Below are 144179 nucleotides of genomic sequence, written 5' to 3'. Positions count from 1 at the left end.
CAACAGCCCAAACGACCTAACCCAGTCCAAAAACCGACCCAACTCTTCTCAAATCCCAGCCGTTGATCAAAAATGATCAATGGCTCACAACACTCCTCCCCACTCTCCTTATATCCCCTCACCCAAACCCTAATCCCCACTTTCTCTTCATCAACCACCCTCAAACACTCCTCCCTCCCACCGAAGCCCTAGCCGCCCTCTCAATCTTCTCCAAATCCGTCTAAATCATGGATTTCTTCTGTGATTTTCTTACGTCTTATGTGTTACCTCAGTATTACTTACAAGATTGTGGTATTACTTAGTATTTGCCCCATTTTCAGGCAAATATCAATATACGAATCAAGGGAGATCAGCTTCACCCTTCGGTATTTAGACGATATTCCATCTATATATATTCATGGCAAGGCGATATGAAGCCGATTCACCAAAACCTTTTGTCGATTCCTTGATTTCTGTTGAATTAGGGTTCGGAATTTTACACTTTTCTTTTTTACCCGTTCCATTAACTGATAGCATGTTGTACTTTCTTTCCATATTTATGTTTGATTGGTTATTTTCCTTGTTTGTTTGTTTGCTTGATTCCTACTACTATATAAACCCCTCCCTTTTCCCTTTTGAGACAGACATTAATCACCGGGATTCACTAAAAATCAAAGTGATTACTCTATTGTTCTCTTATTCTCTTGTTCTATACTATGATTCTTGGCCGGGGGAAAGCCAAGGGCACCGGGATTCGATTTTCAACTTTTCTTGGTGTGAGCACTGTCCGGGGTTCATTTGAAGCCCTTGGGAACTCTAACGCACAAAGAATTTGGGTTCTTGCTCTCTGTTGACATTCAGAACACTGTGGAATTTGTTCTTTCTTGTTGTTTGTTTATTCAACTGATAACTGGTAAGTCTCGTGGCTTTACAGTTTCATTCTTCTGTGTTCATGTCCTGCATATTCACGCCTCTGAATTCCATGACCTAAATGTGCTCTTAGACCATCTCTATGTGTGACTTTACTAGCATTGCACTCGTATTCTGATTTGAACCTCTTTAGCATTTGGCCTTTTACTTAAAATCTCCTGTTTAATTTTTTGAGATATGTTATTTGAATATGCTTCATCTGAATAATTTAGAATCTTTTAAGTTCATTTAGCCTAATATATTGGTACTTGAATGTCTACATTACTGTTTGACATGAATTTGCTTTCCTACTCTACTTTGAATTCCTGCAATGACTGCCTTACATCTGTAATGTGTTATAATCTGTGACTTGCTCACCTGCTATTGTGTCACTCAGTATGTCTTTGGCTTACTTAATTCCATACCCCTTTAGTGATTATTTGAGACTTTAGAGTGGCTATCTTAATATGTGTTTCCTTACAATATTTGAGAATATTTGTCTTAGTGATAAATTGGCATGTCTGCTTTCTGGTGTTGTGGAGGATATTCAGCATGATTTGGACCCTTAGGCTTTAACCCTTTAAGTTAGTGCCTTACCTAGACCCGTTTGGTATTATGCACCTTTGTATGTTAACCTTGTGATCTCGGGAAATTTGCTTCTCCTCTAAATCTCAATATACTTTCTACCAATGTGTTATCTCTTTCTAAGTGTTGAACCTATAATAGCCATCCGCCTCTAAGTCTTGTTGACCTTCTTAACTAGCATGTTCTGCGTTTTAGACAACTTTGTTATGTCTGCATTCTAAAATACCAGTACATCTCTTCAAATTCTGTTCCTTAACCATTGTTCTCTCACTCTCATATGTTGCCTACACTATTTTGAATATATCACCCTTGGCCGGCTGAAAGCTAAGGCCACTAAGACTTTCTCTATTGACCTCCCTAGTGTGAGCACTGCTCAGGGTCCATTTGAGACCCTTGTGAACTCTGACACACTAGGACTTGGGATTCTTTGGCCACCCTCTTTACTACTGAGACCTTAGTTGTCTCTGACACTCAATTCTTTCCTCATTCTATCAGCGGAATATATAAATTGGGTTGTTTAAGTGGTTTCTGTGTGATTCAATGTTTGGGTCATATGATCAATCTGTGGCTGTTTGGTTTTGTTTGAGTTCCCCTATTATTTCTGTTTGTGCTGATGAATATAGCCCCATGTTGGGATCTGGGCATGCTATTTGTGAAGAAAGGAAGGCCCAGGCAATACTGTGTATCTCCTTCTGGGCCTATTATAGGTCTACTACTATTGCTTCTTGTATAATAGTTTATAGTTAAATTCATCATTGGGTCTGTAATAATTTTGTAACAAACAATTGGGGCATTAGTGAAATTGGAAAAATGGGTATACTCTAATGTTGCATAAAAGGGTAGAAAACATGCCCATAGGGTTCGTATGATCTACTTGTTATCCAACCTGCTATATATGCCATTCAATTACCATGTTCACTGGTAGAAATCATGCCATTAGGAAAATCACACACTCACATAACTTGCCTACTGTCAAAGCATAAGTACTTTATTTATTCCTATGTTTACTGCGAGACAGCATGCCTATAGGAAATAAAATGTTAATGACCATTCTTTCAATTGGCATAACTGCACCATATTCATTAGATACCATGCATATAGGATTTTAATTGGTTAATTTCCTATTGTTATCATACTTCTCACCTAGTTAACATGCCTATAGTGGCTAAGTATAAAATTCAGTTTCAATTATTAATCGTTAGAAATCCTGCCTATAGGGTATTACCACTCGCTTTAAATTGTTAATACTGAACTTTCAAACACTGTTTCATTGATTAGCCATGCCACTATTAGAAAGCATGCACATAGGATCAAGCTGAGTAATTCTGAGTATTTCTAATGGTTATCACTGCCAACTACTGCGTAAATCACCTAGAGATCATGTCTATAGGTTTAATCTCTTATAACCTGTAATTTCAATAATCAGCATGCAATACCAAATACCCCTAAACTGTATAGTTGTTTGGAAATCATGTCTATAAGTTTAAAGTGGCACCTTACATCTGAAACTGCCTGCAAGTTTGAATCCAATGTCATATAGAAACCATTTCCATAGGGCTCAAATGGCTTTAATTCGCCTCAATTCTGAAATTGGCTAATGCCTAATGTTAGAATTTGTTTGCGTGCATTTGTTGTCTAAGTGTGGAGGCTAACTTGAGCTCTTAATTGCCTTTACATGAAGTCCAACTTGTTTTGTATGTCGCCTAGCTTTATCATTCTCAGCAACCTAAGAAAAGTCTAGAACCACCCTAAATAGAGGTCCAATGCTTCCTGACCATAGGTATGGGACGGACAGTGCACGCATAGGGTACGATCTAGAATTAAATTAGAACGCTTTTAGGTAAACAACTTTAACATAGTAATCGGGTAGCAGGAGATGATAGTTTGTTCCCGCTGAATAATATGAGTAATTCCCTACCTCAAGGGAGTTGCGAAGTATTATTTATGTTGCACGGGGTGATCCTTTAGGCTAAAAAACTTAGGACCTCCCCCCCCCCCTTTTTTTTATACATTTAGCCGTCTAACATAGACCGTCATAGTTATATCCTTGTAATCCTTATTTCTCATTGTGTTATAATAAAAATCTTTGAACCTTACTTCCTTTGTTTATCTTGCCTAATTATAATCAACATAGTCTTATGTTCGGCCGGGACCCACAGTTGTGGACCTCGAAGAGTGCCTAACGCCTTCTCTTTAAGGTAATTTGGGCCCTTACCCAATCTTTAATGGGTTTGACTAGTCAAACAGAGTTATCTGCATAATAGGTGCTCTAACGCACCTTAAACATCTTTAGGTGGCGACTCTTCTTCTTTTAACACTCTATATCCCATCCAAAAGAGTTGTCACAATGTTGAAACCCGCTCTAGCGAGAAAACGGGGAGCGACAGTAAGTATCAAGCCTAATCTCGTAGAAGTAGTGACGAGAGATCGATTTTGACACTCACTATGGGTCAATAAATTTTAAAAATAAAAACATTTAATTAAACATGATTTATATGAACAACAATAATTTCCTTAACAGACAGAATCAAATAAATTCTCAAATTTTAATAATTTTTAATTTATCAATTAGCTTCACAAGCTGTAATAAAACATCAAGGTATCATGTAATTATTATTATTATGCACGATTCCTGCCAAGGTCGTTCGCCCCGATCCAGAGTGTCGTGTACACTGCCGGGGAACGTGCGGCACAATCCATAGATACATCTATACTGCCGAGACATTTGGTCCGCTCCACAAGAAAGGAGGACATTTTCTTATGAACCTCCGGAATGAGAAGTCATTATTATATGGCTAACATATAAGGATGTACAATTGCTATTAACAGTCATATAAATTGTACAAAAATTCAAGTATATGAAACTTCAGTCTTTTACTATTTCTTCTAACAATTCACAATATAATTCCGGTAATTTAATTAAATAAAAGATGCAATTATCACAAGTAATTCATTATTTGAGTCCTAAACTACCCGGACATAGAATAATTAGTAGCTACGCACGGACGCTCGTCACCTCGTACGTACGTAGCCCCCATAATTTAACGACAATTATTAATTAAAATTACATATGGGGTAAATTTTCTCTTACAAGGTTAGACAAGATACTTACCTTGTCTCAAGGTCCACTTCCCGATCACAATGTTGCGTTAAAATCTCAATTCGATGCCGAAAAATCCGAAACTATCCAAAAGTTATATAAAATAATTAATACATGCTCAATAATTCGAAATTAGACTATTAATTAAATTACCCGACCCAAAATGGTAAAATTTCTAAAATTTATCCTGAGCCCACATGCCCGGATTCCGAAACTATTCGGAGGAAAATGTTACCCATAATCTCAAGAACTCAAATATACAATTTCTATCCAATTCCATAACCATTTTCGTGGATAAAATCTCATTTTTATAAAAATCTAGGTTTTTCATCTAAACCCTTGATTTCCTAAATTTACAAGTTATAATCTACCCATAATCTATGTATTTAACTCAAAGTGTGTAGAATTAACTTACCTTCAAGTTGCTGGTTGAAATCCCCTCTCAAAAAGCTCCAAAATCGCCCAAGAATGGAGTTAAATGGGTAAAAATGGTTGTTTTCCCGTTCTTTAAGAGTTCTACCAAACATCACTTTCGCATCTGCGGCTCGCAAGCCTCTTCTGTGAAAAAAGGCACTGCAGATGCGGCTTCCCCCTAAGTCGGCCCCGTCGTTTTTGCGGTCAGCGGCTCGCATCTGCGACTCCGCTTCTGCGACTTGTACCAGCGCATTTGCGCCCAGACCGCTTCTGCAGTGTCATCCATGCACATGCGGGCTCGCACCTGCGGCTGGCCAAGCGTAGGTGCGGTTGCAGCAGAAGCTGGAAGCTTCAGCTGTTGCTCCAAAGTCGAAAATTGATCCGAGCCTCATCCAGTTAACACCCGGGGGGCCCGGGGACCCGCCCGAACATACCAACAAATTTGAAACCATAAAACAGACTCGCTCGAACCCTCGGAACGTGTAAAATAACATCAAAACTAAGAATCACACCCCAAACCAAATTGATTCAAATTAGAAATTTCAAATTCTTCAAACTTACTCCGAACGCGCAGAAACATACATAAACTACTCGGAATGACAGCAAATTTTGCGTCCGAGTCTTAAATCAGAATATAGATCTATTCACAAGCTCGGAATTCCAAACGGACCTCAATTACTCCAAAACCTACTCCAAAACAAATTTAAAGAACCTTAAACCGTTAAATAGTGATTTTTTACTATTAAGCACCGAAACGCTCCCGAGTTGTCCAAAACCCGATTCAACCATACGCCCAAGTCCAATATCATCATACGAACCTATTGGAACCGTCAATTTCCAATTCTGGGGTCATTTTCTCAAAATATTGACCGAAGTCAAACTTGGCCTTTTGAAGCCAAATTAAAGAACTAAGTGTTTCGATTTCAACCCGAACACTTCCAAATCTTGAACCAATCATCCCCACAAGTCATAAATTAGTAAAATCACATATAGGGAGTTTTATTTAGGGGAACGGGGTTCTAAAAGTCAAAATGATCGGTTGGGTCATTACAGGTCTCCACTCCCTAGTCTCCTTTCCAACATAGGGTCTCAACTCCCTAGTTGATATTATTTTATACATAGGGTCTCCACTCCCTAGTCTCTTTTACAACATAGGGTCTTCACTCCCTAGTTGATGTTATTTTAGATATTAGGGTCTCCACTCCCTAGTCTCTTTTCCAACATAGAGTCTCCATTCCCTAGTTGATTTTATTTTAAGCATAGGGTCTCCACTCCTTAGTCTTTTTTCCAACATAGGGTCTTAACTCCCTAGTTAATGTTATTTTAGACATAGGGTCTCCACTCCCTAGTCTTTTTTCCAACATAAGGTCTCCACTCCATAGTTGATTTTATTTTAGACATAAGGTCTCCACTTCCTTGTCTCCTTTCCAGCATAAGGTCTCCACTACCTAGTTGATGTTATTTTAGACATAGGGTCTCCACTCCCTAGTCTTTTTTCCAACATACTGTCTCCACTCCCTAGTCTCTTGTCTAACATAAGGTCTCCACTCCCTAGTTGATTTTATTTTAGACATAGGGTCTCCACTCCCTAGTCTCCTTTCCAACATAGGGTCTCCACTCCCTAGTTGATTTTATTTTAGACATAGGGTCTCCACTCCCTAGTCTCATTTCCAACATAGGGTCTCCACTCTCTAGTTGATATTATTTTAGACATAGGGTCTCTACTCCCTAGTCTCTTTTCCAACACAGGGTCTCCACTCCCTAGTTGATGTTATTTTAGACATAGTGTCTCCAGTCCCTAGTTTCCTTTTCAACATAGGGTCTCCACTCCCTAGTTGATTTTATTTTAGACATAGGGTCTCCACTCCCTAGTTTTTCTTTTCCAACATAGGGCCCCCACTCCTTAGTTGATGTTATTTTAGATATAGGGTCTCCACTACCTAGTTTTCTTTTCCAACATAGGGCCTCCACTCTCTAGTTGATGTTATTTTTGACATAGGGTCTCCACTCACTAGTCTCTTTTCCAATATAGGGTCTCCACTCCCTAGTTGATGTGAATGTCGGGTACACCACTCCCTGATCTCCTTACCGGTATAGGGTATACCAATTCCTAGCTGTGTATTTCCAACATAGGGTACACCACTCCCTAGTTGATTTGATCTTAAACATAGGGTATACCACACCCTGATACCATTGTTAATATAGGATATACCATTCCCTGGCCATATTTTCCCAACATAAGGTACAGTAATCCTTAGTTGAGACTTTGTTTTTACAATAAAAGAATACAAAAAAATAAAAATCAGCATGATCTTTTCGGGGTGCACAATTCCCGACCTTTTATTGCTTTCAATAAAGAAGTAGTTTAGAATTTTGTTATAATAACTCACGAAATTTTCCTAGTGCAAACTTGGGCAGAAAACTTTCGTTTGTTTGTCTGTTTTGGTGTCTCAGTAAGTTGTACCTCGAGGCACAGGGTTCGAGATGACCAAAAGAAGAAGTCTCAATTTAGAATAAAAGAAAAAAACATAATTGAATCTAAAATGCAAAAGCAGTTGAAAAGATGTGGAATGCTCAAGACATGACTGAAGCCACATGCATTGGAGTCCCGTTTTGATTAGAAGAAGTTATAGAACAATGAACTAGCACCTACAGCTAGCAAGCATCAAGGTTTAGATCAAAGTCTGCATGAAGAACCAGTCAAGACTCAAGATCAAGTTTCAAAAGACTCATAGAAAAGAATTTTGTAACTCATAGCTGATAGGCTTGTTTAGTTTCTTTTTTATTTTGATATAATAGTAGGACCGCAGACCGGAGCCTCGACGGAAACTCATTTGACTCCTCAACTCATCATTCCACTATTCTTCTTGAACTACACGCGATCTAATTTCCCTATAACCTAGGATATGCAGGTTGACCAAAACCAGGACTCGGTTGCACCCTATCTTTTATTTCTTTTCCTTTTGAATACGGTTTGGTCAAAAATTAGTCACATGGCTCATCTAGTCTTTGCCTGAAAACTCTTCATGTTTCCAAGCAAAGAGGGGCAGCTGTGAGCACCTAATTTTTGACTATATTTGAATTTTTATTACCTTCTACTATGTAAATATTTTTAGAAATTTAATATATATTTTTTAGCTTTGTTACATTTGTTTTATATAGGGTAAAAATTAAAAATAATTTAAAAGGTCAATTATTACTATTAGTATTATTTGTATTTTTATTTTATCTTTATTTTAAAATAAATTAAAAAATCGAAAAAAATTATTGAGTGTTGTTATTATTAAGACCATTTGAACAGGTACTTCCAATTTTGTTGTGTTGTTAAGAACTTCAATTATTGAGTGTTCCTCTTGAATCTATTCATTTACAGTGGTTGTGTGTAATTACACCTGATTTCTATTATGTGAATCATTCGCGAAAAAGAAAGATAAAAGCTTTTAAAAAAATTATCCATCGGTGTTGTGATTAAAATAGAATAGTAATATAAGTATAAGAAATAAAAATAAAAGCTACGATTTTAGTACCCCATTAGCATGAGGGTGAACGTAAAGATTTTGCCCAGGGTTCATAAAATCTACAATAACATTAATAAAAAAGACACATATACAATAACTTTTGGTAATTCCAAACAATGCAACGTGTAACGCACGTTCATATATAACGACCTAGCCGGTCGTTTTGAGTATTGCAATTTATGCTTTACAATTGTTTTATGACTTACCGGGTTAATTGGTTCGGGTCCGGTGAGGTTTTGGAATGAATTGGAACACTCAGTTCCAAGGTTTAAAGCTTAAGTTAAAATAGTGACCGCATGTTGACTTATATGTAAACGATCCCGGAATGGAGTTTTGATGATTCCAATAGCTTTGTATGGTGATTTTGGACTTAGGAGCGTGTTGATACCCAATTTTGCCCTCATAGTTTCTCAAAACTATATATACTTTCTAAACATCATTTTTACATCATTATTTAGTTTGCAAATCTATACAATCATTTTTCTATAATTTTAGAGCTTTAAAATTAATTTTTCTGTATTTAAATTGCTTGAATATTTATTAATTACTCCTTCAAATTATTTTATGATGACTTAACTACTTAAAGTTATTATTTTTCACCTATAATACATGTTTCAAATATTTTACTTCATTTTATGTAATTACGTTAATATTTTTAAGTTATTTGCGTAATTTTGCAGTAATAGCCTATATCTATACAGAAATGCTCTTTATATATATTGTTTGTGTCAAAATAGCATTTTATATTTTTATAATACAAAGTTATTATTTTTAATAATTTCAGTATATAAATAATATTTTTACTTATTTGTCAAGTATTTTTATAAATTATTTTCGTGTATTTAAATAATAGCCTAGCTTTAAGCTAATATTTGAACGAAATTGGTCCAATATCCTTAGCCCAATAGACCCCAAGCCCAAACCAGGCGACCCTTGTATAATACCCCGGTCGGTACCCATATTTATGACCCGCCCCGTTCGTTTTTGAATCCCAGTCGTTGATCTCTCAAGATCAACGGCCTTCATTCACTCTCCTTCTTTAATTAACCAGACCCGCCCAAACCCTATCATTTTTACTTAACCCTCCGCCCCTAAATCCTCTCTACTCTCTCTTCTTTTTTGAGAAACCCTAGCCGATGTATCACTCAACTTCTCCAAATCCGGCTCTAAAATGGAATCAATCACTTATTCACTTACCTTATTGGTCTCCTCTCACTACTGATCGTCCGTTTATGGTGTTACCTAAGTGCTTGCCTAAACATGGCAAGAAATAATCTCCGAAATTCAACAAAAAGGGGTTCAAATCTTTGATTTTGGGCATTGTTTTGTCTATATACATTCAACACTGTATTATGTGGGTCCGATTTCGTTTGAATTTCTGTGATTTACACTTTTCCTAAAAAAAACTAGGGTTTACCGGATTTCTCTCCTAAATTGATTTCGAATTGATTTTGCATGCCTTTTTTCCTTATTCTATGATTGATTTATTTTGTTTTCTTGTTTGTTCGCTCAATCTTTACTGCTATATAAACCCTTCCCCATTCCCATTTTAGGACAAACTTGAATCGACATATTTTCACTAAAGAAATTGAGGCTTTGTTATGCTATTCTCTTGTTCTGTATTATGTTTGGCCGGCTGAAAGCCAAGGCCACTAAGACTCTATTATTCAACCTTCTCTTGGTGCAAGCATTGCCCGGAGTTCTTTCGAAGCTCATGGAAACTTTGACGCATTAGAATTCTGGGTTCTTCTGGAATTTTTGCTCTTTACTTTCATTTTTTTAACTGGTAAGTTACTGCACTTCTGCAATTTCATTCTTATGTGTCTGTGATTCGCATACGTTCTCACTTCTGAAATTCATAGCTTAATATGTTTCTGGACTACCCTTGTGTGCAATTCTGCTAGCTTTACCTCAGTTTTAGGTTTCTTTAGCATTTAATTTTACATAATGTGGCTACTCTAAAACATGCTTTTGCCTAATTTGAGCAATTTAGATTCTCTTAAATCCGTTTAGCCAATGTGTTCTGAACTACTGTTGTGTGTGACCATTGCACTTGTTAGCATCTCTTTAGTGTTTAACACTGCTTAAAATGTCAATTTGTTATTTGAATATGCTTCAACTTCATAATTTGTACTTTCTTTAGTTAATTAGTCTATTGTGTCCAAATCCTGGATGTTTACATTTACTATCTTACATGAGATTGTTTTACCATTCTGTTATGAATCTCTGTAATGGTAATCTTGCCTATGTAGTATGTTTTAAGTCTGTGTTAAGATCCTTCTCTACCAACCATGACTAGTTCCTTGTTAATTATCATAATCGGTGTTGCCCCATCATGTCAAATGCAGTTCTGCTGTCTGATGTGAAATTAACATGGCTATTTTATGACACTAGGATATATACTTAGCATAATAGGGACCTTTAGGTTTTCACTTGTTTGGTATTGGGCATCTGTGCATGATAATATTTGTCAATACTGCAAACTTGTTCTTTCCTTAACTCTTCCAATGTGTAACTGCTTATGTGCTAAGTGTTGAACCTGCTTCTAAATCTTTACTAAACTTGCTTTTAAATCCTGTGACCTGTTCGATTATCTGATCTATAAGTTCAACTTGGCCATGTTTGTTTTAAGTTATAATTGTATCCCTCAATTCCTGTCTCTCAACCTTGGTCCACTCTCCTTCACTTGTTACCTATGCTCTCTTAAATTTCTCACTCTTGGCCGACTGAAAGCCAAGGCTACCTAGGCTTTACAGCTGACCTCCTAGTGTGAGCACTTCTCGGGGTCCATTTGAGGCCCTTGTGAACTTTGACACACTAGGATTTGGGTCCTTAGTCATTCCCTGAAACTTAAACTACCAACATTCAACCCCTTTCTTCTTATTATCTGTTGTACATCTAAGTCAGTTGGTTTAAATGATGTAATTCTTGGCAATATAGTTATATGAATTGGCTTTGGGCTCCTCTATGGATTGTGGGGTTGTGTTGATGAATACGGCTCCTTGTTAGAAGTCTGGGTATGCTATGTGAGAATTGCTGAAGGCCAGACAGTACTGAGTATTTCATTTGAGCATGTTGTGGGCCTATTGTCATTATTTGTATAACATTTGTATCGTACTCATTAATGGGCCTGTAATAACTTTGTATAAACGATTGGGGTGTTAGTAAAGTGGGAATGGGTAGAATTCTAATATTTGCATACCAAATGGGTAGATAATATGCCTATAGGACTCAATAATTTACTTGTTATATATATGTTATTCCATCAGTATATGCACTATAGAAATCGTGACATTAGGGGAAACACACACACACACACGGTCTGCTAGCAAACATGAATTCAAAGTGCTGCAATTATGCTTATTGCTACGTGCTACTAGAAAACCTGCCTATAGGAATAAATGTCATTGATTTCAATTCGCATCAGCATTCACTAGAAATCATGCCTACAGTATTCTGACTATTCTGTTTGCCACTGTCACCTAGAAAATATGCCTATAGGATTAAGGTATGACGATAAAATCAGCTCTAAGTGTTGAACGTTAGAGAACCTGCCTATAGGATATAATTACTCGCCATAATTTGTTAATGTTAAATCGCTCAAACACTGTTTCACGTATGCTATTGTTAGAAAGCATGAATAATTCTGGGCATTCCTCCAATAGTTTTCATTGTCACTTAGTGATTCACACCTAGACACATCATTTATAGGTTAAATAGCTGGAAATCTGCAATCTCAAATCAGCATGCAACAATCGTATAATTATTTGGAGATAAGCAGCGCCTAGCCTTTGAACCGCTTGTATGTTTTAATGCGTAGTCACATAGAAATCATGTCTATAGGGCTTAAGGTTCTTAATTCTGAAACGGCCTAACATGAAAGCTTTTTTCGTGTGCATTTGTTGCTTAAGTGTGGAGGCTAACTTGAGCCCTTAACTGCTATATTTGAAGTCTAATATGTGTTTTGTATGTCGCCTAGTTTTGACATTTTTGAGCAGCCTATATAAGGTCTAGAACTACCTAAATAGATGTCCAAAACCTCCTGGACCATAGGTATGGGACGGGCAGCGCACGCATATGGCACGACTTAGAATTGAATTAGAGCGCTATTAGGTAAACAACTTTAACATAGTAATCGGGTAGCAGGAAATGATAGTTTGTGCCCGCTGGATAATATGAGTATCACCCTATCTCAAGGGAGTTATGAAATATTATTTATGTTTCATGGGGTGATACTTTAGGATAAAAACTTTAGGACCCCCCCCCCCCCTTTTCCTTTCTTTTCTATTAGAATGAAAAAATAGTTGTACCTCCCTATTCAAGATCTCTTTGTAATAAAATTCTTAGATTTTGTACTCTCTTTGCTTACTTGATCACATAGACTAATCCATATAATTTAAGTTCGGTCGGGACCCATAGTTGTGCACCTCGAGGAGTGCCTAACACCTTCTCTATGAGGTAACTTGATCCCTTACCTGATCTTTGGTGGCGTTGACTAGTTAAAACAGAGTTATTTGCAAATAGGTGCCCTAATGCACCTTAAAAATCGTTAGGTGGCGACTCTCCTCTTTTAATACCTCATTTAAATGAGTTGTCACATGTCGAAACCCTCTTTCGAGAGTAAAAGGGACGTGACAGAATGGCAACTCTGCTGGGGACTTACACTTAGGCTCTTACCATAGAGAATTTGGCTTATATGGATTAGTCTTCTTTGATATAAACACTCTTCCCTTTTTCGTTTTTATTTGCTACTACATGCACATCCCTCTCCCATTTTCCTTTTACTTGTTTAAATTCGTTGTAATATGCACATCCCTTCCCTGATCCACCTTCCTTTGCTTAAATTGGTTATAACATGCATATCTCTTTCCTATTCACCTTTATTTGCTCTAAACTGCTCTACATTTATTTAAAGATTGCTACATCATGTCTCTCCCGCCCCTACTCCCTTGCTTACTTTATTACATTCCATATATTCCATGAACTAACTTTTTTATTTGTCTTTCTTTTTACGTCTTTTATGTTTTACCTTAATACTGCATTTATTGCTTTTACATATTTATTATGCAAATACTTGGCAACGTGTTATTATCTTTGCATAAAATATGCTCCACATCATATTCCACTCGTGCTCGATTCATAAGATAGCGGCACTTGATGAGTGTCCGCGCTCTTCCAAAATTACCCTTTTAAATTGAAAAGGCTTACTTGTGGTAAACTAGTAGATCAGAGGTGTAGTCGACGGTCCCATGCCTTTCCCTCTCAAGTTGTCCACTTGAGAGTACCGGTCTAGACCCTTCTAGAAACCTCACTCCAATATCAACTGTGCATGCATCATGTCACACCTAGTATGGGTTAGAACGTTGTCTACGTAATAATCCACTAAGATAAGCCTTGTCCAAAGTCCGACGGTATTTTCATAATCCCAATGGACACCATCACGTTATGTGCATTACTTGGAGAAAACATGCCGGTATGTTAATCATTAATGTGTAAATAGTCAGATCCGGAGGGGGAAATGGCTAACTCTATTTGTTTGCATAAAATGAAGCATGAAGTCCCCAGGTTCGGTATGGTTCAAAACATCCCACCTTTGTTGCTTGATTGGTGGAAGAACCTCTCACCTAGTGACAAGAATCATGTGAAAAGAGTACTTGGTAATTTACCTTCCTTATTGGACATTCGGCCAAATAGGGCGTTGATTGAGTCCGCCACTATGTTTTGGGATGAGAAAAGAGTTGTCTTCCGATTTGGTGACATAGAAATGACTCCTCTCTTAGAGGAAGTAGGAGGCTTCGCTAAGCTGCCATGGGATAGTACGGGTTTATTAGTACCAGAAAATCGCACTCCCCGCGTTTTTTTGAAAATGTCGCGTTTCAAGAAAAATGATGAATTACTCTGTCTGAAGAAGTCATACATCCCATTTGAATTCCTTTACGAACGTTATGGGCATAACAAGTCATATCACCTTCATCATGATGAACTTTCCATCACTTTCTTGGGTTGGACGCATCGCCGAGATTTTGTGTTCATCGTCTATTTCTTGGGATTGCTGATATTTCCTATGAAAGGAGGAAGGATCCACACTCGTTTAGCCATGGTTGCTAGGACTCTAATGGAAGGAATTGAGGGACAAACTTACACAATCATCCCCATGATCTTGGCCGAAATGTATCGCGCTTTAGATCGATGCAAGCAGGGGTATGGACACTTCGAGGGCTGTAATCTGTTGCTGCAGGTTTGGTTATTAGAACATTTCCAGAGAGGTGAATATCACCAAGAGCTTCTGCGGCAACTATTGAATGACTACATAGCTTACCATCATCCAACGAGAATGACATTTATCCAAAATAGGTTTGCGCAACCTGGAAGTGCTATAAGTTGGGTGCGTTTCTTTAGCAATCTGATTGACGAAAAGGTACATTAGATGTTTGAATGGTTCCCTAGCAGTGAGTTCATCATCAGATCAAGAGAAACAACTCATTTAGTGTTGATGGGGTTAAGAGGGATCTATCTGTATGCTCCTATAAGGGTAATGAGGCAAGCAGAAAGAAAACAGGTTACACCTCGGGTTTCCAAAATGGTCCAATGCAAAGCAAATTTTAAAGGGAACATCATTATGTTCAAGTTCGAGGCACAGCATATGTGGAATCAAAAGGTCATTGTGGAGAAAGATACTATCAAGCCAGGCAGGTATCATGCAGGCCATGTGTACTTCTACCCATCATGGTTGGTAGACGATATAGTAGGAGACGTCAAGCCGGGAATTAAGCTGAAAAACAGGATCATAAATGACGTTGTTGAAGCACAAGTCAAGTATAGGAGGTTACGCAAAAGGGTCTTTGAGTCTGAAGCTAGGCATCTAGAACAACAGAAAGTGGATATGGAAACAATCAATGAATTGAGGGAAACCTCCACTAAATCAACAAAAATATTAGAATATTTGGAGCAAGGGTTGATGGAGCTTGGGGGAAAAATGAGAAAGAGGCTTTTAGATTGTCAGAACACGGATGGAAATGAAGGGGGGCATCTAGCAAAGGCTTACCAATTGTTGGATATGCGCGACCTGGAAAATCTGATTGATGGAGTCAAGAGAACCAAGCACGGGGAAGGTTCTTCTGGGACCAAGTAGATTAGGAAATGATGTTCTTTACTGCGTTTTAGCTTAGTTTTAGATTTCGAATGTAATAAGGCAAATGCCATTAGTAACTTTCTTATTATTGTCGTTTTAGTAAGGATTTGATTCATTTTTGCATTAATGAAATGACACAATTATTGGTATCAATTTTCTCCAAGTCTTTGTGTCGCTTAGGCCTACCTCGGGCACAATGAGGCCCCTCAAATTAGGATGCGAATTTATTAATTCTGCAACACATGTTCAATATCGCAAACATTCTTTTAATACTCCTTACTGACTTGGTTACCTTTTTATTTTTTTTCTTTTGTTTTGTTTATTCCTATTTCCCAAGGTTGGTTTGTGCATACTGGAATCGTCAGCATATCACACTAGATCCAAAGGTCCTCCACCTCCTCTTCCACCAAGTGATCCCAAGAACAAAGAAAAAGTGAAAATGGATGATATAAGTGGTATTAGAAAAGACAATGCTACCCACGCAGAGAACATTGAAACTTCAGACGGCCGGAGTACGCCAGCACAGAATGATTTGGCCCTACATCTGGAACAAAATATATTGGAGCTACAAGGGTAGCTTAAGCAGGTCCGGAACTTGGCAAACCTTTTCCTCACCCTAAACGTCCCTGATATCAACCAACAAAACACAAATGCCCAAAACCCGGTACCTCCCCAAAGCACATAAAACCAAAATCCGCAAAATCCTCCCGCGCCTCATCAATACGCCACACCTCCTCAAAATCATAATCCTCCACCAGTATCTACCCCTCCACAACACCATCACCATCTGACTCAATATCTACAAACCACCACTTATCACACTCCTCAGAATGCACCACATCCCACCCTTGATCCCCAAAACTCAACCAACGATCACCATTATGCCCAGATTCCCAGAGTCCATCAAAGCAATCCCATCTATGTGGAAACTTTACCCCATACCCCATAACAGACCCTATATATACCCAAGTACACCAAGAAAGACTTGATCATCAAGAACATGGCGGAAGAACTCAAGAAGCTTACAGGCAGAATTCAAAGTGTCGAAGGTGGCAAAGGCATTGAGGGTTTGAATTATGAGGATTTGTGTATTTAGCCAGATATAGAACTTCCAGAGGGTTACAAACCTCCTAAGATCGAAATTTTCGACGGAATTGGTGATCCAAATGTGCATTTGAGAACATAGTGTGACAAACTTGTAGGGGTTGGCAAGTTGAACGAATCAGTATGAAGCTATTCATGAGGAGCCTCACCGGAGACGCCTTGTCTTGGTACATCAGTCAGAACCCAAAGATGTGGGTTAATTGGGTGAGCATGGCATCGGATTTCATGGATCGGTTCAGGTTTAACACAGAAAACACACCAGACATTTTCTACATTCAGAATCTCAAGAATAAACCAACGGAAACTTTTAGCGAGTATTCTACTCGGTGGAGATCTGAAGCAGCAAAAGTAAGGCTGGCACTTGAAGAAGAACAGATGAATAAGTTCTTTGTCAAAGCTCAAGACCCGTAATACTATGAAAGTTTGATGGTTATTGAAAACCATAAGTTCTCTAACATCATCAAGTTGGGAAAGAGAATAGAAGAAGTAATCAAAAGTGGAATGGTGACGAATTCCGAAGCACTCCAGGCCACAAATAAAGCATTGCAGTCGGGAGGTATCTCTAAGAAGAAAGAAGTGGGTGCAGTAATGGTAGCCCAAGGTTTGAAGTCTCCTCTCACATACCAAATACCTCCACCCACATATCAGCCTTCACCTCCCAGATACCAACAACCTACTGCCACTTACCATACCTATAACACCCAACCAGCATAGTACAACTCACCACTAGTCCACTAAAATTACCAAACACCAAGACCAAATTTCGACTGCAGACCACCCAGACAATACACTCCAATTGCTAAACCCATAGACCAACTATACGAGAGGCTAAAGGTTGCCGGTTCTGTCACTCCCATTCCCGTTATTGCTATAGAAAACGCTTCCCAGTGGATTAACCCAAATAAGACATGTGCATATCACTTAGGCATGAAGGGTCATACTATTGATGAGTGTCGTACTTTGAAGGATAAGATTCATACAACAATTGACACCAAAGTCATACAAGCAAAGGAGGTTGCACCCAATGTATGTAACAATCCTCCCGTATCACAGGGGTGAAGGGGTAAACGTGATACAGACCGATGAAGAATGGGACTCAGAAGGGTCAATTGGACTCATTCGAGAAGGGGATAATCCTAAAACATCTCCAGTCACTCTCACACCTATCGTGGTACAAACTCAGGCACCAATTGAAGTTGAGGTAGCTACACCAACTCTATTAGAGGTTGAAGTAACAACACCCTTCACCGTGATGGTAGCACCTACTCTGTCTTATAAGCCTAATGGTATACCATGGGATTATTTTGCGGAAACAAAAAGGAAATGAAAAGCAAAAATGGAAGAAACAGGTGCAGCGCAAGGCATGACCAGAACCAGTAGGGTCTATACACCCGAGCATTTGGGAGGAACGAGCAAAAAAGCTGCATCTAAGCCGCTTGTCATTGAGACTGGCCTGGATGACCTTTGGAGAAAAGTGCAAGAAAGAGAATATTCGATGGTTGATCATTTGAACAAAACCCCTGCTCAAATATCCATTTTATCACTGCTGCAAAACTCTGAGGCACATAGGAATGCCCTGATGAAGGTATTGAATGAAGCCTATGTACCCAATAACATCACCAGTGTAGAAATGGCCAACATGGTAGGGCAAGTGTTGGAAAGCCACAAGATAACTTTCCATGAAGACGAGTTGCCACCGGAAGGACTAAGTCACAACAGGGCACTGCATACCACAGTGCAGTTTGAGAACAAATTCATTGCCAGAGTCCTGATAGATGGGGGTTCGAGTCTCAATATATGTCCACTAACTACTCTGAAAAGATTGGGTAAAGGCCTGAACGAGATACGAGCAGGAAGTATGAATATGAAAGCATTTGATGGATCTCAAAGGGCCACAATTGGGGAGACCAACCTCAGCCTACAAATGGGCCCAACCTGGTTTAATGTTGAGTTTCAAGTGTTGGACATATCTGCTACCTACAACCTATTGTTGGGACAACCTTGGATACATGTCGCTGGGGCCGTAGCTTCTAATCTATATTAGGCCGTGAAGTTTAAGTGGAACCATCAGGAAGTGATCATCCATGGAGACGGAAGTAATCCCATTTATACCAATCAGATTGTTCCGGTCGTCGAGAATAGACGGAAGTTGGGTAGAGAAACATACCATCGTATTGAGCGTGTCAACGCAATTGAGAAAGACAAATGGTGGAGCAGTAAGATATAAAGCATACTATCATGGACAAGATATAAACCCGGCAAGGGTCTCAGCAAGAATCTCCAGTGGATCACCAAATTGATACAGCTAAAGCGTCATGGCACAACGTTTGGGCTTGGGTATGAATACACCTGGAAAGAGTGTCAGAATTGGTCACCACCATTGCGTGGTCCTTTTTACCCTCTAGAACAACCAGTACCACATTTGCACTAGTCATTTCATCAAGTTGACATGATGTGGGGGTCCGAAGAAGATGAAGTTTTAGTTGGCGTAAGGAATTTGTTTCAAGATGATGAAGACATGGATTGCAGTGCGGTAGTTGAGGAGGAGGAGGAGGAAGGGCTTATTATTTAGACCGTGGAGAACGGAGATGTTTTCAAGAACTGGACTGTTACACCATCAAGAGCCCGTCGAGTTCCTGGGTAGCCTGGCAATTAGCATCATTTATTTTTTAAAGCAATTTTATGAGCATCTAAGACATTTTTAGTATTTTGTTTTAAGCATATTTTGTTTTGAAATAATTGCTCGAGTCATCGAGCCGTACTTGTTTCACGTTTTCAAGATTTATTTAATGCATTGTTATTTTTAGTATTTATTATTATTCTTTACATATTTCTCTACAGCATTATTATTACCTATCCCGATGAACCTACGACTGTGACATATAATGAGACAACGCAACATAAGGAGAGTGATTCAGAGGATCTGGAAGCGGATGTAATACCTGAGGAAATTATCAGAGAAGTGAAAAATTTTGAAAACAAGCCTGAGTCTAATTTGGACGAGACCAATACGGTTAACTTAGGGGATTCCGAAACAGTCAAGGAAACTCGTATAAGCATTCACCTATCACCGTCGGAGAAGGAAGAGTACATCCAGTTCCTGAAGGAGTATGAAGACATCTTTGCATGGTCTTATGATGATATGACTGGTCTGAGCACATCCATAGTGGCTCAAAAGTTACCCACCAATCCCATGTGTCCACCAGTGAAACAGAAGCTCAGAAAATTCAAGTCAGATATAAGTTTGAAGATAAAAGAGGAAGTCACCAAGCAAATCAAAGCCAAAGTTCTCAAAGTGGTGGTTGAATATCCGACTTGGTTAGACAACATTGTGCCGGATCCGATGAAGGATGGGAAGGTCAGAGTATATGTCGATTAACAGGATCTAAATAGAGCAAGTCTCAAAGATGATTTTTTGTTGCCCAATATACACATACTAATCGACAAATGTGTCAAGCATGAACTCCAGTCTTTTGTGGATTGCTTCGTGGGATATTATCAGATCTGGATGGATGAAGAGGATGCCGAAAAGACAACCTTTATTACACCATGGGGAGTATATTGTTACAAAATGATGATGTTTACCCTAAAGAATGTTGGAGCCACTTATATGATGGCCATGACAACCATTTACACGACATGTTACACGAGTAGATAGAGGTGTACGTGGACGATGTCATCATCTAATATAAAAAGGGTATAGATCACATAGCGGATTTGAGGAAATTTTTTAATCGGCTTCGAAGGTACAATCTGAAACTGAATCCTGCAAAGTGTACCTTCAGAGTCCCTGCCATAAAATTGCTAGGATTCATCGTCAGCAACCGAGGGATTAAATTGGACCCGTCAAAAGTCAAAGCTATCCAGGACTTGCCACCTCTAAAGAACAAGAAAGATGTGATGCGTTTCTTAGGGCATCTCAACTATATCAGTTGTTTCCTAGCACAATCAACTGTGATTTGTGAACCGATTTTCAAAATGTTGAAGAAAGACGCTGCAACGAGTTGGACTGAAGAGTTTCAGAAAACCTTTGACAAGATCAAGGAATATTTATCCAAACCACATGTTCTGGTCCCACCGGAACCTGGGAGACTTCTGCTAATCTATTTATCTATACTAGATAGGGCTTTCGGCTGTGTCTTGGGAAAATACGATGACACGGGAAGAAAGGAGTAGGCCATATACTAGCTGAGTAAGAAGTTCACACCCTATGAAGCACGGTACTCTTTACTGGAGTGCACCTGCTGCGCTTTGACATGGATAGCTCAAAAGTTGAGGCACTACTTTTGTGCTTATACCACATATCTCATATCAAGAATGGACCCATTGAAATACATCTTTCAGAAACCCATGCCTACCGGAAAGTTGGTGAAATGGCAAATATTGCTAACTGAGTTCGACATCATCTATGTAACTTAGAAGTCAGTCAAAGGGCAAGCATTGGCAGATCATTTAGCAGAAAATCTTGTAGACGGAGAATACGAACCATTGAAAATGTATTTTCCTGATGAGGAAGTATCATTTGTGGGAGAAGACATTATTGAAGCATACGATGGTTGGAGTATGTTCTTCGACGGAGTCGCGAACTTCAAAGGAGTAGGTATTGGAGCTATCTTAGTATCAGAAACTGACCAACACTATCAGGTATCCGCAAAACTCAGGTTTTCATGTACCAACAATATGGCAGAATATGAGGCTTGCATCTTGGGACTCAGGTTGGCCATTGACATGAACGTTCAGAAGTTGCTGGTGATTGGAGATTCCGATCTCTTTGTATATCAGGTTTCAAGAGAGTGGGCCATTTAGAAAACTAAGATATTACCATATTTGTAATGTGTACAAGAGTTGATGAAGAGATTCACAAAAATAGAGTTCAAACATGTTCCGAGAATCCAGAATGAGTTCGTAGATGCATTGGCCACTTTATCTTCCATGATACAACACCAAGACAAGAATTGCATCGATCCTATCCTAGTAAGGATTCATAATCAGCCAGCTTATTGTGCTCATGTTGAAGAGGAAATGGATGGAAATCCAAGGTTCCACGACATCAAAAAATATTTGGCAAAAAGAGAGTACCCGAACACGCAAATCATACTCAGAAACGCACACTCCAAAAATTATCCAACCACTCCTTCCAAAGCGGAGGAATTCTATACAGAAGGACTCTAGATCTGGGATTATTACTGTGTGTCAACGCCAAGGAAGCATCCAAATTGCTCGAAGAGATACATGCCAGAACTTGCAGACCGCACATGAATGGCTTTGTCTTAGCTAAAAAGATATTAAGAGCAGGATACTTTTGGATGACTATGGAAACAGACTGCATCAGGTATGTCCAAAAGTGTCATCAATGCCAAGTACATGCTTATATGATACAAGTGTCTCCCAATGAACTCAATGCAACAAGTGCACCTTGGCCTTTCTCCGCTTGGGGGATGGATGTCATCGATCCAATCGAACCCGCCGCTTCAAATGGGCACATGTTCATTCTAATGGCCATAGACTATTTCACAAAATGGGTTGAAGCCACATCTTACAAGGCTATAACTAAGAAGGTCGTCGCAGATTTCGTTAGGGATCTTATTGTTTGTCGGTTCGGGGTGCCAGAATCAATCATCACCGACAACGCCGCCAACCTTAACAGTGATTTGATGAGGTCCATATGTGAAACCTTCAGGATCAAGCATAAGAATTCCACAGCATACATGCCGCAAATGAATGGAGCTGTAGAAGCTGCCAACAGGAACATCAAGAAGATATTGAGGAATATGGTAGATAATTACAAACAGTGGCACGAGAAGCTACTGTTTGCTTTGCTCGGATATCTTACAGTGGTTCGCACATCAACTGGGATAACTCCTTATTTGTTGGTTTACGGTATTGAAGCGGTTATCCCTGCCAAAGTAGAAATCCCTTCTCTGAGAATCATACAAGAAGCCAAGCTCAGCAACACAGAATGGGTACATAGCCGATATGAGCAACTGCCCCTCATTGATGGAAAAAGAATGAGTGCAGTATGTCATGGTCAACTCTACTAAAACAGAATGTCCAGAGCTTTCAACAAAAGGGTTAGGCCTAGACAATTCACACCGGGGCAGTTGGTGCTAAAGCGGATCTTCCCACATCAAGATGAAGCCAAAGGGAAATTTTCACTCAATTGGCAAGGGCCCTACATGGTTCATCGAGTACTAACAGGAGGGGCACTTATACTTGCATAAATGGACGGAGAAATTTGGCCAAAACCTATCAACTCAGACATAGTCAAGAGATACTATGTTTAGACTATTTATATTTCTTCATCTTATGTAACTGAACTACGCTTGACCGGATTTTCGTTTAAGAGGGGATACGTAGGCAGCCCTGTGGGTTCGGTCACATCTTAATAAAATCTTCATTTTTCCATGATCAGAAAACTGGGGCAGAATTTTGAGGAGGACCCTCAAAATTCTAAAGAAAGTTCAACCGACATCGTCATACACGGAATAACCAAAGTATTACATTTAAACTGGGGCAGAATTTTGAGGGGAACCCTCAAAGTTCTAAATCAAGGAGGCCGCAATGTCTCTAAAATATGTCACAGTCACCGGTTCATCAAAATTATTTTAAATCGCATACTACTACATTTCAAATAACTATATTTATCAAATACATGCATATTTTTCGAAAACTTTATTTTTATGACAGCCAGATGCTACCCAGGGTAACTCAAACAGGACCTCAAGACATGCATTTGATAACTATATTTATCAAATGCATGCATATTTTTCGAAAACTTTATTTCTATGACAGCCAGATACTACCCAGGGTAACTCAAACAGGACCTCAAGACATGAGCAAAGGCAAAACATAAGATAAATGCGCAAACCAACCTTCCCCTACAAAACTCACGATTTTTCTTTGGATGCAGGCATGATAAGACAACAATACCCGTAGATACATCAAATCACTACCTTCATGATGATAAGTTACCAAATGCAAACACTTCCAGCTAAGAAATACTTTACTTTCTCACTGTCACCCATCATTTTTCTTGCATAAGGCTAAGCATTGCCTTTTCCGCATGAGACTAAGCATTGTATCCTATTTGCATGAGGCTAAGCATTACCTCCTTAACTGCATAAGGCTAAGCACTGCCTTTCTTTGCATGAGACTAAGCATTGTCTCCTATTTGCATAAGGCTAAGCATTGCCTCTGTAATTGTATAAGGATAAGCATTGCCTTTCCATGCATGATACTAAGCATTGTCTCCTCTTCTTGCATGAGGCTAAGCATTGCCTCCATAATTGCATAAGGCTAAGCACTATCTGCATGAGACTAAGCATTGTCTCCTCTTCTCGCATGAGGATAAGCATTGCCTCTATAATTGCATAAGGCTAAGCACTGGCTGCATGAGACTAAGCATTGTCTACTTTCCTTGCATGAAGCTAACCATTGCCTCTGAAATTACATAAGGCTAAGCACTGCCTCTCTTTGCATGAGACTAAGCATTGTCTCCATTCTTTGCATTAGACTAAGCATTGTCTCCTTTCCTTGCATGAGGCTAGGCGTTGCCTCCATAATTGTATAAGGCTAAGCACTGCCTTTCTTTGCATGAGGCTAAGCATTGTCTCTATTCCTGCATGAGGCTAAGCATTGTCTCTATTCCTGCATGAGGCAAAGCCTTGTCTCCCTTCCTTTGCATGAGACTAATCATTGTCTCCACTTCTTGCGTAAGGCTAAGCATTGCCTCTGTAATTGCATAAGGCTAAGCACTGTCTTTCACTGCATTAGACTAAGCATTGCCTCCCTTCTTCGCATCGGTCTAAACACTGCCCTCATCTCATACAAGACTAAGCCTTGTCTTGTCCCGTCCTCGCACATAACTATACATCACCTATTTTTTATCAAACGATCGATAGTGACATATCCTTGCATTTCATGGGCAGAAACATCGCCATCTTGTCCGAAGGCATCATAGTCCGAAGGCACCATCCTCATAGCCGGGAGATACCATTCCATGGCTTAAGGATCTCTCGATACTACACAACATTATTCAAAGGTGTCATAGTCTAGTGGCACCATCCTCATAGCCCGAGGATACCATTTCATGGCCTACGAATCCCTTATCATACGCTTCATGGCCCAGGACGTCATAGTCTAAGGACATCATCCTCACCGTCCAAAGACAACCTTCATGGTCCAAAGAAAATTTGCATCACATTTAAACTTTCACAATAACCTATATATATATTCGCACGCACCGTGTTTTAAGGTTTGCAGGTAATCCAGGAGGTGCTCGTTCTACAAACGGGAGCAATCTTCGCTCTGGTTTCCGTTCACAATGTTCACATCCTTCGATTTCTTCAAACATAACCGACTACCAGTAATTGCCTACCATTTACTCTATGACCGTTCAGATATCTACCTTGTGACACATCCGTAACATTTCAGATTCACATTCATGACTCCGCATAAATTCATCTGATACAATCCTACTCAAAAGAACCCTTTCCGAAACATACAACCATTCCTATAACAAACTCCATCGGTTTCGTTCACCGTTGGATCCAGAACTACACATGGCCTGATTCCTGTAACATCAGGGATATGTAGGCAACTCAGGAACCAAGGTTCGACCTCCATTTTTTTTAAATCACATCATTCCCTACTCAATTCGGCCAAAATTGGCCATCATTTTCTTTACCCTATAACTCTTTCATCATTCCGGGTTAAAGAGGGGCAATTGTTGATACATAATTTTGTCCTCATATTTTATCAAAAATATATATACTTTCAAAACATCATTTTTACATCATTATTTAGTTTACAAATCTATACAATTATTTTTCTATAATTTCCTATAAATTTTATAGCTTTAAAATTGATTTTTCAGTATTTAAATTGCTTGAATATTTATTAATTACTCCTTCAAATTATTTTATGATGACGTAACTACTTAAAGTTATTATATTTGCACCTATAATATATGTTTCAAATATTTTACTTCATTTTATGTAATTACATTAATATTTTTAAGCTATTTACGCAATTTTACAATAATAACCTATATATGTACATAAATGCTCTTTATTTATATTTTTTGTGTCAAAATAGTATTTTATATTTTTATAATACAAAGTTATTATTTTTAAGCATTTCAGTGTATAAATAATATTTTTACTTATTTGTCAAGCAGTTTTATAAATTATTTTTGTGTATTTAAATAATAGCCTAGCTTTAAGCTAATTTTTGAACCAAATTGGCCCAATATCCTTAGCCCAATAGACCCCAAGCCCAAACCAGGCGATCCTTGTATAATACCCGATCGGTACCCGTTTTATGACCCGCCTCGTTCGTTTTTGAATCCCAGTCGTTAATCTCTCAAGATCAACGTCCTTCGTTCACTCTCCTTCTTTTATTAACCAGACTCGCCCAAACCCTATCATTTTCTCTTAACCAGTCGTCCCTAAATCCTCTCTACTCTTTCTTCTTCTCTGAGAAACCCTAGCCGATGTATCACTCAACTTCTCCAAATTCGGCTCTAAAATGGAATCAATCATTGATTCACTTACCTTATTGGTCTCCTCTCACTATTGGTCGTCTGTTTGGGGTGTTACCTAAGTGCTTGCCTAAACATAGCAAGGACGCATCCAAATTGCTCAAAGAGATACATGCCAGAACTTGCGGACCGCACATGAATGGCTTTGTCTTAGCTAAGAAGATATTAAGAGCAGGATATTTTTGGATGACTATGGAAACAGATTGCATCAGGTATGTCCAAAAGTATTATCAATGCCAAGTACATGCTTATATGATACGAGTGCCGCCCAATGAACTCAATGCAACAAGTGCACCTTGGCCTTTCTCCGCTTGGGGGATGGATGTCATCGGTCCAATCGAATCAATAATCTCTGAAATCGAACAAAAAGGGGTTCGAATCTTTGATTTTGAGCATTGTTTTGTCTATATACATTCAACATTGTATTATGTGACTCCGATTTCGTTTGAATTTCTGTGATTTACACTTTCCCTAAAAAAAAACTAGGGTTTACCGGATTTCTCTCCTAAATTTATTTCGAACTGATTTTGCATGCCTTCTTTCCTTATTCTATGATTGATTTATTTTGTTTCCTTGTTTGTTCGTTCAATTTTTACTGCTGTATAAACCCCTCCCCATTCCCCTTTTAGGACAGACTTGAATCGACATATTTTCACTAAAGAAATTGAGGCTTTGTTAAGTTATTCTCTTGTTCTGTATTCTATTTTTGGCCGGCTGAAAGCCAAGGCCACTAAGACTCTGTTATTCAACCTTCTCTTGGTGCAAGCATTGCCCAGAGTTCTTTCGAAGCTCTTGGGAACTTTGACGCATTGAGATTCTGGGTTCTTGTGGATTGTTTGCTCTTTACTGTTATTCGTTTAACTGGTAAGTTACTGGACTACTATAATTTCATTCTTATGTGTCTGTGATTCGCATACGTTCTCACATCTGAAATTCATAGCTTAATATGTTTCTGGATTGCCCTTATGTGCAATTCTGCTAGATTTACCTCAGTTTTAGGTCTCTTTAGCATTTAATTTCACATAATGTGGCTAATCGGAAACATGCTTTTGCCTAATTAGAGCAATTTAGATTCTCTTAAATCTGTTTAGCCAATGTGTTCTGAACTACTGATGTGTGTGACCTTTGCACTTGTTAGCATCTCTTTAGTGTTTAGTTCTGCTTAAATGTCAATTCTGTTATTTGAATATGCTTCAACTTCATAATTTGTACTTTCTTTAGTTAATTAGTCTATTGTGTCCAAATCCTGAATGTTTACATTTACTATCTTACATGAGCTTGTTTTCCCATTCTGTTCTGAATCTTTGTAATGGTAATCTTGCCTATGTAGTATGTTTTAAGTCTGTGTTAAGATCCTTCTCTACCAACCATGACTAGTTCCTTGTTAATATGTCCCTTAGCATATTTTTGGCTCACTTGATCCACCAGTAATTATCATAATCTGTGTTGCCCCATCATGTCTAATGCAGTTGTGCCGTCTGATGTTAAATTAACATGGCTATTTTATGACACTAGGATATATACTTAGCATAATTGGGACCTTTAGGTTTTTCACTTGTTTGGTATTGGGCATTTATTCATGATAATCTTTGTCAATCCTGCAAACTTGTTCTTTCCTTAACTCTGCCAATATGTGACTGCCTATGTGCTAAGTGTTGAACCTGCTTCTAAATCTTTACTAAACTTGCTTTTAATTCTTGTGACATGTTCGATTATCTGCTCTATATGGTCAACTTGACCATGTCTGTTTTAAGTTATAATCGTATCCTTCAATTCATGTCTCTTAACCTTGGTCCACTCTCCTTCACTTGTTACCTATGCTCCCTTAAATTTTGCATTCTTAGCCGACTGAAAGCCAAGGCTACCTAGGCTTCACTGTTGACCTCCTACTCTGAGCACTACTCGGGGTCCATTTGAGGCCCTTGTGAACTCTGACACACTAGGATTTGGGTCCTTATTCATTCCCTGAAACTTAAACTACCCTCATTCAACCCCTTTCTTCCTATTATTTGTTATACATCTAAGTCGGTTGGTTTAAATAATGTAATGCTTGGCAATATGGTTATATGAATTAGCTTTGGGCTCCTCTATGGATTCTGGGGTTGTGTTGATGAATACGGCTCCTTGTTAGAAGTCTGGGTATGCTGTGTGAGAATTGCTGAAGGCCCAGACAGTGTTGGGTATTTCATTTGGGCTTGCTATGGGCCTATTATCATTATTTGTATAACTTTTGTATCTTACTCATTAATGGTCCTGTAATAACTTTGTATAAACGATTGGGTGTTAGTAAAGTGGGGAATGGGTAGATTTCTAATATTTGCATACCAAATGGGTAGATAATATGCCTATAGGACTTAATGATTTACTTGTTATATATATATATATATATATATATATATATATATATATATATATATATATATATTATTCCATCACTATGTGTACTATAGAAATCGTGCCATTAGGGGAAACACACACACATGGTCTGCTAGCAAACATGAATTCAAAGTGCTGCAATTATGCTTACTGCTACGTGCTACTAGAAAACCTGCCTATAGGAATAAATGTCATTGATTTCAATTCGCATCAGCATTCACTAGAAATCATGCCTACAATATTCTGACTATTCTGTTTGCCACTGTCACCTAGAAAATATGCCTATAGGATTAAGGTATGATGATAAAATTAGCTCTAAGTGCTAAACGTTAGAGATCCTGCCTATAGGATATAATTACTCGCCATAATTTGTTAATGTTAAATCGCTCAAACATTGTTTCACGTATGTTATTGTTAGAAAGCATGAATAATTCTGGGCTTTCCTCCAATAGATTTCATTGTCACTTAGTGATTCACACCTAGACACAGCATCTATAGGTTAAATAACTAGAAATCTGCAATCTCAAATCAGCATGCAACAATCGTATAATTATTTGGAGATAAGCAATGCCTAGCCTTTGAACCGCTTGTATGTTTTAATGCGTAGTCACATAGAAATCATGTCTATAGGGCTTAAGGTTCTTAATTATGAAATGGCCTAACATGAAAGCATGTTTCACGTGCATTTGTTGCTTAAGTGTAGAGGCTAACTTGATCCCTTAACTACCATATTTGAAGTCCAATATGTGTTTTATATGTCGCCTAGTTTTGACATTTTTGAGCAACCTATATAAGGTCTAGAACTACCTAAATAGAGGTCCAAAGCCTCATGGACCATAGGTATGGGATGGGCAGTGCACACATAGGGCACGACTTAGAATTGAATTAGAGCGCTCTTAGGTAAACAACTTTAACATAGTAATCGGGTGGCAGGAGATGATAGTCTGTGCCCGCTGGATAATATAAGTAACACTCTATCTCAAGGGAGTTACGAAATATTATTTATGTTGCACGAGGTGATCCTTTAGGCTAAAAAACTTAGGACCCCACCCCCCACCCCTCTTTTTCTTTCTTTTCTATTAGAATGAAAAAATAGTTGTACCTCCTTATTCAAGATCTCTTTGTAATAAAATTTTTAGACTTTGTACTCTCTTTGCTTACTTGATCACATAGACTAATCCATATAATTTAAGTTCGGCCGGGACCCACAGTTGTGGACCTCGAGGAGTGCATAACACCTTCTCTTTTGAGGTAACTTGAGCCTTTACCCTATCTTTGGTGGCGTTGACTAGTTAAAACAGAGTTATTTGCAAATAGGTGCCCTAACGCACCTTAAAAATCATTAGGTGGCGACTCTCTTCTTTTAATACCTCCTTTAAAAGAGTTGTCACATGTCGAAGACCTCTTTCGAGAGAAAAAAGGGTGCGACAGAGCGTGTCTGAAAAATTATTTGAAAGTCCGTAGTGGAATTTGGCTTGAAATGGCGAAAATTAAATTTTCGACAAGTTTGGCCGGGGAGTTGACTTTTTGTTATCGGGATCGGAATCCAGTTTTGAAAATTTTCATAGCTCTGTTATGTCATTATGACTTGTGTGCAAAATTTAAGGTCAATCGGACGTGATTTGATAGGTTCTGGCGTCGTTTGTAGAAATTGAAAGTTTCAAAGTTCATTAGGCTTAAATCTATGTGTGATTCGTATTTTTAGTGTTGTTGGATGTGATTTGAAGACTCGACAAAGTTCGTCTGATATTTTAAGACTTGTTGGTATATTTGGTTGAGGTCCCGGGGGCCTCGGGTGAGTTTCGGATGGTTAACAAATCAAATTCATACTTAAAACCACTACTGGAAATTTTGCTTCGGGTGTAACCGCACCTGCGAAGCTTTGACCGCAGGTGCAACAATGCAGGTGCGCAAGCACCATCACAGAAGTGGAAGGAGCAGTTTGGACTCGCCACAGAAGCATGTCCGCGGAAGTGAAAAGGGGCACAGAAGCGGTTGCACAGGAGCGGTTAAAATACCGCAGATGCGGAAACCCTAGGCAGTATACATTTCGAAAGGGTTCCGAGTTTTGCCATTTTTGGAACTTCAAGCACGGTTTTTGCAGCGATTTTCAGAGAGAATTCAAGAAAAACTTAAGGTAAGCCACTTGTGATCATTTCTACTCCATAATATTGAATTATTATGGAATAATCCGATCAGATTACGTATTTTTGAGGCGTAAATCGGGGATTTGAACCTAGGGATTTGAAAATAAGATTTGAGGGTTTGGAGCTCGAGTTGAGGTCAGATTTTGGTAAAACTAGTATGGTTAGACTCGTGGTTGAATGGGCTTTCAGATTTTATAACTTTTGTCGGGTTCCGAGACGTGGGCCCCATGGGTGATGTTTGAGCTAAATTTCAGATTTTGTTGAAAAATTAGTATTTTCTTATGGGATTAATTCCAATAAATTTTATTGACTGAATCAAATTAATTGTGGCTAGATTTGAGGTGTTTAGAGGCCAATTCACGAGGTAAAATCATAGCAGAGTAAAGAATTACACGGTTTGAGATAAGTAGCACTTCTAAACTTGGTTATGAGGGTATGAATCCCCGAAATTTGGTATGATATAAATTGTTTGGAGGTGATACACACGATAGGTGACGAGCATGTAAATGTGCACCACTGAAATTGTGTCTTGAATAAATCCTGTGCAGTTGTAAGATTAATGAATCATGTTATTATCTGAACATGTTCCACGTGTTAGAGAAATTAAGCTGAGGCTCTTATTAAATATCATGTTTGGGCTACGTGTCAATATTTGGGACCCATGGGGTCGTGTTGTTGTTGAATTAATTATTTAAAAAATATACACTTCACACTCAGTCATATTCGTCCATTATGAGGATACTTGTGGGATCGAGTTGCGCGCGCAGCAAGCCATATTGGCTTTATATATGTTATCACTAAATGGATCGGGGTTGCCCGCATACAGGAGGCCAGAATGGCTTTATACATTATTATTATATGGATCGTGGATGTCCGCCTGCAGCAGGCCTTATAGACTTTACTATTTTATGGATCGGGGGTTGCCCGTCTGCAGCAGGCCTTACAAGATTTATTATTATACGGATCGGGTCTGCCTGCTTGCAGTAGGTCATATAGGCGTTATATCACGCTTGGGCTGAAGGAGCCCCTCCGGAGTCTGTACACACCCCTAGTGAGCGTAGATGACTATATATATTCGGGATGGATTTCCTAGGGCATGGACTTGCCTTACTTATTTATATTGTAATGAATTTACCTGGACATGGATCTTGTCCGTATCATTTACATTTGGGGATAAATTACCCTAGGGCTGGATTGGCCTTGTACGGGACTGAGTGACTGACTGTCAGTCGATGTGTATTTATATAAGCAGTAGCGAGTGACCGATTAATTGATGACAAGTATTTACATGAGGTCTTTCTACTGAAATGTCATATTCCTCATATCACTCAGTATTGATCTATTTCACTTGTACTGAGTTTAAATGTTGAACTTGAAAATATGCCTACATTTTATACCATTATTTATACTGGACTATACCTACGGAGCTCGTCACTACTTTCAGCCCAGAGGTTAGTCTTGTTACTTATTGAGTTAGTTGTACTCATACTACACTCAGCATCTCGTGTGCAGATCCAGGTGCTCCCGGATACGGCGGCTGCTAGATTTCGAAGTTAATTTTGTTGGGGACTATCAAGGTAGTTGCTTGACATTCGCAGACTCGATTCCTGTCCTGTTTAATTATTGTACTTTTCTATATTTTCAGACAGTGAATTTTATCCGTCAGACTTTCTATTCATATTAGATGCTCATGTACTCAGTGACACTGGATTTTGGGAGTATTATATTTGAAATTATGAGTTTCTACCGCTGAATTTAATTATTTTGTTTTCAAACTTAAAAGATATGGTGATTTATTAAGATTGTTGGCTTACCTAGTATTGAGATAGGCGCCATCACGACAAGTGCGATTTTGGGTCGTGATAACATATGTCGGCACACTTCATTCGGGTGATGACTCTGTATTCTCCATATTTATTGTAAACCATAAAGTTTAGAAGTTAATTACCTTATATTTTTCATTTATTTTTTATGTTGAATAATGAGCTAATAAGAATTATTTATGTCATTTGTGATTTATTGATTAATTTTATTTTCGAAAATTAACTTCTTCTAACGTTCTATGCATGCATCACCATTTAAGAGCTAGCTTTTATAATTTCATAGCCGATTTATAAAAACAAAAAAAAATAGTAAAACTTAATTACATTAACCAATGTTCTCTTCATTTTTGTAAAATATTTGGAGAATTTGAGGAGTCGCTTTGAATATTTTGTTTGCCTAATTTCATCCAACAACTTATTCGGTTACTATTCTCTTTTTTCTCTTCCTCTTATTTTTATTTTTAAACTTTAAACACTCAAAATATATTTCTCCAATAAATTATAAAAGAATTGACTATTTGTGAGCAATCCATACTATTATGTGAAAACTAAAAATGAATTTCATGTTTTGAGATGCAAATCCAATTCCTACAGTGCGTTGTAAGTTATCTATTTACATTGACTAGTTCATTAAAATTTTTAAAATATAATACTAAAAGAATCTCAATGAATTGCTAGGATCATTTTGAAGTAAGATAAGTCGAAATGTCCTTATGAATGCTTATTTTACCAGTAAAATATTGCAAATTATTTATCTTTTCATTTTTAATTTATCAAAATTATTGCACACCTCCCTAAAATGAAGCTTTATGAATGTGAATTGGGCGTTTGAGAAAATGCAAAGGCATTTTGGTCCCTCTTCAATGTTCAAAACGACGGTGTGGATGTAACGACCCGACTTGTCGTTTTAAGAATTTACGCATCGTTCAGTGATTAAAGGTTTCAATCAGCTTCGTAATATATATTATTACTCGTGGGTGTGGTCGAGTTTGGTTTTTGAAAGATTCAGAATTAAATTAAAAGAACAATTCTCATTTTTGAAGCGTAAATGGAAAGAGTTGACCGGAGAGTTGACTTTTGAGCAAACGACCCCGGAATAGAATTTTGATGGTGTCAATAGCTTCATATGATGATTTCGGACTTAGGTGTATGTTCGAATTTGGATTTGGAAGTCTGTAGGACAATTCGACGCATTTGGGCGAAAGTTGAAAAAATAGAAGATTTTTGGAAAGTTCGACCGAAGGTTGAATTTTTGATAACGAGGTCAGATTTTGATTCCGAAAATTGGAATAGCTCCATTACGTCATTTAAGAGTCGCGTGCAAAATTTGATGTCATTCCGGATTGATTTAACATGTTTCGACGCAAATTATAGAATTTGAAAATTTCATAACCCATAATTCGATTCGAGGCACGATTCGTAGTTTCGGCATTGTTTGATGTGATTTGAGGCCTCAACTAAGTTCGTATCATGTTTTGAGACTTGTTGGTATGATTTGAAGGACTAGATTAATTAGTTGTACATTTATTTATTATTTGTTGAGTAATATTAATGGTGTTCATGTTGTCGTGCTGTGTATATCACTGGTTGATTAGTATTTTCATTATTGTTATTTGTTTTCGATTATTCTTGTATACTATATTGCACAGGTTATTAGACTAGTGAGTGTCTTGATTGTACCTCATCACTACTCCACTAAGGTTAGTCTTGATACTTACTGGGTACCGACTGTGGTGTACTCATACTACACTTCTGCACATTTTTGTGGAGAGCCACGTATTGGAGATATCGTACTCGGACAGAGTTAGAGTGTGATCACAAGGATTCAAGGTAGAGCTGCTTGGTCGCCGCAGTCCCTTTGAGTCTTTCCATTTTATTGTATTGTTAATTATTAATCAAACAGTATTGAGTATTCGATCCTTGAGATCACTTCATATATTCAGTTAGAGTTCGTGACTCAGTATTACCAGTCTTGGTAGGTTGTTTGTAATTATTTCCGTTGTTGGTTTTGACACTTGTATTATAATTATAATTATATGTTTAAAAAGAAAAAAAATTGGCTTAAATTGTAATTATAATCGGCTTACTTAGTCTTAGAGACTAAGTGCCATCACGACGCCTGTAGTGAAATTTTGGATCGGACAGTGGACTTGAGGAATCTAACACAATTCCTCACTCTCGATTTGAACTCGAATACAAAAAATACTTTCTGCCTCTTTAATTTTATAAGATCATATTTTAATTTATTAAGAATTTAATTACTTTTAATTTTATAACTCAAATACATTTTAGTAATATAACTTTTTTTAATTTTGTCATCCGTATGGTTACACGTGCATCGCACGTGTCAAAAAATTAGTATATATATATATATAAAAATCATATCTAATGTGTGAAGGGACTTCTGTATCTTTCTAGACGATACGCCATCCTTTAGTATATCGAAATCCCCTTTCGTTTAGTGGTGGGAAATCAAAGGTCTACTGATATATCATCGCTCAAAACCAGTAGATTCTTTAATCTACTGATCTCCCTTCCAAACTTGCGATCCTTCATGTCTATTGTGGCTAATAGTGGATGAAAAAGTTCTTGATCCTTAATTTGTTGATAATCAATCAGTTATACTCAGGATTTTATTTTCTTCCTATCGAGAAGATAACAAATTAGGGTTGTTTATTAAGAATATATGTAATGCATCATCCTTAATGCTCTTAGCGTCTTTGTATTCAAAAAGGGAAGAGACAACAAAATGTTAGAATTTCTCTTATCTTCGTGAAAAACAATAAGTAAACAAATTCTTATAAACAATCAGGAAAAAAGATATACATATGTCAGTTCACCAGACATGTAATTTGGACAAACATATTTATATAGTCCAATCTCAGTCCTTAATTATTTCTGACATTCAACTTAGAGATGCTAACCATGGATTATATTATGCTAAAAGTAATTATTAACATTGTATCAAGCAGTGGATAGGTTATTATAATGTTTAACTGTAAAGGTGTCATCAATTAATCCAAAAGGAATTTTTTGGTAACAGCTACATATATCATTAGAAAATGTGAATGACTATTTTGTATTAATTAAATCTAATTTTTTAAAATGACTTGCTAACTTATGATCTAATTTTGGAATGCTAATTGTAAGATGGTCGAGGATTACTTACTTATGGAACATCATACTACTAATTGATCCCACAAACTAATATCATCAAATAAACTGCATGCTCGTTTGAAGATTATTTCTTGAATTTCGAAGATTATTAAGCATTATTGGCTAAAAACTGTTGTTATTTCTTGATCTTTATCTACTTACCAAAGTGGAGTATCATATATCAGAAAGAGATAAATCAGATGATAATGTTACTCCAAAATAAACACATCAATCTTAGTTGACCTATCACCTTAATTTCGACCCGATCACTAATTAGAAAATTTTAATAACGAAAAATTGAAACTTGAAGGCTTTATAGTGTGCTTGAATTTTCTCACATAAAGATGAGAACAAAGTGAAAAACGAAAAGAAACAAAAAAAACCCGAAAGTTTATATTACTGTGAGGGCCACTCAATCCTAATAAATCCCTTAATTTTCCCGTGGGAGACCATACGTAAGCACTTACGCAAATATGATTATTCCAAATATAAACACAAATAAAGCTTGAAGATTAACCCTAACCAAACCACTTTTTATGCAATTAATTAAATTTAAGGTTTGGTGTTATTCCATGTTACTCAATATTCCATATTTAAATATGGCCCCAATTTCTCCCACTTAATAGGAATTTGTGTTGTTAAAAAGCTGATTGGGTGGCTGACATGTGCGTAGCTTTTTAATGTGGTTATTTTTAAACGCATTTCCGTTTTTTAGTTTTTAAGATCGGAATTAAGAAGGAAACTCCAAATGCACATTCACAGGTTTGTAGGTTAATTTGAAGCTCCTCTGCACAAATATTATGGTTAACTAGAGAGTAGAGGTGCACAAAGAAAATCGATAAACCGCATCAAACTGATAATTCGAGTCAAATCGGAAAAAAAACCCGATTATGGGCTGGTTTGAGTTGGTTTGGTATTGAAAAATAAAAATCCACCTTAATTGGTTTTGTTTGGTTTGAACTAAAAAAATCAAACTTAATGAAGCCAAACCAACCCGATAATATATTTATATAATTTTTAAAAATATTTTATACATATAAATATTTATTGTAATGTAATTTATAAATATGTCTTAAACTTTTCACATTTTTATCTTGTAACATATTATTTCAAGTTTGGACTTAACATTCTTGAATGGTAAATAAATTTTATAGCTCATAAATGTAGTAACTCAAACAGAGTTCAAATCAATATCAATGCTAATAAAAAAAATTCAATTCAAAACTATGAATGACAATAGTGTTGGATTTTTTAGTTTTACATTGGTTTATAATAAAAATACATAACTTATTTATCTTTTTCTTTAGTGCTTAGTTGTGTAATTAATAGTATTTATTAGCTATATTTATTTTAGAATGATCTACATAGTATTTTTAGATTATGTTAATTTTTATTATTGCTTATTAATTAGCAATATTTGCTTTATGTAATTTTATTATCTTTGTTATTGAATATTTTAGTATAATACAACTTATCTCATATTATTGTGTTATTTTCTTGGAAAACACATTATATACTTATATCTTACTAGAACTAAAGAAATATTTGGAGCACAAGTTACATAAATTTTGTGCTTTAAAGACTTTACCGGAGAAAAAACCTGAAAATCCGAAAAAATCGAAAAGACCGAGAATAAACGAGATTAAAAAAACTCGACTTTATTGGTTTGATTTGGTATATAATTTTAAAAAATCCAACACCATTAATTTGATTTGGTAATTGAAAAATCCGAGCTAACCTGACTTATGCACGCCCACTCTTATAATTAGGCGCTCACTAAATATCAACATCAATCTTTTTCGCTTCACCCTTCTCAAAGTCAATTACCTTCATGTGAGTTTCCTTCGTAATGATAAACAACTAGCTGTGACATTGCACTAGCTAGTTAATTTATTTTATTTGCAAATCCTAGCTAGGCATAAAGCTACCTTACACTAGTATAATTTTTTTAACTTTATCATTAATATGTATATGCTTAATTTCTTAGACAAAATTCTTTTTTGACACTCTAGACTTCCAACAAAAAAAAAAGAGCAAATAAAATTGTCTAGTAACCGTGATCGAGTGAGAAAAAGAGAACATCTTTTCTTTTTGAAACAGATTGAAGAATTTAAATAGTTAGGAAAAGAACAGACATTCGTTGCGTGAGTTTTGAGACTCAAATATTATATTGTGTCGGAATCGTATAGCTAACTTTTATATACTTTCTGCGCCAAACATAGTACCTTAATTAGTGCTAGTACATAGGAAGAGCATGATTAATTCCAATAGTTTCATATTGTAAAATGCACATGGTGCACAAACTACTATTGTCAACACTTTTTGGTGGGGGAATACTGATGCTTTTTGAACATATTGTTAATAGGAGTAGTTTCTTTTCATTTTCTTCCTTTGCTTTTCGTGCTACCAAATCAAAGTATAGTTTCCTTTACACAAAGAATGCTTAAGAAATTAATCCGGAGCGCATTTCCTAATTAAATGTATAGCAACAGAAAAAGATATGTTCTGGATTTTCAGAAGTAAACACATACTGATATACCCCCGCCTCCGGCAGCTTACTTTAAAAACTACTCCATACATAGATTCCATCAATTTATTTTCTCATTATATTCAAGAAGATCTCTAGGGTTTCCCACAATGGCAGCATGTTATAAACAACAAATTAAGCCGCGTTCAACCGGAACTAATTATTTTCGACACAGGTTACAAATATATCTATAAAAATCACTAAATTTCAATAAATATTACACTTTACAATCATCAATTTAAAATCTTGGATTCGCCAATAATAATTAAATAACAATGAGTTGAGAATACTAGTACTAGGATAAATCATATCTGTGATTCAATGAATTAACATGAAAAATTAAGTAGCTTCAATATTCTACTCCATTATCTGACGAATATTATTAACTCTAACGTGACGTTGAAACAATAACCTCCCAAACTCTAATTTCTCCATCCAAACTTCCACTTAAAACAGAAAGAACCCCATTATTATTTCCATTATTATTATCATCATCCCATTCCCAAGCTGCTGTAACTGACTTCACTGGCTTACAATGCCCTTCAAAAACTATCGAGCAAAAATATCCACATTCTGTATTATTACTACTCTTTTGCCAAATCCTCACATTTTTATCAGATGATCCACTAATTAAAACATCATCAATATAAATCAAGCACAAAATTGCACCCTTATGTCCTCTTAATGACCACGTAGCCAACATATAATCAGCACAATATTCCTCTCTTTCCCATACTAATATTTTTTCATCACATCCTCCTGAAAATAAAACCGACCCTTCCTTATTCAGAGCCAATGCATTCACTGTAGATTTGTGTTTCTTCAATGTAGCTACTAAAATATGCTTATTTTTTTCTCTTTGCCAAACTTTTATTTCCCCATCAGCCGAAGCTGTGTAAACGACGCCGTCATGAGAAACAACAATGGCGTTAATAGCATCAACATGACCTATAACGGATTCTAAACAAGAAAAATTCGACATATTCCAAATTTTGAAGCTTTTATCCCATGAAACTGAATACATTAACCCCTCATTATTAACAGCTAATCCTGAAACAGTATCTGCATGTTCTATCCAGAGTTTTTGCTTGTGACGTCTAATTTGGACGTAATTTTTAGGAGAAATGCCACGTCGGATCCGATCTTTTAAAGTTGGAAGAGTTGAGAGGAGTTGATGTTTTATGGAGGAGGGTGTGAGTTGCCAAACTCTAATTTTGCAATCTTGATGAGCTGTGAAGATTTTTGTATTGCTAAACGCAATTGATTTTACTATGCCAAAAGATGAAGTTGTTTGACGGCTGAATGTGTCGATTTTTTCATAGGTTTTTAAATCGAAGGCAGTGATTTCGTTGAGAGATGCAGCGTATAAAATGTCATTGTGAATAGCTAGATGGGAAATTTGTGGGGTTAAGGTTTTAAAAGTGGCTATGCAAGAATGAGATTTGAAAGATTTTGGGGAAGCAAAGGTGTCAATACTGCAAGAGCTGGTTTCTTCATATGTAGTTGTTGAAGTAGTGCTTTGTTTTTCAGAATTTGAATCTTGATCATAAGTTGATGAATATTGGCCATTATTGCAAAACCATATTGGGACTTCCATTAAATTTCTCATTAATTAGCTGCTGAGAAGTGATAACAGAGAAGCAACAAATTAATGAGAATAAGTGTTTGGAAGGGTTTGGTTTGAGGGGGTATTTGAAGGCTGTGACAAACTTTAGGGCAGAATAAAAAATGCAATGCAAAAGGGTACGGTTAGGGAATTAATTTGACGTCTGGCCCTTGATTTGGTACATAATAATCTTTTTTCAGACCTCTAATCGTGACTTTATGATGGAGCAAACTGTCATGTTAATGTTATTTGATTGGTCCAAATGTTGTCTAATGAGAATTTTCACATTTTTCTAATGAATGAAAAAGCAAACCTAGTATAGAGTAATATTATTTTTACTAGTTTTAGTTTACGTGTGTGTTGCACGTGTGCATCACGTTAAACAATATAATTGTATACAAAAAGAAGAAATTGTTGAAAATAACAATTGATAAATCAAATATTAATTTAAATCATAAAAATAATAATTATTAAATTGATACAATAACTGTGAATTTAATATCTTTTGAACATGCAAAGATGATGAATTTAATTGAATTAATTGTATAATATTTTGTGGTTAATAGATATTTTATTATTTAAAATACAAATATATTATGATATTGTATCTCATCTAACATCTCTTTAAAAACTTTATATTTATAATATTATTATACAAAAAGTACTAATTTTTTATTAAATAAAAGAGAGTGCACACTCTTTCCGTAGATATAAAATGGAATATAAAATTTTTATGCGAATTATTACCCGAATCAATCTGTTTTTTATTTTTCTGGAAAATAAAATGATAAAATCTAATTTTAATTTATCAAGATTTTAAAATAAATACTATATGTTAAAAAAATAAAGTTAAGCTACTTTTATAACAAAAGAGACTAAAAGTTTAAAAATGTGCTCTGAATTTTTCGTTGTTTCTTTCTTTTTTCTCGGGTTTGAGTCTAATATTAAAACCTTTATGTTTGATATTTATATGTCTTTATAAGCATGGTGATGGAATTTGTTCTTTGTAACCTAATTACATAAGGGTTTTTTTCAAAGTTCAATAAAATTATATGTAAGTTAAGTGGACCTCTTCTTGTAAAAAAACTAAAACTTTGTAGTTATTTTAAAGTTCCAAATATATTAGTTTATCAAAATATTAAAATAACAATTGTAGTTATAATTTTACATAGTATAGTTGTAGCTCGATTTATTTTTTAAATTAATATTACCATGTTAGTTTAAACTTCTAGAAATTTATACTTGAAATTAAAATTAACTCTTAAAAAGTCAAAACAAAAAAGAACATGCATTGCTGATTTCCAATGATTTTTAGGTATTCTATTATCGTTAATATTTGGGGAAAGAATCTAAGAATATGGAAAAATTTAAGTGCCACGTATTAAAATTCGAAAAAAATTTGAAGTTCATGCATAAGGATATAAAAGTTGGTCAAATAAGGAAAAATATTATATAAAATAAAAATTAAAATTAAATTTAAAGTCCTGAATATTAGCAATTTTTACATGATCCAACTAAGGAAAGATTTAATAAGAAGAATATTAGTTGATTTTGAAGTCCTAAATATTAGAAAAATAATCAAATGACTATTTTGTTTAGTATGAAATCTATTTTTAAAGGGTAAAAAAGGCGAACGACATTTCGCCAAGGGCCTTCGTATTTTTAATATAGTATAGATATTTGGTCGTCTAGGCTCAGTCTATCACATTTAATTATGTAATCTAGCTCTCAACCATCTATACGTTATTTAGTGCAGCTTTTGTATCTAAAAAACAAAAATTTAATGTATATATTACTTTAAGTTAAATTTCCTTGGCTTCTTCGTATATTTGCCTTTTTATATTTTGATTTTGCTTAGTAAAAGTTCTGTTCCACCACTAGGGAGGAGGTAAGAATAAATGTAATTACTGGTCATCTCTCTTCTGGAAGGGGAACTTTGGAACAATAATAAAGTTGTCTTTGCATAATCTATAGTCACAAATTCGAGTCGTAAAAATAGCATAATCTTTACATTATGGTAAACTGTCTACAGCACACCCCTAAAGGTGTAGTCATTTCAACTTTTATGTGTATGCGAGATACTTTATGCTTTGTACCGGCCATCTCTCTTCTCTTCAAACACGAGTACAACCGAGGAAACAAAAAGAAATGGCAGCAAAAATTAAAAAAGAGTGAAAGAGCTAGGAAGGGAGCCTTGAGTGAGAGTCAGGCTAGGGAAATTTCACGGGCACTTCAAAAATTAGGCATGAAATACCTTTTAAATAAACTATGGATGAAAAAAGAACAAAGATCAGACTCAACTGTGGCACAATTAGTTCAAATTCTTTGAATGCTATGAAATATTCTATTCTTATAGTCGCCATCGTAGAGATAAAATATAATATGTTTCTTTTCATTCCTTGTGAGCCACTTATTTCTCCGAAACAAGAGATTAAAGTTATCGTCTTAGAGAGAGGCATCCGTTGGTGATATGCGGAAATTGTGGAATTAGTCTGATAATGAAGCTCCATCAATATATTAGTAATTAATACCATTAACCGTTTTTCCGATTCTATGACAAAGTACTAAGAATTTGCTGAGATCTGTTCAAAAAGATGCACTCGTCGTTCGTCTTTAGTGTGCGAGTCGGCAGGTATATATGTTTCTGTTAACATATTATACTAAAACTAAAGGCAAAGCAAAGATGAAATTTATTATATAAGCCACTAAGTTTTTTAGCATGGCTTTGCAAATTAAAGTTGCTTTAGAACATTCTTGTTCGTAAGGTGACTCCACGTCAATTGTCAACCACTTTCAAGCTAATAGAGGAAAGGCATGACTCGTAATATCATTTGACCAACAAAAAAAAAGGACATGATCGTCTGTTAAGACTTTAGAGTGGAAACCAGTACTAATATTCCATATTTGACTTTAGCAATGAGTTTATTGAATATGCTGAAATAGAAAATTCTTATAATGTAAATTGTTTTTGGTGAAACTCTACTGTATATGCTGAAATATGATATGACACGTGGTCGTCTAAAGGGAGGACACGTGGAATCCAAGACGAGATGGTCGAAGACCGAACGCAGTCATTCCGCTTGTCACCGGAAAGGATAACGTTCATAAAGGTGAGTTAAATGCTCTGCGCCTGGTATCATTTAATAGGGAATATTCTGCAGCATTAAGAGCGACAGTCTGTTACAGAGAATTTGGCATTTATGCTCACCGTTACGTTTTCATCAATGACCCTCATAATTGACATTAAAAGAGAGCACGATCCTAGGACCTTCTTCCCTAGACATAACTATAAATAGTGAGCTCATTTATCATTGTAAAGGACACGATTTTTCTCGCTAAACATATACTACATTCTAACAAAGCTTAATACAATCTTACTTTCTTGCTTTTGATCTTATCATTGTTGTGCCCGGAAATCTTGTTCCCGGAACTGTCATCTCTGTTATTTCATCTACATTTCAAGGCTAACTATTGTATATTTCTTCAATTATTACATTATTTCAGGATCAAATTAGTTCACTTGTCTAGAAACCACGTATAAATTCAACTGTACCATTCTACGAGTAAATTATTTGGCACCCACCGTGGGACCTAGACAATCGTGCAATTAAATTGATCCTTGCCTTTTTTACTAACGCGATTTGATTATTTTGTCTTAGAAAAATTCATAAAAAATGGCAAATAACATCGTTAACAACACGCACAACTCTGAAATTCGAGGGGATCTGCCTTATTTCGAGGATTCAATCAGCGACACCCGCAATGAGAAAAATGACGTCACGCCGGTGCATGACAGACATAACCCTCGACAGGTTCGAGAGACAATTCCCGATGATGCTGATGAGGAGCATGTCATAGATGCGGTGAGGATCCCGCGAGAGCAACAGGCAATCATCCTAGGTCATCTCACACGGCATGATCCAGTTATGACAGAACTGAAGCAGGCACTATCGAGGGCTTCGATAATGCAAACAAATGAGATCCAATTCCTCCCAGTGTTCCCGCAAACCAAACGACGCAGAGAGTCGACAACAACACTCCCAGGGGCAAAGTTGGCTCTGACGGGGCTGGGGGAAGCAGATCCAGTCTCAACAACGAGAGTGACCCCTTCAAGAATGAACTTTTACGTTTTATGAGGGAAGTAAATGCCTGCATGGACCAAATCCCGGGCGCGCCACCAATATTGAAAGGCTCGGACTCGAAGAAGTATACTCAATTGACGTACAAGCCGAGCGCGACACCGGAACTAATCCTGAAGCAGTTCAGAATGCCTAAAATGCCAAAGCATGACGGGACTTCAGACCCACGGGAGCATATTACCACCTACACAATGGCAGTAAAAGGAAATGATTTAGCTCCTCATGAAATTGAATATGTGATGCTAAAGAAATTTGGAAAGACTCTCACGAGGGGAGCCCTAACGTGGTATTTATTATTACACGAGCATTCCATAAATTCCTTTGAGATGCTCGCGGATTCTTTCATCAAGGCTCATGTCGGTGCCAGAAAAGTACAATCCCGGAAGGCCGACATATTCAGGATCGTACAGGGAGAATCCGAATTACTACGAGAATTCGTTACCCAATTCCAGAAAGAAAGAATGTTGCTTCCAACTGTCCTGGATGAATGGGCAGCTGAAGCATTCACCAAAGGTTTGAATCCGAGAAGTTCAGACGCTTCCCGGAAGCTAAAGAAGAGCTTGCTTGAGTTTCAAGCAACAACTTGGGCAGATGACCACTACCGGTACGAGTCAAAAATAAGGATTGCAGATGACTAGTTCGGTACAACGTCATCGGCCAAAGGACGGTACAGGAGCATAGAAAAATCAAATGATTACTACGACGCGGACATACAGACTTTGAGGGGCCAATTTTTGCCCTACGAGCGGACCGAAGGTCATGGAAGAAACTTTCAGGCAGCAAACAAGTTCATCACTACCAGAGGGACCGATCATGGTCGAAATAATAGATTACTCTGGGATAAGAAGACGTCGGGGTCTCGGGATATTTCTTACCCTAAGTTATCGGAATATAACTTCAACGTCAGTATAGTGGAGTTGGTGTCATCCATGAGAAATATTAAATATGCACGATTCCCGAGGCCTATGAGATCCAATTCCAACCAGAGGGATCCCAACTTATAGTGTGAATACCATGGGACGAACGGCCACCGAACATGAGGTGGCAACACTATTGAAGAATGGTCACCTCAGAGAATTTTTGAGTGACCGAGCTAAGAACAACTATGGTCGTAACATAGACAATGCGGAACTTTCGAAAGTAGGAGAAGAACCCCCACGCCAAAAGATCAATATGATCTTTGGGGGGAATGAGATTAACGGGGTCACCTTTTCGGCAGCGAAGAAGATAAAAGTATCAATAACTCATAGTAAAAGGCTCCAAGAAGACGATATCACTTTCACGGGAGAGGACGCAGATAAATTGTTGTTACCATACAACGACGCGCTGGTAATTTCTTTACATGTGTTTAGATTTTAAGATTAAACGTGTTCTAGTGGATCTAGGAAGTTCGGCTAATATCATACAATGGAGAGTTTTGGAGCAAGCTAAACTCACTAGAAGCATTATTCCGGCAATAAAACTCCTCGCTGGATTCAACCTTGCGAGCGTGACGACCCGATGAGAGATTTTGCTGCTCACAAACGCTGAAGGAGTAATGATAACAACTCTCTTCGATGCAAAATATGGTGACATGGGATACAACATCATCCTAGGAAGACCATGGTTACACGAGATGAAAGTTGTACCCTCAATATATCACCAATTGCTGAAGTTTACAATGCCCGAAGGAATCAAGCAGATAAGAGGTAGCAAGGGAGATGAATGCAATCTCGGTTCTAGTAGCAAAGGGAAGGAACGCATGGTATAGAAATTACAGGAACCGGCACATGTTCCCGAACTAGAAGGAGTTAGCCCGGGAATAGAGTCATCAGAATAATATCAGGTGCCAAGATATTTCCAAGTTCCATAGGATACTGACCCAATGAAGTCCACAGCGGAGGAACTGGAGCAAGTTGCATTGTTCGAGGAATTCCTAGAAGGAAAATTCCATTTGGGGTCAGGACTGTACCCAGAGCTCAGGTCTGGTTTTATTGAATTCCTTAAATTTAATGTTGATTGTTTTGCATGGTCGCAGGAGGATATGACAGGTATCCCGATGGAAATAGCCGTGCACAAGCTGAGTTTGGATCCCAACGTACCTCCGGTAAGGCAGAAGAAATGCCCTATTGCTGAGGCCAGGAATAAATTCATCAAAGAAGAGGTAACCCGCTTGCTTAAAATCGGTCTGGTCCAAGAGGTAAGATATCCGGACTGTCTAGCCAATGTAGTAGTAGTTCCTAAGAAGAACAATAATTTCGCATGTGTGTAGACTATAAAGACCTTAATAAGGTATGCCCGAAAGACTCGTTCTCACTGCCAAATATCGATCAAATGATTGATGCCACAACCGGGCACGAGTTGTTGAGTTTTCTCGATGCTTATTCCGGGTACAACCAAATCAAGATGAACCCGGAAGATCAGGAAAAAACTTTGTTTATAACGAGTTTTGAATATATTGTTACAATGTAATGCCCTTCGAGTTGAAAAACGATGGAGCCACTTATCAATGGCTCGTAAATAAAATGTTCGAAAAGCAAATAGAAAAGACTATGGAAGTTTATATAGACGACATGCTCGTTAAATCTTTGAATATGGATGACCATCTTAAACATTTGCAAGAAACATTGGACATCCTGAGGAAGCATAACATGAAACTTAATCCTGAGAAGTGTGCGTTCGGGGTCAATTCTGGTAAGTTTCTGGGATTTCTGGTCTCACAAAGGGGAATTGAGGTAAACCCTGACAAAATCAAGGCCATAGAGGATATCCCGAATCAATTGTCGAATGTAAAGGAAGTCCAACGGCTTACATGAAGATTAGCAGCTTTGAGCAGGTTCATTTCCCGGTCATCGAAAAAATGTCACTGCTTCTTCACACTGCTCAAAAAGAAGAAGAATTTTGAATGGACACCGTAGTGCCAGCATGCTCTGAAGGATCTGAAAAAGTACTTATCGAGTCCTCCATTTCTCTCAAAACCAAAAGAAGGTGAAATATTGCTAGTCTACTTCGCGGTTTCAGAAGTTACGATAAGTGTAATTTTAGTCCGGGAGGATGAAGGTACGTAATTTTCCATTTATTACATTAGCAAAATTTTAACAGGAGCAGAAACTCGCTACCCACATTTGGAAAATTTGGACTTAGCTCTTGTAGTCGCCGCTCGGAAGTTGAGGCCCTACTTCCAATGTCACCCAATAGTTGTGGTGACTACTTTCCCTTTGCGGAACATCCTCCATAAACCCGAGCTCTCGGGAAGATTGTCCAAATGGGCTATCGAAATAAGTGAGTTCGACATAGAGTACAAACCAAGGAATGCAATTAAGTCACAAGTCTTGGCTAACTTTGTGGCCGATTTCAGTTCGGGACTGCTACCTCTAGCAACCAAGAAGGCAGTAATGATGTCGGAATCAACATCGGGGGTCTGGACCTTATTTACGGATGGAGCTTCTAATGTAAAGGGGCCTGGACTTGGAACAGTCCTAATCACGCCTTCGGGGGAAACCCTAAGGCAAGCCATCAGACCGATCCCTTTAACTAACAATGAAGCAGAGTATGAAGCTTTCATTGCAGGGCTCGAATTGGCTCGGGGACTTGATTCCAAGGTTATTGAAATTAAATGTGACTTGCAGCTAGTGGTAAATTAGGTCTACGGGATCTTTGATACCAAAGAAGAACGTATGCAACAATACGTAGTAATAGTCCAGGCTCTTTTGGCGCAATTTCGGGAGTGGTCAATTACTCACATCCCGAGGGAGGATAACGCAGAAGCAGATGCATTACCAAACTTAGGATCATGGATGTAAATAAAGGAATTAGAATCTGGGACGGTAGTACAACTGATGAGCTCAGTTTTGGATACGGATGGTTATTATGAGGTAAATTCAACTAGTGTGTTCTGGGACTGGAGAAATGAAATAATCAACTATCTCGAGCACGGAAAGTTGCTCGAAGACCCAAAAGCATCACGGGCGTTACGCGCCAAAGCTACACGTTATAGCTTCAAGAGAGGCCAATTATGTAGAAAATCCTTCCAAGGCCAGCTGGCCCGATGCTAAGGAGCGTCAGAAGCTAATTATGTTATGAGAGAAGTCCATGAAAGGATTTACGGCAATCACCCGAGTGCATATTCTTTGGTACTGAAGTTGGTACGGACAGGATATTACTGGCTTCGCATGGAACAAGACGCCAAAGACTTCATACGAAAATGTGATAAGTGCCAATGCTATGCACCATTAGTACACCAAACAGCATAACCCTTACATTCGATTCTGTTCCCATGGTCGTTCATGAAATGAGGGATGGACATCGTCAGACCGCTGCCACCGACTCCCGTAAAGGTAAAATTTCTTTTAATTTTGATTGAGTATTTTTCTAAATGAGTGGCGATAGGTCATTATCAGAAGATCGGAGAACGCGAAATGGTCGATTTCCTGTGGGAAAATATAATTTGCAGGTTTGGAATACCAAAAGAGATAAAATACGACAATGGGCCACAATTTATCAATGCAAAAGTTACAAAATTCCCCCAAGATTTGAAGATAAAGAGGATCACATCTTCTCCTTATCATCCGAGCGCAAACAGTCAGGCGGAGTCGACAAACAAAGTGATTTTCAAAACCTCAAGAAAAGGTTGGAAGCAGCAAAAGAAAAATGGCCCGAAGAATTTCTCGGAGTTCTATGGGCTTACCAAACAACGGCCAAATCGAGTACAAGAGAGACTCCTTTTTTCCCTTATGTACGATGCAAAAGCCCTTATCCCAGTGGAAGTAGGTAAACCCACTTTGAGATATTTTCGGGCAGATGAAGAATCAAACAATGAAGCGATGTTAATCGACTTGGAACCGCTCGAGGAACGCAGAGACTTGGCACATGTAAGAATGGTAGCTCAAAAGCAGAGAATGAAGAGATATTATAATCGAAGAGCCAACTTCCGTTATTTCAAAGTAGGAGACTTGTTTCTTAGGAAAGTAACCCAAAATACCCCAGAGCTTAACGCGAAAAAGCTAGGTCCAATATGGGAAGGTCCCTATCGGATTTCAGCTATCACTGGGAAAGGTTTATATGAGTTGGAGAACCAGAATGGAGACAAGTTGCTGAGCAACTGGAATGTGGCACACCTCAAAAGATATTATTGCTGATGAACATTATTCAAGGGGAAAGTATGTGTTGCACTCTTTTTTCCTTCATTTAGTTTTTGTCCCAATTGGTTTTTTCTGGCAAGTTTTTTAATGAGGCAGCAATATAAAGCATACTACGAAGACAACAACAATAAGACCTTTGATAGCAAGGCAAACAAGCAAACTTACACTCGGGGACGGTTAGATAATCTTTGGTTCGATAGCAAATTCCCACTGGGAAGTTAAGTTTGCTACCGAATAAAGGTTACCCAACCGTTCACGAGCACATACAACTAGAGGGTTGTTAGATATTTCTTCGCTCGATAGCATAAATTCCTGAGGAGAAGTAAAGTTGTGTTACCAAGTTGAGGATTATCTAGCAATTCATTAGTGGAATCTTCGAAGATACAGGACTTCCACTATTCCAATTCGCACTCTTCGCATTAGAACACTAGAGGGAATGGTATGAGGATACAGCAACAACGACTTCCACGTCAACCAGGGAATAAAAATCCGGAAACTAATTGCATCATCGGGACCAGGGACTGCACAGCCAGCCCCGTAGAAACAAGTTGTACAAGATAGCCATAAGTAATGTCAATTTCTTTTCAGCATAGCAAATGCTTATGTATCTTTTTGAAAATAGAAGGAATAAAATGAAATCCTATTGTTTTTATCTTGTTTCTTGTCTGAACGATAAAAAACTTTGTCATTTAAAAGTTAAACAAGTACTTCAAATGTTAGTGCCGTAATGAACAGGGAGACGTCCTCTTCAAGAGCACCGAAAACATAAGAGGGTCCTCTCTTATAAAAACTCTCACGTTAAAGGGTTGGTTCCGGAAGAATCTCTGCCCAGAATCAAAAATGCATTCGGGGAAAAATACACTCGAAGCCATATATGAAAAGGAATGAAAAAGTAAACTTGTGCAAATACTTATAAAAATCCTCACGTTAAAGGGTTGGTTCTGGAAGAATCTATACCCAGAATCAAAATTGCCTTCGGGGAAAAATACACCCGAAGCCACATATGAAAAGGACACAAAAAGTAAACTTGTGCAAATACTTATAGAAACCCTCATGAAAAAGGGATAATGCTCGGAACCAAAGTGCTTCGAGGAAACCACATTCGAGACTACATATAGTATAGCGCGGATAGGAAAACGTGCGTAGAACTCTCGAGCAAATGCAGAGACTAAAGACTTGCATGCATATTCAAACGAAAATAAGACTCAAATGATACTTGAGCAAAAATATGTCTTTATTTACAAGAACGTGCCAAAACGGTAAAAGTTCAAAATGGGAAAAGAAAAGAAAAGATAAACTGCAGCGCCTCCAGAACCAGGAGGAACAGAAGTGTCCGCATTCCTGGGAGAAGTAGGTGGGTCCACCGATGGCTCGACGTTTTCCCAGTTTGATCTTCACCATCATCACCTTCCGATCCCTCTTCAGTTTCCGAAAACTCTGAACCGGAACCAGAAGAACCAGGGGCATCAGACTATGCCGGGAGCCCATTTTTAGCATCTAACTCAAGCTCTCGGGCCTTAGCAATTTTGGCATCAAAGTCGATGATACCATCTTTGGCCTTCTCCAAGGGTTTTCTCCTCATGCTGTACATAGCATAAGTTTTTTCAACAACGAGGGAGGTCGCTCGACGCTTAAGTTCTTCTATGAATTGGGTAACCTCGACAGAAAGGCTTTCCCGAGCGAACCTAGAAGATTTGAGGCTGACATTAAGGCCGTGGACATTTGAACTAAAGAACCTACAATGCTAGATAGTTTTCTTATACTTCTCTTCTAGCTGGGCGCGTTTCTCCCTCACAGCAGTAAGCTCTTCAAGTTTGGAGTTCAAGGCTGCTTCTAAGTTAGTCATTATTTTGGCAGTAGCAGCCTCGCGCTCGGTTGCAGCAAGAACGGCGTCCTAGACTTCAACCCATTTGGACTTAGCTTCATCAAAACTAACCCTCATCGAGCCAATTTCTTGGCTAAAGGTTTCCACTTCTTGCTCGCTTTGCTGCAAGAGAGCTTTCAAACACAACAGTCTCAGTAGAGTTGCTTTCCAGTTCCGAGATGCGGAGAAAAATTTGGTCTCTTTCCCCCAAAAGCTGATTCCATTTGGAAGTAAGTTCTTCCTTTTCACGAATCAACCTTTGAAGGCCCTCAAAAGCAATAAAGTTGGCCTACAAAATAAGAAGTAAAATTTAGAATATATTCATACAAAAAGTAGAAGAAGTAATGAAGGAAGAAAAGAACGTACCGATGTGGCATTGTGCATGACATTGTTCAAAAAGCACTCTCCCGAGAGTGCCCAAATCTTTTTCTAGTCTTTTTCTGAAGCCAAAGGCTTCAGATAATTAGCAAGCTCCACCGACTGGGATAGAAAGTTACATCTGGTATAGACCGAAAGAGTAACGTTCCTCCTCCTTTGTGGATCTTCAGAAGGGGCAGCATAATTTTATCCCAAATTCTCATGAACTGGGGACTGCGAAAGAGGAACACCTTCTTCGTGGTCAGATACGGCTGATGGAGGTGATGTAGCAACTGTTGGTGGAAGAGTGGATGAAGATGGAAGTGATATAGCAGTAGCTGGTGTTGGTGAAGGTGGAGATGAAGTTGGTAGAGTTGAAGAGTGAGAAGCAGCTGCATCAAGTGCAGTGATGGCTATTGGATGCTCGCCAACCAAAAACGGCAAGAACTCGATACTCAGCCTCGCAGCACCGGTTACAACAATTGGGGACCGAAAATGGGAGTTGGCATTTTCTACCAAATCATATTCTCCCTCAAGTGCCGAGACATCGTCTTCAGTTGGTGTAACTATCTCAGCAGGTCGAGCATCGTGTTGATATGATGAGGATCGTCACCTTCTATGTAAAGAAGCTCCCTCATCAACAACTTCTTCACCATCATCAATCATCACGGTGTCTATGACCAGCCCGGAAGGAGGACTAATCGTCATCGCCACCGGAGATGACTCGGGGACATCAGTCTTTGCTCTCTTATTCTTTTCCCCGGCCGTGGAGGAACGTCTTTTCTTTGGTTGCTTATCCTCCGGCTGGGGACTCCGTAAAGAAGTGTTAGCGCCCGAAAAAGGCCCGTAGATACTCGTTCGAGTAAGATTTTCCTGAAGCAGCCTCACTGCATCAGTAGGATCAACCAAAACGTCCTCCTAGGGGACAACAGCAGAGCCTGCAGGTAGACCTAATTTCATGAACAAGTCAGAAGGGTTCAACCAAGGTCTCCATATACAAAAATAAATGAAAGCAAGGTAAATTAAAATTACCTTGATTTTCGGCCTTCCACCCATATTTAAGGACGAGTTCTTTCCACAAACGAGTTTTGGGCGTCGTGACGTCCAAGATATTTTGAACCCACCTGTCCAAACCTTCCACCACCGGTGAGATCCATCGAGTTGCTGAAACATGCGAAGGGTGAAGAGTTGATATGGCCATAAAGGAATATCTAGTAAAAAGAATACTAAACAAAGAGCTTACGAGTGCGGTTCTAAGTAGCTGGAAAGGATGAAGCCGTTGTCGGAATGATGTCATTGGTGGCGACTGCAACGAACTGTTTCATCCACCGATGGTTGTTGTCATCATCCATGCTAGATAGAAAATTATAGTGGCCACACTTGCAGAGGTTTATGGTCGAAGAACGAACGCAGTCATTCCGCTTGTCACCGGAAAGGATAACATTAGGTGTGTTAAATGATCTGCGCCCGGTAGCATTTAATAGGAAATATTCTGCAGCATTAAGAGCGAAGGTCCGTTACAGAGAATTTGACATTTATACTCACCATTACATTTTCATTAATGACCCTCATAATTAATATTAAAGAATGGCACGATCTTAGGACCTTCTTCCCTAGACATAACTATAAATAGTGAGCTCAATTATCATTGTAAATGACACGATTTTTCTGGCTAAACATATACTATATTTTATACAAATCTTAATACAATCTTACTTTCTTGCTTTTTGATCTCCTCATTGCTTTGTCCGGAAACCTTATTCCCGGAACTGTCATCTCTGATGCTTCATCTACATTTCAAGGCTAAGTATTGTATATTTCTTTAATTATTACATTATTTCAGGATCAAATTAGTTCACTTGTATAGAAACCACGTATAAATTCAACTGTATCATCTTATTGGTAAACATCTCGAGGTTGATCTTTAAGTCAAAATGGACAAAAGCATTAATAGAACGTAATATTATAAAGTGCATCTATATATTTTCTTTTCTCGCGAGACATGAAAATTTTGTTTAATCGCGTCTCGAGCTCAAATTACATCTCAAACATATGAAAAGAAATCGAATGACAAGAGAGAATAAAAAATACCGGATATGCATTATTTAAAGTAGATGTTTTACATGGATATTGATTTTAATTCCGCCATACTTTTGACTAGAGCCGTCAAAATGGGCTTGAACCATAAGGCCAGTTCAACCCAACCCGCTATTTAGGTTGGGTTGGGTTAGGATTTTTTGAACCCATTTAAAACTGAGGCTTATAAGCCCGGCCCAAGTCAGCATGTTGGCCCTTGAGACTTGACCGAGGCTGGGCCTGGGCCGGTCCGTGAACTAAAAATTAATTAACTATTAAATATTTAATATTTAAAAAAGTAAAAACTAAAAAAACTATTAATTATAGTCCCCATTCCCCAACCCTATATTGCTTATTTACCCTTTCATATCAACTAGAATTTAAATTTTTGACATGCATGTAATGACATAATTAATTTTTCTTTTGCCTAATTAATAACGAAGTCGAAAAGTTTTAGGTGGCCCATAATAATCTTTTTTCAAAAAAATATATTACTATAAGTGGCCAATGATCAGTTTGGATTACTTTAATATATTATTAATATTTAAATTGTTCCTCAATATAGAAAAAGATCAATTTTAAATACACAAAAAAAATAATTGACCACTAGCAAATTTCAAGAATTTTAAAAATTTTATGGATTATAATGATGAAATCAGCAAATAATGTTAATCCTAAATTAAAAAACCTCAGTATATAAATTTATTGAAGCAATCCCTAAATCTAAGGAAAATGAAAGAAAAGTATTAAAAAAATATTCATGTAACTTTAAAAAAGAAGAGCTAGAGAAATAGAGAATTTGCATTTCAATTACGAGATTCCTCGTCAAATATCAAGCATCTTGTATGCTCTAAGCAAACAGAAGTTGTTTACATGATTAATCGACTATATCACGAAAAAATATTTAAGGATTTAAAGAAATTCTTTTTTCTAAAAAAAAAATTGAAAGGCCGGCCCGCCCTAGCTGGCGGCCCTCTTAGGGCTGGATTTGGCTGACCATTTTAAGGCCAATTCATATGGTGGTCTGGCCCGTCCTAACCTACCAAATTTAAAAGCTCACGAGGGTTGGGCTGGGCTGAGCTGCCGTTTTGACAGCTCTACTTTTGACAAGGATCTTAGGACCCGTTTGGCCATACATTTTGCCAAAATAAACTTGGGTTTTATTTGGCAAACACATGTTTGGCCATAGATTTTACCTACATTTTGGCCAAATCCCAAGTCCCAAAACCAGCTCAATAACTGGTTTTGGGCCAAAATATCACTATTATATTTTTTAAAAATTACCCAAACTTTTATATTTTATAAAAGAACCCACCATTTATTATTTTGTAACGATGTTACTTCGTATTCTCGGTCATCTGATAGTGTATCATGTAGTTCATTATAAACATGATAATTTTGTATCAAATTTATTATATTCAGGACTATGATTTGCGATAATATAATGAATACTATTGATAATGGTATTGTTGGGTATTTGTAATAGTTTTTAGAACTTGTGTGTATAAGTCATGTTTCATGTTTTTCCATACCAAACTTCACCCAAAAGAGATGTCCAAACACATTTTTATCTTCAAACTAAAATTCACCAAAATTAAATTTTTCAGAATAAATTTGGGAATCTATGGTCAAACGCTAGCTTAAAGAATGTTTATAATTTAGCAGTAAACTCATTCATTGATCTTCACTACCAAAACCTTATTCATAAGAAAAGAAGAAGAAGAGAAATTAGTCTTTCTCTATGTTTCACTATCTTTTAATCTAAACCCGTTTAAAACAGCAGACAGTACTTCTGCGTCACTTGATATGCAGAAAAACACACTTACATTCTCTGGTCTCGTTGGTATGCTTTGGGCCGAACTGACCCGGAGTTACCAACAGCATAAATTTCTTAGCCCTTAAGTTGGGGATGTAATCATTAATGTTATTTTGTTCATCAACAGGACTGAAGAAATGGATAAATTGTACAAGACTCCGGAAATTATGATGGAATTATTGAATTGAATATACCCCTATAGTTATAATTATAGATTCAATAGGAATATTAAATTTTAATTTTTTTTTGCAGGATCACAGGGTACTGGAGATGTGAGAAGGATGATCAGGTTAAATAGATTTATGAAAGGGTCGTTTGATTTTTTGTGGATTACGCGTGACTAAATTTTCTCCTGCCTTTGGTTTGCTTATTAAGACGGAATTGGATTTTGTGATTAAGGGTTGGTTTGGTTCGTTTTCCCATATCTTTATCTCACATCTAATTCCTCTTTACGCCTAATTTATTTAATATATTTCATATTGCTTTATTTTGAACTTCACAGCTAATCTTTTGTCTCATAGGCTTATTAAATTATCATGATATAAGATGCGTTTTAATCAATTATTACAACTTAATTCATACACTTAAACACAAAGCATTATCACAAAAAGCTAATTCCATAGTTACTCGTTGATGAATTTTCTTGTGAATTCGTTTATGTATATTTTTCAAGATGGATAGATTGCTTTTAATCGGACCGAAGTCAAGCTTCGGTAAGCAAAAGTTTACAATAACAACAATATATCTCTGTGTGATCCCTCAAATAAAATCTGAATTGGTAAGCAAAAGTTTACAGTACAACAATATATTCGGTACAAATAACGTCTGAGTCGGCAAGCAAAAATTTATTCTGAGGTATACCCCCAAATCTCATAACAAAGGAAAAAGAAAAGAAAAAAAAGTTGCGTAGTGGCTAAAATTGGAGAGAGGAAACGAAAATTTTGAAAAAGACTCTTCAAATTGAGTAGAGAAAGAAGGGACATGTGAAGAGTGAGACGTAGTAGAAATAGTTTATCAACATCGAAGAAAGGGTCCAAAACTTGGCCAACATACTCTCTCCCTCCTACATTCATTCTTTTTAGTACATGGAAGTGTATAATATATGGTCTCACTCATGTGGGTGGGGTTGAGAAACTTGAGATTTGTGTCCTAATTTAGTTTAGGCCTTTGGGGGGGGACCAAAGGAAAGTGTAGATGTGATTTGATTAAGACATAGGATAAAGAGAGAGACTTATCAGGAATTTAGGATCTCTAACATGCAAACTTGGCAAAGTCACAAGCAACAAATATGTACATAGAATGCCAATCCCCACTTCCTTAGCTGGAAACCCACCTAACCGTTGATTCTCCCAACAAAATTGACTAATATTAGCTTCTCGCCAATATTCTTCTACTGTAGATCTCTAGGATTAACATTTTAAAACCCCATATTAGATAGAAAATTGCTACTGTACTAGTTCTTTTTTTTCCATACAAGTTTCAAGAAGTTATTGATCAGCTGTGCGATGAAGTTATTGATCATATTGATTATTCCGTCAAGTACTTATTATCTCTAACAACTATAGGGAGCGAACAACTTTGCTTATCATAACTTAGTTGGATAAGAAGAAAAGAAAGTTATGCATATTATCTGCAACATTGTTAATCTTGCTAGCATAATAAGTTCAAGAATTATGAGTGGAACAAGCAATACGTGCTTGTATCTTGAATTATTAATATGCACTCTATATTATGCAATTAAAGGATAAACTAAACAAGAAGAAAAGGCCAAGTTATGAATCTTGTGACAATGATTTAAACTTACGAAATATTATTAGGATCAAAATAATCAGATGTCAGAAATGCAAACCCTCAACGACCTACGTCGAGAGAACAATATAACAAAAGAATCACAAACATTTAACGTTGTTCGGTCATTGACCTACGTCCACGGTGGAGATGAGCAATCCACTATATAAAAAAGATTACAAAATATCGAGAGTACAACCTCACAAAGAAACAAACACAATTGACATACTAACACTTGTCCCGAAAAGTTTTCCCCCCTAAACAAGCTACATTGTGGATGCTCCTAAATGAGAAAAAATGTTTCTCAATTTACAGAAGTCCAAGCTTTTTACTCTAAGAAAAGGGAGTAGCCAAATATGGAAGATTTATAATTTCCTTCTACAAGAAGAAAAACTCAATTATAATAAATATGTTGCTCTTTCATAGAAACCAAATATGGTAATAAAATCAGGACAAACACATAACAAATACATAATTTCTTATGTTTTCTTTAATAAAGAGGGAAAATTTGTAGTGGAAACAAGATAATTATGGAATTGCGGGCGGTTTTCAAAGCTTGAATGCTCTAAATTAAAGAATATTCAATAATCATAATCCTAAGTTTAAAAATGTAAAGTCTAAATTTAAAAGCATAAGAATTTAATCATAGCTTAAATGCATTGGGTAGAGATTACATGCATCCTCAAAACCTTGCAGAATCAAAGGAAACTTTTGTCAGAATGCAAAATGTGCTTTGAATTTTAATAATTGTCAACGATCAAATAAGCAACGAGTTCTTCTATTGAAAAAGAAGAGAGAGATAAGAAAAAGAAATATTTGTAGATAAGTTTGGTACAAAGTAAAATTAAGAGATCGAAGCGAGACGAAAAGGAAATGTGGACTGAAATATGATTAGCATCGAGTGCCCATTCTGCTCGTGAAAGAAGCTAATGATGCATTTTCTTATATTTCCTTTGGAAATACCTCTGAAATTTTCATTCATTTGTTTTTATTGATGATTTAGTGCTGATAGAAGAGAATATCAAAATTGTTTGTTGGAAAGAGACAACAAAATTACATCAAAATAAAAGTGTGAATAGTTCATATACTTTTCACTTATAAAATTTTTATAAAAATAAAATAATGTCAAATATGTTAAAAACATTTTAAAATTAACAATATCATATAGATACTGTAATAACAAATTTCTTGCCCAACAACAAGGGAAAGGACAAAAGAAATTTTTTTTAGGAGGTGTGCAAATTGCAGGAAGAGTAATGTATAAACCGCCGAAAGTGAAGCGACTGGACAATATGACGACACGTGTACCGAATTCCCCCACGTCCGGTGTTCCGTCTTCGTCAATCAAAATTTTCTTTTAAACACTATGTTTTTCACGATTAGCCACTATAAGCAATCAAGTCAAGAAAAAGAACAAGGCTGAAAGTGAAGACGTGTGTTTAAACATCAAACATCATTATTTACCCACTGTAAGAATCCTATGAATGAAGTTATAATAAAGTTTCTGTCAACTATCTCTCCTTTTTTTTTCTTCCCATATTGCTTCTTCTTTCTCTTTGATAAGAGTGTATTCAAATTAAATAAATATATAAAAAGAGTATCTTCATTCAACAAGAAAAGTCAGTTTCCTTGTAATTACCTTTTTCCTTTAATCTTTTCTTTTTAGTTGCTCTTTGAAAAGTTACACCAACGCCATCGCAACTTTGGAGCCAAAATTGAGAACAACATAACTGCAATTCATTCTGCCAGAATTCAAAAACTGGATCAAGTGTGACATTGTCCCTTTATATAAAAGATAATTAACTTCGGAAACTTAAAATAATTGCAATATGCTTTAATTTTTTGATTTATCCATTTTATATAGTTTGGAGAAAAATACAGATCTTTATACAAATACTAAGTCATATTCATCATCTTCCTTTTTCTAACCATATACATAAATTATGTATATCCGACTATTTTTACTTTAAGTGGTTGGATGAACGATTATTTGAGTTAATTTCTTCTTTGTTTTTGACATAATGTCAAGGACATGCATTACTTTTCGTATGAATGGATAGACAAAAATAGAGCTCTTTAATGAGATAGTAACGTTACATTTTAATTTCTAACTCTAAGTCAACAACGAGGATTCTCCCGCCTCAGCTCAGTTGGTAAAAGAAAAAAACAAACAAAAAAAAACAAGGAGGATTCTTATTTTTCAGTTTATGCCAAAAGCACCAAAAAAGGAGTATTAACATATAGTAATACGTAATAAACAAACATTAAGAAAAAACACTTCCCGGTTGGCATATTCTTTTCCGGGGTTTTAGGTCTCCGTGACTTTTTACAATGTTGAATTTAACAAAATGTTTATTTTAGATCTTATGTGTAAAAGAAAAATCTTTTATGTATAAAATCAAATCTCTCATGTATAAAAAAAAATAAGATCATAAAACTAAATACAAATTTGTAAGGGGCACTAAACTAATTTACCCTTATTTTCCACTGATAATTGAGGTATTATAATTAGGAATTAGGAATTAGGAATAGTAATTAGAAAAAACTATAGTTCAAAATGAGTAGTACTACTACTATAAAGTAAAGCATGCACATGTGGCCATAGTGTAATGAATAGTAGACATCACAGCTGGGCTCACCTCTTTCACTTTTCTCATGGAGTAGTATAATTTTATCTTCTCTTCCCTCCCCCCACTCCCACTCCCACTCCCCTCTGCAAAAAAGGCCCCTCAGTAGTCAGTCCCCTCCTCTCTCTCTCTCTCACACAGACACACACTTTACCATCTTCTACGGCAAAGCTGCTGAAAGGAATGTCCTCTTCTTCTTCTTTTCTTTTTCTCTGAATCCATCTAAACTCATAAATAACTTCTACTCATTTACATAAGCTAATTGAAATTCACACCGCTAAGAATTTGTGTTTTGATAAAGAAGGATACAAAATGGGTGGGGTAACGTCGTCTATGGCGGCGAAATTGGCTTTTTTCCCGCCGAGCCCACCGTCCTACAAGATTATTACCGACCAAGTTACTGGCTTGTTACTGCTAGACACTTTTCCCCACCGTGAAAACGTCGACGTTTTGAAGCTTCCCACTCGCCGGGGAACGGAGATCGTCGCCCTTTACATTCGCTACCCAATGGCCACCTCCACTTTGCTTTACTCTCACGGTAACGCCGCTGATGTTGGGCAGATGTATGAGCTCTTCATCCAGCTTAGCATCCACCTTAAAGTCAATCTCATGGGGTATTAATTATTCTCTTTTCATCTCTTCCTTTATTTCAAAATTACCCCTTTTTGTAGAATTAAGGTTTTTTGGTAGTTGTTAGCTCTGAAGTTTTACAGTTTCGTGACTCTTTGTTCTCTGAAGAAAGAATGCTACAGTAATTGCCCCTCTGGGAAATATCAAGATTGCACCTTTTTTCAGGAATTGAGATTTAATTCAGGATTGGGACCAGGGTTATCCATACATCCTTTATCATTTATTTTGAGGACTTAGTCTTATCAGCTTGAGTGATGTGGATTATTGGATGTTGAGGAGTAGTCAAACTTGGAAGGCTTGCTCTTTAATTGAATCTTTGCCTATGTGATCTCATACTTTAATATCATGATATATATTAGTATAATCTTAATTCCTAAATGGTTCTTGGAGGTTTTCTTTAGATAGTCCCTGCTATTTACCATTATTCAGCAAATGCATTTTCTTTTCCCTCTTTCCCATTTATACATGTAAAATGTATTGTCTATTGGAGATCCTTTTGTTACTTCTGGATTTTTATGTTTGTGATAGTATTAGTCTATTAGACTATTAGATCTAAAGATTTTTAGTCCAGGATGGTAACCACGCTGGTGTTTGGAAAGACGACTTTAATGACCTGGGAAAAGCAAATGTTGGAGCTGAACTGATTTAGATAACCTAGTGAAATAAAGTTAGATGTGAAAATGGACTTCAATCCTTATTTGAAAGATTTAAGAAAGGAAAGATGCGAAAAATACCAACTTCCACAACTGCAAAGAAAGCATACAAACAATGGCGGCTGAATCTGATGCTAATGTCTCATGCAATGGTTTTAAGATCATTCATGCAGTCATGTAAAGGTATAATGTGTGTGAATAAGAAACTAGATATTTGGAAAGACGACTTTAATGACCTGGGAAAAGCAAATGTTGGAGCTGAACTGATTTAGATAACCTAGTGAAATAAAGTTAGATGTGAAAATGGACTTCAATCCTTATTTGAAAGATTTAAGAAAGGAAAGATGCGAAAAATACCAACTTCCACAACTGCAAAGAAAGCATACAAACAATGGCGGCTGAATCTGATGCTAATGTCTCATGCAATGGTTTTAAGATCATTCATGCAGTCATGTACAGGTATAATGTGTGTGAATAAGAAACTAGATATTTGGAAAGACGACTTTAATGACCTGGGAAAAGCAAATGTTGGAGCTGAACTGATTTAGATAACCTAGTGAAATAAAGTTAGATGTGAAAATGGACTTCAATCCTTATTTGAAAGATTTAAGAAAGGAAAGATGCGAAAAATACCAACTTCCATAACTGCAAAGAAAGCATACAAACAATGGCGGCTGAATCTGATGCTAATGTCTCATGCAATGGTTTTAAGATCATTCATGCAGTCATGTGCAAGTATAATGTGTGTGAATAAGAAACTAGATATGGTGAAATCACTACTTTTTAGAACTAAGAAGATACACGGCTTTCATCTACAGTTTGATTGAAGGTTGGTGTATATATCTGGAGTTCTATTCAGTTGTCTGAACACTTCAGAAGTTGGATAAGCGGCATTCCAGGTGTTGTACTTTCTAAAGCCTTGAAATTTAGTAGTTGGAGATACATGGGAACTTTCTTTGGCAGGGGATGACGATAAGGCTTAGAGGTAAAGAATGGCTTTATATGAATTGGATGTACGGCCGCCGTAGATCTTTTTTGCGCAAGAATTTTGAGATATTCGCTGAATCCTCATAAACTCAAATGATTAACAACTTAGAAGGAAAATAAGTTTCCTATGGTTCTATAATTAGGCAGATAATTTTCCTTTCTTTTTCTCTGCCAACCTATGAGAAAATAGAAGGAAAAAAAATAAATGTCCAGAATTATCTTCTTTGAAGTAGTCTATACTCGAATAAAGTTTTCCTTTTGACAACTGGTGGATTGTTTGACTAGGAAAAGTTGGTACTGATTAATTTTTGAGGAAGACACAATAAGTTCAAAAATAAATAAATAAATAAATATATAATGGGATTCCACAGTGGTTCTCTTTTGCTAGTTATGCGTGCTGTAAAATTTGTGTATCTCCCAGGATTGCTGTGGACAATTTTATTTTGATAGCTTCAAATATGAGTTTATGATTTGACATGCACTTGAATCAGGATTTATCAGTGGAGAGAAACAAGGACTCATTTAAGTTTGAAAAGTTTTTCCTTTCAGCATTGATCTTGCTGTAGTAAGTTATGTATTCTGTGTGACTTGGTTTGACTACTTCAACTATGCAATACTGAGGGGTTAGTGTAGATTTATCGCTCGCCATTGTAACCTATCCCCTACTAAAGTTCATCAAGAAAGTTTGGCCCCAACATATGCAAGAAAAGCTTGTATCGGAACAACCCCCCCCCCCCCCCCCCTCTTTAATCTGCTCATTATAGCTAGCTTTGTATTTCGATTTCCATTCTAGGAGATTTCGTTTGATAAAACGTGGATTAAACTGCATTTCTAAAAGACTTCCCCAAAAAGTGCCCCTCTCATGAGTCATGACCACCACAAGCTTTTTGGTGGAATCCCCTTAAGTGCCCCTCACAAGTATGTTTCTATTGAGTGTAATTTTCCTAACATTTTCACATTATTTTCATGTATGTAAACTTAACTTTGTTAGTCTTGTGTCCTTTTCTAAAGAAATTAAATAAACTTTATAGGTCTGGTCTTAGCTAAATTTAGCTCTAGGTTCTACCAATAAAAACAATTTCAGTAAGTAGAAGTTAGAACTTAGAGGTAGTGAAGATGCTTGATCGATATGGCTAGTTCACCATTATAAACCATCTTGTCTGTTTGTAAGTTTCCCTGTTCATGAATCTGGCATGTATTCCATCTGTGTTCCTTATAGGATCTAGCACAAGTAAATAAGACTAATAGTTCTCTCCATTGATCTATCATTTAATTGGAGGATAACTTGGATATATATATATCACCTTATTTTGTTTTGTGTTTTAAATGATGCAGATATGACTACTCTGGCTATGGACAGTCATCTGGCAAGGTAATTGGCAATAGAACTTTCCTGGAATAATAAGGCTGATTATTTCATTAAGTGCTCAGGAGCATTATCCGAATTTGATCTCTAAATGCTTTATGCAGCCAAGTGAGCACAACACTTATGCAGATATTGAAGCTGCTTACAAGTGTCTTGAAGAGAGCTATGGTGCAAAGCAGGAAGACATAATTCTTTATGGGCAATCTGTTGGAAGTGGTCCCACTGTTGACCTGGCTGCTCGTTTGCCTCGATTAAGAGCAGTTATTTTGCATAGTCCCATTCTATCAGGCTTAAGGGTCATGTATCCAGTCAAACGCACATATTGGTTTGACATCTATAAGGTAAAATAGCTGTCAATTGATCTATTCAACTCTTTCAGATTCACCTTCTTGTGCCTGGTTAACTGTATTTTGTTTTTTATTTGTTATAAACAGTAGTATGAATGAAAAATCCACCATTGAACATGGTTTTCTTTTTTACTGTGCAGAATATCGACAAGATTCCATTGGTGAAATGTCCTGTCCTGGTCATTCATGTAAGTAATTATCTCCTCATATATACACCATATTTGTATGAATCACTCTTTAGTGTGGGCTTCTGAGCAATAGATGAGATTATATTGCTTCTTGAGTTAAATAACTGGCAAAATGTTGATATATAATGGAAAATACGCATGGCAAAAATATGGTTCTGCGCAGTGTAACATATGGTAGTTTACTAGGGATATCTTGTTTAGCTCTCAGAGCAACTCTGCCCGAGCGACCATGCTTAACACATTCCTGAGGGAATCAAAACGGATTTGACAGGAAACAATAAATGTACACTCAGGTCAGTACATTACTAGAGCTATGTGAAATGGTTTCTATTCTTCAACCCCGCCAAAAACCCCTCAGCAGTAGGGGAAAAAAAGATAGTTAACAGGCCACATTTCTTATGAAGTGAAACGTGTTTAAAGTTGAGCAGTTCAATCAATTAATTAACCAGACCTCAGTCCCCAACCATTTGGGATTAGCTGTATGAATCATCTATGTCCATTCTACTCTATTCAAGCGCATGTCATTCGATTTGTCTACTCTATTGTTTTATTTTTTCCCTCCTCTGCATGTGTGTTACTCAAGTAGCATTATTTAGTCATCTATAGCAATTAACCTTACAGTCTTCACATGAGTTTCTTCATGTTGTGCAGGGCACTTCTGATGAAGTTGTTGACTGCTCCCACGGGAAACAACTATGGGAGTTATGCCAGGAAAAATATGAACCATTATGGCTCAAAGGGGGAACGCATTGTGACTTAGAACTATACCCCGAATACATCAGACACCTGAAGAAGTTTGTATCTACTGTTGAGAAACCGCCTTCTCAGAGAAACTTATCAAGAAAAAGTATAGACCGACCTGAACAATCGCGAAAGAGCACCGACTGTTTTGAAGGTCCAAGAAAAAGCACTGACCGGAGAGAGAAACCAAGGAAAAGCACAGATAAGCCTGAAAAATTGAAAAACTATGACTACAAGTTCAGTGAAGATAAGATTTCTAAGTTAAGGATGTCTTTTGATCAAGTAGAGAGGTCTAGGAGGAGTGTGGAATTTTTTGAGAAGCCTCGAAGAAGCATTGATCAGCAAATGGAAAAAGCGCGAAAAAGTGTGGACTGGCTAGATAGAATAAGAGCTGGTTGATTTTTTCAAATGATATTGTAAATTTCATGATCACGTCCAAGTTATTGTGGGGGAGTATAATAGTGCAACAAGTTGACAATTAAATTATGGTTATCGGGTGTATCGGTGTGTTTTAGTTAATGTTCAACGGAGCATAACTTGTTTTTTCCTTTGTGCTTCTACTTTCTGTTGTTAAAAGAACAAGTGAGAAATATAGTTTGGCATCTCATTCCAGTTCTGAGTTTGATTAAGCGGCATGCATTTGGTTCTTGTTTTATTCATAAGAGACGGGCTTTCGTGTTGATATTTCAAAGATCTCAACCCCCCACCCCAAACCCCACCCCAAAAGAAAAGCTTTCTGCTCTTTTTTTTTGCTAAATTTATTAATCATATCTTCATGTTTGCGGGTTTTTAACTTTTGTCCCTAAATTGTAGCAACAAGAAATTCTCAATTGTAAGGTTTGCTTAACTTAGTAAAGTAACTTATGGAACTAATTACGTTGCATTTACCCAAAGGAAGAGCATAAAAAAAATATGTTCTTTGCCTTGGGGGTTGAAGTTGGAGGTAAGGTGATTTCTTTTCATATGCTTATCTTAAATGGGACGAAACCTAAGTGGGACGGGTTAGGCTTCTTCTCATCTGGTTGCAGGTACTCAATAAAATAGTTCACGTATAAGAAAGCTTATCGCTACACAAGGCATTCGGTGTTCACGCAGGGTCCGGAGAAGGGCCGTACTCCAAGAGATATGATGTAGACAGTCTACCTCCGGAGAAGGGCCGTACTCCAAGAGATATGATGTAGACAGTCTACCCTGTGACCTATAGGCCACACGGAGACGATTTTAGTATTGCTCCAAGGCTCCCCTTCACAGATCGATTGATAAAAAAAAGGGAAGAGAAGTTAGGGAATGAAGGTGTTTTGGGGGGGGGGGGGGGGGGGGGGCTTGCAGCCTTGCAGACACTATGCTCCCGGCACCTTGCTGGACAGAGGTGGTACTTAGTGACTGGGAAAGCTTCAAGTACCTTAAAGAGGTTTTCCTTGCTGCTTTTTGGAATATTGCACGACTCAACCTGCAGCAATAAGGATTAGGACTTCAGCACAAGAATGTCTCAAATCATACATTAACTTTTGGAAATATTTTAAACATGTGGAACTGCCCAGAATTTCTACAGTACGTCTTGACTAGAAAAAGGAGCAAGAACATCAGTAATCATGGCACTATTCAGATAAGGATGAATCTCTGTACCTTCTACCCTTTTGTACTAGCTGTTCTTCCTATTTTACCATATGTGTAAATACCCTCTCTTGCCACAATAACTATAACATGATTAACGTTTCTGATATTCTCACTAAAGTGTATGTTAAACTATAAATGAAGAAAACATTCTCCAAACCATTAAGTGTTTGAAACACCATTTTCTTATTGTTCTCATCCTTACGTAAAGAGCTTGTGATCATCTCAAGGTAATATCCTTCTCCAATTTGATACAAGAGCAGATGGTTGTCCTCATAGCTAATACGTTGTCCTCTTTCGAGTATTTCCGTTTATTTTATCTGATAAAATAAGAAATGTGGCTGTCTAGATAATCTAAAACTTGTAATGGGATTATGCTTCTACACGGTCTAGTTCGTCATTTAGTTTGTTCATTTGTTTTATGCTTTCATAAGATGATATAGCTATATTCACTTAAGCGCATTCCAGCTGAATCTGTGTTGCGACTTTTGTCAAATTTTTCTACACAATTTAGGAAGCAGTCAATGGCGTCTAAAGGGCTATTGCCAAATTTGCCACCACCTCCCCAAGAAATCCCCCCAAATGTGGTTCCCATGCAAGTTGAACGAGGGAAAGGTTGTGGATCACTTAGCGAGAGATTAAGGCCAAATATTAACCAGATGAACGGACCTCGTCCAGGGGTCAAGGGAAAGAAGATACTTCTGCTGACAAATCATTTTAGAGTATGCTTTCAAGGTGGTACAAGCCACCTATATTCATATAGTGTAAGTTCATTTTATCTTGGTTTGATTAGTACATGGAAATTTGCAGAGCTAAAATATGGCTCTTTTAACTTGTGAAAGGTTAATGTCCACTATGAAAATGGGGACCCTGTCACCCGAAGGAATTTGATTAGAAAAGTGATTCACAAACTCTGGGAGATTTACAGCTCTGAGTTCGGAGAGCAAACATTTGCTACTGATGGGCAACAGAGCCTATTCACCGCTTGTCCTCTACCAAAAAAGAAGCTAGAGTTCACAGTTGTGCTTGATGTTGCAACATCGAAAAGGTAATATAAAGGCTTTAAGCATTTCATTCGATCATCAAATGGATAATATTTCATCTAGCATCATTTTTCTCTCTAAATCTTTTGTTTCCCTTTGCATCTTGGAATGGCTGGCTTTGTCTTTAGGAGCAAGACAGATGGCAACCTTAGCGGCAATGGAGACTTCAGTGAGGCTGATCAAAAGAGGCAGAAGATCATATCCGGATTCAAGACTTTCAAAGTACAGATAACCTTTGTTTCCGTCATCCCCTTTCAGTCAATGGTTGATGCACCAAATGGAGTAAAATCAGGAAATAATGAAGTTCTGAGAGCATTAGACACCATTTTGCAACATTCTAATGCAAAGAGGTGCATACTAATCCACCAAAAGCAAGCTATTTCTAGCCATCAAATCAATCTTGACTTTTTATTTTCCCCCCTTTTTTTGTCCTCGACAGGAGTTGCCTTCTGCTATGCCAATCGTACTTCCCTGACGAGATAAGGAACTTTATGGACTTGACTGGTGGTATCCTTGGATGCCGAGGTTTCCATTCGAGTTTCAGATCTGTTCAAGGTGGATTATTTTTTAATCTTGGTAAGTTAATGTACTTTCCTTGTATTCCTTTCTAACCATTTCTAGCAGTTTTAGTGATGCTTCTGACTTAACTTGGACAGATGTATCTACTACAACAATTATACAGCCAGGTCCACTAGTTAACTTTCTAATGGCCAACCAAAATGTGGATAATCCCTTCAAAATCGACTGGACTAAGGTTACCTCAGCTTTCAACAGCTCTCCAGGATTTGCTGAATTATGTGTCTAATTCTAGTTTCTAGCACTGCAGGCAAAGCAAATTTTAAAAAATCTCAGAATTAAGCTATCACACTCCAATAGAGAACACAAAATCACTGGACTTAGTGACAGGCCGTGCAAAGAGCAGAAGTAAGCCTTCAGCTTCTAAATTTTCTCCTTTATTTGTTCTCGTCTTTAATTTCTGCAATTTGTATCTCTTCCATTATGCTGTTTATTAAACAGGTTTCTTCTGGGACTGAAGGGATCCCGCGATCAAAATGACAATGTCCAGACTGTTGAGGTGACAGTTTATGATTATTTTGTTAAGAGACACGGAATAGAACTCCGTTATTCATCAAACTTGCCATGCATCAATGTGGGGAGTCAGCGTCAACCCCAGTTCATTCCTATTGAGGTAGTAGTTTTTATTTGCTTCTGTTATTTCTTGTTATCTCAGTTCTTAATGTAATTTCTTGAATATTGCATTAGCTCTGCTCTTTGGTTTCCTTACAACGACACAAAGAGGAATTATCCATACACCAACGATCCTTTCTACTGAAGAAGTTGAGCCAAAAACCGATGGAAATCATCAACGATCTTAATGAGGTACCTTCACACCCCTTTACTCTTTTGACAATCTATATTTTCAGACTTGAGGCATAATGCTGAAAATTATTTCTGCTTTAATAGGAACTTAAAACCAACGATTATGACACAGATCCCATGCTACGAGCTTGTGGGATCTCAATTAGTAAATCATTTACTCAAGTAGGAGGACGTATTTTATCTCCACCGCTGGTAGGATCTTAATTTAATATCTAAATTCATTTTTTTAAAATTATTATTATATTTATAACTTGACATCAGATGGCTCATACTTCCAAGTTGCTTCCATTTCAGTTGAGGTTGGGAAACAAGGTAGATCTTGTTCCTAAAAGGTCTCGCTGGAATTTTAATGACAAGGTGCTTCACATTATTTTATGTAATATCTATATGTTCTGATTGAGGAGGACATCATTAACCTCTCATGCAGAAGTTTGCAGAGCCAAAAGGAATTGAATTCTGGGTTGTGGTGAACTTCTCTACTGGCTTTGACGTTCGTTCTTCATACACCGAGCTGGCGAAATTGGGTGCAATGAAGGGAATGGTGGTATGAATGACTTCTACAAGATATTTGACACATGCAAAGCTTTCTAGTTATTCACTGAATAGCATATAAATTTGTCTTTGTTGCAGCACATTCGTCCCCCAGCATTTGTTTTTGAAGAGAATCCTAAGCATAAAAAGAAACCGGGCTCTGTTCGAGTGGACCTGATGTTTGAACAAATAATTTCAAAATTCCGCAAGGATCCTCCTCGATTCGTTCTTTGCTTTCTTCCTACGAAGTGTTCTCGTTTATATGGTTGTAGAAATATATCCATTTCAGACCTACAGTTTTCACTTATTGGTTACTTGAATATAATGACTCAATTTACGGTATTGACTGTCTTAGGTCCGTGGAAGAAAAAGTGCCTTATGGACTTTGGAATACGTAACCAATGCATTGCAATGAACAGAGTTGACGAAGCTCATCTTGCTAATGTTATTTTAAAAATGAATGCAAGAGTATGGAACACATAACACATGCTTGGATACTTTTCCCTGATTTGCACATGTTTTTTATTGCTTTTAAATTCTAATTTGTGGTTTTCCTGCAGCTTGGTGGTATAAATTTTATGCTATCAGCTGAAGTTTCACAGACCATACCCTTGGTTTCTAAAGTTCCTACATTGATCTTAGGCATGGATGTTAGACATGCTGCTTCTGCACGGTCAGATTTACCCTCCGTTGCTGCAGTAAGTCCTATTCTTGTAACATTCCGCAAGTAGCCATCCTTCATTTTATAACTTCTATTCTATGGCTGACTATTTTTGCACAGTAAAGCTTGCTGTAATTTGATAGTAATCTCCCTATTTTTGTGCATTAGGTGGTTGGTTCTAGACAGTGGCCCATGATTTCTTGTTATACAGCATCTATTCGTACCCAACCACCTAAGACTGAAACTATACATTCACTCTTTAAACCAGTTTCAGAAGGGGAGGACACGGGCATAATCAGGTACGATTCCTTCCTATACCTTCAAGAACCCTTCATCTCATTTTTCGTTTGCTTAGACTTAAAAGCATATAGGACATGAATGATGATGAAGTTGGGACTCTTATGAGGAGTTTGATATAGGTCGTCTAAAGCATATTAGGCTAAATACTTTTGTTTTTACTAGGGAGCTGCTGATGGATTTTTATGCAAGCTCAGAGAAGAGGAAGCCTGCGCAGATTATTATATTCAGGTCCAAAATCTTTAATTGATGTCCTCTACATCCCGACTTTAAAATTATCATCTGCATCTCCAACTATTTCTTCATTGCTGATTATACCATTTCCCTGTTGCTGATGTAAAGCATTTTAGTGTGGATCCTCGTATCGTCCATCATCATAATACTATTATTCTCTCCCTCATTATCGGAATGACTTTTGTCTTGAGATTGCCTTCTTATTTGCCTATGTATAGACTTGTAAAAGTTTTTGTTAATGCAAAATTTTTCAGACAAGGTATATGTGAAAGTCAATTCAAGCAAAGTATTAACGAAATGGAGGAAATTATTAAGGTTTGTACTGTTATATCCCTTATGATCAAGGCATATTTAGATTCTGCCATGCTGCTCGCGATTCTTATTTCACTTTATGGACCACTATAGGCCTGTAAGTTCCTGGATGAGACTTGGTCTCCTAAGTTCACTCTAATTATTGCACAAAGAAGACACCACACAAAGTTGTTCCAATCTGATTCCAGTGAAAATATTCCTCCTGGTGAGCTTTCAAATCCCTACAACTATAAGGATTAGTGAAAACACCAGCATAATATAAATACATTTGAATACTTATACTTTTCTAATGGCAGGCACAGTCGTCGATACTAAAATTTGTCACCCGCTGTATAACAACAACTTCTACATGTGTGCACATGCGGCAAGAGTTGTGAGTATTTTACTTGCAAATTAACGTTTTTTCTTATGAAAAATCTGAAGCAACGCTTTGTCACTTACATAGAATGTTCAGTAAGGTTTGACATAACTTTGTGCTGGCACTAGCATTCCTGTATTCACTATATAATGTAGAAAACACAATGCGAATTTCAGGGGACTAGCAGGCCGATTCACTACTTTGTTTTGCTGGATGAGATTGGCTTCTCGTCAGATGATGCACAAGAACTAGTCCATTGTTTATGCTATATGTAAGTTCATCGTGCTTATGCCTAAGTTTTATCTATTGTTTGAACTACTCTGATCTTTTCTATTTTGCCTAACATTTTAGGTCTCAAAGATGCACCAGTGCTATATATGAAGGTAAGGACTAGTTAACAATGCAATGGCCTGAGTAAAATGGATTGTTTTTTCTCTTGATTCTGAATAACTAGGATGTTATGCAGAACCAATAATAGGAAATAATTCATCAACGAAGTTGTCATCCTTTGATCTTTGCAGTGGCTCCGATTCGTTATGCTCGTTTGGCAGCGGCACAGATGCTAGAAATTATGAAGAGTGAGGGGCCTCAACTGCCAAAGTTACACAAAAATATCAGGGACACAATGTTCTTCTGCTGAGCTTTTGTGCCACAATCTGTTAAAATGTGCAGTTTCTTTGTGTTAAATGTAGTAACAATTAGGCGCGTTAAAGGCATTGGGAATTTGGGATTACATAGAAAACTTTCTCTGAACAAATTAAACCTCAGGTTGGGTTTATTGCTATATCAGTATAGACAGTAGGACAACTATCTATTTACTGCAGAATTTAGTCTTCTTTTTATAGGATCAAAGGAATTATCTTATTATGATACAATTGACTACTTTATATATTAGAACACCTTTATAGCAATGGCAACTTATTTTTCTTGTATTTTCAATGCAAGCGTTATACCCTACCATGAATCATATCTTGTGGTGGAAGTAAAAAGTATGGACTCAATGGGAAGAAAGAAAAACATGTTTGTAAAGTATTCCCCACAATGAATTTGTTTCGAGAACCATTGTGGGAAGACGTTAATTTTGAATTGGCGCACTCTTATTTATAACAATAACAACCTCGCTTCAATCTTTAAAAAGTTGATACTGACTATATGAATTCTCAATGACCACGTTTCTCCATTTTAAGCTCAACGTGTCATGCTCTTATTTTAGAAATTATTTATTCACATTCGGTGTAGAAACATAATAATTAACTATGATTAGGTAATAAAAGTACTCTGTATGTAAATGATACATTTTGATATAAACATTAGTATAAATTTTTTCCATTGGTCTATTAGTCAAAAAGTGGCTATTCCACTTTATGTCCACCCTAGTTGACCATTAGTCCATTACCAATGTTATATAAGATCTTTTCTGATACTAGCCAAAACAGTTACTAGTACTTTATTTGTTTCAACATGTTTAGCCTCATTTTCTAGATTTTTCAAATGTTGTCATCTTTTTTCTATAGAAAGTTTTAGTAAATTTTAATAGTACAAAAAGTTTTACTTATTATAGATAAAAATGGTAGTATTATTTAGTTTCTTTTAATCAACTACTACATTTCTCAATAACCATGTAAAACAAAAGTCAAAGGGAACAAACAAATTAAGTGGGAGAATTTTTTAAATTTTCCAACCAAAGAGGATAATTCTTTTCCGCTTTTTCCTTTTTGAGTTTATCATGTATCACGTGGGATTGGATCGAAATGTAAAATTAACCATAAAACGTATAATATCGGGGGACAACTTTGAGGATTGGGTACGAATTTAAAATTTTCCAATTTCCCCCAAATTTGGTAGAGAGGGATAAAAACGGAGCATCCGACCCGACTCGCGATGATAGTGACGTGATGACGTGGCATGATTTGTGAGCAAAAAGATCAACGCCAGCTGCTGCCTATATGTGACCCTAACGATCCTCTCTTTCTTCCCCAGCAAAACATCCTCTTCTCAAATTCAGAGCGAAGCGAAAAAAAGAAAAAAAAATTGAATCTGAATTTGCAGATAGAGTGTGTGATTCGGTAACTGATCAAATATGTAAGTTGTAAAAATATTAATTTTGAAGTTTTTGAAATACGCAGAACTGATTTGCGTGACTTCAGTTGAATTCTGATGATTTTTTGTTGTTGTTGTTGTTGTTTGTGTTAGGTCATACGAAGAAGTTGCTGTTGGAGCAATTAGGGATGCTTTAAAGGCTCTAAGAAAGCGGCATTTAGTGGAGGAAGGGGCTCATGCCCCTGCTTTCCTTGCCCTCACGAGGCCTCTCGTTTTGCAGGTCCTTGCCCCCTCTATTCTCCAGTTGCTTTTTTTTTTCTGTTTATATTTTCCTGTTTGGTAATTTGGTTGATTTAAGTTTTGATTGCGCTTGATGAGTGATGACTTTATTGAGTAATGATCATATGTACTGCACTAAGTTTCACAATTTTGTCAAAACTAATGATTTACTACAAAGCCTTTTGTTTTTATTGAACAAAGAGATTGTATGGATGTTGATGATTATATACTTTTCTACATTTAGAATCAGTAAATGAGTTGTCCGACATAGAGTATCTTGGACGTATTCCAATTTGGCATTTTCATTTATGTTTTGTTTGTTTGACAGGAAAATTACAGGTGCATTCCATCTTGGTAGAATTTCATTGAATTTTTTTGCTTATGGCTCATAATTAGGACTGAATTTGAGATCACACATGCTGGCAGCTTATCAGGACCACTGACAAAAACTATCGTACTGTCAGCATTACCAGATCTTTGTTCAATTCATAGTGCTAACTAGATGATAAGACGATAATATGATGTTGGTTCGGCAAAAGTTAGCCATTAACTTGAATTGTGAACTAGCATAGACTGCTAATTTTACAACCTCAACACCGTGAGTGGAGGACTTCAGGGGCGCGGTTTCACCGTGGTTTTCATCTTAACGAGACTCAGTTCCAGAAGATAGAACTTGGTACAATGTGAAACTAGAAAAGAAAATAGAAAAACTCTTGTTGAGTAGATTGTTTACAACATATAAGAGGTCTCCATATATAGGAGCTTTAAGCTAATCAAATAAGGAAAGTTTCTAATTTTTTGTGTTCCTATTTGGTATGACATGATAACAAAAAATGTTTTACATAGCATTCTTGTCGATTCTCTTGACTTCCATTGACTTTCAAGAAAAACATAATTAGTATTCTTGTCGATTCTCTTGACTTCCATTGCCTTTCAAGAAAAACATAATTAGTATTCTTGTCGATTCTCTTGACTTCCATTGACTTTCAAGAAAAACATAATTGTTAAGAATGTTATGTAATATATTTAATATTTCTCTTGACTTTTAACAGTTCATATTTTTAAGTTTTTGCCAGGTGATGAGTCACTTCCCATGCATGATGTAGAATTTAAGTATCGCCCTTAATGTCATGCTTAAGGAATGAGATGCAAGTTAAACTGACCAACTGCAGCTTTCTACGAAGAAATTTTTACAACCATCGAATGTGGAATTTTTCGCACTCTTGCACTTCTCTTCTAGCTATACATTGCTGAAAAACGGTTCTTGTGCTTATGTAGTTCCTATGGTTTTAGGGTTCAGAGTGGAAAGAGAAAGCTGAAAATCTTGAAGTGGAACTTCAGCAATGTTACAAAGCTCAAGCACGACTGTCGGAGCAGCTTGTGGTGGAAGTAGCTGAATCTAGAGCATCAAAATCTTTAGTTCAAGAGAAGGAAAGTATCATTACTGACCTTCAGATCGAGCTAAACCAATCAAGGTGTTATTCTCATCCTCCTAAATCATTGCCATCCTAAATTATACTCTTACCTTTGCCCATAAAAAAACATGAAAAGTAAGAAGAAAAAAAGAAGGGACAGAAATAAAATAACACACTAGGGATTGGTTAGAAATTTTAGTAATATGACATGTTACCAATTGCTGATGCTATTTCAAGCTTCTGAATGAACCTTCATGTTTAAGATTATAACATGTAATCTTAGTTTCTCAATTCAACAAATAATGTTTACTTTGGATGTCATAAGATGAGCTCAGCAAGTTTACTTTGGATGCCCGGATGGTGTGTAACTGCTCTATTACTTTCTTTGATGGGTGTGCTACAGGGATGAATGTTCTCGTTTAACTGAACTTCTCACTGAAAAGACTAAAGCTTTGGAGTTGCTTATGGGTGAGCACCAGGACCTTAAAGCACAACTTGAAGCAATGACTCTGAGAGCAAACAATGCTGAGGCAGAAAATAAAACGCTGGTTGATCGCTGGATGCTGCAGAAGATGCAGGATGCGGAGCGCCTTAACGAGGTATTGAGTAATTCCCACTGCTTATCCTTTGTGTGCTCTCCTATTTGTGGTTCTTTTTTTAACCTCTGATTGTTCATAATAAAATGAGTGTTCATCAGGCCTCGATACTGTAAGAGAGCTAAGATGCATGCTTTTGTTGCAGTAAACTGTGTTTTATTTACTAATGGTATCCCCAATTCAAAAAAACCTTCATTAAGTTAGGGTTGTCATCATGGAGATTTCCCTACACTTGATATAACCCTCAACCTTGTTCTTACTTCCTTCAACTATTGTTCTTGTTGCCCATCCATGTGGCACGTTTTTTTTAAAATTGGTGGTATCTGGGTTAGCTTGTGTGCACTTGAGTATTCCACCAGGTACTTGCTATCTCCCACCAACACAGGTATCGGGTAATTCTGCCCGCCAAGGCTTAGGTAGATGAGAAGAAGTCACCTAATGTTTTTTTATCTCTGCTAGGAAGTGAACTTTGGTCTCCTCTCATTGTCACCCACTTCATTGACCGCTAGCCACACTCCTTGGTCCCATCCATGTGGCACATTCTATTTTTTGAGAGTTCACGATGAAGAACTACCACTAACTTTAGAAGCTTATTTTTTAGTGTAATCTACTGCTTTTGGGATGTGGACAGACGAACGACCTAAAGCTACCCTAGGATAAAGAAGTATCATATTTTATGATCGTTCAAATTGTAATTTCTTGTGGTTTTCTGAATATTCTGAAAGAAAGCACATGCTCAATATTTTACTTTCACTCATACTGGAGTGGCTGGTGGTGATGGATTTCATTTCTGGGGTATCTCCAGTATTTACATTTCATAATGATTTTTTCATGTCAATGACGAGTAAAGTTTCTGAAATCTGGAAATAAACTGCTAGCGAGAATTATTATTGGTTGGTCAACATGTATTTATTCAAGGAATGGTAGACGGTATCTTTGCATTTCTATTGCGAATAGGGCTTAGCAACTGTTTTGCAGTAGTCTGCTAAAACTTTTAATCAAATTAGTCCGCTGCCAAAAATAGGATGCGAGCTCCATCTGTTAACAAGTTATTCTACTGCAAATCTACCTGTAATCTGAACAAAACTCAAATCTTTGACAAGTTGGGCTAATCCGTTGGAACTACCGATGATCATTTTTCCATTTCTCGTAATAGAATAGTATGTTCGGGTAACTACGTTTTCAGTCTGGATTCTTGTATGTTTTACAATGATTTACCTATGGATAGGTTCTCTTGCATTTACTTATTTGTTACCTTTTGTGGTGCTAGGCTAATGCTCTCTATGAAGATATGCTGGATAAGGTCAAGGCCACCAGTATAGAGAAACTTGCTCGTCAACAAGTAGATGGTGTGGTCCGCCAAAGTGAAGATGGTGCAGACTTTTATGCGGAGTCTTCCCTTCCTAGTATATGCAAGCAAAGAATCCCCGCCCATGATGGTGGATGTGCCGCGATTCTTTTTGAGTACAACTCCAGTAAATTGATAAGCAGTGGGCAGGACAGGGCAATTAAAATGTGGGATACTACAAGTGGATCATTAAGCAACAGTCTTTATGGTTCCCTGGGTTCTGTCCTTGATCTTTCCATTACACATGATAACAAACTCATCATAGCAGCAAGTAGTTCAAATAACTTGTATGTGTGGGATGCAAATTCAGGCAGGATACGACATACTCTTACTGGGCATATAGACAAAGTTTGTGCTGTAGATGTAAGCAAATTTTCAAGTCGCTATGTGGTGAGTGCTGCATATGATCGTACCATAAAAGTTTGGGATCTGCAGAAGGGTTACTGTACTAACACTATTATCTTCCACAGTAACTGTAACAGCCTTTCGTTTAGCATGGATGGCCTGACCATTTGTTCCGGTCATGTAGATGGGAGTCTTAGATTATGGGATATTCAGACAGGGAAGCTTCTGAGTGAAGTTGCTGCACATTCACAGGCTATTACATCAGTTTCAGTCTCTCGAAATGGAAATGTAATATTAACCAGCGGGAGAGACAACGTGCACAATCTCTTTGATATTCGTACCCTTGAAATTTGTGGCACTTTCAGAGCGAATGAGAACCGAGTTGCATCTAATTGGAGTCGATCCTGTATCAGTCCAGATGATAGTTATGTTGCTGCTGGTTCTGTTGATGGATCTGTTCATATTTGGTCAGTATCAAACGCTAGAATGGTAAGCACTTTGAAAGAACACACAGCCCCTGTTCTATGTTGTTCATGGAGTGGTCTTGGTAAACCTCTGGCTACCTCGGATAAGAGTGGAATCATATGTATTTGGTCATAGTATCACTTCAAAGTTCGGAATGCTCTAGTGTTTCGAGTAGCGACAAGGTTGTTCAACCGTTATAGATTGCTCAGTAATTCAGCTTTCAGTCCGGATCTTGAGTGTGTCAGTGTTGATTTTAGATGTGAAAGCTCAATTTAAGACATCATATTGACCGTGAAGCCATAAATGGGTATCCTCCATCCGAAGATCATGCCAAAAGGCTGATATTGTAAATACATTAAGCTTCTAAGCTGAAAAAGTAGAAATCTTCAATTGATATTGATTGGAAAGTAGATATTGATTGTGAAAAGTACATTATTCATGGAACAATAAGGTGGCCTTTCGTGGTGATAATTTTCATGTGTATATTTTGTGCTCAGAAGTTTGGCTGTTAAGCTTAAAGTGTTGCTTGTAGTTGGCGTGACAAAATTAGCCCATTCAAATATGATTGGGCGGGTGGGTCAATTTGGACACATCCCAAGCCAATTCATCTAAAAGTTGGGCTGATTTGGGCTAAATACGTTGAAAATAGCACGGGTTGGCCAGTTTTCGGATTGATAATTGAAAAATCGCCAACGTTTACAAAATCATTGAAAAATAGCCACTATTTTGCTGCAACACGGAAAGTTCCAGCATAATATACTGGAGATTGATGTACTTGTGTACGAACTTCCAGCATATTATGCTGGAACTCCAACACACGGAAAGTTCCAGCATAATATACTGGAGATTGGAGCACCTGTGTATGAATTTCCAGGATTATGCTGGAATATTTTCTAGATTTTGAATAGTGTTTTTGTTCAGATTTATCTTTAAATGAAAAGTGGCTAAATTTCGATTACTTTTGAAACTGTGGCTATTTTTCAATTACCACCTATTTTTGAATTTCACCCGGTCCATATTGACCCATAAAAGAACTTGTCAAAATATTCTTATTCAACTTTTTTATAAAGAAAAAACGCTTTATTAGTTTTGTTTGGTGATTAAACAAATTTTAAGAAAATTAACAAACAAATAAAAAGTTTGTTAGAGTTGGGGGTTAGATTATGATCTATTAATTAGCACATTTTAATTTAATCCATCTCAGTCTAAGTAACGTTTGGATGGGTTAATAATTCAGGCCATTTTGATCCGCCAAATTTCAGTCCAATCAACTCATTTGTTGTTTTATCGTAACTAATTCCAGAATTATCTAATAATTAATTTCATTGTATACAGGTAGAATCTAATTATTAAAATATGTAATATTTCTCAAAATTAACTAATAGAGCATCAAAAAATGTTAAACTTACTTAAAAATTGAATATTTTAGCAATTAATGAAGAGTATCGTTCATAACAAAAATGCATTATGATATGTAAAACGTAAGAGTTGAGTCTCTCTAAAAGGAGTACGAATCAAATTGCTGAAGAATCTTTTAGCATCAAAGTTACAAGCTTCTTTCAACTAATTAGGAAGAAAGATGAGTCATAATCACTTAAATTAATGTTTGATGCTGTCATGCAGTTGATTGGATAGAGATAGGATGCAACATGACAGATTGATTATGTTTGAAAGCTTAGAATATAGGCAATTACTGAAAGTTTAAATTCTATATACTTGAGACAAGTGAAAAGTATTTATATAAATTAAGTCGTGATTATAGATAAATTTTAATAATAAGTTATTGATCGTGTAAAAAAATATTTACGCTGTCCGTGCATACAAAATAACAGACATTATACTATCTAGCTATTAGTATCTTTTTGAGAAGCAACACTGACATATATAGATGAGGTGTAACATGTTTACAGGGTGCCGTTGCTTCACAAATTTGCCTAAAAATAACAATGTTAAGCCGCGTACTACTTTATACGCAACAATAGGCATGCAATGCAAGCAAAGTTTTCCTCCTTTCCTCTGTGAGTGTGACCCCTCATTCGCCAGTTTCATCCTCCAGTTTTTGTGCTATTCTTTCCCTCTTAGTTTTCCTTTTCGAAATATGAAAAGTTAGTGGATATAGCCCAAAATAAATTAAAAGGCCTCAAATCCTCAGTTACATGATGTAAACTAACAGAAAATGCACTTGCATTGCATGTTCTACTTAATCATTTATCAAAAATATAATTAAGAATAGTTACAGCCAAGTAAAATAATTAACGCAATAAAACAAATACCTATATTACGCAGACTCTCCATTCTCCAAAATGCGATCCTCCAAAAATTCACTACTTTTAGAGGATTCGACACGCACCCATAGATATATTTGAAGAGTCCAAGCAACATAGAGAAATACTAGTTTGCAGGTAAAGTAACACGTAATGAAGGAAAACTTTCTCCATAGTTTCATATGTCCAATAATAGCGAGCCAAACGCAACCGAGGTTTATATAATCTCTTTTGTTTTGATATGTCGAAATATTCGAATTCTTGTGTTTAATGAGTTTAATTTTATTGAATTAATCGAATTTGAATCTTAATTACTATTTTATTGGTTAAATTATATTTTCAACTATTATTTATATTCTTTTTCCTTATTACATACAGAGCCACATTGTTTTAGTTAAATGAGAAGAAAAAATTTGCTTATAAATTGGTGTAGTGTTGCACAAAGCGTTAGAGGGAGCTGCCACATGGGCTAATTAAAGACATAACTCTTGCCACAAGAAACTATACTTTTTAGCCGACCTTTTCATATTTCCTTCAAGAAAAAGGACTTTTCCAAAAAGAAAATAAATCTCACTAATTTCAGTTATCACATAAAGTAGTTATGGTTACACACATTCTTATTCTCCAAACTTGCTACAAAACGACGAGTCTCTAACAATATAACTAACGTTCGTCATTCGCTTTTAATATCAACACGTTAACTTGTTCAACTTGCAAACTCTTTTTCACCTTTTCTAACATACAGCATAAGCTATTCATAACTGCTCACTGCCTAATTGAGATTTGAGACTCGCATTTCTCTCCTTTATTTGTTAAAAAGTTTTTCGAGTCCGTAAAACCCAAAACCACACTTATAAAATACGTTGCTTGTGTAGGCAAAGTGTGTATACCCATTGCTTCATCTCCATAATTCTACTATCTCGACTTCTTCCTCTATTATTGTTGAGTGTTGCTTATTCCCATAAGGAATCCATCACTTCTTTCATTTATAATCATCATTTGTACCGCTATCTCCTTGAATACTCTTCTATAAAAAGCCTTGTCATAGTCCCTTAATTCCATCTTGAGTCAAGTTTTAAACATGAAGAAATTATTACTACTTCTTTTCGCTTTAGCTTTGGTACTTAGGCTTGGTGAGAGTTTCGATTTCCACGAAAAGGAGTTAGAGACTGAGGAAAAATTGTGGGAGTTGTATGAGAGATGGAGAAGCCATCACACTGTATCGAGGAGCCTTGACGAGAAAGACAAGAGGTTCAATGTGTTCAAGGCTAATGTACACTATGTTCACAACTTCAACAAGAAGGATAAGCCTTATAAGTTGAAACTGAACAAGTTTGCAGACATGACTAACCATGAATTCAGACACCATTATGCTGGTTCCAAGATTAAGCACCACCGTACTTTTCTAGGAGCTTCACGAGCAAATGGAACTTTCATGTATGCTCACGAGGATAGTGTCCCTCCCACTGTTGACTGGAGGAAGAAGGGTGCTGTTACTCCTGTCAAAGACCAAGGCAAATGTGGTAAGAAAGGAGTAACATGTCAATCTTATGTTGTTTTACACTACTCTAGCATAATGACATAGAAAAGGGTAAACAATATATGTTCAAAATATTGTAGCTTATGGAAACTGACCTTTTGCCTGTTCTAGGAAGTTGCTGGGCATTTTCAACTGTGGTCGCAGTAGAGGGGATAAACCAAATCAAAACAAATGAGTTAGTATCTTTATCAGAACAAGAACTTGTCGACTGTGACACTAGTCAAAACCAAGGATGCAATGGAGGGTTGATGGACATGGCATTTGAGTTCATTAAGAAGAAGGGAGGCATCAATACTGAGGAGAACTATCCATACATGGCTGAAGGTGGCGAGTGTGATATTCAAAAGGTAAGATTCTGTTACATCTGTAGGGTGTCAGATCGAACCAGTCTTGTTTCTAATCCACGTGCGTGAATTTTATGGAATTGGCAGAGGAATTCTCCTGTGGTATCAATTGACGGACATGAGGATGTTCCTCCTAATGATGAGGGTTCCCTACTTAAAGCAGTAGCCAACCAGCCTGTTTCTGTAGCTATACAAGCTTCAGGTTCTGACTTCCAGTTCTACTCTGAGGTAAATGATAGACCATTCATCTCAAGTTAAAAAGTTTTTACTAGTCATAAACATTTATGTACTGTAAATATGGCAGGGTGTATTCACTGGAGACTGTGGTACTGAGTTGGACCACGGGGTGGCAATTGTGGGCTATGGCACAACCCTTGACAGAACCAAATACTGGATTGTGAAGAACTCGTGGGGACCTGAATGGGGAGAAAAAGGATACATTAGGATGCAACGCGAAATTGATGCTGAGGAGGGGTTGTGTGGTATAGCAATGCAACCATCTTACCCCATCAAGACTTCATCAAGCAATCCTACAGGGTCTCCTGCAACGGCACCTAAGGATGAACTCTAAGTTACATATTATCCACTCAGCCTCATTTAGTGTCTATTTTAGTCTCTGTGCAAGTAATAGGCAACTACTCATAAGAATGTGTAACATAAGATGCATTTTGTTTCATGGTGTCACATTATAACGTTCTGTAAACTGCATTGGAATATGATTTAATGAACATTTCCTTTCCTGTAACACGCGTTCTTCAAAATAAACAGTTGGTATGTGCACAATTGGGCATATACTTGTTTAATCCAACAAGAGGACCAAAGGAATGGTATTACTATGCTTGATATTGCTTTCAGGCACAAACTTCCTCACTTAGGACTTCAACAAGTTAAGGCACTGGATAAGGAGATATAAAGATCAAGAGGACAATAATTTCCACTCAAAAGACAATACTTGTAAGAAAGATCAAGAACCATTGACATACCATTGGCATATTTATTTAAGAGTAGAAATAAGCAAAGACAAATGCCTAGCCAATTCTTTCATAAGTTCTTTGTGCTACAAAGAATAAGTCAACCGTAGCACCTTATTGGGTCATTGCAGCCCTTTGCAGCTGACTGCTTGGCACCTCTGCCACCACCCTTTTCTAAATATTGTTGGTGATACTCTTCAGCTCTATAAAATCTCTTTGCAGGAAGAATTTCTGTGACAATCTTCTTATCCGTAAATTCCTTCTGCTTAGCTTCCAATGATTCCCTTGCTAGTTGAGCCTGAGCATCGTTATAGTAGTATATTCCTGAGCGGTACTGATTCCCCACATCGTTACCCTAGCAACAGCCATCATCATGAGATCTATATATTGCTCTTTGTGAATGTTAAACTCTAGCTAGACGCAAAAACTCACTCAAGATTACAAAAACATAGTAACTGAAGCCAACTAAAAATAGACAGTGGGTCGAGGATACACGAAAACAACCAGCAATAACACCCCTGTGTGATAGATCCTAAGATAATCATGAGTGTTCAATAATTAAGTCTGCCATGAGGAAATCCTTTCGATAGCTGATGCCCAAGGAAATATAAAACAGAGGAAGAAGGAGGAAGAAACTTAACAATATTTTACTTCTATGTGATCACTACTTGTTTCTGCTAATTTCCCAGTAAAAACTTCCCTTACATCGTTAATAGAATCAGATGGAGTCCTAACTCCTAAGATGTTCTTGCCACATGAAGCTGCCAAGTTAGGTAATGCATTTTACTTATTCAAAAACTCTACGGGACAAAGAAAGAGTATAACCTTGGAGTGTAAATGGTGTGCCGTACGAAAATTGAAGCATCAGTTACAACAGCATGGGATAGAAACTTTTGCTTAACTTTATATAACTAATCCTTGTTTTTTCAATCAACAAAAGCTTCCCGAAACACAATATTATATAATGGTATGAGGATTCACTTGTTTTGATCTAAAAAAAGCAAATGATGATGATGAATTGACTATTTGATTTCTTATCTACGTTAGCAAAATGAATACATAAAACATAATGTACGGCGAAGCTGAGATTTAAATCTTATGAGTTCGGGATTGTACTGCTTTTAATTTAATGGGTTCTACATTAATAATTTGCGCATATTCAATAAATATTTTAGACAAATACAAGATTTGAACAAAAAAAGCTATTGGGTTCGACGGAACCCGCATAGCACACTCTGGCTCCGCTCCGTCAGTCGTCAAACTAAATAACTAAGCACATAGTGAAATCAGATTCAGAGCGACAACTATATAACATTACAATTGTGTACGGTCAAAACCGATTCTCAGTCATAATGGCCGGTCGAGACAATGACGTTTCAATCGAAGGGTATCCACATGACAAGATCGGACGAATTCCGAAGTAGGGACGTCGAGCTTCGCGCTATAAACGACAAAACTCGATATCATTATCGAGCCCGTGTTCGAATCGAACTACGGGGCAATACCGATCGATACGGGCCCCGAATATCGATGTCCCAAGGCAGAACCGAGCTCGAACCAAGACTGGGGGTTCGACCTAACACCGAGCTCGAACCAGTGCCAAGCTCGCAGACAAGAGCCGTTACAACCGCACTGAGGGAGAGAATCTTGGCGAGAATCAAGGAAGAGACAAACCATCATGGGTCCTCCACTATATGCATAATTTTATTATGTTGTTATAGATAAAGCAGCTATCCTCTACTATAAAAAGGGGGATAGACTGTAATAGAGGCAAGTTCTCCAAGATAAATTAAGATTTCATTGTGTTTGTTTTTCTAATTCATTTCAGTCTTCCCGTCCATTATTCCCATTTTATAGCAAAAATACCTGTATTGTCATTTTGTATCAAAGGGATTCGCATACCCTTAGAACCATATCCTTCGTAACCCCCGATGATTTCGATGCCACCAAATCAACAATTGAGGAACTGGAGCAAATCATACTGATCGAACACTGGCCCGAACGAAAGGTATACCTGGGAACGGGTTTGAGCCCCGAACTCAGGAAGAAACTCATTCAATTTCTTATCAATAACATCGACTGTTTTGCCTGGTCCCATTTAGATATAACAGGGATCCCGCCGGACATAACAGCGCACCATATAAGCTTGAACCCTAGGTTCAGACCGATGAAGCAAAAAAGAAGGCCCCAGTCCGAGGAAAAGCACGCATTCATAAAGGACGAGGTAACCAAACTTCTCAAGATAGGGTCCATTCGGGAGGTAAAATACCCCGAATGGTTAGCCAATGTAGTTGTAGTACCTAAAAAAGGAAACAAACTTAGAATGTGTGTGGACTATAAGGATTTGAACAAAGCATTTCCTAAAGATTCCTTTCCACTGCCCAACATCGATCGCATGATCGATGCCACGGCCGGCCACGAGATCCTCACCTTTCTCGACGCCTATTCCGGGTATAATCAAATTCAGATGAACCCGGACGACCGGGAAAAGACTTCATTTGTGACCCGACATGGAACGTATTGTTATAACGTAATGCCCTTCGGGCTAAAAAATGCAAGAGCTACTTATCAACGCCTAGTAAACAGAATGTTCGAAGAACAAATAGGTAAAACAATGGAAGTCTATATTGATGACATGCTAGTTAAGTCCCTGGGCGCAGAGGACCATTTGGCCCATTTGCAGGAAACGTTCGAGATTCTGCGGAAATATAACATGAAGCTCAACCCCGAAAAATGTGCTTTCGAGGTCGGTTCGGGGGGGCATCAGGGCCCTCAAATACATTGAGTTCAGATGCAAGAAAGTCATCTCACAACAATAGGGCTCCAACAGGAAAAATTGTAAGAGCTAAATGGTCAAAATGAACCATGCTCGTATAGATTGGCCCAAACATAAACACATGTGCAATGACTTGAGATTTATTGAGCAACCAGAATTGAGCCTACGGGCTACTTTCATTCCGAGTACGAAATAATCACTCGAATATTAAGACTACGGGCTACTTACATTACTTCGAGTTCGAATCATTCACTCGACTAAGCCTACGGGCTATCTTTATTACGAGTTCGAGCAAACACTCACTCGACCATTGCGCCTACGGGCCACATTATCTCGAGTTCGAAACATTCACTCGACCATTACGCCTACGGGCTACTTACATTACTTCGAGTTCGAATCATTCACTCAACTATTAAGCCTCCGGGATACTGTTATTTCGAGTTCGAGCAAACACTCACTCGACCATTACGCCTACGGGCTACTTACATTATTTCGAGTTCGAATCATTCACTCGACTATTAAGCCTACGAGCTACTGTTATTTCGAGTTCGAGCAAACATTCACTCAACCATTACGCCTACGGGCTACTTACATTACTTCGAGTTCGAATCATTCACTCGACTATTAAGCCTACGGGCTACTGTTATTTCGAGTTCGAGCAAACACTCACTCGACCATTGCGCCTACGGGCCACATTACTTCGAGTTCGAATCATTCACTCGACTAAGCCTACGAGCTATCTTTATTTCGAGTTCGAGCAAACACTCACTCGACCATTGCGCCTACGGGCCACACTATTTTGAGTTCGAAACATTCACTCGACTATTAAGCCTACGGGCTACTGTTATTTCGAGTTCGAACAAGCACCCACCCGACCATTATGCCTACGGGCTACAATATTTCAAGTTCAAAACATTCACTCAACGGCTAATAAGCTACTCTTACTCTGAGTTTACATTAACTCAACCAGTACATTACACCTACGGATTATGTTCGTTCAAAGTTTGAATCATCGACTCAACAAGCAAACCCAGGGGCTACAAATCTGATCGATCAGAGAGATTACAAGGTCAACATTCGATCAAAAGTCTTCACAAAACAAAAACAAGTCGACCTCGTTATACATATATATACAAAAATTGCCTACGTGATTAAATTGCAAACATGAAGAATTAGAAATTAAGCTTCATGGTCGAGCTCTTCCCCGTCCTCAGATCCGATGTTGCTACCATCATCATCAGAGGCCAAGGCCAAGGCTTCCGCTTCGAGCTCTTTTGCCTTTTTTACATCTTCGGTAAGGTCGAAACCTCGAGCGTGTATCTCCTCGAGGGTCTCCCTCCGAGACCTACACTTGGCAAGTTCGGCAACCCAATGAGCTCGAGTATCGGCGGCCTTCGCCGCTTCCCGGGTCTCCATCTGAGCAGCCTCAGCATCAGCCCGATATACAGCAATGGACTTATCCGCCAAGACTTTTGACGACTCAACCTCCGCCTTAGCCTCAGCAAGTCGTGTTTCAAGCTCCTCGATCTTCTTAGCTTGAAAGTTGAACGTCGGCCGATAATAACTTTGTTAAGATGGTTTCTTTTTCCGCTGCCAGGTGGTCGAGGGCCTCCTTCCACCGATTGCATTCAGCTCGGATTTGATCAACTTCTTCTCGAAGTAACCCGATCTTTTCGATCTTTTGCTGCAACTGAGACAACGAAGGGTTAACTTCCACAGTTGAGTCAGACGCATACTTTAACAGAACGAGGCTCACCTGCTTATCGAGCTCGACCCCTTCTTCACGGACCTTAGCCAAATCCGCTTGGAGGTCCTTTATAGCCTCGTCCTTTTGGCTGCAAAGAAGCCGCAGGGCATCTCTCTCACCCGAGACCTTCCGGAGCTCGGCCTCACACTGTTAGCCAGTGGCCTAAGATCGGCTCGAAACCTACTAATGGCCTGCACAGTAAGAAACACGAGTCAAGTATGGAAAAGAACAAAGAAACCAAGTATGGAAGAATCATTACCCGAGTAATGAAACGCTGAGCCTCCTCTAATAAAAGAGAAGCATCACCAATATCAGAACCATCGTCGACTCAAGTAAAACAATCCCTAAAAGGATCCCCTGCACCAGAGCCTTCGCCGATATCGGGAGCCTTCAACTCTCGAGCTTCCTTCAACGCCTCTCCTCAGAAAAAGATGGAAGAGAAGGCGAATGACCCATTGTCATAGCCCCGAGCAAATCACTCGGAGTACTCCGGTCGAGACTCAGGTCTCGGAAACAACCTCGGCAGCCACAGCCGCCATCGACTCGGGAGCTCTGGCAACCTCGATGGCCTCCGTAGATCGGACTACCAAAGCCGAGGAGCTATTTTCTTCTTCTTCTCTCAGTCGATGGACCGAGTCAATCGAAAGGGCAATTACTTTTCTCCTCACCCTTCAAGTTTTGGGCTTGGGATCCTCTGACCGAGAGGAAGCTCTTCGCTTCTTATTTTCCCCCTGTTTAGGGACTTGGGACTTGTTTCCTTCTTCACCGCTCGAAGGCCTCAAAGCGGCATCCCTGGTTACGTCTGCACAAAAGGAAATCGGTAACGAATATAACGCAAAGAATACTTCGAAGGAAACAAAAAGCAAACCTCACCATGGTTCTTGGCCTCCCATCTGCCTTTTGCCAAATCGCGCCAAGCGCGCTCGGCGTAAGAGGAGGTCGAGGCTAACTTCCGAACCCAGTCCTCGAGGTCAGGCACCGCTTGTGGCATCCAAGGGGCAGCTGAACATCAGGGAAGGACATCAGAAAAAATCGGAAAGGGACATGAAAAGTGAACAAAAATCACTTACGGTCAAAATTCCATTCTTCAGGGAACGGCATCTTCTCCTCCGGAATGAGATCACGGGTCTTCACTCGAATATAACGACACATCCAACCCCGATCCTTATCTTCATCGATTCTCGACATCAAAGCCTTCGATGCCCGACGATGGAGTCTGATTAGCCCTCGAAAGATCTAAGGCCGATACAGTCGTATAAGGTGGTTCAGAGAAAAATCCAACCCCCCGGCTTTGATAGAGAATAAACGCAACAAGATCACTATACGCCATAGAGAGGGATGAATTTGGCCAAGGGTGACATGATACCTTTTGCAGAAATCAATAATCACCGGGTCGACGGGTCTCAGTGTGAACGGATAAGTATAAACACTTAAAAACCCCTCCACGTAAGTGGTAACACTCTCATCGGAAGATGGAATTTGCAACACGACCTCAGAACCCCAATTGCAGTCTTTTCGGACGGCCTCGAGGTGATCCTCCGTTATGGAGCACATATACATCGATACGTGTTCACATCGACCCGGAACGGAGGAAGGATTCTCCACCTTAAAATCGATCTTCAAAGTGCACGGGCCAGGAACATAGTTATGAACTGACGGCTCCACCGGCGCCTTATCATCAGACGGTCGTGAGGAAGAAGCTTTCTCCTTCTGAGGTACGGTTTTGGAAGTTTTCGCCATTGATATGAAAGGAAAGAGTGCAAAAGGAAGGTGAAGAAATAGACAGCACCAAAATTCTGGTATGGGCGGCCCCGTAGCAGCGAAATAGAGAGGATAGATAAGAAAGTTTGAAAGAAGAGAAGGCGCAAAAGTGGTAAAGGTTGTATGGAAAGACTATTTATAGACTAAGGCATGACGGTTCGGTATCAGCGGTGGCCGACCACCATCTGACACACATTAAATGCTTCGGTAAAACCGAGTCGATGGGACAGTTATCACATACGTCAAGATGGGGTTCGATAGAAACGTCAGCATAAATTTGATCGAGCCGCAGGGAAATCATATCGTTCCTCGCCACATCCTTTTCGAGAAACGAGTGGACTATCTGTGTACGGTCAAAACCGATTCTCAGTCATAATGGCCGGTCGAGACAATGACGTTTCAATCGAAGGGTATCCACATGACAAGCTCGGACGAATTTCGAAGTAAGGACGTCGAGCTTCGCGCTATAAACGGCAAAACTCGATATCATTATCGAGCCCGTGTTCGAATCGAACTACGGGGCAACACCGATCGATACGGGCCCCGAATATCGATGCCCAAGGCAGAACTGAACTCGAACCAAGACTGGGGGTTCGACCTAACACCGAGCTCGAGCCAGTGCCAAGCTCGCAGACAAGAGCCGTTACAACCGCACCGAGGGAGAGAATCTTGGCGAGAATCAAGGAAGAGACAAATCATCATGGGTCCTCCACTATATGCATTATTTTATTATGTTGTTATAGATAAAGCAGCTATCCTCTACTATAAAAAGGGATAGACTGCAATAGAGGCAAGTTCTCCAAGATACATTAAGATTTCATTGTGCTTGTTTTTCTAATTCATTTCAGTCTTCCCGTCCATCATTCTCATTTTATGGCAAAAATACTTGTATTGTCATTTTGTATCAAAGGGATTCGCATACCCTTAGAACCATATCTAAATTTAACGTTATCCGATTTTTCGGGTAAACAACAACTAAGGATCATGCAAAGTTACCTAAATTGTATATTCTCTTCGTAGTACAAACACAGTAACATTATTTAATTATGATTACCAGGTAGCATCAATTATTTGAACTAAAATTTGGAACGAATTAAAAAGAAAAGTAGGTTTTGAGATGAAGGAATTTGATACCTGGCGATTTAGAGTGGTGGGATCATGACGACTCCAAAAGAGAGAAAGCAGATTGGTATATGGGCAGACATTCGGGTCAAACTGGATCCGAATCACCTCTGCATGGTCGGTGGTACCGGAGCAAACGAGCTTGTAATTTGGGTCGTGGACATGGCCCTGAGAGTAGCCTACCTCCGTCTTCACTACTCCTTCGACCCTCTGGAATGCCAATTCCACTCCCCAGAAGCAGCCTGCTGCAAACTGGGCAAATACCAGACCCGGATTATCCGGGTTGTTCAGATCCGGATCCAGTGCTGGGTTGGTTGACCTGCTGCTACCCTCTTCTTTAGAAGCCATTGCTCAATTGTCTTGTTCCTCGTATCTTTAAAACATTAGACATTTGTTTATATAGATAAGACATTAAACTGAACCTGGTCATATAGTCAGTTTAGATGCATTATTATATTACCCGTTTAAATTTCCTTTGAAATTTTTTTTATATACAACTTGCAATTTTCATTCATCTTAAATCGGTTGACCGAGAGCATAAATTTAAGTTTAGTAAATAGGACTATATGTCACTTAACTAGGATATAACTTGTTTTAGAAAATTTCACAAATATAATTTATTACAACTTTCTAAGTTTTTAATTAGATTATTAAGTTCATAAACTCCGAAAATTGCTCCCCTAAACATGGGATAATGGTACAAACAAATTATTAAGTGGTCAGTTACAAATTATCTAATTTTTTTAGACTCCTATAATATCTCAACCATCACTGTATTAATCATTAATCTATATTATTATAAAAATATGAATACAATGTCGGTTTATAAAAATAATTTTATAATATTAAATATAATAATTCATAATAAAATGACATAGCCGGAATTCTAGATATTAACTTTATAATCCTATTAGGTTTAGGACATAATACTATATGTTAGGAATCCTACATGATTACCTTTAGAAATCATATTAGTATAATTACTTTCGGGTTGTCTAATTCGTATAAAATTGAACAAGTAAATATCTTTAGTAATGTTATCCTATTATTTTTAGGATATACTTCTTAAAAATTTTTATTACTAATTTAATTTGAAAACGTATTATAATATCCTATTACAAATTTAATTTGAGAATGTATTACATTGTCCAAATTCATTTAGAAAAAGGAGAGCCTATATTACTATAAAAGCATAAATACAATATTAATATACCAAAATAGCCCTAAAATATTAAACAGAAGAACTCATAGGGAAAGAACATAACTGCAATAACCTATTTTTTGGACTACAATATCTTCTATCTAATTTTAATATTTATGTTTTTAAAATTAATAAAATTTGTCTATTAAATTCTTATTAAAAATATGTAGGAAGGTTTAATAAAATCAATTTCATAAGAATTCTCCGTATTGGCAATATATCACCACTTCATAATGTCTAATACCAAGAAAAATAAAAGTAATATTAAATGGGATGCATAAAGAGTTGAAATTGAGAAAAAGAATACCCCCACGATAATATATTTTTATATTATTTGAACTATTTTCCTACTCAAATAATATTTTTAATCAATTTTTCGTGTAATATTAAAAAATACTCAATTATTAAACAACAACTAAGAAAATATTTACGAATATAAATGTGTGAGAAAGAGAAAACAATGGTTGGTAAGAGTCAATACAACTAATGATTCTACAGACATAAAGATCTAAAAGTGAAATGTCATATCAATCTTTTACTCTTTGAAAATAAAATTTATGGTGGATAAAATTATAATTAAGATTAAATATTCAAAACAAGAGATGAACTAATATTAAGATCTGAATCAACATAGAATAAATTATTTTTTATGTTAAAACCAAATAATTAAATCTTTTAATTAATTATTTAGCAAGAGAATCCAATTCATTTATTTTTTAAATTTATCATATGAGTAAAATTCTTATTCAAGTTAAAAAATAATCTTAGGGTACATAAATTCATTCCATAAAACAGCGTTAGAATACAAAGTAAAAATGTTAGTATATTATTAAGAATCAAATATAAGTGTTTGAGGAAGCATAATCAAAGTTAAATCCTAAACAAGAACAAACTTTTAAGACTATATTATAAAGAGTCGACTCTACTATAACGGAATTATTCTTTGTAGATGCCTCCGGCGGAATCGAAATAATATTTCTATGTCATGCATTACTTGTAAATATTATATCAAGAGGCATGAAATTATTAGCAATAATAGCAAGTGGTGTACCAACAACAATTTTATTGTGAGGCCGCCCGCTTTAGATTAGATATGCCTTTTCAAATAACTTAAAAAGCCATCACAAATATATCAAAGCAGAGCAATGGTGCTGAATTTATAAGGAAAGCATAATATGGGATGAAACACTTATGGCCAAATGTCAAACGATCGAAATAATTGCCCGGAGTTCTAGAGATATATTGGATATTAATAAATTGTTTGGTGAAAAATTAATGGTTTGGGAGGTAATTTATGTCAAGTACTACCAGTAGTTCCAAAATTGACAAAAGCAGAGACTGTAAAAGCTAGCTTGCCAAAGTTATACTTCTGGCCTCAAATTAAAAAGATTCAACTCACAAGAAATATAAAGTAAGAACAGATCCAGTATTCAGTGCCTTCTTGCTTCATGTCGGAAAGGAAGAAGAATATCCAATAAAAGATGATTTGGTTCTTCATGAATACTTGGTTATCAATCCCAATGGTAATAGTAGTGCATTTAATAAGAGAAATATTTATATCATTAGATTAAAACGCAATTTGCGCAAATCGCATGATATAATTAAAAAGATATCTTAGCTAGCAGAAATGAAAATGTTGATCAACTAAAAAAAGATTTATTGCAAAATTGTATAGTAAAAAAAATGTTTTTCTGTTTTTGACTCAACTAAAAAAGATACCAATAATTGCTATCAAGAAGAATAGTTAAATACTTTAATACCAAATGGCCTTCTACCATACATGTTTGTTGTCAAGTTTATTATTTCTTACGTATGTTAGTGTCACCGTATATATAATAGACTAAGTTAAAATTGATCTTCCATTGTATATAGGTTGATTTTGAAGAATATATGCCCGTCATGCTACTGAAAAATTTAAATACGCCGAATAGCCTATGTAATAACACACATGTGGTATATAGAAGTTTTGACAATAACGTCATACATGCAAAAATTATGATACCGGTCAATGTGCTTTTAAGTATATTCTTATCCCTGAATTCAACTTTCTTCTTTCGAAACTAAGGAATATCCTTTTAAATTAGTGTGAAAATAATTTTTAGTATGTTTATGTTTTGCAAATATAATAAATAAAGAACAAGGACAAACATCCTAAATATTGGACTATATTTACCGTAGTATGTTTTCTTGCACGAACAACTGTATGTTGCACTTTCAAGAGGGATATCAAGATCGACAACAAGAGTTCTGGATAAGGCAGAGCAACCAAAGCATTAGGAGGAAACATACACAAAAAAATATTGTCCACAAAGAAGGGTTCGTTAAGATACCATTACATTAAATACTTTTAAACTATAATACATAATTATCTAACTAACATGACAAAATTGATCATTTGTCTAAGTTTTGATGATGTCCTTTTATTTTAAATTCATGTATTATGCTAATGTAATAATATTTTTCGGCATTTAGATGATTGTTATATTATTATACATAAAATTTCTCTCATTAATTAAATTTTATTGTTCGTTCATATAAATAAATATTTTAATCATCACGTGCCATTATGCACGTTCATAGATACTAGGTAAAGGCTATCAATGCATGCCTGTTACGCGGCGCCTTCCTGAAGTTCCTTGGAAGGGCGACGTAAGGCTAAGCAACCGATGTCAGTGCGGTTGCTATGCGCCAACTGAGGCCCTCGCCGTACGCTAGACTAGACTGTCAGTGCCGTACGGGAAAGCCAATGTCGTGAGCAATTGAGCAGCAGAAAATGAGCAACTGATGATGAAAGCTGATGATTATATTGATGATGATGAAAGCTATTACAAGATGAAATGCGGTGTCGGAGGGGAGAGACACCAGTACAGAGAATTGTTTGAATGCTTGAATGTTTGAATGCTTTGGTCCCCCTTAATAATGCTTAAAAAAATAAATCAAAGTTACATGAGTTGACCTAAGAAAGCTGTAGAAGCACACTGAAAATGAATGAAGTAAAACTACTCTATAATTACAATGAAAAGGACTTAGTCTTCTATGGAAGCAAGTCCGATGGCAGCAACTTTGTCTTGAGCAGCAGGATCTGCGCGCGTATTGCTGTGGGCGCGTGCGGCACTATTTGGATCTGCCAGCGGCTGGGCGCTGGTGCTTGGCATTGGATCTGCGCGCGGGGCACTGTCTGGGTGTGCGGCGCTGATGGCAACAGGATGATTTGTGCGCGCGACATTGTCGGTACGCGCGACACTGATGGCATTGGCCAGCCGCTGGGCGCTGGCATTGATTATCGGTGGGGCGACAGAGGCGCATGCTCGCTTGTCACTTGGCGCTGCCGAGACCACGGGGCCGACCGTGGCGCTAGGCGTTGGGAGGCTTGCCGGGACGCCACGGGGCGCGTCCAAGGGGTCATGGGTCGATGATGGAAAGCAGCCCATGACATTCTCCCCCACCTGAGTTGGCGACGTCCTCGGAGCCTTACCTGCAGGATGATGATGGTTGGTCAGGCTCTTGATGGCTGGGAGGTCTGTTCCCCTCGGTGCTGTGAGATGTCTTTCTGAATGATCTTCCATGCATTTCTGAAGTGGCCTGAGGCGGCTGACATGGAAGACTGGATGGATTTTCCACCAGGCTGGTGTGTTCAGCTGGTATGTGGATTTCCCGATGCGCCTTTCAATGGAAAAAGTCCCGATGTAGCTTGGCAATAGGCGAGGATCTTGGGTCCTCTTTGCAAACAAGTTCCGCCTCGGGGTTTTTACCATCACTTTGTCCCCTGCTTGATGTTGGGCAAAGTGACGGTTTTGTTCGGCATGCCTCGTTGCCCTGTCTTGGGCCCTGACAAGATAGCTCCGCACTATCTTCAAAGTTTGTTCCCATTCTGTAGAGAAACTGGCAGCTCGATGAGATGATGGTATGGTTGGTGCATTCACATTATGTGGGAGTAGCGGTTGTTGTCCGGTAACAATTTCAAAAGCGCTTTTTTTTGTATGGGCGCACTTTTGTGAATTGAAACACAGCTGAGCAGCATCCAGAAGCTTCACCCAATGTGTTTGTGACCCGGTAGCAAATTGGCGGAGATATTCCTCTAGCATATCATTGAACCGGTCTGTTTGATCATGTGTTTGCTGATGATGATGGTTTGAGTTGTAACTCAATTTGGATCCGAGGCAACTGAAGAGTTGGGTCCAAAACTTGCTAGTGAAGCGTGGGTCACAGTCACTGATGATGTTGCTGGGCATACCCCAATGTTTGACAACATGGGAGAAGAAGAGTCGAGCTGTTTCTTCTGCCGACATGTTCTGTGGGGCTGCGATGAAGGTAGCATACTTGGAAAACAGGTCTACTACCACCATGATGGTTGCATGATTTCCGACCTTGGGTAATCCTGTGATGAAATTCAGGGAAATGCTTTCCCAAGGTCTCTGTGGGACAGGTAGCGGCTCCAAGAGTCCCGCTTGTGCTGGGTGATCCGACTTGTCCTTTGGGAATGCTTGACAAGTCTTCACACATTGAGGGCGCCATGAGCTGTTGGACCCCGATGATGTGATGCTTGTTTGATGATGTTGAGGGCAGCCGGAACTGTGGGTTCAGGTCTGTTGATTCCCTCCTTAAACTGCATGGCCGTGATGTTTCCAGCGGCCATCTTCTTGGATATGCACGGTATGGTATGGGATTTGGCCCCGTTGTCTCCCATCATTAGGAGCATGTTGGCATATGGTACCGGGATGGTGTTGGTCTGCCTGAGGAATTCCAATCCCACTATCAGTTCGAAGTCATCGATGATAGCTATGCGTAGGTCGAGTATTCCCTTGTATGGGCCAAGCTGGATTGGCGCTTCTTTGGCTATTCCACTCACTTGCTGAGATGGACTGTTGATAGCCTTGACAGGACCCTTGCATTTTTGCACTGCTAGACCGAGGCATTGCACCTGAGTTGAGGCCAGGTAGTTGTGGCTAGCACCCGTGTCTATCAATGCCCGAATAGGTCTGCCGTTTACTTTCATGTCAACGAACATTAAGGTCCTCTTTTGTGATGTGGGAGGCCTCTCGTCCGCCTTTCCTTTCCCTTTCTTGTCGATTGGGAATGCCTTCTTCTTGGGGTTGCCAGTGCTGGTTCCCGCCAAGGTGTCATGAATGGAGCCGACAAATACGTTGAAGGCACCTACTTGATCGGCGCCGTCTGAGTTGTCGATATCTGTCTCGTCATCGTCAACAGTTTGTTAAGCATTGACTTGTGTATTGGGGCATTGATTGTTCCAATGTTCCCCGCCGCAATGACGGCATTCTGATGGGGGCTTTCTCCCCTGATGATTGTTGACTGATGCAGTAGTGTTACTGCTTGAGAAAGGAGTCTTGGATTTGGATGTACCTCGATCTCCTCCGTTTCTGTTGGGGCCACCGTTGCTAGGTTGGCTCCCGTTGTATCCCCCTCGGACAGGCGGCTGGGGCCTATCCTTCTGAGTTTCCAACTGATAATCCCCAAGGCACTCTGCAGCTTGAATGGCCTTGGGCAGGGTATCTACCCGTTGTCTTTGCAGTTCCATACGAGCATGAGGTTTCAAACCTTCTATGAATGCGAACAGTTTGTCTTTGTCCCCCATATCCCGTATGTTTAGCATGAGTGCGGAGAATTCACGCACGTAGTCCCGCACCGACCTGGTGTGGCGGAGTTCACGCAGCTTTCTTCGTGCATTGTATTCCACATTTTCGGGGAAGAACTGCAGGCGTATGGCGGCCTTCAGTTCTGCCCATGTCTGGAGAGTATCCTCACCGGCCCTGATGGCTTCGTATTTGACTCGCCACCAGAGTTTTGCATCGCCTTGAAGATACATGCCAGCAGTTGCTACCTTTTTGGATTCTTCCAAATGTCCAACGGCATCGAAGTATTGTTCGATGTCGAAGATGAAATTTTTCACTTCTTTAGCATCCCGGGCTCCGTTGTATGGCTTGGGCTCCGGAATTTTTAACTTTTGTGGAGTGGGGCCAATGTTCATGGCACCCCTGATGTGGTTTTCGCCTCCTTTGAGCAGGCTTTGTAGTGCAGCATTGACAACATTGAGCTGGCCTGTCAAGTTGTCTATGGTTTGCTGCATGACTGTCAGTCTGTCTACCTCTAGTTCCCGATGGGCTAAATCCTCAGCACGCTCCTGTTGGAGGTCCTCGAATTGGCCATGAATTTTGGTTGCCTCGACGGCAGCCGTTTGTCGGTCTTCCTCAGAGTCTTGACTGATGTTTGCTATGTCATTTTCGGCCTGCCGCATTCTGCGGTCCAGGTCGTCCAACCTTTGCACTAGGCTGGTTTTTAGATCAGGCAACGTATCCACGATGGGCCGTAATGCGTCAACCGTCTCTTCTAGGGTCGTGATGCGATCCCCGTGATTCACCATGGTCAGAAATGGTGATGATGATGCCAATGAGTTCCCTCGTCCGATGTCGAGCCTAGGCTCTGATACCAACTGTTACGCGGCGCCTTCCTGAGGTTCCTTGGAAGGGCGACGTAAGGCTAAGCAACCGATGTCAGTGCGGTTGCTATGCGCCAACTGAGGCCCTCGCCGTACGCTAGACTAGATTGTCAGTGCCGTACGGGAAAGCCAATGTCGTGAGCAATTGAGCAGCGGAAAATGAGCAACTTATGATGAAAGCTGATGATTTTATTGATGATGATGAAAGCTATTACAAGATGAAATGCGGATGCTATGCGGTGTCGGGGGGGAGAGACACCAGTACAGAGAATTATTTGAATGCTTGAATGTTTGAATGCTTTGGTCCCCCTTAATAATGCTTTAAAAAAATAAACCAAAGTTACATGAGTTGACCTAAGAAAGCTGTAGAAGCACACTGAAAATGAATGAAGTAAAACTACTCTATAATTACAATGAAAAGGACTTAGTCTTCTATGGAAGCAAGTCCGATGGCAGCAACTTTGTCTTGAGCAGCAGGGTCTGCGCGCGCATTGCTGTGGGCGCGCGCGGCACTATTTGGATCTGCCAGCGGCTGGGCGCTGGTGCTTGGCATTGGGTCTGCGCGCGGGGCACTGTCTGGGTGTGCGGCGCTGATGGCAACAGGATGATTTGTGCGCGCGGCATTGTCGGTGCGCGCGACACTGATGGCATTGGCCAGCCGCTGGGCGCTGGCATTGATTATCGGTGGGGCGACAGAGGCGCATGCTCGCTTGTCACTTGGCGCTGCCGAGACCGCGGGGCCGACCGTGGCGCTAGGCGTTGGGAGGCTTGCCGGGACGCCACGGGGCGCGTCCAAGGGGTCATGGGTCGATGATGGAAAGCAGTCCATGACAATTAGCATGGTTAAAGATAAAATTATCCTTATAGTCCATTAAAGCAAAAGAATATGGAGGACGTTTTTGTAAACAACTAATTTTCTTAAAAATTTTTGCAATGCATTTTAATTTTTTATACACCACACCAAACAATGAATAAGAAATAATCTCTGCATAACTAATGTTTGTATTAATAACACATGCATTACTAACCCTTGCAGACACCTTATTCAACATTATTCTTATACACCCTACCAAACGACCCCTTAGTATTCCCAAATTCCAGTTATCAGCCACTGCCCATACAGTATTGTTTTTGAAAAATACGAGATTATTGCAGCCGAATAATCTGAATGATCCACGCTTATCTTCTTCATAAAAGGAATATGCTATGTCCATCTACTTTCTCCAACTTTAATGATGTATACCGGATTGGGAGAACCAAACATATCAAAACCAACGACATAACAATCCGATGTTGTGGAGTCCGCGGGGGACACGAAAATGTCCAAGCATGGAAATAATTATAATCCAAATCTTCTAGATCAGGGAGTTCAATTTTAACCTTTCTAATGGGATTGAAATAGAACAAGGTATGGTGCCATAACTCATGAGCGACCAATTAACATTTACGAACTGTAAATATGGCAGGGTGTATTCACGGGAGACTGTGGTACTGAGTTGGACCACGGGGTGGCAATTGTGGGCTATGGCACAACCCTTGACAGAACCAAATACTGGATTGTGAAGAACTCGTGGGGACCTGAATGGGGAGAAAAAGGATACATTAGGATGCATCGCGAAATTGATGCTGAGGAGGGGTTGTGTGGTATAGCAATGCAACCATCTTACCCCATCAAGACTTCATCAAGCAATCCTACAGGGTCTCCTGCAACGGCACCTAAGGATGAACTCTAAGTTACATATTATCCACTCAGCCTCATTTAGTGTCTATTTTAGTTTCTGTGCAAGTAATAGGCAACTACTCATAAGAATGTGTAACATAAGATGCATTTTGTTTCATGGTGTCACATTATAATGTTCTGTAAACTGCATTGGAATATGATTTAATGAACATTTCCTTTCCTGTAACACGCGTTCTTCAAAATAAACAGTTGGTATGTGCACAATTGGGCATATACTTGTTTAATCCAACAAGAGGACCAAAGGAATGGTATTACTATGCTTGATATTGCTTTCAGGCACAAACTTCCTCACTTAGGACTTCAACAAGTTAAGGCACTGGATAAGGAGATATAAAGATCAAGAGGACAATAATTTCCACTCAAAAGACAATACTTGTAAGAAAGATCAAAAACCATTGACATACCATTGGCATATTTATTTAAGAGTAGAAATAAGCAAAGACAAATGCCTAGCCAATTCTTTCATAAGTTCTTTGTGCTACAAAGAATAAGTCAACCGTAGCACCTTATTGGGTCATTGCAGCCCTTTGCAGCTGACTGCTTGGCACCTCTGCCACCACCCTTTTCTAAATATTGTTGGTGATACTCTTCAGCTCTATAAAATCTCTTTGCAGGAAGAATTTCTGTGACAATCTTCTTATCCGTAAATTCCTTCTGCTTAGCTTCCAATGATTCCCTTGCTAGTTGAGCCTGAGCATCGTTATAGTAGTATATTCCTGAGCGGTACTGATTCCCCACATCGTTACCCTAGCAACAGCCATCATCATGAGATCTATATATTGCTCTTTGTGAATGTTAAACTCTAGCTAGACGCAAAAACTCACTCAAGATTACAAAAACATAGTAACTGAAGCCAACTAAAAATAGACAGTGGGTCGAGGATACACGAAAACAACCAGCAATAACACCCCTGTGTGATAGATCCTAAGATAATCATGAGTGTTCAATAATTAAGTCTGCCATGAGGAAATCCTTTCGATAGCTGATGCCCAAGGAAATATAAAACAGAGGAAGAAGGAGGAAGAAACTTAACAATATTTTACTTCTATGTGATCACTACTTGTTTCTGCTAATTTCCCAGTAAAAACTTCCCTTACATCGTTAATAGAATCAGATGGAGTCCTAACTCCTAAGATGTTCTTGCCACATGAAGCTGCCAAGTTAGGTAATGCATTTTACTTATTCAAAAACTCTACGGGACAAAGAAAGAGTATAACCTTGGAGTGTAAATGGTGTGCCGTACGAAAATTGAAGCATCAGTTACAACAGCATGGGATAGAAACTTTTGCTTAACTTTATATAACTAATCCTTGTTTTTTCAATCAACAAAAGCTTCCCGAAACACAATATTATATAATGGTATGAGGATTCACTTGTTTTGATCTAAAAAAAGCAAATGATGATGATGAATTGACTATTTGATTTCTTATCTACGTTAGCAAAATGAATACATAAAACATAATGTACGGCGAAGCTGAGATTTAAATCTTATGAGTTCGGGATTGTACTGCTTTTAATTTAATGGGTTCTACATTAATAATTTGCGCATATTCAATAAATATTTTAGACAAATACAAGATTTGAACAAAAAAAGCTAGTGGGTTTGACGGAACCCGCATAGCACACTCTGGCTCCGCTCCGTCAGTCGTCAAACTAAATAACTAAGCACATAGTGAAATCAGATTCAGAGCGACAACTATATAACATTACAACTAAGGATCATGCAAAGTTACCTAAATTGTATATTCTCTTCGTAGTACAAACACAGTAACATTATTTTATTATTGAGATGAAGGAATTTGATACCTGGCGATTTAGAGTGGTGGGATCATGACGACTCCAAAAGAGAGAAAGCAGATTGGTATATGGGCAGACATTCGGGTCAAACTGGATCCGAATCACCTCTGCATGGTCGGTGGTACCGGAGCAAACGAGCTTGTAATTTGGGTCGTGGACATGGCCCTGAGAGTAGCCTACCTCCGTCTTCACTACTCCTTCGACCCTCTGGAATGCCAATTCCACTCCCCAGACGCAGCCTGCTGCAAACTGGGCAAATTCCAGACCCGGATTATCCGGGTTGTCCAGATCCGGATCCAGTGCTGGGTTGGTTGACTTGCTGCTACCCTCTTCTTTAGAAGCCATTGCTCAATTGTCTTGTTCCTCGTATCTTTAAGACATTAGACATTTGCTTATATAGATAAGACATTAAACTGAACTTGGTCATATAGTCAGTTTAGATGCATTATTATATTACCCATTTAAATTTCCTTTGAAATTTTTTTTATATACGACTTGCAATTTGTATTCATCTTAAATCGGTTGACTGAGCATAAATTTAAGTTTAGTAAATAGGACTATATGTCACTTAACTAGGAATCTATGCTACCTAATAAATGGAATATGAATTAAACAAATTATTTTGAGAAATTTACACATAATACAACTTCTTTAACAATTACTTATAAAAGATATAACTGCTTTTAGAAAATTTCACAAATATAATTTATTACAACTTTCTAAGTTTTTAATTAGATTATTAAGTTCATAAACTCCGAAAATTGCTCCCCTAAACATGGGATAATGGTACAAACAAATTATTAAGTGGTCAGTTACACATTATCTAATTTTTTTAGACTCCTATAATATCTCAACCATCACTGTATTAATCATTAATACAATCAAAGCATATTCACCCTTAAAAGAAACATGCCTTTTCAGTTTTAAATTCTAGAACGTTTTCAAAAAAAATTCTCACTAAAGGCTTCGGATTTTTGCTGCCAAAAGTGTTTGCTTTCCCCAAATATTTTGACAATGTATTATTTTATATTATATATACTATATATTATGTTATCGTATATTTTAATAACACATATATATATATATATATATATATATATATATATATATATATATATATATATATATATATATATATATATTATATACGATTATATAATATATACATTATATTCGTTTCCCCAAATTTGCTTCTTCATTAACTCTCCGTCAGCAAAATGTATTTGCTTCCCCAAGTTTTGATATGATGTATTATTGTATATTATATATATATATATATATATTATCTATATATAGTATATAGTATACAAACATTGAACTGGAAAAAAAGAAGAAATATTAGTAACAAATATACTATATACAGAAGAAATATGTAGTACTTTATATTTTCTTTGGGGTTTTCTTTGGATAATGATTCTTTCAAAGTATCCAATAAACTTTTGGGTCTTTTTAATTTGGTTGATTAATTTCGCTCAGATAGAGAAATATGAGATTTTTTGATATATCAACGTGGTTATAAGATATTGTTTTAGTTGTCATCAATAATTACAAATCGGAGAATTTTTAGGGGATAATTATGGGATATGTCAATTATGAAAATTTTGTTGGGTTTTTTATCTAATTAGATTAATTAGATAAAGAGGTGTGAATGGAAATGGAGGGAAAAGATTAGGAGGGAAATGAAAAATTTGAAATAATTTCTTTTACTAATGCACTTTGTCCCTCATTGGAAGTAGAAAAGAAAATTTTTGTGCTTATATAGAGAAGCACATCTTCTAGCTCTTAAAAAGTTAAAAAGAACTGATACTTCGCACCATCGTCGTCGCTCGCTCCATTTCCCAGATTATTTGGCTATAAATTCAAAGGTTTGGTCTCACTTTCTGACCACCAAAATTTGCATACTCTCCCCTCTCTCTTCTCCATTTCTGCATTTGTTTTCCAAAAGCAAAAGCGTAAGCATCAATGTGCTTTACTGAGGGGATTAAATTACTTAAGGAAACATAATTTTCTGTTGGGCTCGGGACGTTATTCATTTCATTCTATTTCTGCCTTTGGTTTCTAGTTTCATTTTATTTTGTAGAAATTATATTTTCGAATACAGAATATAACAAGCTTAAGGGATTTAATATTTTTTTATAATTTGTGTTCATTTTATTTTCTGCTGTGGGAGTCTAAAATCCTAGCGATTTTCTACTCCCGTTTTGGAGATTAAAGTATCCGAGATTAAAATCTTGTAATTTTCTACTTGGTTGTTTGTATTCGGTTTGAAGATATAAAAATTTCATTGACTTACTAATTCTGGTTGTGTCAATTTCTTTTACAGAAAAATAACAACAAATACGGAACAACACAATAGTTCTGCTGCAATGGCTACTGCGTCTTCAAGTCGCACAACTCATGCACCGGAGATGGCACCGGCAGAAAAACTCGAAAAGTTTTCCGGTGTGGACTTTAAGCATTGTCAGCAGAAAATGTTCTTCTACCTGACCACGCTCAGTTTACAGCGCTTTATCAGCGAGGGCGTTCCAGTTCTGGGAGAAGAAATTCCTGAAAATGAGCGATTTGTGGTCACGGAGGCATGGAAGCATTCTCACTTCTTATGAAAAAAAATTATATTTTAAGTTGCTTGGAAGACGGCTTGTACAATGTTTATAGCGTCATGAAAACATCAAGAGAATTGTGGAATGCTCTTGAAAAGAAGTACAAGACTAAAGATGCTGGACTTAAGAAGTTTGTAGCCGCTAAATTGCTGGATTTTAAAATGGTTGACGGCAAATCTGTCATAACGCAAGTCTAAGAATTGCAAGTTATTGTTCATGACCACCTTGCTGAAGGTATAAACAGAGTCAATATTCTTATTCAAGATATCGATTATTTTACTAATTATAAATTTATGATTGAAGGTATGGTCATAAATGAAGCGTTTCAAGTTGCGGCATTTATTGAAAAATTGCCTCCGCTGTGGAAGGAATTTAAGAATTACTTGAAACATAAGCGCAAGGAGATGACGCTTGAAGACCTTATTGTTCGTCTACGGATTGAAGAGGACAACAAGGCTGTTGAGAAGAAGTCTCGTGGTAAATCAACAATAATGAGAGCAAATATTGTTGAGGAAGTGTCTACATGCAACAGAAAGAGAAAGAAGTCGTTTGGTCCAAAGAATTACTCGAGCAAGAAGAAGTTCAAAGGTAATTGCCACAACTGTGGAAAGGTTGGACATAAGGCTGTGGATTGTCGTGCACCGAAGAAAGACAAGAAGAAGAGTCAAGCAAACATGGTTGAAAAGAATGATGAAATGGAGGACTTATGTGCCATGCTATCTGAATGCAGCTTGGTAGGAAATTCCAATGAGTGGTGGATTGATTCTGGAGGCACTCGCCATGTTTGTGCTAACAAAGAATTATTTGCCTCTTATGTTCCCGCAGAGCCCGACGAGACTATCTTTTTGGGAAACTCCGCAACAACAAAAATTAAAGGAGTTGGGAAGATAGCTTTGAAGATGACTTCGGGCAAAGTTGTGACTCTAAACAATGTTCTTCATGTTCCTGAAATTCGCAAGAATTTGGTCTCTGCTAGACTTCTTATCAAGAATGGATTTAAGTGTGTCTTTGTTTCCGAAAAAGTTGTAATAAGTAAGAATGACGTGTATGTAGGAAAATGTTACCTAACTGAGGGCCTTTTCAAGTTGAATGTAATAGCTATTGATATAAATAAAGTTCAAGCTTCTTCTTACTTACTTGAGTCAAATAATTTATGGCATACACGTTTAGGTCACGTCAACTTCAAAACTATACGAAAAGTGATTAACTTGGAAGTATTGCCTAAATTTGAATGCGATAATTTGAAATGTCAAATATGTATGGAATCTAAGTATGCTAAATATCCTTTTAGGTCGGTTGAAAGGAATTCAAATCATTTAGACTTAATTCACACGGATATTTGCGACATGAAGTCAATACCATCTCGCGGTGAAAAAAAGTATTTCATAACTTTTATTAACGACAGTACTAGATATTGTTATATTTACTTACTTAATAGTAAAGATGAAGCAATTGAGGCATTCAAGCAATATAAAAATGAAGTTGAAACGCAACTAAACAAAAAGATCAAAATGATAAGAAGTGATAGGGGTGGTGAATATGAATCTCCTTTTGAAGAAATATGTTTGGAATATGACATTATTCACCAAACAATTGCCCCTTACTCACCGAAATCTAATGAAATTGCGGAAAGAAAGAATAGAATGTTAAAGGAGATGTTGAATGCCTTGTTGATAAGTTCGGGTTTACCCTAGAACTTGTGAGGGGAAGCTATTCTTACAACCAATCAAATACTCAACCGATTTCCCCATAACAAAACTCAATCCATTCCATATGAAAAATGGAAAGGTAGAAAACCCAACTTAAAATATTTTAAAGTATGGGGATATTTGGCTAAAGTGCAAATTCCTAAACCCAAAAGGGTGAAAATTGGACCGAAAATTCGTAGGATATGCAAGAAATAGTAAGGCATATCGCTTTCTGGTTCATAAATCAGAAAATTCCGACATTCATATTAATACGGTAATCGAATCCGATAATGTTGAATTCTTTGAGAATATTTATCCATATAAATATGAGTGTAAGTCGTCTATTGAAAAATCTAAGCGACCTCGAGAAGAAGAAAAGGAAAGTACATTTAATGAGGAAAATCCAAGACGTAGTAAACGTCAAAGGACAACTACTTCCTTTGGACCAGATTTTCTAATATTTTTATTAGAAAATGAGCCTCAAATATTTAAAGAAGCAATGTCTTCCTCGAAAGCACAATATTAGAAAGAAGCAGTCAATAGTGAGATAGAATCCATATTAAGTAATCACACTTGGGAATTGGTTGATCTTCCTCCAAGAAATAAACCTTTGGGTTCTAAGTGGATTTTCAAAATTAAAATGAAAGCTGATAGTACTATTGACAAATATAAGGCAAGATTAGTTGTCAAAGGGTTTAGACAACGAGAAAGTCTTGATTATTTTGATACATACTCACCGGTAACAAGGATTACATCTATTTGGGTGTTAATAGTATTAGCCGTCGTGTATGGTCTTGAAATCCATCAGATGGATGTGAAGACAACCTTCTTAAATGGAGACTTGGAGGAAGAAATTTATATGGAATAACCTGAAGGGTTCATGGTTCCCGGAAAAGAAAAGAAGGTGTGCCAACTTATTAAGTCACTTTACGGATTGAAACAAGCACTCAAACAATGGCATGGGAAATTTGATCAAACAATGTTGACAAATGGATTTAAGATTAATGAGTATGATAAATGTGCTTACATTAAAAACACTCCAAATCATATAGTCATTGTATATTTATATATTTATGACATGTTAATAATGAGCAAAGACATTGCAGATATAAATGCTACTAAGCGTATGCTTGCTAGCAAGTTTGATATAAAAGACTTAGGAGTTTCTCATTTAATTCTGGGAATTAAAATTCATAGGACTCCTCAAGGACTAGCATTGTCTCAATCTCAATTTAGATTTCAAAGTCGCAAAGACCCCGATTGATGTAAATGTGGCTCTTACAAAGAATCTAAGTCAAATCAGATCTCAATTGGATTATGCTCATGTGTTGGGAAGTTTAATGTACATCCTGAATTGTACACATCCTGATATAACTTGTGCAGTAATTAAACTGAGTCGTTACACAAGTAATCCCAACCAAACTCATTGGATGGCAATGAAACGAGTTTTGGGATATATAAGGATACCCAAGATTATGCTTTGAATTAAAATAAGTATCCTGCGGTAATTGAAGGATATAGTGATGCAAATTGGATCACTGGGTCATTAGAAATAAATTCCACAAGTGGATATGTTTTTACAATTGATGGAGGAGAGGTTTCTTGGAAATCATCCAAACAAACATGTTTTGCTCGCTCTACAATGGAGTCTGAGTTTATAGCTTTAGATAAGGCTGGAGAAGAAGCTGAATGGCTCCGGAATTTCTTGAAAGTTATTCCGTTTTGGCCCAAACCAGTGGCTTCTATATGCATACATTGCGATAGTCAAGCAACAATAGAAAGGGCTGGAAGCGTTATGTATAACGGAAAATCTCGTCACATATGACGAAGACATAATACCATTAGACAACTACTCTCTAGTAAAATTATCGCAATTGCCTACGTAAAGTCAAAAGATAATATTTCGGATCCACTTACAAAAGGCCTAAATAGAGAGGCGGTTGATAAATCATCAAAGGAAATGGGACTATGGCCGAGGACAAGTCACTGTGGCGGTAACTCTACCTAGAAGACTGAAGATCCCAAGATCTAGGTTCAAGGAGATCAACAAAGTCATTTGTGACGGTACAACATTGTCAAAAATTTGGTCTATTCTCGTGATGAGACAATGTTCAGTACTAAGGATAAAGCGTTAAGGCTCATTTGATACGGAGTATATCAAATAGTGAATCTATGGGATAACACGTTTAGGAATCACCTATATAAGTATGAAGTGTAAGCCGCTTCAAGGAGAATTTTGTAAGGCTAGTTCTCTACGCACTTATGAACCAGGCTTTGTTCATGGCTGAAACGAACACAACAATGAGAACCAAAGGCGGTTAAAAGGTTGATTGTGTGACTTATGACTGTCTAGGTATATACCAAAGTTCGACGGTTCAAAGATATCAAATCTACCGATTGACCGAGTATATCCGACACAAGTTCACTATGAAAAGTTCAAAGGAAAACCTAATTATCTAGATGCAATTAATCCTTGCTTGTAAATCACACAATTTTTCATGCATGCATATTTCCAGATAACCATTCCCCATTCATGTGGGGGATTGTTGGATTTTTTTAAATCTAATTAGATAAATAGGTGTGAATGAGAAATTGAGGGAAAAGATTATGAGGGAAACGAAAAGTTTGAATTGTTTCCTTTACTAATGTACTTTGTCCCTAATTGGAAGAAGGAAAGAAAATCTTTGTGCTTATATAGAGAAGCACATCTTCTAGCTCTTAAAGAGTTAAGAAGAACTGGTGCCTCGCGCCGTCGTCGTTGTCCCTCGCTCGGCTTGGGCTTTGGATTATTGATATGATTGATTGATAATTTTTTGGACCAAATTTATTTCCCGTTTTCATGTGAATAATTACTTTCGCACCTATTCAACCCAGATTATTTGGCTATAAATTCAAAGGTTTGGTCTCACTTTCCGACCATCGAAAATTTGCATACTCTCCCCTCTCTCTTCTGCATTTCTGTGTTTGTTTTCCAAAAGCAAAAACGTAAGCATCAGTGTGCTTTACTGCCGTTTGTTGAGTTCGACGAAATTCTGTAATTTTCATTGCCGGTATTACAGAATAGTTGTTCCGTTCTATCCTGGGAAGAATTAATCCAACAACCTTGGGTAATAGTGAGGGGGTTAAATTCCTTAAGGAAACACAATTTTTTGTTGGGCTCGGAACGTTATTAATTTCAATCTATTTCTGTCTTTGGTTTCTGGTTTCATTTTATTTTGCAGAAATTATACTTTCGAATACAGATTATAACAAATTTCCCAGCTGGTACTTTCTCTGTTGGGCTTTTGCGTGTTCTACTTTTGGGCTCTATGAGATGGACAAGGTTCTTCCTTTAAATGAAGGGATCTTTACACAGTAGTCTGCTGAAATTACCTGTTTACTTTTCCCAGAATTGAAAATGAGATGAGATTTGCAATTTTCCCTGGCTGCTGCGCTCTAAAAACCAAAATTTTACAATATCAGGAATTTATTGAGAAATGTTTAATAGGGCAGATCAGGAACCAATAATGACTAAAAAAAGTTTTTGGACATTAGTCCATCTTCATATAAACTAAGAATGTCAAAGTTAGAAATTCTGTCAGTAGCCAAGAGATTATAATTCAAAATATTCTTGAGAATCATATTAATAAAACACAACTCAAATATATTACTACAATTCTTTTCGATGAACTTTATTTTTAGAAAAATATTCAAACCTCATTAAAAAAATACTAAATATTTTTTTATTATAAAGTACCTAATAATCACTAAAAGTTCGTATGTTATTCTTAATTAATTTTATTGGCTATAAAGGAGATGGAAGGAAAAAGAGAAAAAATAGTACATACAACTAACCGTAGAGTAAATATTTATTGTCACAAGAATATGTCTAGGTCATTGCTGATCTAATGGCCAAAAGTCACGTTGGCCTAAGGTAAATCCGCCCTGTGTGTATTATATACGTGTGTATTATATACATATGATATTATTTTACATTTCTCTGAACACCGTCGGTCAAGCAGAAACGTAGTGCGTTCCTCGACGTTTTGATCCAGAACAAATCAATGAAGCCAATTCCATACATACAATTGAATATGGAGTTTGAAAGGTCAATCTTCCTCCCTAATGATAGAAACGTGGCTGAATAGGGTGCATTGGTGTTGGGGACAGCGATGGAAAAATATTCAAATTCGCTATTGAGTTCCATGTCAAATCCTTGTTCAGAAAAATAAAAAGAAATCAAAGGGTTTAACATTGGACGCGACTAAAATGTGAGGTAATTGTGCTCGTCACCGTCAGTAGCGGAGCCGGAATTTTTCTCAAAAGGAATCAAAATATAAATAAATAAACTCACAAAGAAGTCAAGAGGTCTCAATATATAATATATAGTATGTATACATATTTAAAAAAAATTACCCACCTACACATTATAATTTTCCGACGAAAGATTGTTGGTTGACCCCTTTGGGTACATGTGGCTCCGCTGATCACCACAGCATATTTTTAATGCTATAAAATGCCGCATAAAGCTAGGGTGGAAGAACCAAAAAAACGAAAATCAAAGTAAGAAAATATAGAAGATGCAATAGGATCCAATAAAGCTATGAAAACAGCATTTCGAATCCAATTTTTAATTTTAGATTACAGAACGCAACTTTGATAATGGGAACTATGGCCTTAGTTTCAAGACTTCTGTCAGGGCAAAACCCAAAAAACTACTAATACTCCTAATAATAATAATTAAAGAGCAAAGGAGAAGTCAACATAGTATATTTCTTAGAAGAAAAAAGTTTTAAGGAAGAAAAATCAAAAGACCTCTGAATATATCAAACTTTTTCACCTATTAATTATAATGAAGTGATAGTTTGAGCAAGATTGATGAACAAAAGAGACCTTTCAACCACACCAAGTGTACGAGAGTGACCTAAAGCATCACCAAAGCATGCAAGTGGACACTATCAATTATCAAAAACAAAAAGTGCTTTTGTCCCCAGGGAAATTCAATAGTAATAATGATGTTAAAGCCCTTTGTGCTAGAGTACTATTTGGCAACATTCATGGGCAATTGGACAAAAATGCACACATCAATCTAAGGGGTAGGGTCTCATTTGAAGATTCTTTGTTTTGAGGAAAAGAACCAAAAATGGTCTCTTTCTTTTAGTCCTTTATGTTTATTGTCTCTTCTTTTAAATCATGAAATCCACTACTTCTATTTTATGAACTGACCTCTTCTCAATTGCGATAAGGATTGTGAAATATCCCTTGACTTTTACTAAACCAAAATATTGTAAGAGGTAGTCACTTACTTCTATTTATTTTATTTATTTATGGTTTCGTAATATAGATATCTTGCTACTAAAACGAGTCTATACGTATATCTAATCAGAAGGAGAGATTTATGGATAAGAACCAGATTAAAATAACTGTCATTGTCTGACGAGTGTCATGTGTAATCCTTCCTAATCTACTAGGAGTATATAGTATATGACCTTTTCGACCAAATATTTTCTTAGAGCGATTTCATATTGCAACTTGGAGAATAGTGTTGAGTCCGTTGATAACAGCCACAAACTTGCACGAAAAAGTATCATTTTTTATTATTTTAAAAAAATGTATAAGCATGTTGGCAGGGCGACTCAACATTGTTGGTGGCCTAAAGTCAAATCTTGATGAGGGGCGTTATAAAAAAATATCTTACATATTTTTAATTTAAGTCTATTTTCCTTACTTTTTGAGATGCAATAGTTTGTTTATAATCGAGTTATTCTAATAATTCTTTTTCGCTTGATCATATAGTTAATCCATTTTAACGTCCCTTGAGATATTGTTGATCCTAGGTAAGATTGTATTATATTAAAATTTAATAAAATTCTTCCCGCAAATGCAACTGTTATAGGAACATTATTCAATAAGGAATATAGGTATTTTAAAAAGAATCAAGTCTTACTTTTTCAAGTCTCGTTAGTTGATTGAGTATATCGATTAGAGTATTATTTTCTACTTATAATATTTCCTTTTAATGCTTTTAATTCAAAAAAATAAATCTAAACTATCCATCGGAGCGACTTTTTCTTAGATTCTTATCACCTAGTGATCTCAAAAAATTTCACTAATAATAAATTATAGATACATTTCATGCTTCAGATTATTCAAATCTCTATGGTCGACATCAGTAACAAATCAAAGTTTTCTTCTTCTTTTTCTATAAAAAATTATTTTTTACTTTAAAATATTTAATTTTTTAAAAAAGATATTAATTATTAAAAAGTACTACAAAAAATGGGCTCCTAAGTTTTGGGGGCCTAAAGCAATTGATTGGGATGCCTTGTCCTTGAGCCGGCATTGATCGTTGGCAAATTGTGGCTGGACCAACGATAGACTTGCACAAAATTACACCGTATAGTTTCACTTATTTAATCATCAAAATGTATTACTAATATATTTGGCCATTAGAATTCAAGACATATTGCTTAAAAGTGCTTTTCAGATTGATTAATCAAACACAAATACTTTTTTCTAAAAGCACATTTTTTCAAAAACACTTTTCAAAATAAGCAAATTTTTCAAGACGGGCAAAACATGCTGTTAATATTTTGAAAATTTAAGCCGAACGCGAACAAGCAAAGCACATTCGATGGCCAGTTTTGAAGTGGCCGTCCAGATTATTACAACTTGCAAAATCCAACGTCAAACTGGGGTCTTCTTTCCCATTTCTTATATTCTCCTTCCTTGTCTCACTCTTTCTCTTGGTGGGTGGGTAGGGGGCTCTCCTTTACAACTTACAAGTTTTGTTTATGAATTAATTGGTTACTCCATTTCTCTTCCTTTCTTTTTCATTTTGGGGCTTTGTTTCTTTTTTCGGGAGGGTGTAACGATTCGACCGATCGTTTTGAGTGTTGTAGTCTTGTTTCCTTATTTATTGCTTATTTTATGCTCATATGCCATTAGGTGACTTGCCGGGTAGTTGGTTCGGTTCCGGGAATGTTTCGAAATGAGTTGAGATACTTTGTCTGATAACAACACGAAAGGGAATTCAAGAATTTACTAAAGAAAAACTAAAAAATCAAGAAACGTGCGGAAGGTAAAAGAAAAATAGGAAACGAAAAAGAAGACATAAATTAAAGATAGATTGAATTCAATAAAAAGTTTCTTGAATTCAAGAAGTCTATTCTTGAAGTTGAGTCCTAGCAACAACAATTAGCTAACGAAGAACTAATTCCTTTGATAGAGAATTAAAAATAAGAGATAGATTGTGAAACCCGACCCTTTAGAATAACAAGAACAACAATAAGCCTAAACTTATCACCTTTCTTGAATACCTAGAAGTGATCTAAGATTTCGAAAAGGGTTTAATCTTACCACCTTAAGTTGATTCTTGAAGGTTGAGGAATAAATCCATGAGTAGCCACATACAAGAGTGCAAGAAAAATCTCTCAATTTTTTGTTGATATTGTTTATCATAATCTCCCCTAAAAACAAAGAAGACACCCTTTATATAAAGAGGGAGTCACAGAATTCTACCAAAAAAAAAAAAAAAAGTCCTAACTAATTTGGACAAAAGTCCAATTACCTTATGATAGGATCTTGAAAGTCCAAAAACCATTCTTGAAAATCTTAGAAATCTTGAAAAAGAAAGAAAGTCCTAACTACTTTGGACAAAAAATCCAAGTACCTTAGGATAGGATCTTGAAAGTCCAAAACCAATCTTGAAAATCTTAGAAATTTTGGAAAAGAAAGAAAGTTCTAACTACTTTGAACAAAAAGTCCAACTACCTTAGGATATGATCTTGAAAGTGCAAAACTAATCTTAGATAGAATCTTGAAAATCTTGAAGGACATTTGCAAGCAACTTGGCACCAACTTGCACTCAACTTCTAGCACGACTATTGTACCCTTCTTTGACATAAAGTAAGTCCTTTTTATGCTATAAAAATGTGACTTCATGTAGGACTTATTGGGCTGCAAGTTTGGACACATTTTAGGTACCAAAATGGTCCAAAAGTGGACTGATTAGGATCTTCTTCAAAAGATGTCTCTTGGGATCCAATACTCCTCTTCTTGGACATAAATTTTGGCCATAAAATAATTGTAATACCTAGCCAATTGACATCCTTAATCCTTGAGCCCTTCCTCCTAATTAACAACTTCATTATTTGCATTTGAAGTCTAATGACCTTATTTTACAACTCTTTAGCTTGACATCTTGTTAAAGGTCCTCTTTGAGATTTCAAAGCTTCATCCTTGTCTTTGAATAGATTTGAGCTTCCTAAGATGCTATTATTCTCCACTTCTTGAAGAAAATTCGTCCTCAAATTTCGACCTTGCAAGAAAAAGAAAACACGCACTAGTAAATGACATCCACTAATCAGAAAAAATAGTAGGAATAAAACAAGATAGTGATCATGTATCCATTTAACCCAACCAATCCTAATAGATGTAAATACCCCCTTATAAAGTATATGGACATCATCATCCCAATAAAATTTATGCCTACCTAGATTAATACAATAAAAACCTCTCCTAGATGCACTATGCAATAGAACTTGCAATTCGATCTTGTTGGTAAGGTAGTCCACTATATATGACAAAGAAATTATAAAAGATTGACCACACATTCATTTAATACAAGTATCTCTACCACATGTATCAAAGAATACACTTTTATGATATAGCCAACTACCAACAATTATAAATCTCATGAATTCCTCTACATAAAAAAATATTTGATCACAAGCGTCACAACAATCATGCATATCCTCTTTACTAGTAGCAAACACTCTTACAAGCTCACAGTGAACATAACTTGAAGAATGACTCTCCATCACATAACAAAAATTGCATTCTAGCAATTTATCACATGCAAATTCATTAGACACTTGAATAAGAGAAGAAAAAATATTTAACTCATTCGCAAGCCTCTTCTCATAAATTTCATGTCTCTTTGCACCAAGTTGGAATACATAACCATCTATGTCATACTGAATTTCAAAAGACAGTAAATTACTCTTGCACTTTAACTTAGATATTATAGTTAATAACTTGATATGCATCGAAATATCATCATCCATAAAAATTATAAAGTCACCAACATATGAAATAAGAGTAAAGTTCATTACCTCCAAAAATACTTTAGGTGTTTTAGAAAGGCTAAGAATTCGAATAAGCAAATTATACATACCATACTTGGACTTATTTACCAATGGAACATCATCACATTATTCTTTTATTCAATGGCTCTAACTTAACAATGCTTTTAAGCAAAATCCATGTCATAAATTTGTAAATAAGGATCAAAATAGTCAAAAGGTTCAATAACAAAGAATTTAACCAAGCTTTTTGTCACGACCCAAACCGATGGGCTGCGACGGGCATCCTATACCTTACTCAACAAAGGAACAACGTAACGTATATTTCGTATCATACTATCATAGGTAAATGAGCCGAAAAGGCTGTCATGATATAACTAGAATAAAGCATGAGCGATACTAGACATAGGATGACCCAACCTGATATAGAAACTCATACCTGTGACATACGGGCCTATAAAGCCAATGTGATCCATTATATACTTAAAATATAGGCCGACAAGGCCATACAAGTATCTGTATACATGACATCTGTCTATAAGCATATAAGAGTACATACTTATCATAAAGGTCGAGACAGGGCCCCGCCATACCAAATAATATACGTCTATATCATACTGATCAAACAAGCAACTCTGGAGCAAATGGAGCGCACTAACATCTTTCGTTGAGCGGATAGCCTACTTGGAGGACTCTCGACTTGTCTATCGGGACCTGTAGGCATGAAACGCAGCGTCCCCAGGCAAAAGGGACGTCAGAACAAATAATGTACCAAGTATGTAACAGATGAAAATTAGTAAATAATAGAAATGAGAAACATGAAGTAAAAGACTCAACATGTAAATATGAATAACTCTGTGAATCGATAATATTTACAATGCTATGCATATGCGTATACATGTCATACCATGGATAGGTATATGCGTTCATAACATCATCAAGCCTCTAAGGGCATCCCATCATATCATCTCGGCCATTGTGGGAAAATCATCAACGTATACCAGCTGATCAGGTGGTGATGCGTATATAACATCGTAATATTTTTCCATATCCCATATACATATAATATACGCGTATATAGCGCCATCTGGTCATGGCTCAATGTACATGTATAAATGAATGAAATGCATAAGAAATACGTTAATAAGATCAATATACCTTTCGGATAAACTTTATCAACTATGTATTTTTCTGAGACCCATAAACAGAAGATATAATAATAATTCACATGGGGAATCAAGAATATAGACACCCCTAGTATTTCTATGAATAGAGTCATTTATGAAAGTTGCGTATTTTGCTAATTTCGTTTGTATCATTTGGATCATGCCAAAAAGAAAGAAGGGATAGCCTTAACATACCTTAATTACTTATACGAGCTCGTAGAAGATCGCCTTCTTTAAAGCTTCCCTACACCTTACTTCAATTGAGATAATTTGATAAAAGGAGCCTCCGATTAAGACTGTTGTTCTTCTCATTAAAAATAGAAAGAAGGAACAAAACTTTCGTTTGTACTTCATTGAATTGAAAAAAAGAGGAATATAAATTGCTGCTTATTAATTTATATATAAAGAAGGTAAGATAAAATAAGGATTTGATGCAATAGTTAACTTTGGTGGTGGAACATGACTAATTAGATAAAGGTGTAACTTTTTAAGAAAGTTGGGCAGGTGTCTACTACAACAAGTTATACATATCACAAGCATATTAAACAATCAATTTCTCTTCCTAAGATAATGGCGTAAATATAACTACTTTCCGTTTAACACAAGTTACACTACATTAATAACTTAATTTATTAATAAAATAATACATGACTACTTATTGACACCTATGTAATTTTATCAAATTCATTTATTGTTTTTCAACCTAATATCAAGAGCACAATATTTTTTTGTACTATTAATTCTAAAATGGGTAAAATATAACTTTTCTTATGAGAAAGTAATTTCTTTTCTTACAATACATAAAATATTATTTAAAAATATTCTTGAAACATATTGCACCGTACTCCCTTAGAATTATAAAATTATTGCTATTACGTAGTATAACTTCGTATGAGATTTTGTCGTAGCAAATCACGTTGCTATCATCTAATTTTGTATGAATTTTGTGGCTTCTTGTTGCTTGTAGTGGACGTTCTTTTGCATAAGTTTGCTGGAGAAAAATCACGTTGCCATAAGCATATCCGTATGACATCTTTCCTAAATGAATGAATGAATTAGAGGGGTTCCTTATTATAGTGGTGTGGGCCCCACTTATAAGGCTTACTTTAGCCATATTAAAATCTCTTAAAATGTCACCTTTCACTTAAATTTAAGAGTCATTAAATTGGCTTTAACTTGCTGCCAAGTCTTCATAAACCCACACGAAGGTTGTCCCCTTAGAATTATCCAAAATCTTTACCTAAATAATTATCCACAAAATCCAATTTACAAATTAATCTCCCACTTAAAAATTCATAATTACCCAATTATCCACATAATTAAGAATTACCTCAAATTACATAAAATACTACTCACTTTTAATACACTTTATACACCTTACTATCATGGTCATGTGGTACCTTGTATGGTACTAGTCCATAAATACCGGATATTTATAGCCCGGACCGTATTTTATCTCAAAATGTCAAACTTCAACGAAACTCATTTTCTTCGATTCGCTTACCCTCTCACCTTCACGAATTTACTTATCACTTGTTTGAAATAGCATAATGCTTATAATCTCAAAATAATCTCATTCCTGAACTTACGTCGATTAACTTACGACAAAACTTTAACGTACGGAAATGCAGAATGTAACATCTCATTTCCGAGCTTATATCAATTTACTTATGGCGTACTTCCACGTATGAAAATATGGGGTGTAACATCATTCCCCCATTTGGAACATTCGTCCTATAATGTTGACTGATGCACTTATCATTTTTATAACCTATGTCTTCCGAATACTTTAGTACTCTTCTTTCCATCTAGGCAACTATTCTGTGAATAAATCCAAAGATTAGGGCATTCTCCCCCTTTAGGCCTCTTTCTCACACCACGACTTGTGGTCGGAATCCTTTCAATCTCTTAATTGTTGCTACCTTTTATCATGCAACATGTACGATTCTGACCTTGTAAGTGCGCCTATGTGACTTTTCTTTCCTTTTTCCTCCGATTATTTTTCTTCATATCATAACTCAATCGAAGGCCCAAATGAAATCCTTTATCTATCATAATTATACCCTCATTCTACTACCATGGCAGTATTTCATCTCTTCTAAATATTATTAGTCTTAGATTCCTTTGAGTTCATTCAAGCTATACTGAGCTTTTCATAACTTAGAGAAACCATCAGCTCTCTTATTTTCATGGGCTTAATCCCGAGGACTTATCCATTTTCGACACCTTCTCACTCGCCCTTTCTTGTCCTTACTCCTGTCTTCCTAAAATCTTGTCGCTTTACCATACTTTAGCTTGCGACCTACACATATCTATTTATATTATTCGCTACCTTCCTTCAACTTGCTTACACCATAGATTTTCTTATGTTATTCTGGAACATCAAGCGAGACATCATTTCGTCTCCAACTCTTCTTTGCTCTCTTGACTAGATCTCTCAGTACCTAGAAACCATAGGCTGGAAGATATGCCACTAATGACGCTGCTATCATTCCTGGATACTGAATCCTCGCGCTTCTAGCCTTTTATCCGAAGTATGAACTGTTCATAACCTTCTGCATTTGAGTATCTCGTACGTTGTTTACCTTTGCCTTAAAATCTTGCATCATATCTTCTATCTCTTTCATGAACTCCCTTCCATATAGGTACAAGTCACATCGACAACTTGAAGCTTTTATTATAACACTTGCACCTTTGGTGCATGCACAATCCAGTGAGAGCTTCATACTGATTTCTTATGAGGCTGGTACTCTTCTAACTGGATTTGTCGTAGAGCAGTTATAGAATATGGTAGTTGTACTATCTCTCTTGTACCTCTGATATTTATGAGTGATCCTGTAATGTTCTCAATCACGAGGTCTATACTTTTCTGGGTCCAATAATCAGACTCCTGATTTACTCGGTTGATGTAATTATTTAGTTTCCTCTTCGTTCTGATCAGCCTTTATGTAGGCTTAAGCTATCTTCCGATCTGCGGCTCCTGGTATTAGTTATTACTTTAGCCGTTCATGGACACTATGGAATATACGTGATACCATCATCTAACAATTCAATCCTTTGTCTATGACCTGGACTCGATTCTTTCTTTTAACTTATACCAGAGTCTTTTACGGCTGTATGATTATCAACATATATGCAGCATGGATAATGCTCTGAAAACTTAAGTGCGTTCATAATGTAACCAACTCTGAATCTTTGATCGGATAATTCCTTTCGTTTCATCTCAGCTTTCTTTAAACATAAACTATTACTTTTCCTGGTCTTTCTGCCCCTTGTTGAGTGTATACTTACCTTATCTTAGTTGCCACACATGCTGGAATTTTCGTGCAACTCATATGATCTTGAATATCACCTTTTGATTTTTTTCTTCTTCGCGTTCATAGTCACGATAGGGGCCACTTTCTTATGGAGTACATACAATTTTGTAGTGAGACTGTTGTTACACGGCCATTTTCTTTTTAGGTCATTGTGCTTAGGTTGAAGCCTTCTACCTTATGTCCTCAGCTAGTCTTTCATTTTATTATTTAGGGGGGATCCTCTGACTCTTGTAAAGCTGTGAGCTTATTACATCGTATACTAGACGGAATTTTTGATGTCCTTCCTCGCCTATAATTATCCGTAGTTACTTTCCTCCGTGCCTTTGTGCTCGTAAGGTTGATTCTGAACTGAAATTTTTGACAGTCTTCTTAGTGGCACCGTTTTTTTTTTCCGTAACACTTATACGGTAGATGGAACATGACTAATTAGATAAAGGTGTAACTTTTTAAGAAAATTGGGCACGTTGCTACTACAATAAGTTATACATATCATAAGCATATTAAACAATCAATTTCTCTTCCTAAGATAATGGCGTAAATATAACTACTTTCCATTTAACACAAGTCACACTACATTAATAACTTGATTTATTAATAAAATAATACATGACTACTTATTGACACCTATGTAATTTTATCAAATTCATTTATTGTTTTTCAACCTAATATCAAGAGCACAATATTTTTTTGTACTATTAATTCTAAAATGGGTAAAATAAAACTTTTCTTATGAGAAAGTAATTTCTTTTCTTACAATACATAAAATATTATTTAAAAATATTCTTGAGAAAGATTGCACCGTACTCCCTTAGAATTACAAAATTATTGCTATTACGTAGTATAACTTCGTATGAGATTTTGTCGTAGCAAATCACGTTGCTATCATCTAATTTTGTATGCATTTTTTGGCTTCTTGTTGCTTGTAGTGGACGTTCTTTTGCATAAGTTTGCTGGAGAAAAATCACGTTGCCATAAGCATATCCGTATGACATCTTTCCTAAATGAATGAATGAATTAGAGGGGTTCCTTATTATAGTGGTGTGGGCCCCACTTATAAGGCTTACTTTAGCCACATTAAAATCTCTTAAAATGTCACCTTTCACTTAAATTTAAGAGTCATTAAATTGGCTTAACCTTGCTGCCAAGTCTTCATAAACCCACACGAAGTTTGTCCCCTTAGAATTATCCAAAATCTTCACCTAAATAATTATCCACAAAATCCAATTTACAAATTAATCTCCCACTTAAAAATTCATAACTACCCAATTATCCACATAATTAAGAATTATCTCAAATTACATAAAATACTACTCACTTTTAATATACTTTATATACCTTACTATCATGGTCATGTGGTACCTTGTATGGTACTAGTCCATAAATACCGGATATTTATAGCCCGGACCGTATTTTATCTCAAAATGTCAAACTTCAACGAAACTCATTTTCTTCGATTCGCTTACCCTCTCACCTTCACGAATTTACTTATCAGTTGTTTGAAATAGCATAATGCTTATAATCTCAAAATAATCTCATTCCTGAACTTACGTCGATTAACTTACGACAAAACTTTAACGTACGAAAATGCAGAATGTAACATCTCATTTCCGAACTTATATCAATTTACTTATGGCGTACTTCCACGTATGAAAATATGGGGTGTAACATCATTCCCCTATTTGGAACATTCGTCCTTTAATGTTGACTGATGCACTTATCATTTTTATAACCTATATCTTCCGAATACTTTAGTACTCTTCTTTCCATCTAGGCAACTGTTCTGTGAATAAATCCAAAGGCTAGGGCATTCTCCCCCTTTAGGCCTCTTTCTCACACCACGACTTGTGGTCGGAATCCTTTCAATCTCTTAATTGTTGCTACCTTTTATCATGCAACATGTACGATTCTGACCTTGTAAGTGCGCCTATGTGACTTTTCTTTCCTTTTTCCTCCGATTATTTTTCTTCATATCATAACTCAATCGAAGGCCCAAATGACATCCTTTATCTATCATAATTATACCCTCATTCTACTACCATGGCAGTATTTTATCTCTTCTAAATATTATTAGTCTTAGATTCCTTTGAGTTCATTCAAGCTATACTGAGCTTTTCATAACTTAGAGAAACCATCAGCTCTCTTGTTTTCATGGGCTTAATCCCGAGGACTTATCCATTTTCGACACCTTCTCACTCGCCCTTTCTTGTCCTTACTCCTGTCTTCCTAAAATCTTGTCGCTTTACCATACTTTAGCTTACGACCTACACATATCTATTTATATTATTCGCTACCTTCCTTCAACTTGCTTACACCATAGATTTTCTTATGTTATTCTGGAACATCAAGCGAGACATCATTTCGTCTCCAACTCTTCTTTGCTCTCTTGACTAGATCTCTCAGTACCTAGAAACCATAGGCTGGAAGATATGCCACTAACGACGCTGCTATTATTCCTGGATACTGAATCCTCGCGCTTCTAGCCTTTTATCCGAAGTATGAACTGTTCATAACCTTCTGCATTTGAGTATCTCGTACGTTGTTTACCTTTGCCTTAAAATCTTGCATCATATCTTCTATCTCTTTCATGAACTCCCTTCCATATAGGTACAAGTCACATCGACAATTTGAAGCTTTTATTATAACACTTGCACCTTTGGTGCATGCACAATCCAGTGAGAGCTTCATACTGATTTCTTATGAGGCTGGTACTCTTCTAACTGGATTTGTCGTAGAGCAGTTATAGAATATGGTTGTTGTACTATCTCTCTTGTACCTCTGATATTTATGAGTGATCCTGTAATGTTCTCAATCACGAGGTCTATACTTTTCTGGGTCCAATAATCAGACTCCTGATTTACTCGGTTGATGTAATTATTTAGTTTCCTCTTCCTTCTGATCAGCCTTTATGTAGGCTTAAGCTATCTTCCGATCTGCGGCTCCTGGTATTAGTTATTATTTTAGCCGTTCATGGACACTATGGAATATACGTGATACCATCATCTAACAATTCAATCCTTTGTCTATGACCTGGACTCGATTCTTTCTTTTAACTTATACCAGAGTCTTTTACGGCTGTATGATTATCAACATATATGCAGCATGGATAATGCTCTGAAAACTTAAGTGCGTTCATAATGTAACCAACTCTGAATCTTTGATCGGATAATTCCTTTCGTTTCATCTCAGCTTTCTTTAAACATAAACTATTACTTTTCCTGGTCTTTCTGCCCCTTGTTGAGTGTATACTTACCTTATCTTAGTTGCCACACATGCTGAAATTTTCGTGCAACTCATATGATCTTGAATATCACCTTTTGATTTTTTTCTTCTTCGCGTTCATAGTCACGATAGGGGCCACTTTCTTATGGAGTACATACAATTTTGTAGTGAGACTGTTGTTACACGACCATTTCCTTTTTAGGTCATTGTGCTTAGGTTGAAGCCTTCTACCTTATGTCCTCAGCTAGTCTTTCATTTTATTATTTAGGGGGGATCCTCTGACTCTTGTAAAGCTGTGAGCTTATTACATCGTATACTAGACGGAATTTTTGATGTCCTTCCTCGCCTATAATTATCCGTAGTTACTTTCCTCCATGCCTTTGTGCTCGTAAGGTTGATTCTGAACTGAAATTTTTGACAGTCTTCTTAGTGGCACCATTTTTTTTTTTCCGTAACACTTATACGGTAGATGGAACATGACTAATTAGATAAAGGTGTAACTTTTTAAGAAAATTGGGCACGTTGCTACTACAACAAGTTATACATATCATAAGCATATTAAACAATCAATTTCTCTTCCTAAGATAATGGCGTAAATATAACTACTTTCCGTTTAACACAAGTCACACTACATTAATAACTTGATTTATTAATAAAATAATACATGACTACTTATTGACACCTATATAATTTTATCAAATTCATTTATTGTTTTTCAACCTAATATCAAGAGCACAATATTTTTTTGTACTATTAATTCTAAAATGGGTAAAATAAAACTTTTCTTATGAGAAAGTAATTTCTTTTCTTACAATACATAAAATATTATTTAAAAATATTCTTGAGAAAGATTGCGCCGTACTCCCTTAGAATTACAAAATTATTGCTATTACGTAGTATAACTTCGTATGAGATTTTGTGGTAGCAAATCACGTTGCTATCATCTAATTTTGTATGAATTTTGTGGCTTCTTGTTGCTTGTAGTGGACGTTCTTTTGCATAAGTTTGCTGGAGAAAAATCACGTTGCCATAAGCATATCCGTATGACATCTTTCCTAAATGAATGAATGAATTAGAGGGGTTCCTTATTATAGTGGTGTGGGCCCCACTTATAAGGCTTACTTTAGCCACATTAAAATCTCTTAAAATGTCACCTTTCACTTAAATTTAAGAGTCATTAAATTGGCTTTAACTTGCTGCCAAGTCTTCATAAACCCACACGAAGGTTGTCCCCTTAGAATTATCCAAAATCTTCACCTAAATAATTATCCACAAAATCCAATTTACAAATTAATCTCCCACTTAAAAATTCATAATTACCCAATTATCCACATAATTAAGAATTATCTCAAATTACATAAAATACTACTCACTTTTAATACACTTTATACACCTTACTATCATGATCATGTGGTACCTTGTATGGTACTAGTCCATAAATACCGGATATTTATAGCCCGGACCGTATTTTATCTCAAAATGTCAAACTTCAAGGAAACTCATTTTCTTCGATTCGCTTACCCTCTCACCTTTACGAATTTACTTATCACTTGTTTGAAATAGCATAATGCTTATAATCTCAAAATAATCTCATTCCTGAACTTACGTCGATTAACTTACGACAAAACTTTAACGTACGGAAATGCAGAATGTAACATCTCATTTCCGAGCTTATATCAATTTACTTATGGCGTACTTCCACGTATGAAAATATGGGGTGTAACATCATTCCCCTATTTGGAACATTCGTCCTCTAATGTTGACTGATGCACTTATCATTTTTATAACCTATGTCTTCCGAATACTTTAGTACTCTTCTTTCCATCTAGGCAACTGTTCTGTGAATAAATCTAAAGGCTAGGGCATTCTCCCCCTTTAGGCCTCTTTCTCACACCACGACTTGTGGTCGGAATCCTTTCAATCTCTTAATTGTTGCTACCTTTTATCATGCAACATGTACGATTCTGACCTTGTAAGTGCGCCTATGTGACTTTTCTTTCCTTTTTCCTCCGATTATTTTTCTTCATATCATAACTCAATCGAAGGCCCAAATGACATCCTTTATCTATCATAATTATACCCTCATTCTACTACCATGGCATCTTCTAAATATTATTAGTCTTAGATTCCTTTGAGTTCATTCAAGCTATACTGAGCTTTTCATAACTTAGAGAAACCATCAGCTCTCTTGTTTTCATGGGCTTAATCCCGAGGACTTATCCATTTTCGATACCTTCTCACTCGCCCTTTCTTGTCCTTACTCCTGTCTTCCTAAAATCTTGTCGCTTTACCATACTTTAGCTTGCGACCTACACATATCTATTTATATTATTCGCTACCTTCCTTCAACTTGCTTACACCATAGATTTTCTTATGTTATTCTGGAACATCAAGCGAGACATCATTTCGTCTCCAACTCTTCTTTGCTCTCTTGACTAGATCTCTCAGTACCTAGAAACCATAGGCTGGAAGATATGCCACTAACGACGCTGCTATCATTCCTGGATACTGAATCCTCGCGCTTCTAGCCTTTTATCCGAAGTATGAACTGTTCATAACCTTCTGCATTTGAGTATCTCGTACGTTGTTTACCTTTGCCTTAAAATCATGCATCATATCTTCTATCTCTTTCATGAACTCCCTTCCATATAGGTACAAGTCACATCGACAACTTGAAGCTTTTATTATAACACTTGCACCTTTGGTGCATGCACAATCCAGTGAGAGCTTCATACTGATTTCTTATGAGGCTGGTACTCTTCTAACTGGATTTGTCGTAGAGCAATTATAGAATATGGTAGTTGTACTATCTCTCTTGTACCTCTGATATTTATGAGTGATCCTGTAATGTTCTCAATCACGAGGTCTATACTTTTCTGGGTCCAATAATCAGACTCCTGATTTACTCGGTTGATGTAATTATTTAGTTTCCTCTTCCTTCTGATCAGCCTTTATGTAGGCTTAAGCTATCTTCCGATCTGCTGCTCCTGGTATTAGTTATTACTTTAGCCGTTCATGGACATTATGGAATATACGTGATACCATCATCTAACAATTCAATCCTTTGTCTATGACCTGGACTCGATTCTTTCTTTTAACTTATACCAGAGTCTTTTACGGCTGTATGATTATCAACATATATGCAGCATGGATAATGCTCTGAAAACTTAAGTGCGTTCATAATGTAACCAACTCTGAATCTTTGATCGGATAATTCCTTTCGTTTCATCTCAGCTTTCTTTAAACATAAACTATTACTTTTTCTGGTCTTTCTGCCCCTTGTTGAGTGTATACTTACCTTATCTTAGTTGCCACACATGCTGGAATTTTCGTGCAACTCATATGATCTTGAATATCACCTTTTGATTTTTTTCTTCTTCGCGTTCATAGTCACGATAGGGGCCACTTTCTTATGGAGTACATACAATGTTGTAGTGAGACTGTTGTTACACGACCATTTCCTTTTTAGGTCATTGTGCTTAGGTTGAAGCCTTCTACCTTATGTCCTCAGCTAATCTTTTATTTTATTATTTAGGGGGGATCCTCTGACTCTTGTAAAGCTGTGAGCTTATTACATCGTATACTAGACGGAATTTTTGATGTCCTTCCTCGCCTATAATTATCCGTAGTTACTTTCCTCCGTGCCTTTGTGCTCGTAAGGTTGATTCTGAACTGAAATTTTTGACAGTCTTCTTAGTGGCACCGTTTTTTTTTTCCGTAACACTTATACGGTAGATGGAACATGACTAATTAGATAAAGGTGTAACTTTTTAAGAAAATTGGGCACGTTGCTACTACAACAAGTTATACATATCATAAGCATATTAAACAATCAATTTCTCTTCCTAAGATAATGGCGTAAATATAACTACTTTCCGTTTAACACAAGTCACACTACATTAATAACTTGATTTATTAATAAAATAATACATGACTACTTATTGACACCTATGTAATTTTATCAAATTCATTTATTGTTTTTCAACCTAATATCAAGAGCACAATATTTTTTTGTACTATTAATTCTAAAATGGGTAAAATAAAACTTTTCTTATGAGAAAGTAATTTCTTTTCTTACAATACATAAAATATTATTCAAAAATATTCTTGAGAAAGATTGCGCCGTACTCCCTTAGAATTACAAAATTATTGCTATTACGTAGTATAACTTCGTATGAGATTTTGTCGTAGCAAATCACGTTGCTATCATCTAATTTTGTATGAATTTTGTGGCTTCTTGTTGCTTGTAGTGGACGTTCTTTTGCATAAGTTTGCTGGAGAAAAATCACGTTGCCATAAGCATATCCGTATGATATCTTTCCTATATGAATGAATGAATTAGAGGGGTTCCTTATTATAGTGGTGTGGGCCCCACTTATAAGGCTTACTTTAGCCACATTAAAATCTCTTAAAATGTCACCTTTCACTTAAATTTAAGAGTCATTAAATTGGCTTTAACTTGCTGCCAAGTCTTCATAAACCTGTATTTCCGTACGTTAAAGTTTTGTCGTAAGTTAATCGACGTAAGTTCAGGAATGAGATTATTTTGAGATTATAAGCATTATACTATTTCAAACAAGTGATAAGTAAATTCGTGAAGGTGAGAGGGTAAGCGAATCGAAGAAAATGAGTTTCGTTGAAGTTTGACATTTTGAGATAAAATACGGTCCGGGCTATAAATATCCGGTATTTATGGACTAATACCATACAAGGTACCACATGACCATGATAGTAAGGTGTATAAAGTGTATTAAAAGTGAGTAGTATTTTATGTAATTTGAGATAATTCTTAATTATGTGGATAATTGGGTAATTATAAATTTTTAAGTGGGAGATTAATTTGTAAATTGGATTTTGTGGATAATTATTTAGGTGAAGATTTTGGATAATTCTAAGGGGACAACCTTCGTGTGGGTTTATGAAGACTTGGCAGCAAGTTAAAGCCAATTTAATGACTCTTAAATTTAAGTGAAAGGTGACATTTTAAGCGATTTTAATATGGCTAAAGTAAGCCTTATAAGTGGGGCCCACACCACTATAATAAGGAACCCCTCTAATTCATTCATTCATTTAGGAAAGATGTCATACGGATATGCTTATGGCAACGTGATTTTTCTCCAGCAAACTTATGCAAAAGAACGTCCACTACAAGCAACAAGAAGCCACAAAATTCATACAAAATTAGATGATAGCAACGTGATTTGCTACGACAAAATCTCATACGAAGTTATACTACGTACTAGTAATAATTTTGTAATTCTAAGGGAGTACGGCGCAATTTTTCTCAAGAATATTTTTAAATAATATTTTATGTATTGTAAGAAAAGAAATTACTTTCTCATAAGAAAATTTTTATTTTACCCATTTTAGAATTAATAGTACAAAAAAATATTGTGCTCTTGATATTAGGTTGAAAAACAATAAATGAATTTGATAAAATTACATAGGTGTCAATAAGTAGTCATGTATTATTTTATTAATAAATCAAGTTATTAATGTAGTGTGACTTGTGTTAAACGGAAAGTAGTTATATTTACGCCATTATCTTAGGAAGAGAAATTGATTGTTTAATATGCTTATGATATGTATAACTTGTTGTAGTAGCAACGTGCCCAATTTTCTTAAAAAGTTACACCTTTATCTAATTAGTCATGTTCCATCTACCGTATAAGTGTTACGGAAAAAAAAAATGGTGCCACTAAGAAGACTGTCAAAAATTTCAGTTCAGAATCAACCTTACGAGCACAAAGGCACGGAGGAAAGTAACTACGGATAATTATAGGCGAGGAAGGACATCAAAAATTCCGTCTAGTATAAGATGTAATAAGCTCACAGCTTTACAAGAGTCAGAGGATCCCCCTAAATAATAAAATGAAAGACTAGCTGAGGACATAAGGTAGAAGGCTTCAACCTAAGCACAATGACCTAAAAAGGAAATGGTCGTGTAACAACAGTCTCACTACAAAATTATATGTACTCCATAAGAAAGTGGCCCCTATCGTGACTATGAACGCGAAGAAGAAAAAATTCAAAAGGTGATATTCAAGATCATATGAGTTGCACGAAAATTCTAGCATGTGTGGCAACTAAGATAAGGTAAGTATACACTCAACAAGGGGCAGAAAGACCAGGAAAAGTAATAGTTTATGTTTAAAGAAAGCTGAGATGAAACGAAAGGAATTATCCGATCAAAGATTCAGAGTTGGTTACATTATGAATGCACTTAAGTTTTCAGAGCATTATCCATGCTGCATATATGTTGATAATCATACAGCCGTAAAAGACTCTGGTATAAGTTAAAAGAAAGAATCGAGTCCAGGTCATAGACAAAGGATTGAATTGTTAGATGATGGTATCACGTATATTCCATAGTGTCCATGAACGGCTAAAGTAATAACTAATACCAGGAGCCGCAGATCGGAAGATAGCTTAAGCCTACATAAAGGCTGATCAGAAGAAAGAGGAAACTAAATAATTACATCAACCGAGTAAATCAGGAGTCTGATTATTGGACCCAGAAAAGTATAGACCTCGTGATTGAGAATATTACAGGATCACTCATAAATATCAGAGGTACAAGAGAGATAGTACAACAACCATATTCTATAACTGCTCTACGACAAATCCAGTTAGAAGAGTACCAGCCTCATAAGAAATCAGTATGAAGCTCTCACTGGATTATGCATGCACCAAAGGTGCAAGTGTTATAATAAAAGCTTTAAGTTGTCGATGTGACTTGTACCTATATGGAAGGGAGTTCATGAAAGAGATAGAAGATATGATGCAAGATTTTAAGGCAAAGGTAAACAACGTACGAGATACTCAAATGCAGAAGGTTGTGAACAGTTCATACTTCGGATAAAAGGCTAGAAGCGCGAGGATTCAGTATCCAGGAATGATAGCAGCGTCGTTAGTGGCATATCTTCCAGCCTATGGTTTCTAGGTACTGAGAGATCTAGTCAAGAGAGCAAAGAAGAGTTGGAGACGAAATGATGTCTCGCTTGATGTTCCAGAATAACATAAGAAAATCTATGGTGTAAGCAAGTTGAAGGAAGGTGGCGAATAATATAAATAGATATGTGTATGTCGCAAGCTAAAGTATGGTAAAGCGACAAGATTTTAGGAAGACAGGAGTAAGGACAAGAAAGGGCGAGTGAGAAGGTGTCGAAAATGGATAAGTCCTCGGGATTAAGCCCATGAAAACAAGAGAGCTGATGGTTTCTCTAAGTTATGAAAAGCTCAGTATAGCTTGAATGAACTCAAAGGAATCTAAGACTAATAATATTTAGAAGAGATGAAATACTGCCATGGTAGTAGAATGAGGGTATAATTATGATAGATAAAGGATGTCATTTGGGCCTTCGATTGAGTTATGATATGAAGAAAAATAATCGGAGGAAAAAGGAAAGAAAAGTCACATAGGCGCACTTACAAGGTCAGAATCGTACATGTTGCATGATAAAAGGTAGCAACAATTAAGAGATTGAAAGGATTCCAACCACAAGTCGTGGTGTGAGAAAGAGGCCTAAAGGGGGTGAATGCCCTAGCCTTTAGATTTATTCACAGAACAGTTGCCTAGATGGAAAGAAGAGTACAAAAGTATTCGGAAGACATAGGTTATGAAAATGATAAGTGCATCAGTCAACATTCGAAGACAAATGTTCCAAAGGGGGGAATGATGTTACACCTCACAGTATTATGTTAATGTTACACTCCGCAGTATTATGACGATGTTACACCCCGTAGTATTGTAGGTTGGATTTGTCATAAGAAAAGTGATATCAGTTTAAGGACAAGATTATTTTGAGGTTGTAAGTATTATGATATTTCAAACAAGTGATAAGTAAATTGGTGAAGGTGAGAGGGTAAGCGAATCGAAGAAAATGAGTTTCGTCGACGTTTGACATTTTGAGATAAAATACGGTCCAAGCTATAATATCCCGTATCTATAGACTAGTACTATACCACATTACCATGATAGTAAGTTATATAAAGTGTGTTAAAAGTGATTAGTATTTTAAGTAATTTGAGATAATTCTTAATTATGTGGGTAGTTGGTTAATTATTGATTTAGTGGGAGATTAACAAGCTAACTAAGAAATTGTGGATAAGCCTAAAGGGCCTCCCAACGTGGCCAAGTGACATTCTTAATCAATCTAAATGGTGACTTTTGGTTTAGGTAATTAGGTGGCATATTTAGGGGATTTTTGGGCAAAAGTAATCCATAAAGTAAGGCCCATGCACTTATCATTTTTATAACCTATGTCTTCCGAATACTTTAGTACTCTTCTTTCCATCTAGGCAACTGTTCTGTGAATAAATCCAAATGCCCGGGCATTCCCCCCTTTAGGCCTCTTTCTCACACCACAACTTGTGGTCGGAAACCTTTCAATCTCTTAATTGTTGCTACCTTTTATCATGCAACCTGTCACGACCCGAAATTCTCACCTTCGGACCGTGATGGCGCCTAACATTTCACTTGCTACGCAAGCCAACGTTAGAATAATATTATCTATTTTAAAAATAATTTTTAAATTTATTAATAATCAAAGAACAAATGCGGAAGTAAAGTCTGAAATGTAGTGAATAATCCATAAAACAACAGTGTCTAAATACCATCCTAGAATTGGTGTCACAAGTGCACGAACTTCTAAAATAATACAAATAAAGTTCTGAATAAAATAAAGCTGTCTGGAAATAAACACACAGCTAAAGTAAAATAGACGGGGACTTCAGAACTGCGGACGCCATGCAGTTGGACCTCAAGTCTCCTCCGAGTAGCTAAAATCTGAGCAAGTCTATGGTACGCCGCTGGGACCAACTCCAAAATCTGCACAAGAAGTGCAGAGTGTAGTATCGGTACAACCGACCCCATGTACTGGTAAGTGCTGAGCCTAACCTCGACAAAGTAGTGTCGAGGCTAAGGCGGATCACTTACATTACCTGTACGCAATATTAGTAACAACAACAATAATAAAAATAAATCAGATAACTCATTTATAATAATTGAAGCCAACTCAGCAGTCATAACCAATTATCATTTTCATCAATTCTGTTGCAGCGTACAAACCGCTCTCACAATATATTCACATTCAATTCTGTTGTAGCGTGCAACCCGATCTCACAATATATTCACATTCAGTTCTGTTGCGGCGTGCAACCCGCTCCTCCAATATATTCATTTTAAACAAGTTTGTTGCGGCGTGCAATCCGATCCCCCAATATATATATATGTATGTTGACTTTTAAATAAGTCTGTTGCGGCGTACAACCCGATTCTCCAATATGGACTTTTAATAAGTCTGTTGCGGCGTGCAACCCGATCCTCCAATATATTCAATATAAATAATTCTATTGCGGCGTGCAACCCTCTCCTCCAACATATTCATTTACCAATTCTTATAGAAGAAATTTCTCCAATAAATGCAATAATTAATATAAAATTATAAGACAACAAGCATACAATAATTATGATTTAATAATGAAACAAACAAAGGCAAATAGCAAATTATTATGGAAATCAGAGAGAAAATATGCAGTTTAATATTTAATATGCTAAATGTCAAATAACAATTAAGGCACATAATTCAAATAGCATGTAACAATTAATGCAGGAATTCAAGAATTAATATTTGACAAAGAATAGGAGAGAAATAATTATTATAATAATAATTAATTTATGATTTAGAACAATTTATGATTTTTCAAGTAAGCAGGCAAACAATTAATTTGACGACGTATAGACACTCATCACCTCGCCTATACGTCGTTCACATGCAATTCACATAACAAATAATTTGAGAGTTCTATTCCCTCAAGTCAAAGTTAACTACGACACTTACCTCGCTTTGCAAATTCCAATTAATTACTCAACCACAACTTTTCCTTCTAAATATTTCTCCGAAAGTTTCAAATCTATTCACAAACAATTCAATATACTCAATACGAATCATATGAATTAATTCCATATGAATTTATTAATTTTCCGGATAAAATCCGAAATTCATTAAAATATTCGGCAGTAGGACCCACATCTCAAATCTCGGAAAAACTTACGAAATCCAAACACCCATTCCGAGACGAGTCCAACCATATAAAAGTTATCCAATTTCGATGTCAAAGGGACCTTCAAATCTTAAATTTTCGTTTTTGAAAGATTTTATAAAAATCCGATTTTTCTTCCATAAATTTACGGATTCATGATATAAATGAGTATGAAATTATGAAATATAATCAATATAGGATAATGAACACTTACCCTAATATTTTTCCGTGAAAATCGCCCAAAACTTGCCTTACCCTAGCTCAAAAATAGAAAAGAGTTGAAAATGGGTCGAAACCCCATTTCCAGAACTTAAGTTCTGTTTCTGGGATTTTTACCCTTTGCGAACGCGGTCAGTGACTGGCATTCGCGAAGCACAAATTCCTACTGCCCAATTTTACTCTTCGCGAACGCGAGGGCTACTTCGCGAACGCGAAGCTTGCCTGGCTTGGCCTTCGCGAACGCGAAGGCAATTGTCCTGGCCAGCCCCTTTCCCTTCGTGAACGCGAGGCTTCGATTGCGAACGCGAAGCTTCGCACCTCAAGCCTTCGCGAACGCGTTCTCTCTGTCGCGAACGCGAAGCACAAAATGTGACAGCCCCAATTTGCTCTTCGCGAATGCGAGACTCCCCTCGCGAACGCGAAGAAGGAAACCAGAAGTAGGTTTCTGCAGTTTCCTCAAGTCTAAAAATGATCCGTTAACCACCCGAAACCAACTCGAGCCCTCGGGGCTCCAAACCAAACATGCACCCAAGTCCTAAAATATCATACGAACTTGCTCGCGTGATCAAATCGCCAAAATAACACCAAGAACTATGAATCTGACACCAATTCAAAGGAAATTTTCAAAAAAACTTTAAAACTTATATTTTTACAACTGGACGTCCGAATCACGTCAAATCAACTCCGATTCTCACCAAATTCGGCAGACAAGTCATAAATATTATCGTGGACCTATACCGGGCTCCGGAACCAAAATACAGACCCGATGTCAATAAATCCAACATCAGTAATTTCTTAGAAATCATTAAGATTTCAAGCTTTTAATGTTTCATCAAAATTCCATAACTCGGGCTAGGGACCTCAAAATTCGATTCCGGGCATACGCCCAAGTCCTAAATCACGATACGGATCTACCGGAATTGTCAAAATACTGATCCAGGTCTGTTTACTCAAAATGTTGACCAAAGTCAACTCAGTTGAGTTTTAAAGCTCTATTTCACCTTTTAATCCATTTGTTCACATAAAAACTTTCCGAAAAATTATACGGACAGCGCACGCAAGTTGAGGAATGATAAATGGTTCTTTTCAAGGTCTTAGAACACAGAATTACTTATTAAATTTAAAGATGACATTTTGGGTCATCACATTCTCCACCTCTAAAATAAACATTCGTCCTCGAACGGAGTTAGAAAAAAGTTCCTGAGCTGGAGAAAAGGTGTGGATATTTACTCCGCATGTCCGACTCGGACTCCCAAGTAGATGCCTCTACCGGCTGACCTCTCCAGTGCATCCGAACTAAAGGATAACTCTTAGACCTCAACTGTCGGACCTGCCGGGCTAGAATAGCCACCGGCTCCTCCTCGTAAGTTAAATCTTTGTCCAATTGGACTGAGCTGTATCTAACACATGGGAGGGATCACCATGATATTTTCGGAGCATAGACACATGGAACCGCTGATAAACTAGGTGGTAATGCAAGCATGTAGGCTACTTCACCCACCCTTTAAAGAATTTCAAAGGGTCCGATATACCTAGGGCTCAACTTGCCCTTCTTTTACGAACCTCATTACACCTTTCATAGGTGAAACCCGGAACAATATTCTTTCTCCAACCATGAATGCAATATCACGCACTTTATGGTCGGCATAACTCTTTTGCCTAGAGTGAGCCGTGCGAAGTCGATCCTGAATATTTTTGACCTTATCCAAGGTATCCTGTACCAAATCGGTACCCAACAACCGAGCCTCTCCTGGTTCAAACCAACCAACTGGCATCGGCATCGCCTTCCGTATAATGCCTCATATGGAGCCATCTGAATGCTCGACTGGTAGCTATTATTATAAGCAAACTCCGCAAGTGGCAAGAAATGATCCCAAGAACCTCCAAAGTCTATAACACAAGCGCAGAGCATATCTTCCAATATCTGAATAGTGCGCTCTGACTGTCCGTCTATCTGCGGATGAAATATTGTACTCAACTCCACCCGCGTGCCTAACTCATGCTGTACAGCCCTCTAGAAATGTGAGGTAAACTGCGTACCTCGATCTGAAATAATAGACACGGGCACACCATAAAGGCGGATAATCTCACGAATGTAAATTTCAGCTAACCTCTCTGAAGAATAGGTAATTGCCATTGGAATGAAATGTTCTGACTTGGTCAACCTGTCCACAATAATCCAAACTGCGTCAAATTTCTCTGAGTTCGTGGGAGCCCAACAACAAAATCCATAGTGATACGCTCCCACTTCCACTAAGGAATTTCTAACTTCTGAAGCAAACCACCAGGTCTCTGATGCTCGTACTTAACTTGCTGACAATTCAGACACTGAGCTACATATGCAACTGTATCCTTTTTCATTCTCCTCCACCAATAATGTTCCCGCAAATCTTGATACATTTTGGCGGTACCTGGATGAATAGAATACCTGGAACTGTGTGCTTCTTCAAGAATTAATTCACGAAGCCCATCCACATTAGCCACACAAATACGACCCTGCATTTGCAGAACCCCATATTCCCCCACAGCAACATGTTTGGCATCACCGTGCCACACCGTGTGCTTAAGGACAAGTAAATGAGGATCATCATACCGCATCTCTCTGATGCGCTCATATAAAGAAGACTGAGCGACTGTGCAAGCTAGAACCCAACTGGGTTCTGAAACATCTAACCTCACGAACTGATTAGACAAAGTCTGAACATCTACAGCTAATGGCCTCTCACCAACCGGAATATACGCAAGACTGTCCATACTCACAGCCTTTCTACTCAAAGTATCGACCACTACATTGTCCTTTCCGGGGTGATACAAAATGGTGATATCATAGTCTTTCAACTACTCCAGCCATCTTCTCTGCCTCAAATTAAGATCCTTTTGTTTGAACAGATAATGAAGGCTACGATGATCAGTAAATACCTCACACGAGACACCGTAGAGGTAATGCCTCCAAATCTTCAGCGCATGAACAATGGCTGCCAATTCTAAGTCGTGAACATGATAATTCTTCTCGTGAACTTTCAACTGTCGCGACGCATATGCAATTACCTAGCCATCTTGCATTAATACTGCACCAAGCCCAATGTGAGATGTGCCAGAATATACCGTATACGATCCTGAACCTGTGGGTAATACCAACACTGGCGCCTTAGTCAAAGCGGTCTTGAGCTTCTGAAAGATCAACTCACACTCGTCTGACCATCTGAATGGGATACCTTTCTGGGTCAATCTGGTCAATGGGCTTGCTATAGATGAAAACCCTTCCACGAACCAATGATAATAACCTACTAAACCCAGGAAACTCCGGATCTCTGTAACTGAAGTAGGTCTAGGCCAATTCTAAACAACCTCTATCTTCTTAGGATCCACCTTTATTCCTTCTACCGATACCACATGCCCCAAAAAGGCAACTGAGTCTAACCAAAACTCACATTTTGAAAACTTGGCATATAACTGATTATTCTTCAAGGTATGAAGCACACTTCGAAGATACTGCTCATGTTCCTCTCGACAACTGGAGTAAATCAAGATATCATCAATGAATACAACCATAAAAGAATCCAAATAAGGCTTAAACACCTGATTCATCAAATCCATAAATGCTGCTGGGGCATTTGTCAACCCAAATGACATCACTAGGAATTCGTAATGCCCATACCGAGTTCGAAAAGTTGTTTTAGGGACATCAGATGCCCTAATCTTCAACTGATGGTAACCAGACCTCAAATCGTTCTTCGAAAATACCTTGGCACCCTGAAGATGATCAAATAAGTCATCAATTCTTGGCAGCGGATATTTGTTTTTGATAGTGGCCTTGTTAAACTGCCGATAATCTATACACATCTGCATAGAGCCATCTTTCTTCTTTACCAATAATACTGGTGCACCCCAAGGCGAGACACTGGGTCTAATGAATCCCTAATCAAGCAAGTCTTGTAACTGCTTTTTCAATTCTTTCAACTCCGGCGGGGCCATATGGTATGGTGGAATAGAAATGGGCTGAGTGCCCGGAGCTAAATCAATACAGAAGTCAATATGTCTGTCAGGTGGCATCCTCGACAAATCTGCAAAAAATACTTCTAGAAATTCACGAATAACTGGTACTGAGTCCATAGAAGGAACATCCGCACTGGGATCACGAATATAAGCCAAATAGGCTAGATACCCTTTCTCTACCATACGTCGAGCTTTCATATAAGAAATAACCCTGCTGGCAGAATGACCAAGAGTTACTTTTCACTCTAACCGAGGTAACCTCGGCACATCTAGGGTCACTGTCTTGGCATGATAATCCAATATAGCATGATAAGGGGACAGCCAATCCATACCCAAGATGTCATCAAAATCTACTATTTCAAGAAGTAGAAGATCCACACTAGTTTCACGATTACCAATAGTAACCACACACGAATGATAGACATGATCTACTACAACAGAGTCTCCCACCGGTGTAGATACACACACAGAAGCACTTAGAGAATCATAAGGCACAACCAAATATGAAGCAAAATAGTAGAACAGATAGGAATAAGTAGATCCTGGATCAAATAGAATTGAAGCATCTCTATGGAAAACTGGAATAATACATGTGATCACAGCATCAGATGACTCGGCCTCAGGCCTTGCTGGAAAAACATAAAATCAGGGCTGGGTCCTACCACTCTGAACTGCGTCCCTGGGTTGGCCTCTAACTGGCTGGCCTCCACCTCTAACGGTCTGACCTCCACCTCTAATGGCCTGACCTCCACCTTTAATGGCCTGACCTCTACCTCTAGCTGCCTGACCCCTACCTCTAGTTGGCTGAGCAGGCGGTGAAGCAACCGGTGCCGGTATGATGGCACGAGAATCTTGCCGAGTTCTATTACTCGCCAATCTAGGGCAATACCTCCTGATGTGACAAATGTTTCCTCAGTCATAACACCCATCCTGATGCAATGGCTGCTGAAGCTGAAGCAGACCCAAATGGGCTGGATTTGTAGTAACTCTGGAGTGGTGATGCACTGATAGAGTTTGAATGTGCACTGAATACTGGCTGCCCAAAGTAAGGCATAATAGGACCGTGACTTCTTGAAGCACCGGGAGATACATGAAGTGCTGAATGAAACGGTCTGGGAGGGTGACCCCTACCAAAATTACCTCTGCCTCCAGACGAGGAACCACTGAAACCACCGAACTAACGAGGCCTCTTATCGGACCTCTGCCCTCTCTCCTGTGCAAGAACCATCTCGATCCTCCTTGTGACATTAGCAGCCGACTGAAAAGAAACCTCACTTCCGGTCTCCTTGGCCATCTGAAGTCTGATAGGGTGAGTGAGTCCCTCAATAAACCTCCTCACTCTCTCTCCCTCCGTAGGTAGTAAAAGGAGAGCATGACGGGCCAAATCCACAAAACGGGACTCATACTGAGTAACAGTCATACTGCCCTGGTGTAGATGCTCAAATTGCTTGTGGAATTCCTCTCTCAGTGTGATAGGGAGGAACTTTTTCAGAAATAGCCGATAGAACTGCTCCCATGTAAGTACAGGCGATCCGACTGGTCGGGTCAATAATCTCTCTACCACCTCTTGGCAGAATCCGTCATTTGAAATACAGCAAAATCAACCCCATTGGTCTCAACTATACCCATGTTCCGCAACACCTCATGACAACGTTCAAGATAATACTGTGGGTCCTCAGAAGGTGTACCACTGAAGTGAACTGGAAAGAGCTTGGTAAACTTATCCAGTCTCAATAAGGCCTTAAAAGACATGGCAGGCCTATCACCGGTCTGTGCCGCAACAACTGGCTGAACTACCCCAACTGGTGGGGTTGCTGGAGCTTAATTCTGGGGAGCCATCTGCTCCGGAGCGGGAGTAGTGGGAGTTTGTGCTCCTCCCCCAGCCTGTGAGACGGCTGGTGCCACTGGAAATGTACCATTCTGGGTCACGCCCTCCATAAGACTTACCAAACGGACTAGAGCATCCTGAAGTACTGGAGTGGCTATAAATCCTTCCGGGACCTAAAATGGTCCAACTGGTACATTCTGAACTGGAACCTCCTCCTTAAGGTCCACCTGAGGTTCTTCAACAGGTGCAGCTGCTCGAGCTCTAGACTGAGCTCTACCTCGTCCTCGGCCTTTGCCTCTAGCACGACCTCGGCCTCGACCTCTACCCCTGGCCATAGTTTCCACCGGGGGTTCTGGTCCCTGACCATCGGTAGAGGTATTACGTCTTCTCACCATCTGCGAGAGAATAAGAGTAGAATGGTTCAATCATCGATGATAGAATAAAATCGCACGACAGAATAAGAAAGAAGTGATATTGTTCCTAAACTTCATAGCCTCTGAGAGATAAGTACAAGCGTCTTCGTACCGATCCTTCAGACTCTACTAAGCTTGCTCGTGACTCGTGAGACCTATGTAACCTAGTGCTTTGATACCAACTATCACGACCCAAAATTCCCACCTTCGGACCGTGATGGCGCCTAACATTTCACTTGCTAGGCAAGCCAACGTTAGAATAATATTATCTATTTTTAAAACAATTTTTAAATTTATTAATAATCAAAGAACAAATGCGGAAGTGAAGTCTAAAATGTAGTGAATAATCCATAAAAATAACGGTGTCTAAATACCATCCCAGAATTGGTGTCACAAGTGGACGAGCTTCTAGAATTATACAAATAAAGGTCTGAATAAAATAAAGCTGTCTGGAAATAAACACACATCTAAAGTAAAATAGACGGGGACTTCAGAACTGCAGACGCCATGCAGTTATACCTCAAGTCTCCTCCGAGTAACTGAAATCCGAACAAGTCTATGGCACGCCGCTGGGACCAACTCTGAAATCTGCACAAGAAGTGCAGAGTGTAGTATCAGTACAATCGACCCCATGTACTGGTAAGTGCTGAGCCTAACCTCGACGAAGTAGTGATGAGGCTAAGGTGGGTCACTTACATTACCTGTACGCAATATTAGTAACAACAACAATAATAGAAATAAATCAGGTAACTCATTTATAATAATTGAAGCCAACTCAGCAGTCATAACCAATTATCATTTCCATCAATTCTGTTGCAGCGTGCAATCCGCTCTCACAATATATTCACATTCAGTTCTGTTGCGGCGTGCAACCCGCTCCTCCAATATAATCATTTTAATCAAGTTTATTGCGGCGTGCAACCCGATCCCCCAATATATATATATATATGTCGACTTTTAAATTCATTAATATATTCGGCAGTGGGACCTACGTCTCAAATCTCGGAAAAACTTACGAAATCCGAACACCCATTCCGAGACGAGTCCAACCATACAAAAGTTATCCAATTTCGATGTCAAAGGGACCTTCAAATCTTTAATTTTCGTTTTTGGAAGATTTTATAAAAATCCGATTTTCTTCCATTAATTCACGGATTCATGATATAAATGAGTATGAAATCATAAAATATAATCAATATAGGATAAGGAACACTTACCCCAATATTTTTCCGTGAAAATCGCCCAAATATTGCCTTACCCGAGCTCAAAAATGGAAAAGAATTGAAAATGGGTCGAAACCCCATTTCCAGAACTTAAGTTCTGTTTCTGGGATTTTTACCCTTCGCGAACGCGGTTAGTGACTCGCGTTCGCGAAGCACAAATTCCTACTCCCAATTTTACTCTACGCGAACGCGAGGGCTACTTCGTGAACGCGAAGCTTGCCTGGCTTGGCCTTCGCGAACGCGAAGGCAATTGTCCTTGCCAGCCCCTTTCCCTTCGCGAACGCGAGGCTTCGATCACGAACGCGAAGCTTCACACCTCAAGCCTTCGGGAACGCGTTCTCTCTGTCGTGAACGTGAAGCACAAAATGTGCCAGCCCTAATTTTCTCTTCGCGAACGCGAGACTCCCCTCGCGAACGCGAAGAAGGAAACCAGAAGCAGGTTTCTGCAGTTTCCTCAAGTCCAAAAATGATTCGTTAACCACCCGAAACCAACCCGAGCCCTCGGGGCTCCAAACCAAACATGCACCCAAGTCCTAAAACATCATACGAACTTGCTCGCGCGATCAAAATGCCAAAATAACACCAAGAACTACGAATCGGACACCAATTCAAAGGAAATTTTCAAGAAAACTTTAAAACTTATATTTTTACAACCGGATGTCCGAATCATGCCAAATCAACTCTGATTCTCACCAAATTCGGCAGACAAGTCATAAATATTATAGTGGACCTATACCAGGCTCCAAAATAAAAATACGGACCCGAGGTCAATAAATCTAACATCAGTAATTTCTTAGAAATTATTAAGATTTCAAGCTTTTAATTTTTCATGAAAATTCCATAACTCGGGCTAGGGACCTCGGAATTTGATTCTGGGCGTACGCCCAAGTCCCAAATCACGTTACGGACCTACCGGAATTGTCAAAACACTGATCCGGGTCTGTTTGCTCAAATTTTGACCAAAGTCAACTCAGTTGAGTTTTAAAGCTCTGTTTCACCTTTTAATCCATTTTTTCACATAAAACCTTTTCGGAAAATTGTACGGATAACACACGCAAGTCGAGGAATGATAAATGGTGCTTTTCGAGGTCTTAGAACACAAAATTACTTATTAAATTTAAAGATAATATTTTGGGTCATCACACAACCTGTACGATTCTGACCTTGTAAGTGCACCTATGTGACTTTTCTTTCCTTTTTCCTCCGATTTGTTTTTCTTCAAATCATAACTCAATTGAAGGCCTAAACGACATCCTTTATCGATCACAATTATACCCTCATTCTACTACCAGGGCAGCATTTTATCTCTTCTAAATGCTATTAGTCTTAAACTCCTTTGAGTTCATTCAAGCTATACTAAGCTTTTCATAACTTTGAGAAACCCTCAGCTCTCTTGTTTTCATGGGTTTAATCCCGATGAATTATCCATTTCTGACACCTTCTCACTCGCCCTTTCTTATTCTTACTCCTATCTTCCTAAAACCTTGTCGCTTTACCATACTTTAGCTTGCGACCTACACATATCTATTTATATTATTTGCCACCTTCCTTCAACTTGCTTACACCATAGATTTTCTTATGTTATTCTGGAACATCAAGCGAGACATCATATCGTCTCCAACTCTTCTTTGCTCTCTTGACTAGATTTCTCAGTACCTAGAAACCATAGGCTGGAAGATATGCCAATGACGACGCCGCTATCATTCCTGGATATTGAATCCTCGCTCTTCTAGCCTTTTATCCGAAGTATGAACTTTTCACAACCTTCTTCATTTGAGCATCTCGTACGTTGTTTACCTTTGCCTTAAAATCTCGCATCATATCTTCTATCTCTTTCATGAACTACATTCCACATAGGTACAATTCACATCCACAACTTGAAGCTTTTATTATAACACTTGCACCTTTGGTGCATGCACAATCCGGTGAGAGCTTCATACTGACTTCTTATGAGGCTGGTGCTCTTCTAACTGGATTTGTCGTAGAGCAGTTATAGAATACGGTTGTTGTACTATCTTTCTTGTACCTCTGATATTTATGAGTGATCCTGCTATGTTCTCAATCACGAGGTCTATAATATTTTGGGTCCAATAATCAGACTTCTGATTTACTCGATTGATGTAATTATTTAGTTTCCTCTTCATTCTGATCTGCCTTTATGTAGGCTTAAGCTATCTTCCGATCTGCGGCTCCTGATATTAGTTATTACTTTAGCCGTTCATGTACACTATGGAATATCTGTGATACCATCATCTAATAATTCAATCCTTTGTCTATGACCTGGACTCAATTCTTTCTTTTAACTTATACCGGAGTCTTCTACGGCTGTATGATTGTCAACATATATGCATCATGGATAATATTTTGAAAACTTAAGTGCGTTCATAACGTAACAAACTCTGGATCTTTGATCGAATAATTCCTTTCGTTTCATCTCAGTTTTCTTTAAACATAAGCTATTACTTTTCCTGGTCTTTTTGCCCCTTGTTGAGTGTATACTTACCTTATCTTAGTTCATATGCATGCTGGAATTTTTGTGCAACTCATATGATCTTGAATATAACCTTTTGATTTTTTTCTTCTTCGCGTTCATAGCCATGATAGGGGCCACTTTCTTATGGAGTACATACAATTTTGCAGTGAGACTGTTGTTACACGGCCATTTCCTCTTTAGGTCATTATGCTTAGGTTGAAGCCTTCTTCCTTATTTCCCCACCTAGTCTTTCATTGTAGTATTTAGGGGGGATCCACTGACTATTGTAAAGTTGTGAGCTTATAACATCTTATGACATCCGTAGTTACTTTCCTCCGCGCCTTTCTGCTCGTAAGGTTGATTCTGAACTGAAATTTTTGACAATCTTCTTAGTGGCATCGTTTTTTTTCCCGTAACACTTATACGGTAGGTGGAACATGACTAATTAGATAAAGGTGTAACTTTTTAAGAAAGGTGGGCAGGTAACAACAAGTTATACATATCACAAGCAAATTAAACAATCAATTTCTCTTCCTAATATAATGGAGTAAATATAACTACTTTCCGTTTAACACAAGTCACACTACATTAATAACTTGATTTATTAATAAAATAATACATGACTACTTATTGACACCTATGTAATTTTATCAAATTCATTTATTGTTTTTCAACCTAATATCAAGAGCACAATTGTTTTTTGCACTATTAATTCTAAAATGGGTAAAATATAACTTTTCTTATAAAAAAGTAATTTCTTTCTTACAATACATAAAATATTATTTAAAAATGTCACGACCCAATTTTTCCTCCGTGTGACGTCGTGATGACACCTAGTCTCTATAACTAGGTAAGCCTAAAATTTTGTTTTTTGCGGAATAGTGAAATAAAAATATAAATTTAACCAACTATTCAAAAATACACAACAAATCCAAAAACTCGGAACATCGTGAATCACAAACTACAGAAGGAAAAATCTAGGTGTCTTTATACATCAGAATCTAACAAGGAAAAATACAGAGGATAATGGACATGAGAAAGAGTAGAAGGGGACTCCGAGGTCTGCAGACGCGGAAGATATACCTAGAAGTCTCCAAAGCTGTCCCGGCTCACTGATAGTGCGACTGATAAGGTGCACATGGATCTGCACATGAAAAACATATGCAGAGGGTAGCATGAGTACACCACAATCGGTACCCAGTAAGTACCAAGCCTAACCTCGGTCGAGTAGTGACGAGGTCAGGTCAGGGCCCTACTGGAAAATATATAATTAAAACAATATAGAGTGTAATACCGCAATAAAATAAAGGCTGAAATTTAGCAACAATGAAATCATAGAAGGTAACAACTCAGTACACAGAAAACACAACATGGGATCTCCCGAGATACCGTCTCGTAGTACCAAATGTAAATGTGCAGGGGGATCTCCCGGAATACCGTTCCGTTGTCCCAAAGTAAATATGCAAGACAGGGGAATCTCCCAGAGTTCCGTAGTCCCAAAGTAAATATGCAGTACAGGAGGATCTCCCGGAATACCGTTCCGTAGTCCTAAAGTAAATATGCAGTACAGGGGGATCTCCTAGAATATCGTTCTATAGTCCCAAAGTAAATATGCAGCGCGAACGATAGAAATACAACTACATCATGAAATTCTTACAATTTAGACTAAGTACCAG

The 144179-nt window shown here is 37.4% G+C and overlaps 7 protein-coding genes and 1 long non-coding RNA gene across 8 annotated transcripts; 4 read left to right on the top strand and 4 right to left on the bottom strand.

Annotated features, from left to right (window-relative positions):
• Positions 1-38498: 38498 nt before the first annotated feature.
• On the bottom strand, positions 38499-40042 carry LOC104109251 (protein JINGUBANG-like). The gene has a single exon (XM_009618482.4). The coding sequence runs from the start codon at positions 39918-39920 to the stop codon at positions 38700-38702; it is 1221 nt and encodes a 406-aa protein (XP_009616777.1). The 5' UTR covers positions 39921-40042; the 3' UTR covers positions 38499-38699.
• A 19690-nt stretch (positions 40043-59732) lies between these two features.
• Positions 59733-65228, top strand: LOC104091048 (uncharacterized). Its single transcript, XM_070197432.1, has 5 exons — positions 59733-60318; positions 63310-63346; positions 63445-63681; positions 63828-63875; positions 64527-65228. Exons 1-5 carry the CDS (start codon positions 60017-60019, stop codon positions 65013-65015), a joined length of 1113 nt encoding a protein of 370 aa, XP_070053533.1. The 5' UTR covers positions 59733-60016; the 3' UTR covers positions 65016-65228.
• A 2153-nt stretch (positions 65229-67381) lies between these two features.
• LOC104091045 (protein argonaute 4B-like) lies at positions 67382-71878 on the top strand. The gene is made up of 20 exons (XM_070198979.1): positions 67382-67623; positions 67713-67849; positions 67930-68027; positions 68100-68197; positions 68291-68462; positions 68537-68653; positions 68738-68845; positions 68948-69010; positions 69081-69194; positions 69284-69449; positions 69540-69652; positions 69745-69882; positions 70014-70144; positions 70308-70373; positions 70631-70691; positions 70782-70893; positions 70985-71061; positions 71223-71317; positions 71398-71429; positions 71568-71878. Exons 1-20 carry the CDS (start codon positions 67382-67384, stop codon positions 71684-71686), a joined length of 2259 nt encoding a protein of 752 aa, XP_070055080.1. The 3' UTR covers positions 71687-71878.
• A 958-nt stretch (positions 71879-72836) lies between these two features.
• Positions 72837-78005, top strand: LOC104091046 (autophagy-related protein 16). Its single transcript, XM_009596299.4, has 5 exons — positions 72837-73128; positions 73240-73366; positions 74659-74840; positions 75184-75379; positions 76647-78005. Coding segments are annotated over exons 1-5 (1530 nt in total). The 5' UTR covers positions 72837-73126; the 3' UTR covers positions 77670-78005.
• Positions 78006-80639: 2634 nt separating this feature from the next.
• LOC104091047 (vignain) lies at positions 80640-82427 on the top strand. The gene is made up of 4 exons (XM_009596300.4): positions 80640-81321; positions 81450-81685; positions 81770-81910; positions 81987-82427. The coding sequence occupies exons 1-4, from the start codon at positions 80880-80882 to the stop codon at positions 82251-82253; spliced, it is 1086 nt and encodes a 361-aa protein (XP_009594595.2). The 5' UTR covers positions 80640-80879; the 3' UTR covers positions 82254-82427.
• A 165-nt stretch (positions 82428-82592) lies between these two features.
• LOC104106547 (peptide methionine sulfoxide reductase-like) lies at positions 82593-90464 on the bottom strand. The gene is made up of 2 exons (XM_070197431.1): positions 90072-90464; positions 82593-83008 (listed from the first exon to the last, which is right to left on the bottom strand). The coding sequence occupies exons 1-2, from the start codon at positions 90405-90407 to the stop codon at positions 82754-82756; spliced, it is 591 nt and encodes a 196-aa protein (XP_070053532.1). The 5' UTR covers positions 90408-90464; the 3' UTR covers positions 82593-82753.
• Positions 86350-90065, bottom strand: LOC138907149 (uncharacterized). Its single transcript, XR_011414907.1, has 2 exons — positions 87186-90065; positions 86350-87119 (listed from the first exon to the last, which is right to left on the bottom strand). It is a non-coding gene; the product is annotated as an uncharacterized lncRNA (long non-coding RNA).
• A 9386-nt stretch (positions 90465-99850) lies between the features above and the next one.
• On the bottom strand, positions 99851-101668 carry LOC104095294 (peptide methionine sulfoxide reductase). Its single transcript, XM_070197430.1, has 2 exons — positions 101262-101668; positions 99851-100202 (listed from the first exon to the last, which is right to left on the bottom strand). The coding sequence occupies exons 1-2, from the start codon at positions 101595-101597 to the stop codon at positions 99948-99950; spliced, it is 591 nt and encodes a 196-aa protein (XP_070053531.1). The 5' UTR covers positions 101598-101668; the 3' UTR covers positions 99851-99947.
• Between the last annotated feature and the right edge of the window lie 42511 nt (positions 101669-144179).

The sequence above is a fragment of the Nicotiana tomentosiformis genome, chromosome 3, assembly GCF_000390325.3.
Source record: "Nicotiana tomentosiformis chromosome 3, ASM39032v3, whole genome shotgun sequence".
Taxonomy (NCBI): Eukaryota; Viridiplantae; Streptophyta; class Magnoliopsida; order Solanales; family Solanaceae; genus Nicotiana; species Nicotiana tomentosiformis.
This window is presented reverse-complemented; position numbering and strand designations above follow the sequence as displayed.

Excerpts from the sequence above, each read along its gene's own strand:
- LOC104109251 (XM_009618482.4), bottom strand. The coding sequence starts at position 39,920 with ATGAGAAATTTAATGGAAGTCCCAATATGGTTTTGCAATAATGGCCAA.
- LOC104091048 (XM_070197432.1), top strand. The coding sequence starts at position 60,017 with ATGGGTGGGGTAACGTCGTCTATGGCGGCGAAATTGGCTTTTTTCCCG. Across the intron at positions 63,682-63,827 it reads ATTGGTTTGACATCTATAAG|AATATCGACAAGATTCCATT; the intron begins GTAAAATAGCTG and ends TTTACTGTGCAG. Across the intron at positions 63,876-64,526 it reads GTCCTGTCCTGGTCATTCAT|GGCACTTCTGATGAAGTTGT; the intron begins GTAAGTAATTAT and ends CATGTTGTGCAG.
- LOC104091045 (XM_070198979.1), top strand. The coding sequence starts at position 67,382 with ATGGCTGGCTTTGTCTTTAGGAGCAAGACAGATGGCAACCTTAGCGGC. Across the intron at positions 68,028-68,099 it reads TCAAAATCGACTGGACTAAG|GCAAAGCAAATTTTAAAAAA; the intron begins GTTACCTCAGCT and ends CTAGCACTGCAG. Across the intron at positions 69,653-69,744 it reads TTTTAAAAATGAATGCAAGA|CTTGGTGGTATAAATTTTAT; the intron begins GTATGGAACACA and ends GTTTTCCTGCAG.
- LOC104091046 (XM_009596299.4), top strand. Across the intron at positions 73,367-74,658 it reads CGAGGCCTCTCGTTTTGCAG|GGTTCAGAGTGGAAAGAGAA; the intron begins GTCCTTGCCCCC and ends CTATGGTTTTAG. Across the intron at positions 75,380-76,646 it reads ATGCGGAGCGCCTTAACGAG|GCTAATGCTCTCTATGAAGA; the intron begins GTATTGAGTAAT and ends TTGTGGTGCTAG.
- LOC104091047 (XM_009596300.4), top strand. The coding sequence starts at position 80,880 with ATGAAGAAATTATTACTACTTCTTTTCGCTTTAGCTTTGGTACTTAGG. Across the intron at positions 81,322-81,449 it reads CAAAGACCAAGGCAAATGTG|GAAGTTGCTGGGCATTTTCA; the intron begins GTAAGAAAGGAG and ends TGCCTGTTCTAG. Across the intron at positions 81,911-81,986 it reads ACTTCCAGTTCTACTCTGAG|GGTGTATTCACTGGAGACTG; the intron begins GTAAATGATAGA and ends TAAATATGGCAG.
- LOC104106547 (XM_070197431.1), bottom strand. The coding sequence starts at position 90,407 with ATGGCTTCTAAAGAAGAGGGTAGCAGCAGGTCAACCAACCCAGCACTG. Across the intron at positions 83,009-90,071 it reads CCACCACTCTAAATCGCCAG|GGTAACGATGTGGGGAATCA; the intron begins GTATCAAATTCC and ends GGCTGTTGCTAG.
- LOC104095294 (XM_070197430.1), bottom strand. The coding sequence starts at position 101,597 with ATGGCTTCTAAAGAAGAGGGTAGCAGCAAGTCAACCAACCCAGCACTG. Across the intron at positions 100,203-101,261 it reads CCACCACTCTAAATCGCCAG|GGTAACGATGTGGGGAATCA; the intron begins GTATCAAATTCC and ends GGCTGTTGCTAG.